Source organism: Dipodomys merriami, unplaced genomic scaffold (assembly GCF_024711535.1).
Source record: "Dipodomys merriami isolate MVZ:Mamm:240054 unplaced genomic scaffold, mDipMer1.0.p SCAF_4, whole genome shotgun sequence".
NCBI lineage: Eukaryota > Metazoa > Chordata > Mammalia > Rodentia > Heteromyidae > Dipodomys > Dipodomys merriami.
The window spans coordinates 93,582,662-93,719,409 of NW_027205603.1; the positions used below are offsets into that span (position 1 = coordinate 93,582,662).

The following is a 136,748-nucleotide window of genomic DNA, read 5'->3' on the forward strand; positions in this document are numbered from 1 at the left end:
GCGGGGGCTGCAAGAACTACCACCCAGCAGGGCCAGTGCAGTAATGGTAGCAAGGACAGGGATCCTGGGGCAGGGTGGCCTACGACGGGAGGAGCTTCACAGAGGAGAAGATGGGCCGAGCCATCCCGAAGGGTGGATAGGAGCTTGTTAGGGGAAAGGTGGCACAGAGGAGGCAGCAAGTGCACAGGCCCAGGGCACCAGCGAGACCTGCCTGCGGTAACTTGAGGGAGGGAATCAGAAGGGAAGCATCAGGCAGAGGCCTGAGTCCCCGCTGCAGGTGGCTGTCTCCATGTCGGGAGAGGGCCAGCCAACCCTCACCACACAGCAGGGGGCTGCACGCTATGGTGAAGGGAAAGAGCACGCTGCAGCCCACGCCAGACGCGGCCCTCGGTGCTTCCAGCCACGCCTAAGTTGTGAAGGGTCTCGTGCTTTGCCCTGGACTACTTCTAGGTGTGTGTGTGTGTGTGTGTGTGTGTGTGTGTGTGTGTGTGTGTGTGTGTGTGTGTGTGTGTGTGTGTGTGTGTGTGTGTGTGTGTGTGTGTGTGTGTGTGTGTGTGTGTGTGTGTGTGTGTGTGTGTGTGTGCTGGTCCTGGGGCTTGAACTCTGAGCTTTTTTGCTCAACGTTAGTGCTTTACCACTGGAGCCTCAGCTCCACTTCTGGCTTTTTTTTGTGTGTGTCCGTTTATTGGAGATAGGAGTATTATGGACTTTCCTGCCAGGACTGCCTTTGAACTGGGATCTCCTGAGTAGTTAGAGGCCGCCATTGCCTGGCGCTACAGCTAGTTTTTAAAGGGAGGGCAGCCCTTCTCCTGGGTCAGGCCCTGTCCAGCTGGGACACGGCGCTGGTTCTTGGGCTGGATTGTGCCGGGCTGCGCGTCTGTTTACCGGCCTCCCGTCCCTTCCCTTCCCGGCAAGGCTTGCCTGGGCAGGGCAGAGGTGAGGAGAATTAGAGATAAAGAGCACCTTGGAGCCTGAACAATAGCCAGGTCTGTAATTAACATTTCAGCAGCTGGATACCATCACTTCCCATCTCCACAGACTCTCCCCAGGCCTCGGCCGGCTGCTGGGAGCCAGGGGTGTCCTTCTTCACACTGAGCGGGCAGGGACACCCTGGGCCTTCTCTGTCCGCGTCCCCAGATAAGATTGTTACAGAGCGCAGCTGTCTTCTAGGCTCCAAGCCTAACTCGGGCCCCTGCCCTGTGAAGCCAGCGCACTGCTCCTGAGCCACACCCCCAGCCCTGGATTCTGCCGGACAGAATGTCACGATGCAGCCCAAGTAGAAGCCAGGCAGGGCTCAGGCTCCTCCTGCCTCAGTCTCCTGAATGCCTCGATCGCCTTTGCACCACCACAGCCCGGAAGAAGGCGTGAACCTAAAAAAATCCAATTTTCAGTCTGCAAAGTGTTGTGAAAGCATTGGGGCTGGCTTGCCGTGGCATCCGAGCCCAGGCCCGGGCTTGGATGCTCATGGGATCACGGGGACAAGAGTCAGTGCCTGAGCCGAAGGAGGGCCCTGCAGTGGGGGGCCCAGCCCAGGCCGTGGGGTACCCCTCCCCTCCCCCTGCTTGCAGAGTCCTGTCTCTGCTTATTGAGTAGGAAGACCTCAGTGTGGAGCTGGGGGTCTGCTTACCACCCCGCCCCGGCATCCTCCTCTTTTTGGAGGCTGGACACTAGGGCCTTTGCCCACCCTGGCACAGGGCCCGTGGGGGGGGGGGGAAGGAGGGCCCGAGGGGTCCAGGGCACGGGAAGGTCTGGCTCTGCTTCTGGCTCTGTGTCCTCCTCTGCCATGACTGCTGGTGTGGCAGGGGGCGTGGGGGGGGGGTCCAGGGGTCTGGCTCACAGGTGGAAGGGCCACCTGATCCTTGGGGTCTCCCAGGTCCGGGACTGTGTGCTGAGCCCCCACCCCAAGTACACGCAATTAGGGGTGGGGGGGAGCTTGGACACCAGTTCTAGGCTGGATGCCCGCTCAGGGAGCAGCGCCAGCTGGGAGAGAACTTGAGCTGCGTGCCCTCCCCCTAGAGCTCGGTCTCCTCATCCGTGGAGGTGGGGGTCCCTGCCTCCTCCTGGAGTGTACATGAGGCCGCAGCCCGGAGACCCTGACTCTACACCAGAGACGACCCTAGCGTAGCCCAGACAGGTGGGGGCAGTGGGCGGGGCCCGGGCTGGCAGCCCCGGCTGGGCCTGCGGGTGCAGGCGTGCTGCCTGGCGGGCTGGGGGTGGCAGCCCCTGGCACAAGCCCTGATGTTCTCATCTGTGAGTCAGCAGAGATGGGAACATTAATTTATATGAGTGCTGGCGTGGCTGGGACTCCAAAGACCCGGAGACTTGGCCAAGGCTGGGCCTGGGGACCCTGGGCGGGGATGGAGCCGGTGTCCAGGGATGCGACTTCTAGGGCATCTGCTGGACAAGCAGGGGTCTGCTGGGTATTATGGGGGGGGTGGCACTTCCAATGAGCAGCAGTCTGATGGAGGAGAAGGAGGAAGGAGTCCTGGGTGCAGCACTGAGCGACTCTTCCGTGTGTTTGGCGGCGGTGGCCTGAGGGGCTGTGGCTGGATGAGGGGCCCGGGCAGGGTGGCCTGCAGGAGTGGGGGACTGCTGGGTGGAGCAGCTGGGGTGCGGGGTGGGCCTGGACAGCCGGCAGTAGGAGGTCTGGAAGCGGGACTGGGCTGGGAGGAGGGTTCCGGGATGGACGGCAGAGCCTGGATCCAGGGCGCCGGAGTAGCGCAAGCCCTGTCCAGAACAGGGCTGGGAGAGAGGAGGAGGCCTGCAGGCGGCCGACTGACCCTTCCTCACACCCCAAGGGTGCTAGTACTCACCTCCTAGGCCGGGCTCCCCGGGGTCTGTGTAGCCACAGGTGGGCCCCAAAGAGTACGCATGGATACCCACTCTTTCCTCTGCCAGTACCTGGGATGGTGTTGGACGTGAACAGCCCGTCCTGGCTCAGCAACAGAACAGGACAGAACGGCCTCTGGCTCTGGTCGCGTTTCCCCCCCATCCCCCTTCTTACCTCCTGCCTCCCCCCCTCCTCGCCCGGCTTCCAGAAGAAGCAGCCTGGCCTGCCCCAGACTGACCTGGATGTGACCGCTGGGACTGTGCAGGGTCATGGTGGGATTGAGCCCTAGCAGCAGCAGCAGCAGCAGCAGCAGCAGCAGCAGCAGGGGAAACGTGTAGAGGCCTTGCTGGGGCCGGGCCCTCCTGAGCCCCGAGCCCCGGCCCTGCCCAGCTACCCTGGCCCAAGCCCTGCTCAGCTGCTGCTGCTGCTGCTCTGTGTGTGTGTGTGTGTGTGTGTGTGTGTGTGTGTGTGTGTGTGTGTGTGTGTGTGTGGCACAGGTCAGGGCCAGAGGGCCATGATGGTTGCCTGGCCTGGAGCAGTTGGTCTCTCACCTATAGCCGGAGGTGGGGGGTCTGGACCTGTGACCCCTCCACACCTGGCTCTTTCCCAGGGCAGCTCTCTTCCTCATCACAGTGCAGAGCGGGGCGGGGGGGGGGGGTGTGTAGGCAGAGGGCAGGAGTGGAGCACACTGCTCACCCCCTGAAAGAAATGAGCACTTTCCAACCATGATGCACAGATCATTGCACTTGGCTGGGCCACTTCCAGAGAGATGGGGCCGGCAAGGGCGGGAGGAGAAGGGGGAGAGAAAGAGAAAGCAAAAGAGGGAGAGAGAAAAAGAGAGAGGGAGAGAGAGAAGGAGAGAGAAGGGCAGAGAAAGGAGAGGGAGAGAGAGGAGAGGGAGAGGGAGAGAGAGAGGAAGAGGGAGAGATGGAGAGAGATGAGAGGGAGGGAGAGAGGGGGAGAGAGGGAGGGAGAGTGAGGGAGGGGGAGAGGTGAAGAGAGGGGAAGACGGACAGAGAGAGAGGGAGAGGGAGAGAGAGGGAGAAGGAGAGGGAGAGAGACAGAGAGAGAGGCAGAGGGAGAGGGAGAGAGCGAGCAGGCGCAGGGACAGCTCATCATGAGTGCATCACAATCTTCTTGGTCAATCTTCACCCCCAGGGCGTTCTCAGATCAGGCTTGAAAGGCAGCAAGTCTGAAGTTTCTATCCACAGACAGGTGCTGTGCATCTACCACCATTAAGAGCTTGGAATATTCCCACCAAGAAACCAACACCCGAGACCAGCCCTCCTCACCCTCCCCAGCCCTCCCCAGCCCTCCCCAGCCCTCCCCAGCCCTCCCCAGCCCTCCCCGGCCCTCCCCAGCCCTCCCTAGCCCTCTGCAGCCCTCCCTGGCCCTCCCCGGCCCTCCTCGGCCCTCCGCAGCCCTCCCCAGTCCTCCTCGGCCCTCCCTGGCCCTCCTCAGCCCTCCCCAGCCCTCCCCGGCCCTCCCCGGCCCTCCCCAACCCTCCCCAGCCCTCCCCAGTCCTCCTCGGCCCTCCTCGGCCCTCCTCAGCCCTCCCCAGTCCTCCTTGGCCCTCCCTGGCCCTCCTCAGCCCTCCCTGGCCCTCCCCAACCCTCCCCAGCCCTCCTCAGCCCTCCCTGGCCCTCCCCAACCCTCCCCAGCCCTCCCCAGCCCTCCCTGGCCCTCCTCGGCCCTCCTCAGCCCTCCCCAGCCCTCCCTGACCTTCCCAGGCCCTCCTTGGCCCTCCTCAGCCCTCCCCAGTCCTCCTTGGCCCTCCCCGGCCCTCCTCAGCCCTCCCCAGTCCTCCCCAGCCCTCCCTGGCCCTCCCCGACCCTCCTCAGCCCTCCCCAGCCCTCCCTGGCCCTCCCCGACCCTCCTCAGCCCCCCCCCCCCCCCGAGTCCTCCTTGGACCTCTCCGGCCCTCCCTGGCCCTCCCCGGCCCTCCCTGGCCCTGAAAGCCCCCATGCCCCCAGACCCTGGTGTGGAAGAGCGCACACCCCCACCTGCCCCGCAGCTGGCTTCCTCGGTGTCTCCTCTCTGTGGCCTCCTGTGCCATGGCTGGGGAGTGCCCATGGCAGGCTGGGGGCGATCCTAGTGGTCGTCCACTGGGCAGTCAGGGGGCCTGCCCAGGCCCGGGACCCTGGCCTCCGGGCCTGTCCTCCCTTTGGCGCTGGCACTGACTTGTGGACGCTGGCCTCCCCAGGGCGAGCTGCCCCCCTGAGAGTCGGTGGGTGTGGCGGGCCCTGCCTGAGGGGCTGTGCAGGGAACGGTGGCAAGAGAGGGCAGTAGATGGCAGGTGGCTGTGTTGGGTGGCCTCGGCCAGGCATGGCTGCGAGGTTCCGGGGCGGGGCATGAATGCAGATGCGGGCTGTAGGGGTCTACCCGTCCAAGCCCTACAGGGGGACAGCCGAGCAGCTCTCAGAGCTCCTGGTGCTCGCGAGTTAGATGGGAGACGGGTCAGGGGTCAGGAGTTTTGTAGAAGTACGCCTGACCTCTCCCTGGCCCAGTCTCCTGGAAGACAGCTTGCTTCGTGGAAGCCACTCAAGCCAGACTCCCCAACCTCCTTTCCAGGTTTAGCACCAATGGGAGGGGGTACCTGGAAACTGGGAGGCTGGAAGGAGTTGGGGTCCTGACTGGCTGCGGTGATGGTGGGAACACGGTTGGGTGACCTCCACCACCACGCTGACATCATGTGGGCTTTGGAAACCAGGCCTGGGCGTGGCCTGTGGGCCTGCGTCTTCACCCCGGGCCTCCCTGGGCGGGCGCTGGGCCCGGCCTCCACTCCAGCACCAGGGCTGCACGGCTCTTCCCAGGAGCAGGCTGCTTCTGCACCTTGTGCCACTGCCGCTGCTCCCGTCTCCCACCTCAGCCTGGGAGAGGGGAGTGTGGCTGGGGCTCAGCTCTGTCCTCCGTGGGAAAGAAGAGCTCTGGGCCTGCAAATAGCCCAGGATGGACAAAAATAACCCCGGCCTCCAAAAAAGAACATGGAAAATTAAATAGGGGACACGAGCATCAGCCAGCGCTCTCCAGAGCCAGCCTCTTATTTGGGAGGTGGGTGTTGACCTCTTCCTTTAGAAGCAAGGCAACTGCGGTCCAGGGAGGGGAAGTGACCCCGCCTGAGACATTCTGCCAGCCAGCCAGGCTCTGGTCACCTATGCGCCCCCGAGTGGCCCATCTACCTCCACGGTGCCTGCTGCTACACACACCTCGCCTTGCTTCCCCCAGATGAACACTCCTACACGCCCCTCAAAGCCCAGCGCAGCGTCCCTTGCTCTGCAGAGTCCCTCCCGGGTCAGTGCAGAGCTTGGCCAGGACCCTTCTCCTTGTGAATTCTGAGCTCTTTGTGGGCAGAGGTGATGCCTCACTCATCACGAGCCCCTCCTCTCCCCCTTCCCCCTCCCCCCGTTCCACACCAGGGTTTATGGCAGATGTGCAGTCACTGTTTGCTGGGTGACTAATCCAGGGCCCAGTCATGTGCGTGCTGCTGACACGAGGAACTAGCAGCATTGCTCCTGTTTTCGTCACAAGGAAATGGAGCCTTAGGGAGGCAAAGTCTCCTGCCTGTAGGTCACACCACGAAGGGCTGGGCCTGGATTTGATCTCAGCCCCCTGGGCTGTCTGGGTCTACCTGGAACCAGCACTGGGCTCTGGGGGCGCTGGGCAGCCTCTGCCCCTTCCTCTCTGTGGGCAGGCCTGGTCTCTGTCTTCTGCATGAGCTCAGAACCGCCCCAGGCCTGGGGACATTCTCTGCCCAGAGCCTCAGCAGGGGCTGTGTGAGGGGCCGCCGCAGCCGCCCGTCCTGCCCGACACACAGACACATGGTGCACAGGCGCTCGAGGGCCCTGGGGGGTGAGGCCAGGACAGGGGTGGGCAGAGAGGTGGTGAGGTGGCTCGGGGATTCGGGAACGCTGAGGGCCAGGTCTTGTCCACCCCTTTCTACCCCTGGCTTCCCAAAGTCGGGCTGATCAGGGCAGAAGGAAGATGGAAGGTTCTAGAGCCGTCGCAGTGAAGCAGGGATTTCGGGTGTGTTGCACAGTCCAGGTGCCGGGATTCTGGCTCCTCCATCTCTGCTGTCCCCGCAGGCTCAGGCAGCGGGCGGATGAGAGGTGTTCTGTGAGGATAGTGGGGCCGTGGCAGGTGGATGGAAGGAAGACAGAGAAGGGGGAACCGGGACCCAGGACGGCTGGCTGGCTGCCGTCGGGCAGGTCTGCTGGTCCCTCTGTCCCGACAGGTGAGCCTCCTCTGCCTCACCTCGGAAGCCAGGGCCGCTGAGTGATTCACACTCTGGCCGTTGCCTCCTGGCGTCTGTCTGTCCATCTGTCTGTCTGCAGCTTCCTCGCCGTCTGGCTCGGGGCAGGTGCCAGCGCGCTGTGGTTAGAACGGTCCAGAGCTGTTTGCCAGCTCAGCCCAGCCTTGGCGTTTCTCTCTTCTGCCCACACAGTGGGCTCAACAGCCAGGCGGCGACTCAGTGGCAGGCCCGCGGCTCTGCTGGGCTCTCCGGGAGATGGTGAGGGAGGTTCTTCGCCAGCAGACCCAGTGGCATCCTAGGCCCACGGAGGCCACAGTCCCCACCTGTGGGGGCCTCAGGCCACGCGGCGAGGGGTCCCCCAACTCCTCCTCCTCCCTGCCATCACAGCGAAGAAAATCCTGGCCCAGCAGGGCAGGGCAGAGAGTGGCTCTGTCGTGTCCAGCCGCTAGCTGAGGCTCAGAGGGGCCCGGCGAGGCTGGAGTGAACTGACCAGACAGAGGCAGGCGTGGCCCTGGAGGTGGCCAGTTCCAAGGGCTTCTGTCTTCTTGACTTGGTGCCACTGCTCGGCTGAGCAGTCTCCGGGCTGGGCATGGACCCAAGGCCTCTGCTACCTCTTCCATACCAGCGGCGCCACCTGCTGGCGACAGCTCCGTGCAAATGGCATTGCCTGCCTGGATGCTGAAGCTGGGGTCCATGGGCAGCCTTAGCCAAGGTCACTCAGCTCCCCGTGGCCAGGGGAGGCCGAGAACCTGGGAATTCTGCAGCCAGGCTGGAGCCTGGCTGAGCTCTGTCCCTCTGCCCCGTGTACGTGCAGAAGCAGGACCTATTCACTCTGAGGGATCGGGGTCTACGCGGTCTCTACCATTGTGGTCTGTCCCAGTGCATGTGCATATGTGTACTGGTGTGTGCACCTGTGTGTGTGTGTGCGTGCACAGATGTCCCATAGGTAGACCTCAGACTGTGTCAGGCATGGGGTAGGTGGAGGGACATGGCTAAGCAGTGAGTGAGTGAATGAGTTAGTGAACGGAAGCCATGCTTTCCTTATTAAGCTCAGATGAGTAAGTAGTCACTAAGTGATCACCAATGTTAGACACACACACACACACACACACACACACACACACACACACGCATAGACCCATATAACTATACAACACACAGACATATGCACATAGACCGCCCCCACATCTATAGACTTACACACTTGCATATGCTCAGACCATATATGTAAAGTCCACCCCCGGGAGACCGGGATAGATTCCTCCCTCCTCTTGGCTAAGTTTCTGCCCAGTACCTGTGTCACCTAGGTAACTGGCACACCTGGAAGCTGTCACTTCCCCCTCCTGCCAGGCCACACCCTGGGCCATAGACCCTGGGAGGGTCCCAGGCCCTGCGGTCACATGCCTATCAGGTGTGGCCACACCTTCCCTCACCTGGCCACACCTTCTCCCCTGCCCGCGGCCCCTTCTTTCCGCCTCGTGCGTCTCCACCATGCACGGTAGGGGCACAGGGGCAGCAGTTCGGTAATAATAAAACTTCTCTTCCTACCTGAATACCACGTGGTATTCTCACTAATTGGCTACCTACTTTAAGTTATCTTATGTAAGGGATATTAAATAGGTAGGTTTCATTAGGTAAAGAGAACACCATGTGCAATTCAGGCAGGAGAAATTTATTTACCGAACTGCTGGTCTGGCGGTGCATGGTAGAGAGGAGACCCACCCCTGGGCCAGGACTGATCTAGGCCAGGGACAGGAAGAGGTGTGGCCAGGTGGGGGAAAGATGTGGCCACACTGGATCCAGATGTGACCTCAGGGTCTGGGACCCTCCTAAGGTCAGATGGGAGGCATATGACCAGAGGTGGCCCAGGATGTGACCTAACAGAGGAGAAGATGACTGCTCCCAGGTCTGCCAGTTACCTAGGTAACAGATACTGGGCGGAAACTTAGCCAAGAGGTAGGGAGGTGTCCCTGTGCAGACCTTACACCTTACAATATACACACACATACATAGGGACAGACTCACAGATACCTAGACCCACACAGGTGATAGGCACACGTGCACAGACTGTGGTAAACATATACGTGCCCCTAAATACACACACATTTACTTCACAACTTCATCTTGGGGCAGAGTGAGTCAATTGTCCCCCTGGAGAGAAGGGGACACTGAGGCTCAGGAAGACAAGTTACCTGGCTGGAGGTTGGGGAAGCTGGGTGGAGGCTGGGGCGGGTGCCACCCTGTCACCTGGGTCCTGAGCGCCCACCTTTTGGGGGCCTGCTGAGGTTCCAGAACCTTTGTTGTGGAAAGGACAGGATGGAGCAGAGCTTGGCCCCCATCCCGCTGCACCTGCTTCTAGGAGGAACACTACCGGTGGGTGGGGTGGGCAGTCCCTCACAGCCCCCCACCCCGTCCCAGGGCACTGTTCTGTCTGCACATTTGCAATGTGTGCAGCTGGACACTGGAGCCGGGGCACCTCCGGGCCCAGGCCTGGGCTCTCCCGCTCACTGGAGCCGGGGCACCTCTGGGCCCAGGCCTGGGCTCTTCCGCAGCAGGACGTCCACCACCACGGAGTACAGGGGCTTTCTCAGAGACCCAGGGTCTCTCTGGGGGAGAGGGCAGGCTGGGTGTGGGCGGCTGGCAAGGACCGAGCATGTAGCAACTCTCCCTCTCGCCCCCACCCAGCCTGCCCAGGCTCTGGTGGTCCCCACCTGTCCCGCGGGCCCCTTGGTCAGCAATCTGTGGACCCAGCCATAGAAAACACAGAAGCCGCCAGGCCCGGCAGGAGCGCGCCCGCACGGGAGCCCGCAGCTGCTGGCATTTCCCGACTTGGCTCCGGGTCTGGCTGGGTCTCTCATGGGTGGCTGTGCAGCCAGGGGTCTGCAGTGTGGCCTGCAGCGTGCTATGAAGGGGCCGGTTACACCCTCAGAATCCTGTTCTGAGCAGGGCGCATGCCCACCCTCCCCAAGTTCAGGCCCGGCCCTGTCGGTGGGGCGGGCGCCTGGCGGGCCCCTGCGCTGGGGGGTGACTGCGCCTCGGCACCCGGTGAGGCCTCGCTGCACTCGGAGTGCGCCCAGCTCTACTTGTGGAGGGCTGCGGGCTCCTGGGAGGTGGGTGAACAGAGATTTCCACCTCATCTCAGACGTTGACTGGCTGTGAGGGCTGGCGGCAGGTGTGACAGGCATGGAGAGGGGGTCGGGGTCCTGGGCAGGCAGGGGGCCCCAGGACGCGACCCCTGCCAGCTTCTGCTGCCCCCACGTTAGTATTTCTGGCCTTGGGGTTCCGGGGTACCTGTGGGTGCTACACCTTCTCCTACACAGGATGAAGCTGGGACAGTCCAGCAGGCAGCTGACTTTGGCCCCCTGTTTCTCTCTCTCTCTCTCTCTCTCTCTCTCTCTCTCTCTCTCTCTCTCTCTCTCTCTCTCTCTCTCTCTCTCTCATAGGTTGTGGGGATTGAACTTAGGGCCTGGGAGCTATCCCTGAGCCTCTTTGTGTTCAAGGCTGGCTCTCTACCACTTGAACTATAGTGCCATTTCTGGTTTTCGACCGGTTCATTGGAGATAAGAATCTCACGGGGACTTTTCTGCCTGGGCTGCCTGCGAACCATGACCCTCTCATCTCAGCCTCCCGAGTAGCTAGGATGACAGGCGTGAGTCACCGGTGCCCTGCTGCCCTGCCAGCCCCTTCTCGTGTAAAATGGGATGAGGGCCCTTGGCCCTGCCACCTTCCGTGGGAGGAGCTGGAGGAGCGGAAGAGTCCTGCCCTGGGCAGTGGTCCCTGTCTCAAGGGACGCCCAGCCAGGACAAGGACGGGAAGCCCCAGGTGAGCCAGGGAGGACAGGGGGAGGCCTTGGGGTCTTTGAGGCCCAGCACTGGGCTGCTAACTTGGGTAGGACTGTCTGGATGGACCTGAGTCCCACCCAGCTGTGGTGCCAGGCTGCCTGGCCCGGGGGGCGGGGCTCAGAGGGCTGCCCAGACAGGGTGCTGCTGGCCACGCTCTGGGCATTGGTCTGTGTAGAATGTGATGCAGGCTGCCTGGAGCCCTCCCTGGGCTGGCTGGAGAGCTGGGGGCTCCGGGGGTAAGGAGTCCCACGGAAACAGGGTCAGGGCCATGCAGGGGCCCAGGAGGGGCAGGAGAGCCTGTGTGGAGGAGCCGCCACCTGCCCTGCCCTGCCCTGCCCTCCCCCCTCGTGCCCTTCCCCCCTCCCCTCCCACCCTGGACTGGACCCCTCTGGGGCCGGGGTCCTAGCTGCCATTCCCCAGGGCTCTGACCTTGTGGCCCACAGCCTTCAGTGGCTCCTCTTTTTGGGTGGGAGCGGCCTGCACCCCAGGTGGGGAGGTCTGGTGGGGGGCCCCAGCTGCAGCTTTGGGTAGCACTGGGCGGGGGGGGGGTTGGGGGTCACGACTCCCAGCCTCAGTTTGCTCCGTGAACTTGAGCAGAGCCAGGGGCGTGTGTGTGTGTGTGTGCGTGTGTGTGTGTGTGTTTGTGCATGTGTGCACGCGTTAAGGGGAGAGGGCCATGGCGTCCACTTCACCGCAGTCCCCTCACATCCTGCTGGTCTCTTCCAGAGGTGTAGAGGGGGGTTCACGGAGCCCCAGCACCCAGAGCCTATTTGGAGGAGGTGAGAGGGTGCTTGGAGCCCCAGCAGTCAGGCCCTGCCTCCAGGAGGTGCCTGAGAGCAGGAGGAGCAGCGGGGGACTGGGGGAGGGGAGGGGAGGGGAGGGACACAGCGTGAGCCTGGGAGGATCAGATCGTACTACGCATCCAGATCCAGCTCCGCCAGGGCCTCAGCCGTCCAGGCCTCCAGGAAGCCGGGGCAGGCGCCGGGGGTGACATTTCCTGCTATTAATGGCGGTGAATCTAAACAGGCCCTAATATTTACCTCTAGACGCCTCCGGCCTCCGAGGGTGCCAGACTTCAGAGTGATGAGCCCTGTCCAGCCAGAGCCTCTCCACCCGCAGCCTCCTCACCCACAGCCTCCCCAGCCAGGGCCAGAGATGAGCACCAGAGGCCTGGGTGGAGCCCCTCCAGGCTGACCCCCCCATCTCTCTGGCCTCCTAGGGCCTGGGGGGGAGGGGTGGCAAGCCCCTCCCCACCTCCAGACCCCACTTGGTAACAGGGATGGACACAGTGGATGACGGGCATGGGACGAGGGTCTGCCGCTCAGCTCTGGGCCCTTCCCGTGCCCAAGATGTGGGCTGGAGTGGGGGCCACGCCCGTCCCTCCTCCCCAGGCCGCACCACCAATGCCGCCTGGCAGCCGGAGCTTGAGTTGTGAGCACAGAGTGGTAAACAGCGTTGATTCAGAACCAGAACTTGTGGTGAAGGGTGTTGTTTACAGCAGATATAAATACACGCACCATTTCACGTCACGCTGGCCTTTTGAGAATCCAGGCTGGGAGAACATAGCCAGGGAGAGCCAGAGACTCACACCCTGGTCTGTGGGACCCAGCAGGGCCTGGCCTCACCCGCCAAGCTCTGGGGCCAAATGGCTGAGGGAGCTGTGCGGCCTAGACAAAGGTCCTGGGGTAGATGCCTCGACCTCCAGGCACTCGGCTGAGGACTGGGAGTGGCTGAGGGGAAACCCAGGCCCAGCTTGTGCTGGAAGAGCCATGGGAGTCCGCGGGAGTGTGGAGGTGCCTGCGCCCTGCCCCCTGGAAACATGGCTGCTCCCGCCGGGGCCCAGGTGTCCTTTGCCTGAGATCCTGCCCTTCTAGGCCCCACGAACTCAGGCCGAGCGGCAGCGTTTTATGCTGGGGATGGAAGTGTGTGTGTGTGTGTGTGTGTGTGTGTGTGTGTGTGTGTGTGTGTGCTGGAACTGGGGATTGAACTTGGGGCTGGGAGCATCCTCTAGCTTTTCTGCTCAAGGTTACCACTCTACCACATGAGCCATGGCTACACTTCTGGCTTCTTGGCAGTTAATTAGTGATAAAAGTCGCACAGACTTTCCTGCCTGGGCTGGCTTTGCGATCTTTAGATCTCAGCCTCCTGAGTGGCTGCGATTGCTTGGCTCATCCTCGTTAGAAACTCATCCTAAAGGAATTAGTTGCAGAAAAATGGCAACTTTTCCACCTTCAGGCCTAGCGGCAGCCATTTACCCTTTAGTGTGAATCAGAGTGCTGACCAGCAAAGAACCGGGACGGGGGAGCTGTGGAGGGATGCAGAGGGAAAGGTGGTAGAGGGGCAGGTGGGGCACAGAACACTGGCAGAGGACGGGCGTGTGCTGTAAGGGGGGGCATGAGCCTGCACGTCAAGTCAAAGTAGCTGGTGCACCTGGTCCCTTACTGGCCCCCAGAGCCGCCTGGGGCCGAGGCTGCTCCTTGCTCTGAGCATCCCTCCCACTGCCCCCACCTCTCTATGCATGGCGGCTCTCAGAGGTCACAGGGGTCATCATGGCCGCTTGGGTGGGCACGGGGAAGCTATGGTCAAACTCCGGGGCCTCGAGACTCCCCTAGGATGGAGCAGAAAAAGGCAGAGCCCCTGACCCATGATATCCAGGCTTCTCGGGGAGCACGGGCAGTCAGACCACGAGACCCCTGATTCTCACCCCTCTGGCTCTTCTGAGTGGGGATGTGAACACAGGCAGCCCTGGGAAAGAACTCTGGGCTGGGGCCTCCGTGCTGTGAGCCCCTGCGAGGATGCTCGGTGGGCTAGCAGAGTGTCTCCAGCTACCTCCTGCCCTGAGGTCCAGGGGACTCCACCCTATGGGGCCCAGAGCCCCATGAGCCTCGGCCCCTCTGAGCTTCCCTGCGTGGGTCGGGGATGTGCAGGCAGGAGCTGCTGACCGGTACGTCCACCGCTCTTCAGCACCCAGGCCATGACCGGCACAGGAGGAGGCTCCTGGACGCTTGACAACGTGAATGGAGGCGTGTGGGAGGCAATCCTGGAGTCCAGCCCAGAGGAAGGGATCGGCGGCCAAGCCAGTGCGATGTCCCTTGCTGTAGAAGGCACAGTCCAGGTCAGAGCTGGCCCGGTCCCCCCTGCTCCTGGAGGAGACGAGGAGGGGCTCCTTGGCCGGCAGGCCTGGGTTTCAGCTGCTATGCATCTTAGTTTCTGGTTTCCTCGTCCACAGGACCAGACGTGAGCCCCATCCTCGGGGGAAGGAGGGGCGGTCTCCGTACCATTCCCGGGCAGAGGTTGGGGCCCAAGCAGTTTCCACAGAAGCTGCAGGAGGAGGCGTCTGGGTGTTCGGGGAGGTGGGGAGGGGTTTGGTTCTAACCCTGTCCCCTTCCAGCACCAAGAAGCGAGCAAAGGCAGCCTGTCCCTGGCCAGGTGCTAGCCCAGCGCCCCGCAGCGCGCCTGTGCTGTCCTGCTCTCTGTGCGGCTCCCAGAGGCCCGCGGGCTTCAGAGAGGGACCTTCCTCACTACACACAGCTCTCACATCACCCGCAGTTCTCTTTCTGTTCTTGTCCTCCCATCTGTCTGTCTATCTGTCTGTCTGTGCGTTAGGGTAGGTGTGGATCTCCAGGTTGCTTTTTGTGGAGTCCTGAGAAGATAGAATCTTTATTCCTTTGCCCGAGGGGCTTCTCCTGGGGACAAATGAGCTGGGTGAGGGGCAGCTCTTGGGTCAGCTCCTGGCTGCCCGTCTGCATTTTCACTGGACACTACATAGGCACAGGGCAGGCAAGGAGTTGGCACTCTGACCACTCCACCCCATCTGGGGCCCACAGCAGACATTGCTAATCAACCACAGCTCTGTGGCTTTAGGATGTGGATGCAGTGGCACAGGGGAGCTATCCCCAATTGATCAACGGTGCTGCCCCTGGCCCACCAGGTGTCTGGGCTAGCAACCAGAGCCTCCAGCTCTGGCCCCGGCAGAGTGCAGTTACCTATGGCTCAGGCCCGTTGGTCACGGGCTGGGTGAGGGCTGGAGGGCCGGCGCCGGGCACGTGACGGGAGCCGGAGCCCTTGCGCATGCTGACCGCGTCCACACTGCAGGGCTCCAGCTCGGCTGCCTGCCGCTGGTGGAAGAGACCACGGACCGTGGCCTGGAAGCCGCTGGTCACGAAGCAGTAGACGATGGGGTCCATGCAGCTGTTGAGGCTGGTGAGGGTCACGGCCACGTGGTAGACCACGAGGTTCGTTGGGTGTGGCACGCCGGGCCACAGAGCCACGGCCACCTGGTGCGCGTGGAAGGGCGTGAAGCAGACGAGGAAGATGATGAGCACGGTGAGCAGGAGCTGCACGGCGCGCACGCGGCGCCGGCGGCCCTGGCTCAGCAGGCCGGGCCTGGAGAGCGCGCACACCATGCGGCCGGTGAAGGCTCCCAGGACGAGCAGGGGCAGCAGGAAGGCCAGCACGGTGAGCGCCAGCATGCGGCAGCAGGGGCGCGGGCCCGCGGCCGTGCCCAGCACCGCCAGCGTCACCACGCCCACGGCCACCCACACTGCGGCACACGCGGCCCGGGCGCAGGTGGGCTGGCGCCAGCGGCGGGCGCCATCGGGCTGCACGATGGCCAGGTAGCGGTCCACGCAGATGCAGGTGAGGAAGAGGATGGAGCAGTGCATGTTGAGGAAGTAGCCGAAGACGTGCGGGAAGGCGCAGCGCACGCAGCCCTGCGCGCCGTAGAACACCGCGAAGCGCGTGGGCAGGGACAGGCCCACCAGCAGGTCCGTCACCGCCAGGTTGATGGTGTAGGTCACCGAGGGCGTCGAGGCCCGCGTGCGGCAGCAGAAGACGTACAGCGCCAGCCCATTGAGCACCAGCCCCGCCAGGAAGATGACCCCGTGTGCCACCATCAGCGCCAGCCACAGGCGCGGGAAGGCAGCATGCAGCTCCTCGTCCAACGCCGCAAACAGCTGGAACAGCGGCATCTCCGCTGTGCTGCCATTGGTCCAGGCTCCTGCCGTGGCATTGGGGGCTGCTGCAGGCCAGGGCCCCGTGGGGGCAGCGGAGGGCATGGCGGTGGCCAGAGCACTGGGACCTAGAGCAGGAGGAGCGGGGACTGGGCATCAGCCTGGCACTCGGTGTGCCCACCCCAGCTTGATCTACCCACTCTCTCCTGTTACCTGGATCTGTGCTTGCTGTGGGTGGTGTGTGTGTGTGTGTGTGTGTGTGTGTGTGTGTGTGTGTGGCACAAAACACTAAGATTTCAGCCAGGTGCTGGTGGCTCACGCCTGTCATCCTAGCTACTCAGGAAGCTGAGATCTGAGGATTGTGGTTCAAAGCCAGCCTGGGCAAAGGTCTCTGAGACTCTTATCTCCAAGTAACCAGAAAAAATACCAGATGCTGGAGCTTTGATTCAAGTGATGGAGCACCAGCCTTGAGCAGAAAAAGCTGAGACAGCGCTCAGGCTCTGAGCTTAGGCCCCAGTAGCAGTGCATGCATGCGTGCATGCGCACGTGCACACCCACACACCATTCCGGACTGTCCTTGTTGGCCAGATGGACACACACGTGCCTCTCCACGCTTTCCAAACAAGTCCATGGGACCTGCAAGTGTCCTCAGGACGGGTGCCAATCCTGGCTCTTCCCCACACTTGCTGTGCATTCTCAGGCAAGTCAATTAACTGTCCTGTGCCTTGCTCCCCAATCTGTACTCTGGGGTCCCCTTGTTCCTGGAAGGGGACTCAGCTCCATGGGGCGACCAAGGGGGCAGTGATGATTGGCTGACAGATGGTGTCTGGAGAGCCATTTTGGAGGGACAGAGCCTGGCTTGCCCCGCTCTGCCCACACCCTCCAGGCTGCTTCTGTTCTCACCTCCTCCTGGGGAGCCTGGAAGCTGGGCATGGGGCTGGAATGGCTCTCAGCACGCCCGCCCCCCCCCCCCCGTCCCTGGAGCCCCAGGTCTTCATCCCCCGTGCCTTGCTGGGGCTGGAGCCTGGAGCCAGGCCTCAGCCGGGAGCTGGCCGGGCCAGCTGCTGTGGTCAGATAAACATGGGGCAGAGAGGCTGGCGGGGCGCGGGCCAGGCGGTGGGGTCCCGGGCTGGGCCCACTGTTTATGTTCCTGCTGAGGCGTGTTTAACTCGGCCCAGATTTATTCCTTTATTTACAAAGGAAGGGTTAACGGCATCCCACCCCCTCACAGTGGGTTCACCCTCCAAATAAGGACATTTCTGGCTTTTTCAAGAGAAAGGAGCCTCTGGGGCCAGGCAGCCAGAGGGGGGCACACGAGAAGGCCCGGGGCTGGGTGCCCCTCTGCCCTGCCCTCCCCACATTCTCCATCTCATGAGCCGCCGAGGGGCAGCGAGCAGGACCTGCCCCCTCCCGGGTACAGGCTGTGGGGCTTCGGGCAGCCAGGCCCCTCCGGCCTTCCCACTCTGTTACAACGAGACTCCGAGTTCTGCCTCCTAGAGGTCCCGTGCCTGCCTGGAGAACAGGGGATGCCGGAGGGCACCAGGCAGGCCGGGCGGGCTCAGAGAGGTCCATCTGCTGAGGCCACCAGCATGGCCGGTGCCGCTCTACACCCCTGCCCTGATGTCCGCCACCTGAGGCTGCTAGAGGCGCTCAGGCCGGCCCCCTGCCGCCTCCCCCGCCCCCAGCCCCAGGGCTCTCCACCTCTTACCCTCAACCCCACAGACAGGGTTGTTGGGTGGCTGCTCCGTTCTGCCTCAGCCCTGGCCTGTGGGCGTGAAGGGAGCTGACGGCTGGCACCCGGGGCTCTGCCTTGGCGACAGGGGCACCCAGGGGGCCCCAGGGGAGAAGGAAGCATCCTGCAGGTCTCTGCTCAGTACTGACAAAGTGCTGGAGGGAGACACGGGGGAGGCACCGAGCGGGAGAGGGACACCAGCTCTGTGGATTATGCAGGAGACTTGGTTTTCCATCTTGTCTGCCCCGGCCCAGGGGAGCGTCACCAGCCGTGACAAGGCACACACATCATAAACCAGTTCCTGTGAGAGCCAGGCCCACGATGCCCTCCTCCCGTGAAACTCCTCATTGCTGGCCAATTGTGCATCAGCAGTGCCACCAAGATGCTGTGGCTCAGGCCAGGGCAGTGCAGCTATGGGGTCTCCCGAGTTGGGATGGGACATCCGGACATCCCAGAGGCAAGACAGAGGTGGAGAGGGGATCTGGTCCCCAGCTCCAAGAGACTGAACCTTGATCTCAGAGCTGACCCCTGACCTGAGTCAATGAAGCCTGAAACTGGTATGTGGAGCCATGATCCTACGAATTCCACATACCTGGATCCCTTTCATGCTCTAAACCTGGACTATGGTCAGGGACTGAGCTCTAACCCCAGCCAGACACTAAGCCCCAATCCTGGCCACATACTGATCTCTTATCCCATTACCATGTCTTGATCCCTGTCATACTCTGAGCCTTGACTCTAGTTATGGACTTTGACTCTAGCACTGAGCCCTGATCCTGGTCACACACTTACCCATGAATGTAGGAACATAACAAACTTTGATCCTCGTCGTGTGTGTGTGTGTGTGTGTGTGTGTGTGTGTGTGTGCGTGCGCGTGCGCGCACATGAACACGCGAGTTGATGGGCTTGAACTCAGGGCCTGGGCACTGTCCCTGAGCCCTTTTGCTCAAGGCAAGTGCTCTACTACTTTGAGCCACAGCACCCCTTCTGGCTTTCTGGTGGTTCATTGGAGATGAGAGTTTCACAGACTTTCCTGCCTGGGCTGGCCTCGACCTTTAAGCCTCAGATCTCAGACTCCTGAGTAGCCACAGACACCTGGCTCCCTGTCACATTCTAGTTACACACCAAGTTCTGACCCTGGTCACACAGATTCCCCACCCACCAACACAGTGAGCACACAGCCCGGATCCTGCGTCAGTGAGCCCTAACCCCTGTCTCTCTCTGGACCCTGATCCTCCTCCTGCATGGAGCTCTGACCCAGGATGCCCAGTCCAGTCCATATCTGCTGTCTTGCTCTGTCTGCTGAGCCTGGCTCTCTCTGTCCCTCCCCCAGCCCTAGCACTCCTGTCATTCCTCAGTGTCCCTCTCAGTGGCTGATGACCCTGATTTAGTGGTAAGCACCCATCCTCTGGACTCAGGAGCTCTTGCTCTGGAGGAGGAGGAACTCCTGGAGGGGCCCTGGGGAGGCCTGGCGGGGGAGGAGAGGCTGCTCCTGGGCCCCCTGCTGCTCCCTGGCCCCCCTCTGCCTGCCTGTGTGTGGGAGGCAGGGGGCGCAGACCTGGGGTGGCAGGTGTGAGCAAACAGGTCTCAGACTCTGACTGCCACCCTCTCCCCTGGGACGCTGGCCTCTCCCCTCCTTTGTCAACTGGGTCTTGTGCCGTCCACAGCCGGGTGGAGGCAGGGTCCCTGGAGCGGCTGAGGTCAGACCTGGGGCTGGGCACAGGCCCTGTCCCCTCTCCCTTTCCTGGCAGGGGGCCCTTGCCCCATACGTGTACCCTTCCTGGAGGGGGCAGGGGACCGTCAGAGGGGAGGGGAGGAGGGGCGGTGAGCTTCCGCCATCAGGACCTACGCCTGTCAGCGAGGGCAGGAGGCGGGCCAGTCTCCTTGCGGGGACTCTGGGCGCCCTGTTGGTGGCATGGAGGAGGAAAGTGTGTAGACGGCTGTTGGACGGCTGCTGGTGTTGGACAACTCAGTGAGAAGCACCGTGCATGCCCGGCGGCCCTCAGCAGGCCCGGCACACGGCAAGAGGCGCGCGGGCCTGGGCATCGGTGAAGCCCACCACCCCCACGCCCAGCCCCGCCCCAAAGCCTGCTGGGGCGCAGCCTCATACCCCACGGAGGGCGAGGAGGGGGGGGGCAGGAGCAAGCACCCTTCCCGCCCCTCCTGGCTGGGGAGGGCAGCGTGTCCTGGCTGTTGCTCAGGCCCCTCTGGAACCCACTCCACTGCCCTGCCTCGGGCCTCCTCTTCCACAGCCTCCCCTCCCCGAGTCCCCTCTGCCCCAGGACCCTGGGTGCTGCCCAAGTGAGTGCCAGGGTGGGAGGTCAGCACGGACAGCCGGCTGGGGGAGGGTCCCGTCAGCCCACAGGCAACCCGGCTGCCCGGGGAGGCTGGGGCCCCACCTGCAGGGCATGGCGGCTCCTGGGTGGGGGGATTAGGCCCCACCCCCAGTTCTCTGTGTCCTCCCTCCAAAGCCACATCCTGAGCTGAGACCCTGCCTTCCCTCGGAGGACACTGCTACACCTGGGGGCCTTGGGGGTCCCTAGCCCACCCTGCTGGTCCTCCTCAGCTCTACCCTGAACACCCCGGCTGCCATCACAGCCTCCTTAGAGCCCACCAGGGTGGGCACTCCGTGGGGCACAGCAGCCTGGCCTCGTCCTGGGCCAGGAAGGTGCTCAGCCGGGTGCTCTTGGCCCGCACACACGCCATTCCTCCCACTGGGCACACTGTTCCCTCTGCCTGGTGAGTCACCCAAGGCCAACAGGCAACCTCAGGGCTCCGGCAGGTGTGTAGGACCCGCCCTGCCCTGGGACGGAGCCCTGCCTCTGTGGGTAGGCCTGCCCGGAGAGGGGCGGTGAGGGGCGGCACTGGGGGGAGGAGGCCCCTGGTGGTCCGTTGAGGACAGAATAGGGGCAAGGGGCAGGTCCAGCCTCCTGCCCCAGGCGGAGCGCCCCGCCGCCGCTGCCTTCTGTCCTCAGCTCTGCCGGAGGCCACCCAGCTGCTCCTGTCTGCCCCGCCAGGCACCCTGGCCAGCGGCCAGTTCCCATCCCGCCTGCCCCTCGGGACCCTGCTCTCGCCGCCTTCTCACAGGGCGGCTCTGCTCAGAAAGCCATGCCTGGCAGCGCCAGATCCACGGTTCTGCTGCGGGCTGAGCAGACAGCCTCCCCCCCGCCATGCCTCAGTTTCCCCACCCCTGAAAAGGTAAGGGCTGGGACAGAGGCCCTGAGCCACAGGTGGGCAGGCGTGGGCTTCCCTGGAGCCCAGCCTCCCACATCCCTCAGGCCTGCCTCGGTCCCGGGCTCCTGTGGGTGTGGAACTCACCCAGTGCCTCAGGGCTCCCACTGGGCCTTGCCCTGGCCGTGCCTTACAAGTGGGGAAACTGAGGCCCGGCGCCATGGCCAGCAGGTGTGGACTGAGAATAACTGGATGCATGAACAAGATCAGAGCTCCAAGGAGGCCCTGTGAGTGAGGGGGGGTAGGCATGTGGGGAGCAGGGGGATTCCCGAGCCCCCGGCAGCCGGACCCCTCTGCCTGCCATCGGTTCAGTGGCCCCGCGGTGGGAGGGGCGGGGGCTTTGAGCGCTGTTCTTTCCAGTGTGTGGGGGTCAGTTCTCTTCCTCTAGGACCCCACTCAGACGCCCGTCTGGGGAGCGGGAGAGACCAGCCCCCTGGGGAACTCACCACGCCTGTGCCTGGCCGGAGCCGCTCAGCCTCCGTTCCTTCCCCGCTGAAGGCTGAAGCACCGGGACAGGGCGGACCCACTTCCCGGCCTGACGTCAGTCAGCCTGCTTTTGGGCAGAGGCTGTGGGGTGGGGGCGGGGCCGCTTCTTCCCCGCCCCCAGGCCAAGGTCCCCCCTCCAGCCCCCTCTGGACTGGAGGAGCGAACTGGATGCCTAGGAGGTGTGGAGGGGTGGGGGCTGGGGTCCTGGGCTGCCTGGCAGACTGTGAGTAGAGCTCCCCCCCGCCCCGTCAGAGGCCTCTGAGCCAGCCTGGGGGAGGGCTGAGGGGGGCTGGGCCTGAGGTCCAGCAGGGCTCTGGTCACAGCTGCTTCCTCTGCCCCTCTTATCCTTGCCTGGTCTAGAGTGTCACAGTCATCCATCAGGCTGGTTGCTGCTGTGGAGGGGTGCAGTCGGCGAGGCCCCCCCGGGGGAGGCAGGCAGCCTGGGGGGCACTTCATGGAGGGCCGCTGCAGGTCCAGGGTCCCTGTGGGTACTGCTGGGGCAGTGTGCAGGGCGACCTCACATTGAGTCTCAGCAGCCCCTATGGGTGCCGGCGGACCATCAGGAGCTACTGAGGGCCCTGGAAGAAGGAGGTCCGGCACTCTGGAGCAGCCTCTCAGCACCCAGACTCCCCGGAGCGGCAAAGCTGGGCTTACAGCTACCACTATGTCCTTAGACCATAATGGGGAAACTGAGGCTTGCCCGGCTGCCTCCAGGCCAGCACTGGCTCTTGGCTCTGAGGGCTGAAGGCTTTGTGGATTCCATCTCATTTTTGTGGGGTGGGCCTGGAGGAGGTTGGGCGGGAGATGGAGACCCAGCCAGTGGGGCTCACGTTTCACAGCTTGACCTCCAGCCTGGCTCCTTCCGAGATCTCAGAGTCACAGACACAGTGGACACCGTGGATCCCCAGGGAGGGGGTGACAGTTCAGGTAGAGCTCCCTCCTTGGAGGATCTTTGTTGGGAGCCTAGGATCTTTTGGGGTAGCAGTGAAGGGGTGGACATAAACATAATCACCTTCCCCAGGTGTGGCTGGTGGGCTATCTATGGCTGGCATCAGAGATCAGAGAATGGAGGACCACCATGACTTCATGGTGGCCACTAGTTGAGCTGACCAGGCCACACTGGGGAGGATATAAACTCTTCCCCCTGGGGCCCAGGGTACCCCACCCCTGGTCTTTCCATAACTCCGAGGCCCTCTCCCACAGCCCCAGTGATCCAGGGAGCGTCTGAGAGCCGGAGCTGGCAGGAGGGTGGATCCCTGGACCTTGCTTCTCCTGCTGGAGCTGAAATTCCCAGTGCTGCATTCAGAGCTCAGTCTCTGCCACTCACAGGCCGGCAGGTGCTGGGGTGATGAGGCCACGAACAGCAGAGCCTTTTGGGGTGTTGAGGGACACAGGGCCAGCAGACCCTAGTCACTGGCTGAACAGGTCCTTGTAGTACTTGTCCTGGTACCTGAGTCTCCAGCCCTCGTCTGTCTTTGGTATCATGAGAGCATACAAACACCCTGCAGGTGCTGGCCCAGGAGCCAGAGGGAGGAGGGTGCACAGGCCAGCCCTGCATGAACCCTAGACCTGTGGTGGGAGACGGCAGGGGGGCCATTGGAGCCTCCAGGGGAGGGAGGCAGAGAAGGCTGAGTCCCTTCCTCAGGGCGCAATGCCCATGTTTTGGACAGTGGCTATACAGGCAGGCACCCACCAGAGGCCAGGCTTGGAAAGGCCTTTCTCTGTCCCCCATGGAGCCCTGGCTTGAGCCTGGCTCCTCTCTTGCTCTGTCCCTACATGGCACGGGGACAACACCTGCCCTGCGGCACTGCAACAGGGGACAGCTGCAGACTAAAGAAAAAAGCTGGGCTGCAGGGGTGCAGGCGCCAGGCTGGTCACCAGGGTGGTGAGGGAGGCTCTTAGACCCAGGCCACTGTCAGGCCTGGCATTGTGTGTGTGTGTGTGTGTGTGTGTATGTCTGGCCTGGCATTGTATATATGTGTATGTGTGTGTGTGTGTGCATGTCAGGCCTGGTGTTGTATATGTGTGTGTGTATGTGTGTGTGTGTGTGTGTGTGTGCATGTCAGGCTTGATGTTGTATATGTGTGTCTGTGTACATGTCAGGCTTGATGTTGTATATGTGTGTGTGTGTGTGTGTGTGTACATGTCAGGCCTGGTGGGGTGTGTGTGTGTGCATGTCAGGCCTGGGGTTGTGTATGTGTGTGCAGTGGGCCTGGAGCAGGGGGACACTCTCCAGAGGGACCTCTGCAGGAGGGGCTGGGGGGTGCCCAGCTCTGGCCACTTTGGGGGAAATGACCAACCCACCTGCTGGGGAGACAGCCTGGAAGCCCAGTGTGGTGTCTGCTGCAGCTAATGGCCCTGTGCAAGGAGGCTGGCTGTGGGGAGCCTGCCTGGCCCTGCCTCCAGGCCCTGTCCCGGGCCTGGAAATTGAGTCCCCGCAGGGAAGGAGGCCTGGATTGGGCATGTCAGCCCCCGGGCTGGGAGAACATGGGGTTTTCAGTGGCTCACTCAAAGGATCAGCCAGCATGTCAGTTCCCCTCCAAGTCCCCTGGGTCCTGAGGGGACTCTGCTCTTGGCGCAACTCCTCTGAGACCAGCAGGCCTGTGGTTGTGGCCCAGGGCCAGTGCGGGGCATGCTGGGCAGGCGTGGGTTTCCTAGGTAGGGGAGACGTGGGGCACAATGGCAGCTTCCTGTATGGCCCAGGCCAGGCCAGAGCTGGAGTAGAACATGTCATCCTTTCACCTGCTGGCGGGGCTGCGTGCATGAACGCGTGTGCCTGCCTGTGGGAGCCCGCGCACACGTGCACATCACGTGACAGCATCCTGGGGCTGTGTGCCACGGTGTGCAAACATGCCTGTGCACACATGTGTACATGTTGCATGAGCGTGTATCTCTGTGGGAAGGCATGCCTGTGCATGCGTGTACATGTTGCACACACGTGTCTCTGTAAAAGCACACAGTGCATGCATGTGATGAATGTGTGTCTACATGCATGGATGTGCGTGCTAACACACATGTGCCTTGCATGCATGTGTGTGTATGTGCACCTCTGTGTACACGCATGCAGGTGTGCATCTACGTATGTGTGCAAGGATGCCTGTGTGTGTGCACACATGTGTGTGTATCCCTCCTGCCCCAGACTTGGGCCCCTGCTGCTTCTGGGTGCTCCACTGCCGCCCCCTCCTGCCCCCTCCCTCCCCACCCAGCGTTCTCTCTGGGGAGAGGGAGGAGTCCAGGTCTAGCACCTCTGGAGCCCCTAGCAAGTGGGGCAGGGCAGCAGCGGGGCCACAGGGGGCGGGGCCGGGGCCGGGGCCCCCAGCACGGGGGCTGCCATGTCCATACTCCAGCTGCTGGGATACAAAGCAGGGCTGGATGGGAGACCCACCGGCCCGACCAGCGCTGGTGCACCTGCCCTCTGAGAGCGAGGTCTGCAGTCTGACACAGCAGCACTGTGGAGCTTGGCCTCAGTGTGAGCTGCCCTCCACAAGACGGGCACGGGCGCTCACCTTGGGGTCCACCGTCGGAAGAGGAACTTCAGAGAGGTGAGGGCAGCTGCCCCAGTCACATGTCCGTCTGGACTTCCTGGACCTGGGCCTGCTGTCTCTCTGAAGCTTTAGGACCCATAGGTCCCAGCGCACAGGGGAGGTTTGGGGTCCTCCTCCTCCCTGGCCACCACCACAGGCTGGCGGGGTGGCCAGCGGAGGCAGAGCCAGCCTCCGGGGCCAGGAGCCCGCTGCGTCCCCGGCAGGGCTGGGGCCTGCTTTCCATTTCAGATGGCCCCTCGGGACCGGAGCAGCCGGGTCAGTCTGTGCCCAGCAGGCCTCAGCTGAGCCCGGGCACCGAGCTCCCAGTGACCTTGACCGCCTCGGGGCAGGAGCAGGGACGTGGGGTGTGCCGCAGTGACGAGTGCTCCCTGTCGGGCAGCCACAGCCGCGGCTCTCTTGTGCCCAGCCTGTCTTCCTCCTTCACAGGGGTGGCGGCTACCCTGGGCCTACTAGGGCCAGAGCAGCCTCGGCCAGCACGGCCCCAGTGCTTTGGTGTGGACAGCAGGCCCTGCGGGCAGGCGGGCGGGCAGGCGGGTGGGCCCTCCGGGCAGGGTGACGCAGGGACCTGGGGCTGCGCTGCTCAGGTCCTGTGGTGCCACGGCTGTGGGATGCGGACGAGCAGCCTCTTCCCATCCGGCCTGATCCTTAGCCAGACTCGGTGATGCGCACAGCCCCACTTCCACACCTGCCTGAGGTTGGCCAGCCTCAGCCCTCAGTCTGTCCCTGGCACAGGCCTCCTCTGACTCCGCCCCCACGGTCCTCCCTCCCCTCCCTGTCTCCTCCTTACCCCTTCCTTCCCCCCTCCCTCCCCCTGTGCCCTGGGGGCCATTAGGTCCTCTGGAGCTCTGTTGGGCAACAGACCTGGGTAGGGACTTATCTTTCCCACCTGGAAAGAAGAAAAAAGAGGCCTCAAGAGAAGGATGAGAGATCAGCCCAGAACTAGACTTCGCATTGTGTGACCAAGGTCAGGGCTCAGACTGAGACTAGAAGAATCAAGGCCCAGTATGCCAGGATCAGTCCCAGACCATAGTTCTGTGTGTGACAAGAATCTCGGCTCCTTCTCTTGTTAGAGCCGCCATTTGATACCTGTATTTCTTAAGAGAGGCTCCGGGGACCCTTCCTGTCACCTCCGAGCCCTTCCTGTCCCACCCCAAGGAGCACTCTCTTTCTCATGAAGAAGGAGTTTTGAGTTCCTCCCCCTTCCTCCTCCCTGCATTGCAGGGGTCTGGGACCGGCAGGGCCTGTCCAGTCTGCCTGTCCAGGCCCAACAAACTTCCTGCTTATGAGGTGAGCCAGGAGGACAGAGGGCAGGCAGGCTGGGAGGCCAGGAGTGGCTGACGCCGGGGAAGGAGTGGGAACTGGCTGGGAGATGCGTCTCCGGCCTGTCAGTGGTCTGCCCGTAGTGAAGGCTCCTTTTGATGGCCAGCCACCTCTGCCCACAAAGGACAACTTCTGGTGGCTTGTGTACATCGCGACCTTGCTTGAAATCTGCGATGAGCCTCTTCCCTCTAAACACCCCCACAGAGTCCTCAGGGTCACTAGAGAACAGCTGTCCCGGGCCCCCCAAAATACGCTGGCCACACTCGCCAGCCTGGGGATGGGATTGAGATGGAAAGCAGGAAAACGAAATAGCACGATTTCCTCTTTCTACTGCTCTGCAGTTATTATTAACTTGAAAATACATATGTGAATGTGGAGACGTTCTCTGACCCCCGGTGAGCTCACCTGTACTCCGGTGGTCAGGACTGGTGGCGATGGGGAGGAGGACCTGGATGTCCAGGGAGGCCGGTTCTTCCTCATGTCCCAGCCGGGCATAGGTCCTCCCATGCCCCAGGCAGCCGGCCCTGTGGCCCAGTGTAGACGAAATTGGATCGGGGTGAGTCTTGAGTGCTAATTTTCTGGTGGGAACCCAAGGCTAGAGGTGTGGGCATCACCAAGTCCCAGAAGACTGAGAACAAGGGTGTCCTGCCCTCCTGGACTGTGGCCCTGGGCTCCCTCGCCTCTCAACTGGGTGACTACAGGCCCGGCCCTGAGCCATCCGGGGATGCGCTAACCTGCGTGTCATCCTAGCTGGGTGGCCCAGGAGCCAGCCCCCGAGCCCGCACGGATCCAGTCCCATCGCAGCCAGCTGTAGCTTGAGCTGAGCCATGAGACCAGGCTGTGTGGAGCACCCCTGATGGGCCCACTCCAGGATGCAGCCCCTTCCCATAGGATACAGGTGGAGCCTGCTGGACTCTTGGATCTGATGGGGGCAGCCCCTGTCGTGGGCATCCTGAGCTGACAGAGGAGGCTCTCATGGGGATGACAGACTCGGTCCAGCTGCCCCTGACCAGAGGCAGGTCACGCAGCTCCCCTGTGCCTCAGTTTCTCCTCATACGTGATAAGGAGGACAGCAAAGTCTGGGGCTGTGTGTGGGGTGTAGAGATGACAGGTTGTTCACACAGCGTGGGTCACCTGGGCCGGGTGCTCACCCTCCCCGCTGCCTCTGCCCATGGCAGGTGCCTGACTTGGCCTGGGAGCGGCCTGCGGGCCGCCCAGGTCCAGTGCATTCACAGGGCCCCGGAGACGCTGCTATGCAGCAGATGCAGGTGACGGTCCCCGAGTCTCCACACGATCGATGCCTGGGGGAACTGGGTGACCCCCGCCGACTTCCCAGATGCCAGTCAGACACACAGAAACCGGCCAGTGCTGGCTTCCACTTGGCCATCCATCCGTCCATCCGTCCATCCATCCGTCCATCCATCCGTTCATCCATCCGTCCGTCCGTCCATCCATCCATCCGTCCATCCATCCGTCCGTCCGTCCATCCATCCATCCGTCCATCCATCCGTCCAAGGACAAGCAGGCTGTCCTGATGGCAAGCCTTGTAGATAATTATTTTTCTCTCTGTAAACTCAGCAGGACTCAAATCCCCCGTAAATCCTCCTGCCTGGGCCTGGGCCTCATCTCCGGAGCAGGTTTGTTTAAGGCAGCTGACACCTCTCGGGTCAACCAGGCTGTTTATGCAGATGCGGTGGAGAAACTGGGGGACAGGAAGAGGCCTCCAGGGCGCCCCTCCACCCCGCCCTCAGGAGCCTATCCCCAGCCCTGTCTCGGCTCTCAGGTGAGGCCCCAGGAGTCACCCAGGGCCAGAGCAGAGTGGCGATGAGGAGGTCCCAGGCCTTCCGGTCCCCGCTGGCGGGAGGAGGGAGGAGGCAGGCTCCTTGGTGGAGGTGTGGTGTACAGCGTTATCTGTCCAGCCCAGCCTAGCAGTGGCTTGGCCGCAGGGCAGACCACACAGGGCGTGGCCCGGGGGCTCAGGTTGTCACAAGGGTGATGTATAGCACAGATGAGCATCCTGGACCATCATGCACAGGGGTGTGGGCTCCTCCCTGCAGGCGGTAGAGAGCTACGGCAGGTCCTAGAGCAAAGGTTTCTGAGGCTTTTCAGGGTCTTTTCTTCACAGGGTGGTGGTGGTGGTGGTGGTGGTGGTATATGGCTCCTTCTGGCCAGTCACAGATCATGTTTGCTCCATGCTGGCCAATGGCTGGTCGGGGTGGGCAAGCTCAAACTGATTTGTGCCAATAAGAGGAGATCAGAGAGACTTGCCTATAGGTTCTGTGCTCATTTGTCCGCTGGTTGCCAGGCAGCCCTCTTGTGACCAGGAGGGTAAGGCAGGTGGGGGGAGATGCTCAGGGCAGCGGGGTTGGAGCCCGGCTGTCCTGTGTGGGAGCTGGCATCCTTCTGGACTTCTGAGGCCATGCATCTGCTTCCGGGGAGATCAGTGGAGTTCAGGTTTCTGTCAGCCCTTGCTTCCTAAGATGTCCCTTCTCCTCGTAGCCCCGGGAACATCTTCCTGCAACTTAAATCCCACTGACTGCTTCCTGCAGACAGCTGTTAGGGGCACCAACCCCTTTTTGGTGGCAGTCTAGTGCTCCTCAGTATCCTGCAGGGCCTAGAGACTTGTGACCCCCACGGTGTCCCCAGCCCTGACTCGGGGCCCCATGCTGTGCCCCCTGGCCCAGGGGTGCCCCTTCCTCAGGCTGTGCTGGCTCCCCTCATCTCAGGAGAGCCCCACCCAGATGCAACCCGACTCTAGCTGGACAGGATCACCGGCGCCATGCCGAAGCAACGCGGCTGTGACCCAGGGAGTGTGGGTCTGCACGTGTCCTTGCAGGGCAGTTGGGGTGGCCTGGGGACCATGACAAAGGTTTGGTCACCGCGTCACTGCTGTCTGGACTCGAGGCGCTGGGGTCCTGAGCGGTGGTGCTGGGGCACCGAGGACAGGTGCTGACAGGAAGCCCTGCCCACCCGCGTGTTCACGGGGCAGGCGTCCGGCGTGGCCATCTCCCGCGTCTGGGCTGTGCCCTGAGCCGCAGAGGCCCCTCCACCCTCCCGCCCTCGCTCAGGAAGTGTTCCCATACACAAACCCTGACGCTCAGTGCACCGAAGGCCAACTCCCCCGTCTACCTCCAAACAAGATCCGGGGCCACTGAACGGTGACCCCCGCTTCCCCTGTCCCAGCCCCCGGCGATCTGTTAGTCTCAGCACCTCGGCTGGTTCCGGACAGTTTGTATAAATGGAGTCGGATGACTTGGTGTGTTTGGTGTCTGGATTCCTTCACCGGGCTGTCACACTGCAGCGAGTGGCAGACAAACTCCTTTTTACAGTGGATGACACTGTGTGTGTGTATGTATGTATGTGTGTGTGTGTGTGTGTGTGCACGGGTGCCTGTGCCCTGGGGTTTTCCTGCTGGTTTTGCAGGCAGGGGTCCAGGGCTAGGATTCCCATGGACTCCCTTCTCACGCTGACCACCGTCCTGGTCACTTGTCCTCACCACAGCTTCCCAGTTTGTGACTGGCCCCTTCAGGGCCAGAGGCACCGCACAGCCACCCCTGCGCGCCCGTGTAGCCCGGCCCGGGACACGGCACTTCTTGGCATCTGAACACGCAGGATGTGTCTTGCTGATCCTTGTGAACACACCGTGGGTTTAGAACTTGCGTGTACTTCCCCAGGGGTTTGGTTTACAGGAAGAAACATGCTCATCAAAAGGAGTAACTGCCAGTTGGGCACTTCAACTCCTGCCTGTAATCTTAGCTACTTAGGAGGCTGAAATCTGAGGATCACCATTCAAAGCCAGCCGGGGCAAGACAGTCCATAAGACTCTTATCTCCAATTAAACACTCAAAAGCTGGAAGTGAAGCTGTGGCTCCAGTGGTAGAGCGCTGGCCTTGAGCAGAAGAACTCAGAGATGGTGCCCAGGCCCTGAGTTGAAGTCCCAGCGCACATGTACACACACACACACACACACACACACACACACACACACACACACACACACACAGCAAGTGTGAAGAAGGTTCTGCCCGCTGAGCCCGCTGCTGGACACTGCCAGGGCCTGGGGTCAGGAGCTGGGCCTGCCACTGGAGTGCGTGGGGCTCTGTGTGCCGGGCGGCAGCCCCGTGAGGGCTGGGGGAGGACGGGGGTGCCACGGTGGACCCAGGGGAGGTGGGCTGCTCCAAGCCGGCCCTCCCGTGCCTCGTAAACGCAAGGAACATTCCCCAAAAGGACTGCTTCTTTCTTTCCATTTTTGTGTTTTGTTTGGGATGGGCTCTCACGCCGTAGCCCGGGCTGGCCTTGAGCCCGTAACCCTCCCCCAGCCGGGCCTGGCAGGGCCTTAGATGCTGTTGTGTCCGGGCTGACGGGCGAGAGTCTCGGCTCCCTCGGCCCCGGGGGAGCCTGGTGGGCCGCTGCGGCCAGCACGCAGCCCTGTCGCCGGGAGCTAGGGCAGCTTCCTGCTGCCCCCGGAGATCCAGTGGGAGGGCAGGGCCGCTCCCTGCACGCAGCCCGCCCGGCGTCCTGCTCCTGCTTCCCTTCGGCCAGGCCTCCCAACCCCGTCCCAGCCCCGCTCACAGTGCGACCCAGCGCGTCCACCACACCTGGACAGGTGGGGGCAGAGGTTGGGGGTGAGAGGGGTGACCCGTGTGTCCACCACACCCAGACAGGTGAGGGTAGAGCTGGGGGGAGGGAGGGTGACCCATATGTCCACCACACCCGGACAGGTGGGGGCAGAGCTGGGGGGAGAGGGGGGTGACCTAGCATGTCCACCACACCTGGGCAGGTGGGGGCAGAGCTGGGGGGGTGACCCGTGCATCCACCACACCTGGGCAGGTGGGGGCAGAGCTGGGGGGGTGACCTGTGCGTCCACCACACCCGGGCAGATGGGGGCAGAGCTGGGGTGCCTCTCTTGCTTTTTTCCTGTGTTTGGTGTTGCAGGTCCTCCCTGCTCCAGGCTGTTTTCTCTTTTGCTGGATAAAGATACAGAGGGTGAGAAATGTGAGTGATCCAAGCACACGACAGCCTGGCACATCACGGCCTGGCACACCACAGCCTGACACACCACAGCCTGACACACCACATCCTGACACACCACAGCCTGACACACCACACATCCTGACACACCACAGCCTGACACACCATACATCCTGACACACCACAGCCTGACACACCACACAGCCTGACACACAACACAGCCTGACACACCACAGCCTGACACACCACAGCCTGACACACCACACAGCCTGACACACCACACAGCCTGACACACAACACAGCCTGACACACCACAGCCTGACATCTCACACAGCCTGACACACCACAGCCTGACACACCACACATCCTGACACACCACACATCCTGACACACCACAGCCTGACACCCCACACAGCCTGGCACACCATGGCCTGGCACACCACTGCCTGACACACCACACAGCCTGACACACCACAGCCTGACACACCACAGCCTGACATACCACACATCCTGACACACCACAGCCTGACACACCACACAGCCTGGCACACCACACAGCCTGACACACCACACATCCTGACACACCACAGCCTGGCACACCACACAGCCTGGCACACCACAGCCTGACACACCACAGCCTGACACACCACAGCCTGACACACCACACAGCCTGACACACCATGGCCTGGCATACCACACAGCCTGACACACCACAGCCTGACACACCACAGCCTGACACACCACACAGCCTGGCACACCACACAGCCTGGCACACCACAGCCTGACACACCACAGCCTGACACACCACAGCCTGACACACCACACAGCCTGACACACCACAGCCTGACACACCACACAGCCTGACACACCACACAGCCTGACACACCACAGCCTGACACACCACAGCCTGGCACACCACAGCCTGACACACCACACAGCCTGGCACACCACAGCCTGACATACCACGGCTTGGCACACAGCCTGACACAGAGTGGTACCCGGCAGCCTGGCACAGGACCATGGCCACTCAGCAGATGCTCAGCCCGATTGCAAGGCCATGGCTGGCACACTCACCCTGCCCCCCAGGGCCTCCAGCGCTGCAGGGACAGGCCGGGCATGTCGGCGGCACGGAAGCCCCTGTGCCATCTGGGTGGCTTTCTAGGCGCCTCCTTGGTGGCCCACTCCCACCGCGCTGGGCCGCCCACACCCCCACAGCTCTGCCCCTCGGGTGCTGGGCCCTGCTGAGCTGTGGGCCCCTTACAGACCGGCAGCTCCGCATGGCCCAAGCTGAGGGCACCTAGATCTGAGCCTGCCACGTCTGGGAGTCAGCGCCCTGCCTGCGCCCCCTCCTGGGCCCCTTTGACCTGGAGAAGAGACTGAGATGGCTGTGGGCATGCGCCCCCGCAGTAGGCGCCCCGATCCCAGGAGTAGTCTTGGTAGACGCCACACTCTTATAAACTGTTAGCCGGTGGGTGGCTGCAGTTGTACCCTAAAGGTGCGGGGGAGGCCGAGGCAGGAGAATTATGAGCCTACATAGCAAGACTTGGTCTCAAAAGGAAAGAAGGAGTTGGAGTCACCCAGTGTGTACGTGAGCTCTCCTGGGACCGAGCTCACTGCCTTATTCCAGCCATATTTCGAGCTGTGGCAGCTCCCTGGAAATGAGCACCCAGGATCTGTGGGGTCCGCAGCCTAGCGTGGGGGGAGCTTCCGCGCTCCAAGGAGGTGGCCTGGGAGCCCCGCTCTGTCGAGCTGCGCGGCCCCCTGGTGGCCACTGCCCGCGACGACGAGGCTCCTCTGCTCATCTCTGCCTCTGGTCTGCCATTCTCACTCTGCTCCTGTCACATCCACAGCTCACGAGATGGGGACAACAGTGGATCTCAGGGCCTGGGACAGCCTGGGCCAGGAGAGCAGTTGCCAGGCTCACAAGCTGCCTCCTCTGCGTCCTGATTTCCTGCAGCCATGTCCTGTAGACAGGGCGCCAGGTTTTTTGCCTGTCTGTGCCAGGTCCTCAGAAGCACCTGGCCTCAGGGATTGGGGTCACCTGTCCCATGGCTGTTCTGTTTCCCCATTGGGTTCCCCTTACCCACACATGTGCAGAGACCCTGTCCGATGTTCCTACTGAGGAGGCTAGTGGAGTCCCAACTCAGGGACCTGGCAGCTGCCTGCTTTGCTCCTGAACTGCTGGGGTGATGCTTTTAGTGTCTCGCTGGCGCCTTTGAACTGTTCCGTCCACTGAGGCGCAGCAGGGGTGAGGCCCGGTTACCAGGTCCCTCTCTTATCCCCCTCCCCTGTCTTTCCTTCCTCAACCCCAACTCAGAGACCTTTATTTAATCTGGGGAGAAGAGCAGAAGGCAACCCAATCACAGATTTTCCCTCCTGCTCCCTAGTCTTGGAGGGGAGTGGCCAAACCAAAAACCGCTGAAGTCATTCTCCGTCTGAGGACTGGGGTCTTCAAGGTCAGTAGAAGGCTTGCTCCCGGTTTGGTGTGGCGTGGTCTCTGAGCCTGGCCCAGTCAGCACCCAAGCCCAGAGGTGCACAAGAGGTGGAGTAAGTGTAGGGAGGAGGCAGAAATGCTGCGGGGCCCCCAGCCCTGTGATCTTTGTGCTCTCAGTGATTCTTCTGAGTACAGGGCTGAGGCCCGGGGCTGGCATTACTGTGGAGAAGGGAACATTGATTTATGGTGTTTTTCTGAGTATCTGTTGGTAGAGTAGGGTTGGACATGTTCATAGAAGCTGTCTCAAGGTCTCTGGCAACCGCTGCCACCATATATGTTATTTTATTTTGTCCTGGTATTGGTGCTTGAACTCAGGGTTTGGGTGCTGTCCCTGAGCTTTTGTGCTCAAGGCTGGCACTCCGCCACATGAGCCACACCTCCATTCTGGCTTTTTGCTGGCTAATTGGAGAAAAGTCAAGGACTTTTCTGCCCAGACTAGCTTTGAACCACAGTCCTCAGATCTCAGCCTCCTGAGTAGCTAAGATTACAGATGTGAGCCACTGGCACCCGGCATTACCACCACATTATATAGAAAAAACATGAAAGAGAAGAGGTGTCCTGGCCAAGGTTGTACAGCTGTGCCTGTAGCCACATGGGAAGAGGGGCCCCGCGGGGGGGGGCTGTGACGATGGAGCCCTGAAGGGTTGAGGGAGACAGGGCACAAGCAGCTTCTGGGCCTGGGTGGGCAGGTAGAGGACCGGGGTGTCCCTGCCTCTGTCGCTGACCCCTAGGACCTGAGGGAGGTGCCCCTTCTGGTGGGACCCCAGTCACTCCTGCTCTAGCCCGGCCTGCACCCCCAACCTGTGGCCCCCTTCTGCTTCTGTCAGGCTGTAACTTCTGAGCAGCTGTAACCCATTCTTCTTCCGGGGTCCATGGTGACTGTCTGCATCCGTGAGCCCCTCCTGGCCTGCTCCCAGGGCTGACATTCCTCCCCACCCCCCCATCAGTGCTGCCAAAGACCCTGGCCCATGGAACGGGCACTTGGTGTTACCAGCCTGGGCCTCTGTGACTGGTGAGGTGAGTAGTACCAGGCTGTGCCAGCAGTGGAAGGGTTGAGGGATGAGTCTCCAGGGACATCTGGGGAGCTCCGACACCCAGGGGCCCGGGGCTGAATGCCCCCTGGCTGGTGGGTGCAGCCCACTGTGGCCTGCCCTTCCCACAGGCACCACAAGGGGGCGCCCACATGGCATGTCTGACTCGGCCCTGGGCCCTGGGCCCTGGGAGATCCAGGGCAGGACTGTGGGCTCGCCCGGCTTCCTCACTGAGGTCCTCGGGCACTAGACTTGCAAAGGCAGTGGCCGCTGCCGCAGGGGCCCAGGGCCAGCAGGTTGGATGTGGCCCCCCTGGAGGAGACTTGCCAGCCCTGGGCACTCTGATCGCAGGTCCCCCATGACCCCGGCAAGCTCTGAGCTACCTGGGCAAGCGTCTCCCTATCTCTGATTGGTGCCCCCACCTCAGGCAGCCTGGTACGCGGCTCAGGAGCCCGTGGCAGTGGGAGCTGCAGCTGGACTTCCAGGCGGCCTGGGGATCCCTCCCTCCTGGCTCCGGCTCTGAGCCACCTCCTCTGGCAGTCACTAAGGAGTCCTGACCGTTTCTCAGACCCAGGGGAAGTCCTTTGGCCCCTTGCAGGGATCAGCCGGTCCAGCCTGCACAGGCTACACCTGCCCTCCCTCCACCAACTGCGACCCGCGCTGCCAGCTGGCTGCTGGGACCAGGGGCGGCAGGAGCGCATGCCAGTGACACACTGCCCACACCCTAAAGCTGTCTTGCCTTCCCCGATGGCATCACCTGGGGGTTCCCGGCCCCCTGTGGTAGGGACACACACAGGCTGGTCATGAGAAGGCAGCAGCCAAACCCATGCGAACTGGCCAGCTGGTAACCCAGAGCCAGTTCAAGTGGCCGCTTTCATTCTAGGCAGCTACAGGGCCGCACCCCTGCAGGGCTGTTGTCTGCAGCTCCCCTTGAGTCTAGGCCAGGACCCCTGGCCAGGGACACTCAGAGGACTAATGACCCAGCGTGACTGACCAATGCATAAGGAACACACAAGTGCCACTTTACCGTCCCAGTGGCGTGGCTGTGTCCTGGCGGACATGAGAACTCACATGATGAACGACCCCTGCAGCACCGCCCCCATGCTCTGCCCAGACTTGCTGCCCCCACCCCCACACCCCACCTCATGGCCACGTCGTGTCTGGGCCTCGGCTGCTCACTGAGTCTCCTTCTCGGTACAGCCTGCAGTGCAACTTGGCTGAAGGTGGCGGGTTATGGTGGGAGGTGATCTCCAGGAAGATCAACACACAGGTGTATGAGACCGGCTGCTTCTAGAACCTTCTGGAAGATACTGCAAATGCCCCCGGGTGGCTGTCTGCAGGACAGAGGCTGGAGTGTGTAGCTGCTGCTGGGCCCCTCCTCTTCAGGACTAGGCAGTGGCACTACTGGGTAAGGCTGGTATGAGGAACAGACAGGAGGAGCTGGCAGCCTAGAGCCGGGGTCGCACAGCTGCTCTCCATCAGCTCATGTGGTCTGCACCTGATGTAGTGTTCAGCGACAAGCTCTTCGTTCCTTTGCTCATGCCTGGCTCTCGTGGCTTGGGGGGTTCTGGAAGGACACTCCGCATGGATGTTTACAGGCGTACACTCTGTGTCGGCCAGAAACAACTGAGCATGCAGCCAGCACCAGCCAGCCTCCCTGGCCTTCTTGATGGTTCTAGGGGTCAGACTTGCTTCTTGGACATAATTAGAGATCAGGAAAGGGAGTCAAGTCAGAGGTTTAGTCCTGCAGCTCAGGGATGGGGAGTCAAGAGCGGCCACCAGTGCCACTGACTGCCCCCCCCCCCCGGGGCTGGGTCCTGGTGTCCAGCCGGGACCTTGCCTTCACAGCTCTGCTGGTCTGGGGCCAGGCCTGCTGACCAGCAGCGGCTTTCCCGAAATCCACTTAGCCTTGACCTTGTTGCCGTCCTCCAACCAGCTAATCTGAGGATCTGACCTCCCCAGTGGGCGGGGCTGTGGGGATCCGCTGTTCCCTAGTCAGGGCCTCCCCTGGCCTGGCTTCCAACTGGGGTCGAGGAGATGGGCTGTCTGCAGACTCAAAGCGGTGGGGTTGGGTCCTTCCCGTGGGACACCGCCGGCTCCCCTGGAGGATTCTTGGTCTGGAATTTGGGATAGCAAGCCTGGATTCTGTCTCTGCCTTTTCCTAGCCCAGCCATCCCCTCTCCTGCGCCATTTTCTCCTTTGGAGCCCCATCCTGTCATGAAATCATGGATTCCTTTTGCTTCTATAGCCCTGGGCGCTGGCTTGGCTAGACCTGGGTTCCAAGCTCCTCTTTGGAACAAGGTGGCAGTGTTTCTTCTGCAGAGCGGCGTGGGCTGGGTGTGGACCTGGGGTGGGGGACAGCATTCGGCAGAGGCCTGAGGAACTCATGGCGGGCGCAGAGGCAGAACTGTCCTCCTGGCTCACCTCTGCTGGGTGGACCCCAGGAATGTGCTGAGGGGAGAGCAGCGAAAATGCCTGGGATAAGGATCCCAGAGGTTTTGGCAGGAGAGCAAGACAAAGTAGAAGGGTACGGTGTGGCCTGGATTAAACTAAATATGCTGAAAACAGGGATTCAAGGGGACCCACAGCCCCACCACAAAACAGAAGTGAGCTGTGCAGGTGCTCAGCCCCAGGAGCGGGCAACTCTGATGAGTGTGGGGTTCCCTCAAAGCTGGGGTGCAACCTGCAGGATGCTTCCTCCAGCTCACAAAGGGGCCTGACTTGGTGGGTGCACATGGGAGTCCTGGACTAGCTCCATCTCTCCCCCCTCTCCCCGGCTTAGCTGGGAATAGGTCTCATTTGCAAAAGGGGGCCAGGCAGCAACAGCCTAACAGTCCATGGGCAGTGTCAGAATGGGAGATGTCCTCAGATGTCACCCTATAATCCCACTCAGGAGACTGAGATCTGACAATCAAAGGTTCAAAGCCAGTCCATGTGGAAAAGTCGGAGGGGCTTTTACCTCCAATTAACCCCTGGAGACATGGCTCAAGCAAAGAAAGCCAAGGGCACAGGCCAGAGTTCAAGTCCCGGTACGGGCGTTCACACCGGTCAGGAAGGACGTGGGGGCCTCGGGCACCCTCCTCCGGATGCCCGGGCTGCTCTATGCGTGCCAGTCTCGGGCAGGGGCACAGCTGGGGCCAAGCCGGGCTTATGCAGGGTGCGCGCAGCGGCCTGGGGAACTCCCTGGTAGGAATGAGAACCCAGAGGCTGGAGAGGAGGAGGACGGAAGGAGCGGCGCCGGCGGGCGGCGGCTTTCCCAGCAGGGTCCTGGCTGGGAGGACGGCTGGGGGCCGGCGCGGGGAAGGACGCGGCCTGCGGGGTCCCCGGGTGGGCGTAGCCGGGCCCAGGCGTGCACGGGACGGGGTGGGGGGGCAGCCCGCGCCCCAGGGCCGCGCCCGCCTGCGCCGCCGCCCCGACCCGGCCTCCGGGCCGCGCGCGCCCCCGCGGGCGTGGAGGGGGGGGCGCTCCCATTGGGCCGCGGTCACGTGACCCGGCGGGCCGAGCGCGCGCCCCGCTGCGCCTCCGCCCCGCGCGCGCGCGCGCCCGCAGCCCCTCCGCCCGTCGTGCCGGCGCCGGCGCCCGGACCGCCAGGTCAGTCTCCCCCGCGCCCGCTCGGGCGGGGGCGCGCGGGGCGCGCGGCGCGGGCGCGGGCGCGAGGGGGGACCGTCCGCGCGCGAGCCCGCCGCCCGCCGCGGGCGCCGCCTCGGGGCCGCGCCGGAGCGCCCGCCCGCGCCCGGGGCTCGCCCGCACCCCGCCCGCACCCCGCCTGCGGGAGCGCGGGCCCGCGGCCCCACGCGCGGGGAGGGGGCCCGGCCCGGGGAGGCGGCCTGCCAGCCACCCGACGGCCCCGCCCCGCCCCCGCCCTCCAGCCTCAGTTTCCTCGTCTGGCAGGGTCTGGGGCGCAGCACCCTACGCCCCCCCCCGCCTCTGGGGAGGGTGTGGGCCGCACGAGGGCACCCCGTGGGGGCCACCCGGCCACCCGCCCCGGGGTGGGATTAACGGAGGTCCCGGGCAGGTGCCCCAGCGTGGCCGGGCCCGCGGGCGCTGTCCCCCAGCCCCAGCGGAGTGGCCACCGTCCTGGGCCGGCTCTGCCCGGTGGGGACCCTGCGGGCCAGGGGCCCGTGGTTGAGAGGCCCGTGGAGGGGCGCCGTCCGTGGGAGCTGCGGCGCCGCCCGCACCAGGCCTCCCTCGCCTCCGCTCTGCGTTGGCTGCCCGCACATGTGGGGGTCAGGCAGTGAGTGGACGCCGAGGGGCCTGCTCCCCAGGGCCGCAAGCTGGGTGTAGGTCGGGGATGGACGCCCCTCTTCTCACCCAGAGAGGAGCCCCTGGGCCGTGGGGTGCTGGCCACACGCCTCGGAGCCGCCCTCCAGGTCACTGACCCCATGCTCAGATGAGGAGGTGGAGGCCCAGACAGGTGGTGTCCCGTCCAGCCTTTCCTGAGGCCGCCTCACCTGACCCTTGCTTTCCTCACCCCGTGCTGCTGTGTGGGACACCTGGGAGAGGGACCGGGTCTGTGGCCCAGAGTGGAACGAGGCATTGGGGCTCCCCACGGCCACTCCAGCACTCTTGCTCAGGGTCCCCATGGAGCTGGCCACCCTCTAGGACCCCCAGATGTTCACCCAGCACGCCTTCTGGGGCAGGCTTGGTGCTGGGCCTGGAGGGGGCCCAACCCCATTGGCTTGTGGGTAGAGCAGGGGTGGGCGGCCTCCTGGTCCCGGGCAGGCAGCTGTGATGGCCGGAAGTGCAGGTGGTGTTCCTCGGCTCACCTGCCCTCCTCCAGGACGTCTTCCCGACCACGGGAGCCAGCTGGTCCCATCTTCTCCCACCAGCTCAGGACTGGCGGGGTGGCCAGTGGTGAAGGCATGGTCAGGAGGCTCTACTGGCCTGTCACTCTGGCTGTGTGTAGTTCAGAGGACTCGCTTCCATTTTGCTTCGCTCGGGTCTGCGGGATTGCCCAGCAGGATAGGGTGCGCGGTTTGGGAGGCCTGTCACCCCTGCTGTCTGACCTGGAGACCAGCTGGATGCTAGAGTGAATGAGTGCCCGCCAGTCAGACAGACAGACCTGCCCTGCAGGGGGTGGGGCTCCAGCTGAGCGGCCAGGAACCACACTGGGGTGGGTGGAGCTAGGCGTCTTGGTGTGGGGGTGGGGGGTGGGGGGGTGAGACCATGCAGGCTTGGTTAGGAGTTCACCTGGTGGAAAGGCTGGAAAGTGTCTCCCTTCATAGGTGGTCTTGGGTCAACACTGAGACCCTCGCCTGTCCCGTCAGCCAGGTGGGGCCTGGACCCGTGAGGAGGCTGGCGGTGCCCTATCAGGCGGGCACAGCCTCCCACTTTCTCAGGGCAGTCCTGGGCTTGGAGCGGGAGCTCTGCTGTCCAGCCATGCTGGCAGCTGGGGGCTGGCCATCCCGTGAATGTGGGGGCCCAGGTCTTGCCCTCCTCTGGGAATCTTGGAGAGGGGTGGTGTGCTCTGCACAGCTCCTGCCCCGGGCGCTCCCGCTCTGTCCTGGGGCCCAGGGTCTCTCTGCTGTCCACCCCTGCAGTTCCCGTCTATGGCTCCTTTGCACACAGGAGTCCCAGATCTGGGTGTCCGTGCATGCGAGGAGCTCGTGGTGCGGGGAGGACCGGGCGCCGTGTCGTGTGCTTACTGCTGTGCCCCGCCCCATCCTGGCTAGGTACATAGGTGCTGCCCCACCTGCTCCCTCTGCCCTGCTCAGAGGAGACAGGCTTACCCCGATGTGTGACCAAGGCCCCAAGCCCCATGGCCTGGTGCTGGCAGAGATGGGTGATGGGCACGTGGTGTGGCCCGGGGACCCCAGTACTTGGTGTGTCTCCCTCAGGCCTTGGGCAAAGAGGACTGCTCCTTGTCATTGTCCTGACCTGCGGCCGGGTGGGCCCTAGGGGCAAAGTGATCCATCCTCCCAGAGGCTTTCAGCTGGCAGGAGAGTGGAGATTGAGACACTGGCCGCCTGGGCCTGGGGCCTGTGCCCACTGCCTGTGCTCCCGCCACGATACCATGCCTCCTTTCTGGGGAAGGGTCAGCCCGTGGACAGGGGACTTCCCGCCACGTGAGGTGCAGTCCTCGGGGTTCAGGCAGCGCTCTGGTCTCCAGCATGTGCAGCCCCTGCTCGCTGAGCCCACCAAGAGTGACCACCCATGGTGCGCCTGCCAGATCCGGACAGTCCAGCCCGCCCCTGCCCTCACACCTGGCCAGCCAGATGAACCACAGGCCACCAGGCCTGAGGGGATGGAATAGGTTGGGGCCATCGGTGGTGCAGGGGCGGGGTGGCCGGGGCAAGGGCTGGAGAGCCGGTGCCAGCTCAGGGGTGCCGCCCTCTGCGCCGAGGCGTTCCTCCCGTCACATGGCACACACCACGCTCCCCCGGACCCCGCCTTTAGGAGCCCCGTGTCTGCTAGGTGGCCGGCCCGCCGGCTGGCTGGGAGCCCAGCACTCCCGTCTCACCCGGTGCCAGGCCCGGTGGACTCTGATGGCTCCAGGGTGGGAAATTGTGTCCAGTGTAGTTTGCATGGTCCCAGCAGCCTCCCAGCCCCTCCCTGTCTGGAAAGGGGGCTGGGGTACGGAGCCCAGCCCTGGAGGGTCAGGTTTCTCTGGCAATAGGCAGCAGGGCCTGACTAGGCTGCCTGCCTCAGTCTCCCCAGCGTGCAGGCCTAGGTTAGCCCAGGGGATACTCTAGTTGATGACCCTGGCCAGGAGGCGGTTCTCTTGGGCCGCAGTTTCCCTACAGAGTAGGCACGGATTCACACACTCGCTGGCTCCTCCATCTCTGTCCCTCTCGGGAGCTGAGGGAGCCTGTTCTCACGGTCTCGCTTCACCCGCCACAGACCCAGAGCCAGGCCTGGCCCTGCCGAGGAGGTGGGCAGGCTGCGGTGGGCCTGCCCTGCCCCCTTCCCATGAGACTGGGACTCCCTGGCCGGGGGCCCTCCTGGACCCAAGCGTTCAGGAAGAGGCTTGGCTGGTCCCAGCCCGCGTGCCCCTGTCCAGCATGGTCCCTACAGGCGGCCAGTTTCATCTGTTTATCCCCGCAGCCCATCTGCTTGCCCACACCAGGGGGTGCCGCTTCCTCCTGGCAGCCCTCCCTGGCATCGTCGGCTGGTGACCAGGGCATCAGCTCTTCCCCTGGCCTGGCCTGGGCCCAGGACTCCTGCCAAGGCAAACAATTTGCTCCTTTAATCTCTGCGCTGGGGTCAGTGAGTGCTCCCTCCTCCCTCACCAGGGCCCTGCTTCCCTCTGGCTGCCCGCCAGAGCCGGTCATCTGCTGGGAATCGCATTTCCCGGCTCAGGGGGCCCCGGGGTGCCTGGGGCTCCCGGCTACCCACCTCACAGTGGCTCCCCCGCTTCCTCCCCTGGGCCCAGGCTCTGCCAACCTCTCCGCGTGACCTGGGCCCACCCCGCCCTTCCTGAGCCTCAGTTTCCTTCTCTGGAGATGGGGAGCCCCCAATAGATGGCTGGGAGGCAGGGGGTGGTCAGCCCAAAAGCCAGGTGCCCAGTGGAAGCAGGCACGCTTCCGCTCTCTCCTGGTCTGGGCTCTGCAGGTGCGTCGTTTCCTTGCCTGTCGGGCAGGTGCTGCTGGGGTCCGCGGGGACCTGCAGTGGCAGCACTGCGGCTCCTCGTAGGGGACTGTGCCACCAAGCCAGCTGTGTTTGGATTGCGGACATGGGCACCTTGGGTATCAAAGTTTGAATAGCTCAGGAGACGTGCGGGCCGGCCCCGCTTCCTGGTGTGTGTTGAACTCCACGGGGCCAGGACAGCTCCTCACACAGCGCCCAGCACCCCTGGCTTCCCGCGACCCCGGCCGTGGGCCTCTCCTCCCCCAAACCAGCACGTTTGGCCCCTGACCCATATGGTCACGGTCCCCTTTACCTGTGGCCCTCGTGAAGGAGGTGCTGAGAGCCAGGGGCACGTCTGCCCGCCCATGTGGGTCTGTTCTGTAGCGCAGGCTTGGGCTAGAGAAGAGGAGGGTGGGTGCGGCTAGCCCTGCGCCTGTCACTCCCCGGGCCTGGTGCGCCCCCCCCATCCACCCCGTCCTGGCTGCTGTGCAGTGGGGCTGGTGCAGGTCTGGCTCCCTCCTCTCCAGACCTTGTCAGAGAGCCGCTGCCCAGGCCTGAGTTGGCTCCATGATGGTTTGAAGCTTGTCAGCATGAATCTGACTCTCGCCTTCTTGGAGCCTTCAAGGTCTTGGTGTGGCAGGAAGGTACCTTGCCTGGTGGCCAGGTGGGTTTCTGGGAGGAGGTGGGGTCTGGGGAGAGCTGGGGTTCAGTTGGCATCTCCATGGGTGTGGGGGAAGATTCTGCAGAGCCGCTCCCTTCCTCCCCCCCGCAGATGACAGGATGTCTGGTTCATAGTTGGTCCTGCCGCTGCCTCGGCTGGAATTTGCCTGCCTGGGCCTTAGTTTCTCCTCTGGCAGCACCAGGCGTGAGGGCCTCTCCTTGGGGATGCGGGGAGGCCTCCCTGCTGCCCCAGAGGCCTCTTCCCACGCTGCCTAGCCTCAGGAAGCCATCTGGAGGGCTTGTTTACCTTCCCCGCCCTCCCTGGCAGGAAGTCACTGGAAGGGACATCCCAAGGGCCCCCCCTTCCCTCTTCCCCCCCCCCAGAGGACAGCCAGCAGCCTGGGCAGGGCATGGGGGTCGTGGAGCCCAAGGACTGTGCTGGGTGGGGCTGGGAGCCAGATTGGCTCAAGGGTTGGAGCGGGTGGAACCGGCAGATCCCCGCCCCCCACAGGCCCCAGACCCAGAGGGGGCCCAGCAGAGCTCAGCCTAGAAGCCTGGCCTGGAAACGGATGAGGCCACCTAAGCTTCAGCCCAGGGCGGGGAGGGGTCCTAGGGTTAGGAGGTGGGGCCTGGTGTCACACAGAGCACCCTGCGCAGGGCTGGAGGGAGGGTTGACTATAGGCTGGGGGTGTGGCCCTGGGGCGTGTGGGGATTCTGAGGGGCAAGGGCAGGGGCTGGGGAGGCAGAGAGGTGGACAGGCCCCCCTCCAGCCCTGTGGTGGAGGCATGGACGGCCAGTCGGCGTTAGGGCCAGTGGTCGTGGCTGTGAAGAGCCCTCCCCACCCCTCCACCAGGCCCTGGCCTCTCCTTCAGGGCTCCCCCAGGACCCAGCCCCAGGTTGGTCCCCAAGTCTGGACTTGGTTCCAGCACTCCTGTCCTATGGGACGTATCTCGCCGCCCTGGCATTTGTAGCACTCCAGTGCCCACTGACTAGCTGAGTATGGGGGCTGGCACAGTTCCCATGAACACTGTCCGCTGAGCCTGCCTGGCCCTGGGAGGGTCTTTGGCCCCAGGGAGACTGGTAGGTAGCCTGTGTTCTTGGCTGCTTTGTCTGTCTTCAGAAGTTGGGTGGCCATGAGGAGGCTGAGCCACAGCCCTGCAGCCTCTGCCCTCCCCCCTGCTCCCCCTCTCCGTTGGTCATCTCTGGCTCATGGCTGTGTGCATGCAGCCCTGCTTGGAGTTTCCTCAGATGAGAGTGCCCCCCCCCACCCCCCCGGCCGCCATCCCTACCCCAGCTCGTGTCTCAAAACAACTACAAGCAAAGCAAAGACAAGCAAAGAAGCCAAGGATCTTCACCCCTTAGGCCAGTGCTCTGACCTTCCCTGGCAGCCTGGCCAGGCTGGCGATGCGCTTGGGAAGGTATGAGCAGGTGTTCTAGGTAGGGGCTGGGTTCTGCTGTCCTGCCGTGGCCTACACTCCAGCCTGGACACCCAGCCTCAAGCTTCCCCGTCCTCTGTGTGCCGAGTGCCCTGGGCCCCAGGATCTCTACGGAATAGATGCTGGGTACGTTGGCCAAGATGAGCCTGTCTCCCATCTCAGCAGTGCCCCGGGAGGATTGCCCCCCCCCCACCCCAGGGTGGCTTTCAGCCCCAGAGAGTAACATCAAAATTGATGTAGAAATGACCAACATGTCCATCAGCCGAGGAGCAGATCAAGTGTGGCCTGTCCCTTCAGTGTATGTTACTTCGCCAGTAAAAGGAACGAAGTGCCGACATGCTAGGACAAGGGAGAATCTTGAAACATCACACCGTGTAGAAAAACCAGTCACAGGAGTCCACGTGCATGATTCTGTTCCTATGAGTGTACAAGACAGACAAGGCCATGGAGCCTGGGAGTGATCTGCAGGTGCCAGGGCCAGTGTGGGGCAGAGGAGGCGTCGCTGCTCAGGGGTGCAGTGTCTCGTACTAGGGGTGGAACCCAGGGCCTGGTGCATGCTGGGTAAGTGCCCTGCCACTTTGAGTCAGTTTCTGGCTGTGTAGGCTGGCTTTGAACTTGGGACCCCTCTGCCTGTCCTCCCCAGTCCTGGCGTGCCTGGCTATGGGTCCCCTCTGAGACAGTGCATGTGACACTGCATCTGCCACCACATGTGTGTCGCCCATGTTAACCTGGTGAGAAAGTAGATCTCACATGACTGGAATTTTCTCTCGGTGAGGATACATCCAAACAGCCGGGGCTGAGCGGGCAGGGCTTGCGTCAGGGGATGGATGTTCCCCTGGCCCTGCTCCAAGGTTCCGGGGCAGGCGCTTTGGGACTTCCGAGCGGCTGGAGAGCCACGGGGAACGCGCTGGGGCAGGGCCCGTGTTCAACGCCCCTCTGCCCCCGGGGTGACCCTTTTTCCTTGTTCCTCTGGTGGATTGTCCAGTTGCTGTTCCCGGGGGTCCCCAGGGCCGAGCCGAGAGCGAGTGAGTACAGCCGAAGCTTCCGTGTCCCCAAGGTACAGAGCAGCAGCTGCCTTCCTGAGTCCTTGCCTGGCCCTGTCAGAGGTGGCCTGGGAACCCCGGCCCTTGAGAGTGGCCTGGCACGGCACTGCCAAGTGGGTCAGAGTTCCCGGTCCCAGCAGCGTCCCAGGCCCGCAGAGCCGGGCTCCTCGAGCCCCTCCGCCCCTCCAGGTCCTCAGTCCTGTTCTACACGGGATGGGAAGGCTGGAGCCCTGGGTGCTCAGCTCCCTGGCTCCCTGTAGCCTGCCGGTTGTGGCCTTCTCCTACCCCTACTCCAGCCGTGTGCCTCGGGCAGTACCTGCCCAGGGCACAGGACAGAGGGTGGTTCAGTGGGGGAGGGGGTCCCGGGCTGCCAGCTAGGTCCTTAGATGCCAGGAGAAGTTTTCCTGTCTCTCCTGGGAGCTGGGCAGGGGCTGTGGGGGTGATGAGCTTGTACCCTGCACATTGAGTGACCGCTCCTGCTGTCCACCTGGGAGGACGGGGCGATGGCTCGGTGGTATCAGTGTGGTCGTGAGCGGTGGCTGAGCTTTCTGCCGCACGTTCGGCTTTGGCGTGGAGTCTGGGGGATCAGGCAGCCCCTAGCCCAGACCGTGGCTGCGGGCTGAGCAGGCTGTAGGGCAGGTCACCGGGGCCAGGATGTGGAGGGGCCTGTGGGCAGCCTCCGTGCTTGGAGCTAGGTGAAGGCTCCATGCTGGGGCCATGGTCTGGTTTCCCCATGGGGGAGATGGTCCCTGGCGCCGAGCAGGACCCACAGGGAGGTCACCTTCAGTGGCTCCCAGCGCCGGCCTGCAGGCTGTGTGTGCCACAGGTGACTTGTGAGGCGGGGTGGCCGGCAGTGTCTCCGCCGTTACCTGTCTCTCCCACCGTGTGCCCAGATCCACGGCGCCCGTCCTGCCTTTCGTGGGCTCGGGGAGGGGCTGCTGCCTTCGCACCCACATGTGCCGGGCACAGCTTGGCCTGTCTGGAGCCTTGTCTGCCAGCGGGGTGAGATACCTCGATGTCAGATGGGGATGGAGACTGAGGGAGCAGACTCCAGGCTCCCAACACCCCGGGGACATGTGTCCACGTGGACTCTCCACCTGTGTCCAGGCACTGGTCCTGCTGGGCCCCAGCTACCTCTTGCTGACCGGCTCAGAGGGTGCCGGAGCTGTGTCTCACCACAGGCCAACCCCAAAATAGCCTTGACCTTCCTCAGCCAGCTTCGCAGCGCTGGGCTGGCTGGGCCACGGCTACGTGCGCCCAGCCCAGCCCAGCTGTCTCACCGGGCCAAGCTGGCTATTTTGGACGTGGCCTCCTGAGGCCAGGTCAGAGCTCTTTTCCCAGCTCCTCAGGGCCTCTGATGCGAGTCTCAGGGCCTTGGCCCGTGGCCCTGACTCCCGCCATGATCCTGGGCTCCCTCCCACCCGCCTGACTCCAGGGGCCCTGGCTTTGGGTAGACTAGGAAGCTCCCTGGGGTGGAGGCACCAAGGGACACGCGGCCTCCGGCGTGAGCTGGACCCTTCGTTGCTTTTAGGGACAAGTGCACAGAAGGGTCATCCTGGGCTGGCTCTGAATCCCATGCAGCCCCAGAGCTGTGCACCGAGCCTCCATTTCCCGCTCTGTGAAATGGGGGCACTCTGTGGATGGTGCTGGGCCGGGCCTGTGAAAGGCGCCTCATGTCTTCTCAGGCCTCTCTCATCTCACAGGACTGGACGGTGATCCAGGAGGGGACAAGACTTGGGGACTGAGCCACAGCTGACCCTGGACTGCAGACCACACGTGGATGACAATCAGCAGTGACCTCATCCCTGCCACGACACAGGTGTGTGTATCTTGGTCCTGCCTGGACCTGGCACAAGTGACCCCACGCTGTGATGTCACCCAGGGAACCGTAGTGACCCCACTGTGATGTCACCCAGGGGACCACAGTGACCCCACTGTGATGCCACCCAGGGGACCCCAGTGACCCCACTGTGTGATGTCACCCTGGGGAACCACAGTGACCCCACTGTGATGTCACCCTGGGAACCGTAGTGACCCCACTGTGATGCCACCCAGGGGACCCCAGTGACCCCACTGTGATGTCACCCTGGGAACCGTAGTGACCCCACTGTGATGCCACCCAGGGGACCCCAGTGACCCCACTGTGATGTCACCCAGGGGACCGCAGTGACCCCACTGTGATGCCACCCAGGGGACCCCACTGTGTGATGTCACCCTGGGGAACCACAGTGACCCCACTGTGATGTCACCCAGGGGACCGCAGTGACCCCACTGTGATGCCACCCAGGGGACCTCAGTGACCCCACTGTGATGTCAGCCAGGGGACCAAAGTGACCCCACTGTGATGCCACCCAGGGAACCGCAGTGACCCCACTGTGATGCCACCCAGGGAACCAAAGTGACCCCACTGTGATGCTACCCAGGGAACCGCAGTGACCCCACTGTGATGCCACCCTGGGGACCTCAGTGACCCCACTGTGATGCCACCCTGGGGACCTCAGTGACCCCACTGTGATGCCACCCTGGGGACCGCAGTGACCCCACTGTGATGCCACCCTGGGGACCCCAGTGACCCCACTGTGATGCCACCCTGGGGACCGCAGTGACCCCAGGCCATCATGTCACCCAGGGAACCCCAGTGACCCCACTGTGATGTCACAAAGGGGACCGCAGTGACCCCACTGTGATGCCACCCTGGGGACCTCAGTGACCCCACTGTGATGTCACCCTGGGGACCCCAGTGACCCCACTGTGATGCCACCCAGGGGACCCCAGTGACCCCACTGTGATGTCACCCTGGGAACCGTAGTGACCCCACTGTGATGCCACCCAGGGAACCCCAGTGACCCCACTGTGATGTCACCCAGGGGACCGCAGTGACCCCACTGTGATGCCACCCAGGGAACCGCAGTGACCCCACTGTGATGTCAGCCAGGGAACCGCAGTGACCCCACTGTGATGCCACCCAGGGGACCAAAGTGACCCCACTGTGATGCCACCCAGGGGACCAAAGTGACCCCAATGTGATGCCACCCAGGGGGCCGCAGTGACCCCACTGTGATGCCACCCTGGGGACCGCAGTGACCCCATGCCGTCATGTTATCCAGGGAACCCCAGTGACCCCACTGTGATGTCACAAAGGGGACCGCAGTGACCCCACTGTGATGCCACCCAGGGAACCACAGTGACCCCACTGTGATGTCACCCTGGGAACCACAGTGACCCCACTGTGATGTCACCCAGGGAGCCACAGTGACCCCACTGTGATGCCACCCAGGGGACCGCAGCTTCCTGAGTCCTGCTAGAGGAGTGGCCCGCCTGGTCCTGGGCTGTGTGGTGGTGGGGAAGGGCAGCAGTCCCTCTGTGAGGGTGCTGGGGTGGGGTCCAGCCCTGCTTGGCACTAGTGCTGGCCTTGTGGGCCTGGTCCCTGTACTGTCCAGGAGTCCCAGGAGATGGGCTCTGGGCCCGGGGTGGGGTCCGGCCTGCCGCTTCTGCCACTCGGCAGTTCCTGACCCCTTCTGCCCACACCTGCTTTGTTGCATGGGCTGATTGCGTGGTGGCTGCGTCACCAGTCTTCACTGAGGGAGGTGCTGGGGACAGTGGCCTGGGACAGTGGGCATCCGTGAGGCCCTGGGTGCCACGCAGGCACTGGTGGTGGCCCTGTGTGACCCAGCCAGAGTTGGCTTGGACATTAAAGGGGATGGACTTGAACGCACCCCGGCTGGCACCAGGCTGTTGGGAAGAGGCAGAAGTTGCGACTAATGGTCGCCGTAAGTGCTGCTGACTTCTAGTGGGCCATAATGGTGTGAATATCAGGAGTCTCTGGGCTCGGAGTCGAAGCCCCGAGAGGCCCCAGGCTGTGTGGGCACCCATGCTGGCCTCCGCCTGTCCCCACCTCCCTGGCCTTTGTGAGTGTGCTGCCTTCCTGGGCTGGGCTCGGGACAGCTGAGGCCCGTCTGGCCTTGGCTGAAGCAGGGCTGCTGGGTCTTCCGTCGGCCAAGGTGTGCGGCGGGCGTGGTGATGGGGGTCCATGGCAGCTCAGAGGCGCTGCCGCGGGCTGTTGCCAGGGGCTCCAGGTAGAGTCTGGTATGTGTCCTGCCCCTGGGGTCCATTGCCACCACCTGATCATGGGGCCATGTGTCTGTCTGAGGGCCTCCTCAGGGAGGCCTCCGTGATTACCCTCCCATGGCGAGCCTTCCCTCTGCTCTGAACCCCTGCCTGTTTATCATGCCCACCTCTGGACCGGCCCCCTGACGTGGTCCTGTGTGTTCACTCACCCCTGCCCCCTGCCCCATGGTCTCCGTGAGTCCAGGAGTTTCAGGGTGCCTGCGGGCTGCCTGGAGGAAGAGACCCTGGCCTCATCAAAGGGCTGAGGGTGTGGTGGGCATTCTGGGGGAGATTGGGGCTCCTGGAGGTGTGTCTGGAGAGGCGTGGGTGGTGTACAGTCAGGTTGGCAGGTGGCATAGGCCCCCGGTCAGGGGTCCAGGGTGGGCTGGACACACGTGTGCTCTGTACAGCTGCCCGGCCTGGGGGGGGGTGTGGGCTGCAGGCCGGGCAGGGTGGGAGGCAGAGGGCTGGTGGCGGGGGGCGGGGGTGGGAGTGGAGTGGGAGTGTGGCATCAGGGGCCCTGGGGGCTCTGCCCTCTTTGATGGCAGGGGTAGGGCTGGCACCTTCTGAGACCACTGTTTATTGTCCAGGCCTGACTGCCTGGGGCTGGCAGAGATGTTGGAGAGGAGAGGCGGGAACAGCACAGGGAGAAGCCTGTGACCTGGGCCAGAGGGGAGGCAGAGGTCAAGGGCACTGTGGCTGAGGCGGGAAGAGCAGAGGCTGTGCCGTGCTCCTGGGTGGATCGCAGGTCTGGGCTGCTCAGGGCTTTATGACTGTGAGGGAGTGACTGTCGTCACACTGGTTCACATGAGGCAGCAGAGGCGCAGACAGCAGCGTGCTGGGTCACCAGTGCGGCGACGCTCCCTCTGACCCTGAGGAAAGGAGGTGGGCGGACCTGCAGCCAGCGCCCTGTGTGCTGTGCGGCCTTGTGAACACTGCTGGGGGCAGGGAGGTACCAGGAGGCTCTGGGACTGGTCCAGACCTGAGGTCGCTCAGCCCAGTGAGGGGCAGCTCTGCCCTCCTCACTCTGCGCATGGCCGCCTGGGGAACTGAGTCACAGATTGGTATCCTCTTCTTTGAGGACACCCAGGGGTGTGGTTCCAGAGTAGAAATGGCCCCTGACTCAGTAGTGGTACCTGCATAGGCATCCCTCCCCCTTGGAGCACCCCAATATCATAACTACGGGGTCCACAAGGGGCCTGTGGCTGCCTGGTCCTCCTGTGCATGTTTCCTTGTCTCCCCAAGCCCGGCCCCAAGCCCGGCCCCATGCCTGGCCAGGGAGACACCAGCACGTATTTGTCAAGTTGGGCGAATGCTGGCCTGCCGCTCCCCCTCTGGTCAGGGTCCTGAGGTCTCTGGGGTCTGCATTGCAGAAGACCTCCAGGCTGAGGCTGGGTCCCAGAGGCGAGAGACAGTGTGAGCGAAGGGGTGGGCCTCCCCGTGATGAGGGCAGGTCCTCCGGGGCCACTGGAGGCCAGGCTGGCTCAGAGTGGCTTCTCCCTGGGTGGCCCTACCTGGCTGCCTCACCCCCAGCCTGCTGGCAGCCAGGGTGTGCCCAGTGGCCATGAACACACTGGGTGCCTGCCTGCGGCTGCACAGGCCACGGTGGAGGAGCGGTCTGTGACTGGCGCGGGTGGGCGGCTTAGGGAGAGAGCCGAGCCAGTGGCCGGTCTGGAGAGGCCTGGCAGCCGCTGCCCAGAGCTCCGCGGCAGGCCAACAGGTGCCAGGCTGGCATCACCAGGCTCCCTGCAGCGCTGCTTCCTGTCACAGCCCAGGCGCCCTCTGACCCGCTGGGTGGGCACCATCTAGAAGGTGCCGTGTGTCCACTGATAGAGCGGCGCTGGCCCCAGGTTGCACAGGAAATTGGTGCCACCCGCCTACCAGCTCCTCCTCCAAGAAGCCTTCCTGTCTACCCTGCCTGGCGGCCCCTGCCAGCCAGGTTGCTGCCTGGAGCCTCTTGCTGTCGGCCTCCTGGCTGTGGGCGCTCAGGAGCTACCCCTTGGGTCACCAGCACCTCAGGGAGCTGCCCGAATCCGGAGGCCTGAGGCCCACCCGCAGGCCACCCAGGTCCCGAGCGCCCTCCCTGGAGGTGAGCGAGCGAGTTGAGCTGGATTAGGTGGCGGGGTGACCTTTGAGGCTCCTCAGACCTCCAGGGCTGAGATCTCGTGATGGCTTCTGGATATGCCCCACATCTGGACCTTTGCCCGGAACGCTGGGTCACTTGTTCCTTCCACAAACAAGCAGGGGCCCTCTCGTGCCAGGGCCTGTGCGGGAGGGAGTGGTGCCAGGCCCGAGGAGAGGCCCTCCCCGTGGTGGGGACACGCTGCTCCTCGGGCTCATGGCCAGGAGACGGGGGCTGGGTGGGCAGGGCCAGTGGTGCCAGTCACTTGGGAGAGCAGGGCTCAGAGCTGTGGGGTTCACGGCCCTAGGCTCTGGGAACATCGCGGGCAGGGCCTGACTCGGGGCTCCCCTCTGGGCCCACAGTGATGGCTGCCCTGGAGGGTTCCAGGAACGGCTCCTGCCGTGGTATAAATAGACTTCTCCGAAAGGCCTGGGACCCTGCCAGCTGAAGAAGGTGCCCCCCTCCCCCGCCTGCCCCCGCCAGGCCGGAGGCCTCTGGGAAGGGGTCTCGGTGGGAGACTGGCACGCGCTGGGGGCTCCCAGCCGCTCTGTGAGCTCGGCGTCCTCGCGCAGCTGCACGGAGCTGGCTGGCACCTCTCACGGAGCCTCCCTGGTGGTAGGAACAGGTGGACGGCAGCGCCAGCTGGGCCAGCTTCTCTGCTGGAGGCACGAACCTGGGGCCAGTAGAGTCTCTAGGATCTCTAGTCCTTCTGCTTTGTGCTGAGCGACTGGGAAAGCTGTTCAACCTCTCTGAGCTGCTGTGTGGGGTGAAATGTCCACCAGCAGGTGATGAAGGTGGGAAACTGGAGGGCAGTGAGTGTCCAGAGCTGAGTCAGCCAGGGCTTAGGGACATTCTGCCGTAAGGGAGGGGGGCACTGGAAAGGGAGGGGGGCACTGGAAGGGAGGGATAAGAGCCCTGGAAGGAGGTGGGGAGCACTGGAAGGAGAGTGGAAAGCACTGGAAGGAGGGTGGAGAGCACTGGGAGGAGGGTGGGGAGCATTGGGAGGAGGTGGGGAGCATTGGGAGGAGGTGGGGAGCACTGGGAGAAGGTGGGGAGCATTGGGAGGAGGTAGGGAGCACTGGGAGGAGAGTGGGGAGCACTAGGAGGAGGTGGGGAGCACTAGGAGGAGAGTGGGGAGCATTAGGAGGAGGTGGGGAGCACTGGGAGGAGGTGGGGAGCACTGGGAGGAGGTGGAGAGCACTGGGAGGAGAGTGGGGAGCACTGGGAGGAGGGTGGGGAGCACTGGGAGGAGGGTGGGCAGCACTGGGAGGAGGGTGGAGAGTACTGGGAGGAGGGTGGGGAGCACTGGGAGGAGGTGGAGAGCACTGGGAGGAGATGGGGAGCACTGGGAGGAGGTGGGGAGCATTGGGAGGAGGTGGGGAGCACTGGGAGGAGGTGGAGAGCACTGGGAGGAGAGTGGGGAGCACTGGGAGGAGGGTGGGGAGCACTGGGAGGAGGGTGGGCAGCACTGGGAGGAGGGTGGAGAGCACTGGGAGGAGGGTGGAGAGCACTGGGAGGAGGTGGAGAGTACTGGGAGGAGGGTGGGGAGCACTGGGAGGAGGTGGAGAGCACTGGGAGGAGATGGGGAGCACTGGGAGGAGGTGGGGAGCACTGGGAGGAGGTGGAGAGCACTGGGAGGAGGGTGGAGAGCATTGGGAGGAGGTGGAGAGCACTTGGAGGAGGGTGGAGAGTACTGGAAGGAGGTGGGGAGTACTGGGAGGAGGTGGGGAGCACTAGGAGGAGATGGGGAGTACTGGGAGGAGGTGGAGAGCACTGGGAGGAGGGTGGAGAGCACTGGGAGGAGGGTGGAGAGCACTGGGAGGAGGTGGAGAGTACTGGAAGAAGGTGGGGAGTACTGGGAGGAGGTGGGGAGCACTAGGAGGAGATGGGGAGCACTGGGAGGAGGTGGGGAGCACTGGGAGGATGTGGAGAGCACTGGGAGGAGGGTAGGGAGCACTGGGAGGAGGTGGGGAGCACTGGGAGGAGGGTGGGGAGCACTGGGAGGAGGTGGGGAGCACTGGGAGGAGGGTAGGGAGCACTGGGAGGAGATGGGGAGCACTGAGAGTAGGGTGGGGAGCACTGGGAGGAGAGTGGGGAGCACTGGGAGGAGGGTGGGGAGCACTGGGAGGAGAGTGGGGAGCACTAGGAGGAGGGTGGAAAGCACTGGGGGGAGGGTGGCGAGCACTGGGAGGAGGTGGAGAGCATTGGGAGGAGGTGGGGAGCAGTGGGAGGAGGTGGGGAGCACTGGGAGGAGGTGGGGAGCACTGGAAGGAGAGCGGGGAGCACTGGGAGGAGGGTGGGGAGCACTAGGAGGAGGGTGGAGAGCACTGGGAGGAGGGTGGGGAGCACTGGGAGGAGGGTGGGGAGCATTGGGAGGAGGTGGGGAGCACTGGGAGGAGGTGGAGAGCACTGGGAGGAGGGTGGGGAGCATTGGGAGGAGGGTGGGGAGCACTGGGAGGAGGTGGAGAGCACTGGGAGAGTGGAGAGCACTGGGAGGAGGTGGGGAGCACTGGGAGGAGGTGGAGAGCACTGGGAGGAGGTGGGGAGCACTGGGAGGAGGTGGGGAGCACTGGGAGGAGGGTGGAGAGCACTGGGAGGAGGTGGAGAGCACTGGGAGGATGTGGGGAGCAGTGGGAGGAGAGTGGAGAGCACTGGGAGGAGGGTAGAGAGCACTGGGAGGAGGGTGGGGAGCATTGGGGGGAGGGTGGGGAGCACTGGGGGGAGGGTGGGGAGCATTGGGAGGAGGTGGGGAGCACTGGGGGGGAGGGTGGGGAGCATTGGGAGGGGAGCTAGAACTTAAGGCTGCCTGAACCATCCCCTGGTCCTTGCCCTGAGCCCCAGCTGCTGGGCTTCCTGTGTTTGTGGGCCTGCTGCCTGGCGTGTTGGGGTGCTCTGTGTTCTGGGGTCTCTCCTTCCCTGGGGTGGGTGGTGAGGCCTGGTGTGTTGGGGTGCTGTGTGTGTTCTGGGGTCTCTCCTTCCCTGGGGTGGGTGGTGAGGCCTGGCGTGTTGGGGTGCTGTGTGTGTTCTGGGGTCTCTCCTTCCCTGGGGTGGGTGGTGAGGCCTGGTGTGTTGGGGTGCTGTGTGTGTTCTGGGGTCTTTCCTTCCCTGGGGTGGGTGGTGAGGCCTGGCGTGTTGGGGTGCTGTGTGTGTTCTGGGGTCTCTCCTTCCCTGGGGTGGGTGGTGAGGGTGGCGGCTCAGGCAGGTGCGTTTTGGGGAGGGCAGTCTGGAGGAAGTGTCTGCTGACCTCTGGCCAGCCTTCCCCTGCCCTCCGCCCTCCCGATGACTGTGGTCCAGGGGTCGGCGTCCGTCTGGGAGCTACGCTTTGAGCTGGCTTCCCAGCATGGAGAGGCCGGGGCCTGCCGCGGGCCAGGCCTGGCAGGTCTGGAGAGGCCGACGCGTGGAACCCAGACCTGGGGCTGTGTCTGGGGAGCGCGGGGCCTGGGGAGCACCATGGCTTAGAGTCCTCTGGGCTCCAGGCGCGGGGCGCGTGCACCGTGCTCCTCAGTTCCCTGCCTCCCTGTGTGATTGGGGCCTCTCCCCGGCTCTGTGCCTCAGTTTCCTCAGCTGTAGGCTGTTGGAGGAGATGACCGGAGTGAGGAGCTGGCCTGGGCTGTGCGCCCTCCGGCCTCTGCCCCATCCTGACTCCCCGGTGGGGGTCTTGGGGGCTGGTGGCCAGGGGACCCAGGCTGGCTCAGGGCCACTCCCTTCCCGCCCCGCCCTGCCCGAGTGCTGTCTTGGGGTGGCAGGTGCCTGAGGGCCGTGGGCCGCCGCCCCCCCACGTGATGCCGGGCGCTATAAATAGCGGGGCAGGCGCTGGTCCTGAGCCAGCGGCCGGCGGCGCATGGAAGCCTGGAAGCCGCTGCTCAGCTGCTGGGCTGCGCGCGGGAGGCGTGCGTGGTGAGCCGGGCTTAGGCGTGCGTGGTGAGTCGGGCTTGGGCGCAGGTGGGGGGCACAGCGGGCCCCCATCTCCTCCCGGGACGGTAACCTGGGATCCAGCCCCGCCCCGGGGAGGCGGTGCCCTGGCTGGGAGCGGGCGTGCCCCTCCCCGCTCCCCAGACCCCAGGGTTCCAGCCTGGGGCACCCCAGCCCACCCGTCCCTGCCTGCTCAGCGGGTAGCCTTCTCTGCCCCGGGCCCCACCTCCACTGCTGGGTCTGTGTACCCAGGACCCCCTGCAGCCCACCAGACTCAAACCCCTTCACCAGATCTGTTCTGCCCCAAGGCAGGTCCCACGGGGAGCCGTCTCCTGAGCTCAACCTGCCTCTGCTTCCCCTACCCAGGTTGCAAAAACCCACTTGAGCTGAGGGCCTAGTCTGGCCTGCCCGGCAGACAGGTGGGCCTCCCTTAAAGCATTTTGAGAAGAGAGCAGTTCAGGGAACAGCACTGGACCTGGGGCTGTGGGCTGGACTCCGTGGAAGGGGAGGACCTGGGGGAGGGGCTGGCCCACATGGAGATGAGGCGGTGGGCGTGGTGGCCTGGCTCTGGAAAGTGGGGCTGGGTGAACTGCACGGGCTCAGTAGGCAGAGGCCTCAGCCACAGGGAGAGCTCACCCGGCCCTGCTTGGCCCACCTCTGGAGGCACTAGGATTGGAGGATGGATGGCCAGGTAGACTGTGGCTGGGCCCCCATGTCGGCTGGGATGGCTGGCAGCCCTCCCTCTCCCCTTCCTCAGGGACCTCGCAGAAGGGCGTGGACAGGAGGGGCTTCTAGGGGCAGTGTGTGGGGCCTGGCTGTTTGCTGCTTTGGCAGAGCCCGGGCTGCTGGGAAATGGGGTGTGTGGTAAGATAGTGGTGTGGCCCGGTCCTACCCGCCTGGGGTCCCTGGCTCGTGCTGGTCAGGCTCTGCTCTGGGCCCTTGGTCCAGCCCTGTGTGCTTCGAGTGTGTGCACAGGTGCTCTTCTGTCCTGGGGATCTGTCCAGAGACAGCAGAGCCACACTATGTGGTGGATAGGGGGGTCAGCCTCTTTGGAGGCTCCTAGAATCTCATGGCTTCCTTGGGCTTTCTCCCTTTATTCTCTGTACACATGAGGTGTGCATGCTCCCACGGGACCTTGCCTTCCCAGGGGCCCTGGGTGTTTGTGTAAAAGCTCTCCTCACGAATGCTCAGGTGGTGAGCTTGCCCGCCCGCGCTGGAGTGCTATGCCTTACCTCCCGGTGGAGGTCAGGGAGTGAGGGGCTCAGCCCGAGGGGCTTGTGCCCACAGCTGGGCCCAGTCTGCAGCCAGGCTGAGGTTCCAAGGGCCTGGTCTGCCTGGTGGGCTGCTGGAGAAGGGGGCAGGGGTAGAGGTAAGAGGTGGTGGGCTGGGGAGGGACTCTGCCAGGTGGGGGCAGATCGAGGCCGGCGCTGTGGGTAGACTGAATCCGGTGGCTGGAGGCTTGCTGACCACCGGATTACGGCTGGAGGAACCGAGAAGGCATCTTGTTTGGCTCCTCATTGTGCCGATGGAGACACAGGCCCAGAGACCCCTGGGAGGGGCCCGGGTGCCCCTTGCCTGGGGCCTTTGGAGCTGTTGGCCCCCCGAGAGGAAGAGAGGCAGGATGGGGTGCTCCTGTGGCCCTGACCAGCTTCCCCAGAGCCCTGTCACTCTGTGACCCCACCCTTGGCCACCCTTGCTGTACCACCTTGGCATGCTCCTGGCGGCTGGCCCTTGTCCTGTGGTGTGCCCGCCTGGCAGCTCCCGGAGGACAGGACGGCTTGTTTACCTCTCCAGCCCAGCCAGCCCAAGCGCGTGGTGGCTAGGGGCGGAGACCACAGAAAGACCCAGGCAGCTAGGACTGCTTGTGTCTGTGAGCGGGATCTCTCAACCCTGTCCCTCTCACACGGCACCCCCAGAACACTCCTTATCCTGAGCTCCCTTTCCCAAGGTCAGCTGCTCCTGCTGACCCCGGCTCAGAAACTCCAAGACAAGGGCCACTGCTCTTGGGGGGACTGGGGGGGGAGTGCTACTGTCCTGGCCTGTGGGGTAAGGGCTAGGCTGAGAGGATTGGTGGCCTCTGTTGCCTGCTTGTTGGGGTTCAGAATGCTTCTGGAGTGTGTGTCCCTGACACCGTTCCCTTCCAACTGTCTAGAGGCTGAAATGGCTAATCTACCAATCCCCGGTCCCGGGAAGGCCAGGCAGGTGCTGCGCTCCTTGTGTTCACAGATGGGAAACTGAGGTCCAAGAAGGGACACTCATTCTCTCTCTCCTCGCCCCAGGCAGTGCCAGCGATTGATGGCGAGACCTTGGCGGGCCGGCTCTGAGTACTGCCGCTCCCAACATTGCAGCTGCGCCCGGCGCTGAGAAGAACAGGGTCCCTGAGCCCTCACCACTGCCCGGCCTGCCAATGGCTCCTGCTGCCAGCCTGGGGACCAGCTCCGCCTCTGGATCCCGCTGACCCCCTCCGGGACGTGCCCCACCCCAATGGGGTAACGCGCTGGGGGGCCCCCCACATGCCAGAGGCCGCCTGCCACGGCTGCTTCCTGCGACCCTGTCCCGGGGCTGCTGGATCCAGTGTTCCTTTTGGCCCTCGGTGACTTGGGACGCAGCTTTGGACAAAGGGGGCTGTGTGGCCCACGGATGCATCCACAGAGACCCTGCCACGCTCCACACTGCCGGCAGCCAGACTCACTTTGGAGTTTTTGGATTCTTTTAAGTCTTTTAATTCCCCCACCCCACCGAGGCTGTTGTTTTGTCTTTGTTATTCCTTTAACATTTTACCCTTTTATAATTACCAGCTCTGACACAGGAGCTTGAAACTGCCCAGTTTACTGTGGGGCTGTTTTGTTCATTTTCCTGTTTGATTTAGGTTTTTTTTTTAAATAGTCTGAGCACAGGGAAGCTTCTCTTTCTCCCAGGAATTTGCACAATATTTGTGTGTGTGGGGGTGGGGGGGATGAGATTTTAAAAAGTTATTTTTGTTTTGTCTTTGGACAAGCACGGGGATCTCATTTGACACAGTTTGGGGGGTGGGAGGAAGTGTGCAGGTCTGGGTCCCGGGCCTCTCTGCAGCCCCCAGCTGGCCTGCCCCCCGCCTGCCTGGAGGAGGCATGGCCCGCATGAACCGCCCGGCCCCGGTGGAGGTGAGCCACAGGAACATGCGCTTCCTCATCACGCACAACCCCACCAACGCCACGCTCAGCACCTTCATTGAGGTGAGTCCAGGGCGTGCCCCGCCAGGCTCCTGTCACAGGACACGGGTGCTTGGGTAGGGGGCACTGGGGGCCGGTTGGGTTCCTAGATAGCACAGGGCGGGCCAGGACTGAGCAGTGGTCCGTGGGCTGTGTGAACCGAGGCAGTGGAGAGCTGAGGGTCTTTTTTTTTTTTTTTTTTTTTTTTTTTTTTTTTTTTGGGTCCGGTCGTGGGGCCTGAACTCTGGGCCTGGGCGCTATCCCTCAGCTCTTCAGCTCAAGGCTAGCGCTCTACCACTATGAGCCACAGCCACCTTCCCAGCCCGAGCTGAGGGTCTTGAGCGATGAGATGCTGCCTAGGCTGTGCTGGTAGCCTCTGCAAAGGCTGAGCAGAAAGGGGGCCCTGGTGTGGCTGCTGCTGGGGAAACAGCCCGTAGGCAGATGGGGAGAAAAGGTCAGCCGCACAGCCAGCCAGGCTGGGAGAGGCCCTCGGGCTCCGGGAGGCGTTGGGCTGGGACAGGCAGGGCAGTGGCTCTGGGCTCAGATGTCAGGTAAGGACCAGGCAAGAGTCACGCCTGGACGTGGGAGGGGGCAATGGCTGCCACTGGAGAGGCAAGGGGGCGCCCCTGCCTGCTGCCCAAGGCCCCACAAATGTGAGCAGGTGTGCTTGTGGACCCTGAGCTGGCACGGCATCAGGTACTGTCAGCGAGGTCACGTGGAGTGACCGCCGTGGGGCTCCCTCCTGGCCGCAGATAGAGGGCTGCTTACAGAGCCTGGGCTGTGCAGGGCACCCAGGGGCTGTGTGCAGGGCCACCCGTGGAGCTTGTCACCTTCAAAACGGAAAACAAGCTAGATGGGGCAGAGGTGTCCTACTCTTGGGGAGCCGGGACCCTGGCCCTGCAGGGAGCGGAGGACTGTTCCTCCCATGGACACCCTGCAGATCCCAGCCAGCACTGAGTGACCACACCAGAACTCAGGGTGTAACAAGCATGAAGGCTCAGTGTGTGACAGGCCAGGGACCAGGATAAGGAGGGCTCAGTGTGTGAGCAGGATCAGGGCTCAGTGTGTGAGCAGTCAGGACTGAGAATGTGAGCAGGGTCAGGGCTCAGTGTGTAAGCAGGATCAGGGCTCAGGGTGAGTAGGGTCAGGGCTCAGTGTGAGTAGGGTCAGGGCTCAGTGTGAGTAGGGTCAGGGCTCAGAGTTTGAGCAGGGTCAGGGCTCAGTGTGTGAGCAGGGTCAAGGCTTAGTGTGAGCAGGGTCAGGGCTCAGTGTGAGCAGGGTCAGGGCTCAGTGTGAGTAGGGTCAGGGCTCAGAGTTTGAGCAGGGTCAGGCTCAGTGTGTGAGTAGGGTCAGGGCTCAGTGTGTGAGCAGGGTCAGGGCTTTGTGTGAGCAGGGTCAGGACTCAGTGTGAGCAGGGTCAGGGCTCAGTGTGAGCAGGGTCAGGACTCAGTGTGAGCAGGGTCAGGGCTCAGTGTGAGCAGGGTCAGAGCTCAGTGTGAGTAGGGTCAGGGCTCAGAGTTTGAGCAGGGTCAGGCTCAGTGTGTGAGTAGGGTCAGGGCTCAGTGTGTGAGCAGGGTCAGGGCTTAGTGTGAGCAGGGTCAGGGCTTAGTGTGAGCAGGGTCAGGACTCAGTGTGAGCAGGGTCAGGGCTCAGTGTGAGCAGGGTCAGGACTCAGTGTGAGCAGGGTCAGGGCTCAGTGTGAGCAGGGTCAGGGCTCAGTGTGAGTAGGGTCAGGGCTCAGAGTTTGAGCAGGGTCAGGCTCAGTGTGTGAGTAGGGTCAGGGCTCAGTGTGTGAGCAGGGTCAGGGCTCAGTGTGAGCAGGGTCAGGGCTCAGTGTGACCAGAGTCAGGGCTCAGTGTGAGCAGTGTTAGGACTCAGTATGTGAGCAGGATCAGGGCTCAGTGTGAGCAGGGTCAGGGCTCAGCGTGCGAGAGCAGCAGCAGTGTTTGGGGCTGGGTGGTGTTTCCTTCTCTGAAGGCTGGGGAGGTCGGTTCAGTGCCCTGTTGCCTGCATTCTCGGAATGCTTGGGTTCCAGCCTTGCTGTGTCTGGTGTCTCTGTCCCTTGACTGGCAAGGCCAGTGATTCTCACCACTCCCAAAATATCAGCCCGGAGCAGGTGGGGAGCTGGCCCGGCCCCCGTGTATAAATACCGGTATCTGGCTGTGAGTTCCCTGACCTTTGCTTGGGTGCGGGGTTTCCCCGGTGTGCAGGGCCTGGCTCCCTGGACCCCTGGGGCTGCTGCCCTGATGGCCGAGGCTGTGTGCGTGGGCACTATGCAGGATGGTGCTGGGTCAGGCCCCCCAGCTGAGCAGACAAGGCCCACCTATGAGTGGTGTCCTGTTTTTGCTGGGCACCCAGAAGCTTCTGGGAGAGCCTTGCTGCTGAGGTGGGGGTCCTGAGCACCACAGGGTGGAAGGGTGGAGGAAGGGGCTATGTGGGAGGTGGAGCTATGGGTTACAGCGAAGGTGGGCGGGTGGACAGGGACACAGCCCCGCCGGCCATCCTGCCTGTCGCTGAGTTTCGTGTCCAGCACTGCTAGGCCATTGGCCTCCTGTGGTTGAGGGGACAGTTCCCTGGCCTGATGTCTAGGAGTGGGGACATAGTCCTGTCCTGGGCCCCCAGGAGGCGTGGGCATGCCTGGGGGTCCCAATCCAGGCCCCTGCCCAGCCCCCTCCCTCCTTCCATCCTGCCAGGACCTGAAGAAATATGGGGCCACCACTGTGGTGCGCGTGTGTGAAGTGACCTACGACAAGGCCCCGCTGGAGAAGGACGGCATCACCGTGGTGGTGAGGGTGTGGCCCCAGTGGTGAGGTGGTGGTGGGGTGGGGCCCTGGCTGTGGGTCCAGCATGGAAGCCCCCTCTCGTGCCTGGACCGTGGGCGCGCGGGCACCGGTAGGCAGTGAGCGTTGGGACCGAGGACCTTGAGTGCATCGCCCCTCTGCCCCCGAGGTGGGGTTGCCGCGCTGGGGGAAGCGTCGGCTAGCCTCCCGAGAGCCAGGCCTTCCTGCGTGTCGGGGCGGGCGGTCCTCACTGATGTCACCAAGCCTCAGACCCACATCCCTCCTGGGGAAATGGAGGCCTGGGGGCCAGGCATTGTGGGGCACAGTCAGTCAGGAGGACTTAGCTGGGGAGTGTCTGCCTGGGCCCCTGGCCCGGGCCGCCGTGGTGCAGAGCGGCTGAGACGTAGCGGGTGCGTCCCCATGCCTGGCTCCTCTGTGCTTGGTTGGGCCTGTCCCAGGGGCCTCTTCTCAGCCTCTGCATGCCAGATGCCCGGAGCCCTGTAGCTGGGCAGCCGTGGGCGTCTGGGGAGGGCCTCGTGGAGGCCTGAGGCCTCCTGGGCCGTTTCCTTGGTGCCTGTGGCTCTGGGGACCCTGTGGAGGATGACACAGCGCTGTGGGACGGGCTGCAGGCAGGCTCCCTGGTGCAGGAGGGAGGCCTGGGTGGGCCAGGCCGGGGAGGCAGGCCCCAACTAGCTTGGTGCTGAGCCACTCCTGGGCAAGGACCCTCTTGTAGTCGTGAACAACCACTGATTGGCGGTTTGGGGTCATCAGGTCGGGGCTGAGTCCTGCTGCCGTCCCTTCCTGGCTGTGGGTCCCCATGGGCCACTCGGAGCCTCAGGATCCTCACCTGGTGTGGGTGGTTGGAAAGCACCAAGTACCTCTTCCTTCCCCCCCAGGCAGATCGGGTTGGGGTAGACACTGGCAGGACATGGCAGCACGTTGCTGTGTTCCCGCTGACCCAGAGGCTCCTAGACTGCCGCTGGCACAAGACGTGGGAGAGGCTGTGGCCCCAGAACTACAGGCAGGCCAGGTGCCGTGGCTCACGCCTGTAACCCTCGCTCAGGAGGAGCCGAGAGTCCAGCACTCCAAGTAGGGTTGGAAGCCAGCCTGGGCAGGAAAGTCCCTGAGACTCTCATCTCCAATAAACTACCAAAAAAGCCAGAAGTAAAGCTGTGATTCCAGTGGTAGAGCGCTAGCCTGGAGTGAAAAGGCTCAGGGACAGCGCCCAGGCCCTGAGTTCAGGCCTCAGGATTGGTGTCCCAAACCACAGGCAGGTGACCAGGAGCCTCTAGAGAGAGGGGAAGGGCCCCAGAGGAGGAGAGGGGGAGGACGTGGAGGGAGGCCTGGGTGCTCTGCATGGCTTGGGCTCAGCACCCTGTGCCCTGGCTCTGCCCACTCTCCCCAGGCCCCAGCGTAGGTTCTCAGCTCTTCCCTCTGCAGGACTGGCCCTTCGATGACGGGGCGCCTCCGCCCGGCAAGGTGGTGGAAGACTGGCTGAGCCTGCTGAAGGCCAAGTTCTGCGATGACCCGGGCAGCTGTGTGGCCGTGCACTGCGTGGCGGGCCTGGGGAGGTGAGCCATGGGTGGGGCTGGTGGCCGGCCGGACTCGGAGTGGCGGGAGTTCACATTGAACCTGGCTTCCTGTGCCTTTCCTGCCTTCTGATGCGGGCCCCATCCACCTGGCCTTCCCAGAGTCAGCTGTCCGTATTCCAGGGTCCCAGTCAAGTCCTCCCATAGCCTGGCAGGGAAGAAGGCCTTCCGAAGCCGAACCTCACCCCCTCCTGCTGTCACCTGCCCCTCCCTAGACACAAAGACCCCCAGCTCACTGAGCTGGGCCTGCAGCTCTTCCTGGAGAAGGAACAGGATCTGGCTTGGCTGGGAATGAGCCAGGCTGGGGAATCGCCCATTAAAGGGACCACCAGCATCATGGTAGTCGCCGTGTCCCGAGCTCTCATCCCAGACACTTGGCCTGGGCCCTGGTCTAACTGTTCACAGCAAGTTACCCACAAGGCACAGAGGCACAGAGAAGTTGTTGCAACCAGGAAGAACCCTGGAGGGAGCTGGGATTTGGTCTGGGCCTTCCATTGAGGAGCTTAGGGAACTGGGAGGGGGGTGGGGGGATGGGAGGAGGATCAGGCCTCTGGAACACCATAACACCATGCCCGCGTCTCCAGAGGTGCTGTGTTGGGGGACACGGGTTACAGGGGCTCGGATGACCAGCCCTTGTCACATGCCCGCAGGGCTCCGGTCCTTGTGGCACTGGCCCTCATTGAAAGTGGGATGAAGTATGAAGACGCAATCCAGTTCATCCGGCAGTGAGTGCCCGGGGCCGTGGGAGGGCCCCGGGGGTGGGAACCCATGAATGCCCTGGCGGTGGGAGGGGTTGAGGGCCCAGGTGCAGGGCTCCTGCTGCTGGGGGAAGGGCAGGACTATCACACCGCTCTGTCCTCTGGGGCTCCATTGCTTTTGCCTGTGCGGCTGGCTCCCTGGCCTGAGGCTGCTCAGGTTGCATGGAGGCCTTGTCGTCGTCCTGGTTCAGGGTCGCTTTGCTTGTGCAGGGGGATGGATCCTAGCCCGGGCAGGTGGGGGCTGAGCCGGGCCTGGTGACCCGGCCGCCTGTCTCCCATCTCTGCAGGAAGCGCCGTGGAGCCATCAACAGTAAACAGCTCAGCTACCTGGAGAAGTACCGGCCCAAGCAGAGGCTGCGGTTCAAAGACCCGCACGCGCACAAGACCAAATGCTGCGTCATGTAGCGCAGGAGCCTGGCCAGGCCCAGCTCTGTGATGGCCGCGTCCGTCAAGGCCCGTCCTGGCTGCCTTGTGTCATCCCAGGGCCTCCCCGGGGCTGTGTACACCTGTGTCCGAGGAGGCCATGGCGGTGTGCGGGGTCTCTCTGTCTTCCTGTCCGTCTGCAGCTCCACCCATGCTGCCCCTCTGAGGCCGGTTGGCCCTCTGTCCTGGACTTGTGGGCAGCGCGCTCTCCCGGCTGCAGGCTGCCCTTGGCCTGCTCGCTGTGGGCATGTGTTTTTTAACCACTGGCCCTTTTTGGCAACCCCTCACCTGTTCTCGGCACCTCGTTATTGGATCCCGGGGCGTCAGACGCTCTGGACGTTTGAAGGCAATAAAATGGGAGCCGTGGCTACGTGTGGATACTGGACACAGGGCCGGGTGGGGGTGGGTGGCCCCACGGCCCTGGGAGGCTACTACTACTGTCCCTCTGCCCCTCATGCTAGGGCTCCCGTGTGCTCCCACAGCGCCCCTTGGTGGCCAGGCCTGGCCCTACATGCCTGGACTGCGTGTGTGGTGGGATGGGGGCGCTGTTGGTCCAGGGCCCGATGCCATCCCTTCCCCTTGGTGGTGTTTGAGGCCCTGGATAGGCCCAGGCAACCACCCACCAGTCCCCAACTGGCACTTCTGTCCTCTGGGCCCACCCGCCTGCCCTGGTCGCCAGGCACCTGAAAGGGGTCCTGAGCCCCTAAAATCTCCGTTCCTTCCTCCGTTGGCTCACCCACCAGCGGCAGCACCCTGCCCCCAGGCCTGTGCCACCCGCACTGGCCTTAGGAGTCCTAGGGTGGCCTGGGGAGGATGCAGCTTTCCCGCAGCCCTAGAGGGGGGACAAGGGGGGACACGGCTCCCCCTTTCCATTCCAAGTCTGCTTTGTCAGGCTTGGCTTGGCCTGGTGTTGCTGTGGGTGTCTGAGCACCTATTATGTACGTCTGAGCACCTACTGTGTGCCACCTCCCCAGAGCCTGCCTGTCCACGCCATGGGACACCACCACGGAGCCTGTCTCAGGGCCAGGTCTGAGGGCCCAGGCCTGAGAGCCGCAGGTGGGCCTGCTGCCCAGGGCCCAGGGCTCTCGAGGGCAGCCAGGAGGGCTAAGAGTAGCCCTCTCCAAGAGCCCACCCTTCTCTGCAGAGTCAGTCCTGGCCCCTGCTGCCCCGGCCCATCAGGCTGCATCCAGGAGAGACCCCAGGCACGAGCAATGGCTCGGATGCCGGCACCCACGAGGTCAGTGGTCAAGCTGGTGACACACAGAGAGGCAGAAGTACGCTGAACACGCATAGCCGTGCCCCGCGGGCAGAGGCTGGGGAGGTGGGAGGATAGCTGGGTTTTGTCTAGGCGAGGTGGGGTGCTAGGCCGCAGGAGCAGCCCAGGCCTCTGTCCAGCAGGGCTCGTTGCTGGGCCTTGGGGTTGAGGGGTGGGGATGTGCGGGTTGAAAGCTCTGCTGGGGTGTCCAGCCTGGGAGAGCTGGCTGGCCCGTCTGGCGGGGGCGGGGTGGGGTGGGGGCACAGACAAGGGAAGGCCTGCCACTCCACACGAGGGCAAGCACCCTCCCCTGCCTCAGCCCGACGTGGGCCAGGCTGGCCGTGGCTGCCAGCCCCTGGGACCTGCCCTGACTGGACGCAGGAGGGTGGAGGGGTTGGAAGGGAGACTCGGGTCCCTGCCTGGCTTGACATCCTCCCCCGCCATCAGCTTCAGCCCCAACATGGCTCCAAGATGGAGACAGACCAGAGGCCAGGGGCGCCAGGGGGTCACACGGAGCTGGCCGTGTCTCTGGAAGCGGAGGGGCTATCACGGGCTCCCAGCCCTCACAGCCCGTCCCTGCTGCCCTGCTGGCAGTCCCCGAGTCCCCGCCAGGGTCTCGCGTGGCGTGGCCACAGCGGAGGGGCTGCCGATGTTGGGATGGGGCCACGGAGGGGAGCCGGTGGGTCCACAGTGCTTTGTTGAATCTAGACTTTTCTTTCAAATGGAAAAATGTCATGCAGCCGAGCTCTGGTGAGCGGCACCGGGGCTGCCCTGCGTGGGCTCAGGGAGCAGGACAGGCAGGGAGGTGGCTGCCAGTCAGTCCTGGGATTTGGCCGACATCTCCCGGAAGAAGGAGAGCAGTCTGGTGGCAAATTCCCGGATGCCTGGTTCTGGGTCTTTTCTGAGATCTTCGAAAGCTCCAGGGAGGGGAGAAGAGATAAGTCAGAGGGGACCTGGCCGTGGAGTGGCCCCAAGGCAGCCGCGTGGGGGTGGGTGCGAGCCAGGGCCTAGACCTCATTCTCCATCACATTTGCCAGCCCACCCCTCGTGTCCTGGCTCTGTTGGAGGGGTTCAGTGGGCTGGGCAGAACCCCACACCCCAGGGGCCCTGTCTGGAGCTCCAGGCCAGGGACAGAGGCAGGGCGGGAGATGCCTGGGTCCCATGCTGGGGCTGGCACTAGGCTGGGGAGGAGCTGGAGGAGCCGCTGATCTCTGGGGTTTTGGTTTTGCCATCTGTGAAGTGGGTCTTAGTATGTGGAGTCAGGACAGGGGCTGCTTACTGCAAAATAGTAGCTTTCTATCGATGTCATTGGTCATCTGGGACACGGCCTCAGGGTGGTAGCAGGTGGTGTACCCTGTGAGAGACCGCTGACAGCTCTTGGGGGCCCAGAGCCACCCTGTGTCCCTTCCCCCAGGTTCCCTCCCCCAGGGCCTGCTGCCCACCTATGAAGAGTGCTGCCCAGGTCTTGATGTGGTGGTGGCGGCTGTGCAGGTAGCTGAGGGCCTGGGATAAGTGGATGCTGAACTCCTCCTGGCTGTGGGTCATCTGGCCACAGGAAGCCCACTCATCACCACCGGGCTGGCCCGGCCCCCACGAGACAGCGAGGGGTCGGGGCGGGTAGCCCAGGCCCCCACGCCCGGCCCTGGACCCCAGCAGCTCACCAGGCAGGTCCAGAGGAAGTGGCGGGCGCTGAGACCATGCTCCCAGGCCAGCGTGCAGAACAGTGTGTGCTGTAGCGGCCAGCAGAGCAGGACCGCACAGCGGTAGAAGGCGAACTTGGCCTGCTGTGGGGACAGCCAGGGGGCACTTCAGCCACTGCCCTGTGTGTCTGGGCCCGGGGTCTACCTCCTCCCTCAGTGACCACAGTGCTGAGGATGCCCGGGCAGGCTGAGGTCCGGGGAAGCCCCCAGCCTCAGGCTGGACTGTGAGTAGCTCTGACTTGGCCCCTTCCGGCTGTGCTGCGTGTCCATTTCCCAGGTGACAGCGAGGCCACCAACGCTGGGCACAGCAGGGAGTATTGCAGCCAGTGTACAAGCTCAGTGCTCCTCAGAGCCCTGTGCATGCCCCGTGCGGGGAACAGACACCTGGCTCACAGAGAGCACAGTGAGAATGCACGTGAGAGTGCATTTGCATGCATGCAAGTGTGTGCCAGGTGTGTGGCCACCTGTGTGGGTGCATGCACCTGCATGCACGTACACGTGCACCCACACGGACCCCTCTGTGAATGCCCTCGTGTGCACGCAGCCACCGCGGGCACTGACCGCGACGACGGCCGGGCACTGGTCCTTCAGGTGCAGGAGTAGAGGCAGCATGCTCTGGCACACCTGGGTCTGGAGCCCACGCAGTTCCCTGTTTGCCACCGTTGCCACCAGATCTCCGAACAATGCCATGGCTGCTGCTCGAATCTTGTCCCGCTCCTGTGAGGCAGGGGCTTGGAGGGGGTGCCCGGAACCCCTAACTTGGGGCCTTCCTCTCTTTTGGTTCCCTCAGGCAGGCCTAGCGCTCCAGGGCAGCACCGTGCCTCCAACTCCTGCAGGGGCCCTGGACCTGGCCTTCCCCTTCAGACAGGAATCCAGGAAAGAGCCAGGCCTCCTACCTCAGACTGAGCCAGGCCTCCCCCCTCAGGCAGGGCCCCAGGCCACGTCTCAGACTGTCCTCATACACAGGGCAGCCTGTTTCTCACACCCAATGATTGCATCCTTTCAATCCAGCTTGGTGCAGAACTTATGCTTCACCCCCTGCTCCCCTTCTCCCAGTGAAGGGAGGGCGGCTGCTGCAGATGTAACTTGTCTTAGGTTTGGGGGACTGCAGGGCCACTGGTGGAGCCGTTGGTGGAGGGGCCAGAGAGAGATTGGCCTTGACACTGCTCAGCCACACAGGGACCGGGCAGGCCAGCCCACCTGTGGCCTGGGCTCCTGCAGCTCCCTGGCCTTGGAGTCCCCCAGAGCAGGAGGGGAGTGGGGTTCCCAGGTCCCAGGGAGGCGCAGGGAGGGCCGCGTGGGACGCACCCAGCCCCACCTGGCCCCGCGCTCACGTCATCGAAGAAGGAGCGGGCGTTGATAGCGATGCTGAGGCTCAGGGCCCCGGCGCCCTGCGCTCCGAGGCAGCGCAGCACATCTGACAGGGTTTTCATGACGCCCACCACCATGGCCTCGCTGTTCTGGAAGAAGCCGGCCAGGAAGGGTGGGATCTGTCTGCGGAGCAGGCTTCTCTGTGGATCAGGGGGTGAGGGCGTGGGCTACTCCTCCTCCTGGAGCCCCTATCCTTGCACCCCCATCCCTTGCACCCCTATCCCTTCCCCGTCCCTGTCCCCCGGGCCACAGGCTGTGCGGAGCCCCTGGGCACCCCACGCTGGGCTGCCTGGGGCAGTGCAGTCCAGGAGACGGGCTCCGTACTGCTCCCTCTCAGCCTCTTCCTCCTCCTGGTCCTGAGTCACCCCTCCTTCCCTCCCTCCGTCCCGTCTGGCCTTCGCCCCATTTCCAGCTCCCCTCGGGTCAGATGCCGGCTGGAGCCGGACCAGTGGAGGCAGGTCCAGGGACACCTACTGAAGCCCCTGCTTTCCCCCATAAGCAGAATTCCATGGGTCCCCGGTGGTGGTTTCCGGCTTTTCATGCTATGACCACTGCGCTCCATTTTTATACCATCTTAAAATAATAATTGCTATTTTTCTTTGTTGGTCGTGGGGCTTGAACTCTGGGCCTGGCTAGAGCTCTGCCACTTGAGCCACAGCACTACTTCTAGGTTTCTGGTGGTTAATTGTAGATGACAGCCTCATGGACTTTCCTGCTCCGGCTGGCTTTGAACTGTGATCCTCAGATCTCAGCCTCCTGAGTAGCTAGGATGACAGGCGTGAGCCACCCACGCCCAGATTAAAATTAAAGATCCCTGGATCTTAACATGGATGTGACTGGATCCTCAAGGGAGTCCACTGTGAGCCAATTCTGCCCGTCCCACTTGTTGGCAGTACACTCCCGAATTCTCTAGATGATCATCAGAAAGCACGGTGGATGTCCCCAGATCTTGTGCTGTTTATCGATAATGTGTGCAAGCCAGGGTGACTTGTTTTTACAACTTTTAAGCAAAGAGCCAGGGTCCTCGTGCATTTGGCACCTGTAGGTGCCCCTGAGGAGTGTTTTACAGTTAGGTGACTCAGTTGTTGAGAATTAATTTAATTTTTAATACCAGAACTTAGGACATCCATAAAGTTTGCTCAAAAACAAAAAGAATGAGTCAGATGAAGGGACTAAGGAACAAATAGATGATGGATAGGTGGATGGATGAGTGGGTGGGTATACAGATGAATGGGTAGCTGGCTGAATGGCTGGATAGGCAGATGAATGGATGGGGATAAATGGACGAGAGATAAATGGATAAATGGTGGGTGGTTTTGTAGGCAGATGGAAGGATGAACAGGTGGGGGAAGGATGTTTGGGTGGATGGATGAATGGATAGGTTGATGTGGTTGTATGGGTATGTGAGTGGGTAAAGGAATGAGTTGCTAAGGAGATACATGGGTAGATGAAGGGTTAGATAGAAGGGTGGGTGGACAGTGTATGGGTGTAAGGATTGATGAATAGATGGGTAGATGCAGCAGTGGATGGATGGATGATGGGTCAGTAGATATGTGTGTATATATGTATGGTTGGTGGATGAATGGATGGGTAAATGAATGGAAGGTGAGATGACTGGTTGGATGGGTAGATGATTGTGTGGAGGGATGGAGGGTATATATACACAAGGTTGGTGGATTGATGAGTGGGTGAATGGGTGGGTGGATGGGTGAATGGATGGATAGAGGGTTGGATGGGTGGATGGATGGATAGAGGGTTGGATGGGTGGATGGATGGTTGGGTGGATGGATGGGTAGAGGGTTGGATGGATGAATGGATGGAGGGTTGGGTGGGTGGATGGATGGAGGGGTGTGTGGGAGTATGTATGTATGGAAGGTTGGTGATGGATGGGTGGATGGATACCTGCGTAGGTAGATGGAAAGGAAGGGTGGATGGTCAGGAGGCGGGAGGTGGATGGAAGAATTGATGAGCCAATGCTGTCTCCAGCTCGACTCTCAGGTACCTACTATGTGTCACGTGCTGGTAAAGGGCGTTGCTGACTGGGGGGCCCTTACTGACGGTGCCTCTTTCTCCTGTGGAGATCTACAAGCTGAACACCAGTGGCGAGAGCCAGACTGGGGGTTCTCTGGAAAGCATCCCTCTGTGCCTCCTGGTGACCACGCTGTCCTGCGAGCTCTGAGGGTCCTGTGTCTCTAACAGCTTCCTCAACAGACACGGGGGCGAGGCGCGCCTCCCCGGACAGAGGCGGCAAGGCGAGGTCTCCCTTCCCCGTCAGCGAGGACGCCGCTGTCTAGCTGGCTTTTAGCCTGGGAGGGCCACACCGTGCAGGGTGCCAGCCACAAAGGGGACAAAGTGCTTGGGGCTGACCACAGGCCCGCGCTGCTCTCCGCAGGAACTCATGTTCTGTCTACCACGGAGAGGCAGACAGGGCGTTGGGACCCCGCCTCTGGGGATGTCCCGTCTGGGAGCCAGCTGGCTGGCTTGTCTCTGTGTGGGGACTGGTCTGCCCTTGGTGCGGAGGGGTGCGGTGCTCCCTCCCACATGGGAAACTGGTGCAGAGGTGTCAGGTGTCCCCGCCACACCAGTGGAGGTGACAGAGACGGCGTGCCGGCCCGCGGGCCCCGCTGCCCCGGCGTGGTGACCCCGCTCACCTTTTCTGGGTGGAAGAGGATGTTTCCGAGGCCCTGCAGGCTGGACACGCGAACCTTGGGGTTGGGGTCCTCGAGGCCTTGTGCCAGGATGGTCAGTGCCTGCTGTTTGGACAGCACCTCCAGCAGGGTGGGGCTGTAGAGGAACTGGGCGGGAGGCGGTCCCAGAAGGCAGGTTGCTCAGGCCCGGCCCTCCCTCCCAGTAGGCTGCACCCTCATTGGTGGTCAGGGGGGCCAGTGTCTGGGAGGGGCAAGGGGCCTTAGCTAGCTCCCCCTGGGCTTACACACATTTGAAGTTACCTGTCCACTCTTTCAGGTACACTGGCCCAGAGAGGGGAAGGGCCGGGTCTGCATTATGCAGTGAGGCCAGGGCCAACTTATACCCATAGCTGGCTCATGGGCACCCGGGGAGAGGCTGCCCGGAAATCTTGCTGGTTGGGTGGGAGCTGGCGTTAGGAGGCTCAGGCCTGGGTTAAAGGCATCCGGTCACCAGTGGCCATCATAGTGGTGACCCTACCTCGAAGCCCTGCTAATGCTCAGAGCCCACAGTGGCCAAGCCGGCCATAGCCCAGCACCTGCCCCTGCTGCTTCACCGGCCTGGGCTGCTGGTGGCCAGCCACGCCAGGGGAGGACAGGGCTTCATTTGTGTCTCTCGGCTGGGTGGGGAGAGGATCCTCAAATTGTACCAAGCCAGGCCTGCCTGGCCTCAACTCAGAGGCCAGTTCTGAAGCATCTCGGGGCGGAGGGTGGATGTTTAGAGACATGGCTACAGGCTGTGGGGGGTGGGGGGGCCGATGGAGGGGGCCCCAACCCAGCAGCACAGTGTGTGGACAGCTGTAGAGCTGGAGGTGAGGGATGAGCGAGACCCCCCCCCGTAGCCTCCTCCCACTGGGGTGAGGTCTGGTGGGGTTTTGCTGTCAGGTGCCACACCCTGGTCCCAGCTCACCTCAATGAAGATGAAGATGGCTGCTTTCCGCTCCCGTTCCTCCTGGCTCTGCAGGCTGGGCAGTAGGTGGCTCAGCAATGCCTTGATCTGTTTACACTGGTTCTGTACCATGGCCCTGCGGGGGCGGGGTCTGGCCTGCTGTCCCTGTCCAGCCACACCCAGCACCACCGGGCAGGTGAGGCCTGGTGGCCAGGAGTGTCCCACCTGAGTGGACATTCCCCTTTGCGAGAAAGTCCCTCCACCTCGGTGTCCTAGCTGTCCACTCTGTGCCAAGCCTGGGCTAGGCGTGGGACGGAGAAGTAGGCACAGGTAGACACTGTCCCCGAGGAGGTCAAGGCAAGGGTGGGGCAGGGGAGGAACCTGACCCTACAGAATACCGTGCACCTGCCTGTGACCGGGGCTGAGGCTACTTGCCATCCTGTGCCCAAAGCCACTGGGCCAGCACCTGCTGTTCACACACAGCCCTGTGGAGGCGCTGGTGATCTAGATGGGGCCCGGGTCTCATTCCTGTGGTCCACACATCCACCAAGCCTAGAGTAGGCTCCTGCTCCTTTCCCCAGGGATACCTGGCGAGGAGGCCCACGCCCTGTGCGTAGGTATGGATGGAGGTGAAGTACTCCCAGGTGTCCTGCAGCTCCAGGTGGGCGAAGTCGTGCCAGTGCCCCGTGGTGGACAGCAGGCTCTTTAGTGCCTCTACCGATGTGCTGCGGCAGAGCGGGGAGCTCAAGGTCTGTCCGGGCTGGAGAGCGCGCCCAGGCCACCCCTGCCCCAGCCAGCTCTGCCTCTGTGCCTTCCTCCCGGGGTGGCACCTTCCTGCCCTTCTTGCCCCCAGAAGGGCTGAGGCCTAGGGTGAGGCAGGGCAGCCTGCAGCATGGACAGTCGATGCCCACCCAAGCCTGGGCCCTGCTTGAGCCAGAGACCAGTGAGAGCCCTTGTAGGGGAGACAGCGGGCTCCCGGGGAAGCAGCAGTGCCAAGGGTCCTGGGGTCACCTGCAGGAGACAGCAACTGCCCAGCACTGATTCACAGGAGTGGAGTTCAGAGGGCAGGGCTGGAGAGAGCTTCTGGGCCATCTAGGGCTCCGTGGCCTCCCCACCCCCATGCTGGGAGGGCTCTGCCTGAGCCTGGAGGGGTGCAGAAGCTTAAAGACAAGATGGAGCTGTGAGGAGGTGTAGCGGGAAGGGAGGAGGAGAGGTGTGTGGAATCAAGGGAAAGTTTCTTTCCAGTACTGAGGCTCTGCCCTCAAACACAGAGAATCCAGGAGACCTCAGCACACACGAGTGCGCATGTAACCGGGATGGCCCAGGGCTGATTGCTTGGTGGCCAGGGTGGGCTCAGGGTCAGCCCACAACGGGAGAAAGGAGAAGACCTGGCTGTGACTGACTGTGGTGGGTAAAGCCCGTAAAGCAAGGGTCTTTTTGTGAGTCAGGGAGGCGATGCCAGAGGAAGCGTGCCCTGCCCGAAGCCCCTCTCTCCAAGGCTCAAGGGACAGCTCACCGATTGGGAACCAGGAACCATGAACACACAAGTCCCCCTGCCTCAAGGCTGCTGCTTGGTGTCCTGGGCACCCACCTCCCTGGGCTGCTCCACAGTGGGTGCCCAGACCCCCTCTGTGGGCCTCCCTCATGGTACCAGTCATCTTGGTAAACTGGGGACACTGGCCCATGGTACACCGAGTGACATCACGCAGTCTCTGCACCCAGCGCAAGGCCAAGGGGCATCTTTCCCCTGGGGGAGGGAAGCTCTGTCACCTTTGGGTATATTATAGGAGGCATGGGAGCCAGGCCCAGCCAATCAGAGCCTCAAGTGCTCTTGCTTCCCAGGGATTGGTTCAGGGGTGGGCATGTGACAAGAGCTGGGCCAATCAGAGCCAATGTACTTGGAATGGGGGGAGGGGGAGAGACACTTCTGTGTTGGGAGAGACCTACCCCTAGAGAAGCCAGAGGAAGGTGGCAGAGCTAAGATGGATCAAAGCAGATTGATATGGCTTGAGATTGCTCAGCAAGGCCAGGGCAGAAAGCTACCCATGGGCCCCAAGAAACAGAGCTGCCCCTGATGAATGAGAAGGCACACAGGCGTCCCTGGAATGTTGAATCCTGAGACACACAGATGCCCCAGGGGTATGGGGCTCCCAGGAGAGGTGGACAGCCCTGCCTTTCAGGACCTTCTGTTCTTGGGGTACAGGCCAGGGACAAACCAGGAAGAATGGCAAGGGTGCCTGGTGTTAGATAGCGTTGGCATCATGGCGGGGGTGCTATTCATGGAGGACCGGTGGGGGGGTCACTCAGCCGGTGAGCAGATACCTGTGGGCAGCAGCCCAGGGAAGGGCTTTGGGAAGGGAGAGAAGCAGTCAGAGGGAGGCTGTTCCCCTTCGCTTATCTCTCAACCCGCCACACTTTGGGGAGGAGATCGTCTTAGCTTATTAGGGAAGATTCATGCATTGCATAGTTGATCTGAATAAAAAAAGGAACTTCATGCACATTGGAATTCTGAGACGATAGAGAAGCAGTGACATTCTTTTCAGTGACAAGCCTTGGGGAGAGCTGTTAAGACTGACAAATTGCATGAAGCACCTCATAATACAAACAAATGAAACGCATGAGCCCCAGTGGTTCGAAAAGGCTTGCTTATTGGATTTCAGGAATTAGGACGGGGTGCTCTGGGAAGCTCGGGGAGCCTGCCGTGTTCCAGGAGAGGATGCCACAACCCTCCCTCCCTCCTCCTGCTCTACCCACCCCAGTCAGGAGGGGATGAGGCTACAACTGTCCATGACCTTCACAAAAATGTGCCACTGGCCACCTAAGTAGCCAAGACACCTGCGGCGGGACGTGTGTCGGGAGGATGCACTTGTGTCTGGGACATTCACACCCAGACACACAGGGAGAGCAGAGGCTGAGATTAGAGTCCTGCTCCCAGCAGCTGATCTCCAGGGATGGCTGGAGCCACCGGCTGGAAGAACCAGGACATCTGGGCTCAGGCCAGGAGACAGGAGACAGCGCAGTCCTGTTGTTCTGGGCCTCTTGGTGTGTAGGCCTTGCTAAAGCAGCACCGCCCCAGGCACGTCTGCAGAACTGGCTGAGGGCACCCAGCTCTGGACTTACCTCTGGGGGCTGGGCGTGGCCTCGTGTGCCTGCTGCTCTGCCTCAGCCTCAGTGGGCAGGTCCAGCTCCAGGACGTAGTGGACCTGGGTGAGGAGTGCCAGGAACAGCTCGGGGTAGGCCTCGCACACAGCCTTCTTGAACTCCCGGGCAAACTGCAGCTCGTGCAGCGCGTTCATGGCCTGTAGGGGAGACGAGGTGAGGGGCCGGGGCCTGGGCTCCTGAGCCAGGAGTGCAGATCATGCCCAAGACTGATCGTGCTTTTCCCTCACTGCTCAAACACCCAGGAGAGAAATCCAAGTGTCCAGATGCCATTCCTGCCAGGACTGGGCCTTACCACCTGTGCCGACACTGCCACCTGTGCAGCAACCGCCTGGCCCTCTCTCCAAGCAGCTGGACCCACTGCCCAACAGTGCCATGTTCCCTGACCTCCCCCCTGCGCCGGGCTGGCATGATGCCCAGGCACACCCAAGGACTTCCGAGTGGACTCCCAGGGCCACCTTGGAGACAGCCCGACTGTGCCCTCTGCTCCGTGCGCAGTGGCTGTCGGAGGCATGTTCTGCTCAGGTCTTCCCTGAGGTGGGGGTCCTGTCCTTCAGCACCCGGGTATGCTCAGCTTCATGTCTACAGGGGCCTAGGGAATGGCTGCTCTGGAAACAAGGGACAACATCCACCCCCTTCCCTGGCAGCTGGACAGCAGCCCTGTCCGCCATGCCTCCTGACCGTTTGGTCCAGAATGTTCTGGGGTAGGGCTGGGAGACAGTGCTGGTATCCATGGCAAGGAGGGGCAGCTCTGGGGCTCTTGGGACTCAGGCAGGACGTCCTGTGTGAGCTAGCCTGGGTCCTGTCCCATGGGGCTGCATGGTCCCCTGATGTGACTGCTGTTCTGTTTTGGGGCTCCAGGTGGTTGTTTGGGGGGACACTGGCAGGGAAGGGGCAGCCGTGATGCTGTGTGGCAGTTTTGGGGGGCTGGGATCATGCCTGCAATCACAAATAGGGTCAGGCCCAGCCTCTGCCTTGCCGGGGTCTGGCCGGGAGGGACAGGATGCCGAGAGGGACAGGACGCCGAGAGGGACAGGACTCCGGGAGTGCCTCATCCCGGAGGCAGGCAGGCCTGGGCTTATGAGCAAAGCTGGAAGGGTCCCTCCAGGAGGGTGGGGCTGCTTTATGGGTGTCCCAGCATCTGTGACTCCCCAGAACTCCACAGCACATGGGGGTATGGGAGGGGCTCTCCCTGCTTGAACTTTGCCCCCAGGGCCCTCCTGAGACGACTGACACAGTGTGTGGTGCACAGTGGGGACGGAGCCCCCTTACCAGTCCTGGGGATGGATGGGGGAACACTTGTGCCCAGACTCAGGGCCAGGGAGAGGGAGCTGGATAGAGAGCCTGAGCTGGATGCTTCCTGAGGCCCTGCCTCCCCTCTCCCCCCGCCCCCCACCAAAGCTCAGCACATCAGGCCAGGCTGGCCAGGCTGGGCTGGGGCAGAGACTCACAGCTAGTGAGCGCAGGTAGGACTTGTCCTTGGGCTGAGGGCTGCTGCCGCTTGTGCGAGGGGGCAGAGGCCGCACCCGAAGCCAGTTCAGCAGCATGCCCAGCACCAGGCTGCTCATCGGCTCTTCGGCCCCTAGGGCCCTCCACAGGCATAAGGCATGGCTGTGGGCAGAGAGCGGCTGTGAGGGCCATGCTCTATCCAGGCCTGCCTGGCTAGGCCAGCAGGCCCCAGGCCCTGGGTCTGGGTGCCTGGAAGAAGCCCCAGGGTAAGGGCCCCTGGGCCCGAGCTATGTGCAGAACTCTATTTGGGGCCGTGCCTTTGTGCCCACCTTGCAGAGGGGCATCTAGGCTTGCCTTGATCAAGCCCTGTCCAGACTCTGGGCCCAGCCTGGCCTCTCTGACCTTCCTAAGGGCATGGTGATGTGAGGCGGTCCTGAGACGCAGTGACCAGCACATGGTCTTGGAGTCTGGGTGCTGGGCTGGTGTCAGAGTGGGCTACACTGGGGGTAGCTGAGTGGGCATTAAGACAGTCCCAAGGATTGTGCCCTAGACCTGACATGCTAAGCGAGCACGTGGCTTGGATTCCAGGAGGTAGCCATTGCCCCAGGAAATGGAGGGGGCTCTGTAAGCCCGGAGGGGCTGGACCAAGGCCCTTCCCTGCCCCCTATGGGCTGTGAGATCTTTTGTAGGGCACTTAGCCCCTCGGGGCCTCAGCTTGGTGACTGCAGTGAGGGGCCACAGTGGCATCACAAGGACGGAGGACAGATGACCCATGGGCACTGGTACCCACAGGTGACATTTCTGTCTACTCCCTGGGCCTCTGGGTCTCAGCCTACAGCCTGTGCTGAGGGAAGAACCAGAAGGGATCTCTGGTCCAGTGGGGGTGCAGCCTCCCATGAAGCAGGGGAGCGGAGAGGAGGGGGAGGAGGAGGGAGGAGGGCGGAGGAGAGAGGAGGGCTCAGAGGTGGGGGAGAGGAAGCCAAGGTGACAGGTGCTCTCTGGAGGTGACTGGCTGAGTGAAAAGCTGTGCCCTCACCTGTTAAGTGGGGGCAGAGACCAGCCAGAAGGCTTGGAAATACGAAGTGACCCGGACAGCCTATGGCAGTGACCCAAGCAGGCTTACGGGACACAGAAGCAACATGTCAACAACCAAATGACTATCAGCCCGATCCTCAAATGGACCAAGTGCTTGAGCAGACATTTCTCCAGAGCATTTCTCCCATGGTGGGAAGCAAGGCACCAGCACCATGTCCGCAGGCAGCGCAAATCAGAGCTCCACGTGCCACTGACCCCTCTGGGGACAGCCACTGTCCAAGGAACGGGAAGGACTAAGGGGTGGCGGAGCCTGGCCAGTGCTGGTGGGAATGGGAGACATGGCTGCGGTGGACAGCGTTTGGTGGGGCCCCAGGGAGTCAGCACTGCCCCGCGGGGGCCCCCCACATTGATAAAACAGTCACCAAGCCAAGTAAGTAGCAAAGTGAGTTACTAATGTAGGTAACATGACTAAAAGATCAACTGAATAATTTAGTAGTAACTGTTATTGGCCAGGGAGTGACCAATGACCAAGCTAAAGCTTGGGTCAGATCTAGTTTTGTACAATTGAGCATGAATCAAATTTTTTTAAAGTAGTTATAAGGGGAAATACAGAAAAGGAAACGTAGCAACCTGATTCTAAAAGTTATGTAGAAATGCAAAGGGCTAAGAGAGGCCAAGATAGCCTTAGGGGAGACAGAGAGGGAGACCTCCAGCAGCAGGCACAGATACACTCTGCCGAGACAGGCTGCAGGAAGTAGAACTCTAGTACTGGCCCTGGGGACAGAGGAGAGGCCACAGCCCCCGAGCGGCCAGGCCAGCACCGCGTGATCAGCCAGTGAGCTGGGTGGAGCCCTGCCTTGTGTCTATAAGAAAATCATGTCCAGGTGGGCTGCAGGGTTGGGTGTGCAAATGTGTGACAGTGGAGTGAGCCAGCATCTCGCCGACGAAGAGGTCAAAGGCATGGAAGGCAGGTCACGATACGGGAGAAGATACTTTTTTTGTGCCTGTCCTAGGACTTGAACTCGGGGGCTGGGCGCTGTCCCTGAGATATTTTGCTCAAAGCTAGTGTTCTACCACTTGAACCACAGCTTCAACCTCCACCTTTTTAGTAGTGAATTGGAGATAAGAGTGTCAAGGATTCTGCCACCTGACCTGGCTTTGAACCACAACCCTTAGATCTTAGCTTCCTGAGTAGCTAGGATTATAAGAGTGAGCCACTGGTGCCCGACACAAAGCCTGTGTTAAGGTCTGAATTTATACCACTAATGGAGCCTCAAAATCCACACGCAGACACCTTCACGTGCAAAGTCATTGCAGGCTGCTAGTGCCCAAGTGATGGCAGGCTGGGCTGCGCGAGGGGGGATGCTGGGTGGGAAGGAGCCGGGTGAGGGGCGTGTGCAGGTGGCAGGGCCCTGGCCTTCCTCTGTCGCCTCTGGGGCTTCGCTGGCTAGCAGAGGGAGGGGATGGTGCCGTGGGAGGAGGCTGCTGTGGGGACACACTGCTGGGGGAAGTCGGAGGGAAGGGTGGCAGGGAGAGAGAGAGGTCAAGGGGGAGAGAGAGAGAGAGAGAGAGAGAGAGAGAGAGAGAGAGAGAGAGAGAGAGAGAGAGAGAGAGAGAGAGAGAGAGAGAGAGAGTGTCACTGGCTTAAGGCAGGGAATTAGTGTGTCCCCAAGCCAGGTGCAGGGCACATGGTGGTAGGGGAGATAGACTGAGGACGTGGGATGGATTTGAGCTGGGAGTTTAGGGAGGAGGCCTGCACCCATCTCTGGTTCAGGGTCTGTGAAAGGCCAGCCCCAAGCTGGAGGCTGCTGTAGCTGCTGGAGGGCTCTGGACAAGCAGGAAGGAGAGGAGGAAGAGGAGGAAGAGGAAGGGAGGGAGGAGGAAGGAAGGGGAAGAGGAGGAGAGGGAGGAAGAGGAGGAAGGGGAGAAAGAGGGGTGAGGAGAGGGAGGGGGAGGAAGAAGAGGGGAAGAGGAGGAGGAGAAGGAGAGGCAGGAAGGTGAGAGGAGAGGGAAGGGGAGGAAGAAGAGGAGGGGGAGAAGAGGAAGAGGAGAGGAGGAGAGAGGGAAGCTTTTGCTGACCCATAGCAGGCCTTTGGAGTTGGCTGAGGTCTTTCCAGGAGCACTTAGTGTCCTGGGATCCCTCTGCCACCAGGCAATGGGGTGACAGAAGCTAAAGAAAATGTTTCGGGTGAAATGCCCACAAATGGCGGTCATCAGAGCCTCCGGCGCCCACCCCAGGAGGCCTGTGTCAACACCCCGGTGTGCAGCCTCCTCCATGTCTGTGGGTCTCAAGGGAGCAGATAGCTGGGGGGGGGGCAGAGGACGAGGGCAGGACTGGGCACCTGTCCAGGGGGATGGAGAAGTCCAGGAAGGCGGCCACCAGCTCCGGGGCGTGGCTGTGGGCCAGCAGCGTGATGGCCTGCAGGGCCTGCTCCCTGGCTGTGGGGTTGCCTATGGCGCACAGGTGCTGGTGGATGGCCTGGCCCATTTCAGCCACCTGTGTGGGGAGGGGAGATCGGATGGGGAGGCCCAGCCCAGCTCTGCGGCATCCCAAGGGAAGCCTTCTGACCCTGAGAGCCTGGGCCGGCAGTTGCAGGGCTCAGTGGGGGTGCATCTTCCCTGGGCCCTGGAAGCCCCACCCTCCACCCCTTCATTCTACTGGCTGCTTGGGTACCCTCCTGGCCCAGAGCAGGGCCCTGGAAGCTGACTGCTGCCCTCCCGGCCACCCTGGGTGGGGGGGGGAGGCCCAACCCCTCACAGTCTCCAGCTTGGTCCCATGCTCCTGGACGACAGACAGAAGCAGCTGGGCGGCCACCTGCGTGTGCAATTCTTTGGCAGAGCCCAGGTTGTCGATGACCGTCCAGAGGAAGTCTGTCAGCTCCGCCAAGGTGAGCCGCCCGATGATCACCTGTGGAGTAGCGAGGGCGTCGCCCGGCCCCTCAGTCCCCCAGTCCCCACCACCGACTCCATTGTCATCCTTCTCCTTTGTCCAGATCCCAAGACTCTGAGATCAGATGTGGGAGGCCACACTCCACCAGCCCCCTCACATGGGCCTGCTCTGATGATGTCAGTCTGTCCTCACGTGGGCCTGCACTGATGATGTCAGTCTCTGTCCTCACATGGGCCTGCACTGATGACATCAGTCTGTCCTCATGTGGGCCTGCACTGATGACATCAGTCTGTCCTCACGTGGGCCTGCACTGATGATGTCAGTCTGTCCTCACATGGACCTGCACTGATGATGTCAGTCTGTCCTCACGTGGACCTGCACTGATGACATCAGTCTGTCCTCACGTGGGCCTGCACTGATGACATCAGTCTGTCCTCACGTGGGCCTGCACTGATGATGTCAGTCTGTCCTCACGTGGACCTGGACTAATGACGTCAGTCTGTCCTCACGTGGGCCTGCACTGATGATGTCAGTCTGTCCTCACGTAGGCCTGCACTGATGATGTCAGTCTGTCCTCACATGGGCCTGTACTGATGATGTCAGTCTGTCCTCACGTGGGCCTGCACTGATGATGTCAGTCTGTCCTCACGTGGGCCTGCACTGATGATGTCAGTCTGTCCTCACGTGGGCCTGCACTGATGTCAGTCTCTGTCCTCACATGAGCCTGCACTGATGATGTCAGTCTGTCCTCACGTGGGCCTGCACTGATGATGTCAGTCTGTCCTCACGTGGGCCTGTACTGATGATGTCAGTCTGTCCTCAAGTGGGCCTGCACTGATGACGTCAGTCTGTCCTCACATGGACCTGCACTGATGATGTCAGTCTGTCCTCATATGGGCCTGCACTGATGATGTCAGTCTGTCCTCACGTGGGCCTGTACTGATGATGTCAGTCTGTCCTCACGTAGGCCTGCACTGATGACGTCAGTCTATCCTCACGTGGGCCTGCACTGATGATGTCAGTCTGTCCTCAAGTGGACCTGCACTGATGATGTCAGTCTGTCCTCACGTGGGCCTGCACTGATGACATCAGTCTGTCCTCACGTGGGCCTGCACTGATGATGTCAGTCTGTCCTCACGTGGGCCTGCACTGATGTCAGTCTCTGTCCTCACATGGGCCTGCACTGATGATGTCAGTCTGTCCTCACATGAGCCTGCACTGATGATGTCAGTCTGTCCTCACGTGGACCTGCACTGATGATGTCAGTCTGTCCTCACGTGGGCTTGCACTGATGATGTCAGTCTGTCCTCACGTGGGCCTGTACTGATGATGTCAGTCTGTCCTCACGTAGGCCTGCACTGATGATGTCAGTCTGTCCTCACGTGGGCCTGTACTGATGATGTCAGTCTGTCCTCACGTGGGCCTGCACTGATGATGTCAGTCTGTCCTCACATGGGCCTGCACTGATGACGTCAGTCTGTGGCTCTCCTAAGGAGGCTGCTAGAGTGCCTCCCACTACCAGGTGGTGGACACTGTGCTCCTGGTGGTTTCCCCACCTTCGCTGTAGGCCTCCGCTGGGGTGACAGCCGGGTGAGCCTTGTCTCCCTGGCCTGCTCTTGCCCCTAGCCTAGGCTCTCTGGTGTAAAGTCAGCTCTGGGCTGGCTTGCTGTAGCCACTGAGAACACAGGGTCCGGCGTCCACCAGGGCACTTGTGAGCCTCATACACAACCGTCTCAGCTTGGCTGGACTCCATGGGTGTTACTGAAGACCAACCATTCTGCCCACAGATGCTGCACTAGACACTGGTCCTCAGATTTCATACTAGCCTCTGACCTCTGGATCTTGCGCCAGCCTCTGACCCCCAGATCTAGACTCTGACCTCCTGATCCCATGCTAGCCTCTGACCCCTAGGATCTAGCCTCTGACCCCCAGATCCTTGCTCGACTCTGACCCCCAGATGCTGGGGTCTGCCCTGCTCATCGCCCCCCACCTCCAGACCCTACAGGTTTTGACCTTGATGGCGTGGTTGCTGCCCAGCTGGAAGATGTGTTCCTTTGGGGGCACTGTCTCCTGGGCGATCAGGGTGGTGTCCCCCTGGTCTCCAGTGCTCCAGATGGCGGCTCTCTCTGTGTGGGTCTGGGGAGGCTCCTTGGGGCTCTGACACTCCACCTGTTCTGGCCCTCCTGCGGTCAGGGCAGGGTGAGGAGGCCGGACGAGAGTGGAGACAGCCAAAGGAAGGACGGCTCATTAGTGTTGGGGCTGGCCAGTGCCCCGTTTGAGGCCGGGGGTCTGAGGGGTGGAGTCATTGTCGGGATGAGTTGGAGACGGGGCTTGGGGCACGGTCAAGTTCAGAGTGCTGGTGTGGCTCCGCCTGAAGTGGTGGCTGAGACAGGGTGGGGGGAGATAGTTCCGGAGGGCGCTCACCTTTCTGGTGCGTCAGGAGCGGGTAGAGGTGACCCACCCCTTCCAGACTGTGGTACTGGGTGGTCCCGTCTGGATCCTGGCACAGAATACCCAGCATGCCCGCCAGCTTCCCGATCCGCGTGAAGTTCCCCTGTCAGTTGAGGGCATGTTCCTCCCGTGGTCCCCACAGTGCCACGGGTGCCCAGCACGGCCTCTCCCAAACCGGGTGGCGGAGCTGGGGCTGGGGACTAGCAAGATGGGATGGGCTACTAAAGAACGTGGCAATCAAGAGAAAGCATACGACTAAGGCAATATTGAGGAAAATACAATGGATCCAGGCGCCGGTGGCTCATTCCTCATTCCTGTCACCCTAGCTGCTCAGGAGACCGAGATCCAGAGCCCCACAAAAATACGCACAAAGCTCTACCACGAGCCAAGTGTCACATGTCACTTGCCTTACTTGATAGGGGCCCGAGCTTCAATAAAGCTCTTATTTGTAAGAATAACTGGCCAGCTCACATGCTCTAGTCACATAAATCATCGAATTCATCAATCACATTGACACAGGATTAATCTTGAGCAAGTCTTTTTGCTCTCCCACTCAAGTCCCGGCATGTGCGCACAGTGCCGGTCCCTCCTACCACCACTGCATTGGGCCCCAGGCCCCAGGCAGGGTGCTGGTCCCCTCCCCCTGCTGCCCTGAGAGGTCAGCCCCGATCTGAGTGAGAACACGCTCATCGCAAGCTCCCAGGACAGCAGCCACCCTGGCGTGTGGAGGCCCGCGGGGGTGAAGCGCAGGCGTGGGGGCTGCTCCCTGTGTGGCTAACTCCCCGAGCCTGTCTGTGCGGCTGCAGCCTAGCAGCACTTCCTCGGGCTGCCTTCCATCCTCTCCTCATCTCATCCCTCCTGTTACAGGTGAGAAGAGGGGCTGGAGGACGGCCAGCATCTGTTTGGGCCTCGAGGTGTGTGGACCAGCGTTCTGCCCAGGTCCACAGCCTGCTTCCCGTTCCCTGTGCCCGCGGCCATGGGGCCTGGCGGGGCTGGGTGGCGCTCAGGGCTCCAGGGCAGAAGGCCCAGGTGATGGGGCGGGGAGCAGGTACTCACGTCCAGGTAGTGGTTGTGGTTCACGAACTCGAGGAGGCACACACAGGTTTGCATAGCCCGCTGGCGCTCATGCGCCTTCTCCGACGTCAGCCAGACGTAGATGTGCTGTGGAGGGGGTGGGGGGTCAGGGTGTGGGGGCCGGTGGCATCTCTGTGATGTCCAGGGATGGAGGGGCACGGTCAGGGCTCCGGAAATGTCAGGGAGGGGTGAAGCGGCCCCTTCACCTGGGGACCAGGCCGTTGCCTTGCCCCGCTGTGCCCTCTGCCTGTGGGCCCTTCCCGGGATGGCTCCATGGTGACGTCCTACGGGTCCTGACCTGTGACCTGGGTGGAGCCAGCCTCTCCTCTGGGCCTGTGGGGAGGGGGACAGGGGGAGGAGATCCTGCACCCAGCCCTCACCGACAGCAGGAGGTGCAACTCATCTGACGTGGGGTTCTGCTTGATGAGACTCTGCAGCATGCGGTCCAGGGCCTCCGTGGTCTGCCGGTACAGGGCCTGTACAAGGGAGGAGGTCAGCCATGTCCCGAGGGTAGAGGATGAGGGCATCAGTCTAGCACAGCACCTACAGATGCCATGTTCTGCCAGGCTCTACCCCACCGGAGCCCATGGCTGTACCCTGGAAGCCAAGGAAAGGCCCATCTGGTGGACGTGAAGGTGTCAGGGAGGCGGGCGGGGCCACCCAGGCCCACGGTTCTTGCTTTTCTTTCCAGGTGGACTCCTTTCTAGCAGGGCAGGCCGTGTAGGGGTGACCCGGCCCCTCCACAGGGCCCCAGGCTTAGGAGGGCCTGCATTTGCTATATCAAAAGCTGGGCATTGGTGGCACATGCCTTCTCAGGAAGCTGAAATCTGAGGATCATGGTTCAAAGCCAGCCTGGGCAGGAATGTCTGTGAGACTCTTATCTCTCATAAATCACCAAAAAGCCAGAAGTGGAGCTGCGGCTCAAAGTGACAGAGTACTAACCTCGAGCACAAAATCCCAACCACAGCACCCAGGCCCCGAGTTCAAGGCCCAGGACTCACACACACAAAGAGCCCCGATTTTCCCTTTGTGCGGTGCCTTATAGACACTGTTGCCGGGTCTGGCTTGGCCGCTCACAGCGCCCTGTGCTCTTCAGTGCCTTGCTCATCAACCCCAGCCTACGCTCCCACTGCCTCACCAGCGGCAGAGCCCCTGAGCGCCAGCCGCTGTCTGTCTGGGGGCCACAGGGGGGCAGCTTCACCTCCCAGCCCAGGTTCCTCCATAGGAGGGTGGCAGAGGGAGACCGGAGCAGGCAGGACCCCAGCTCAGCGCCCCCATTTCAGTGCTAACCGGAGTCTGATCGCGGGGTGCTCTGCCACCCTGGGTGGAGGGACCTCACTCCGTTATTGCTGCACTCAGCGCACGTCTGTCTAGACCCAGCCCAGACCCAGCCTTGGGAAGGCGCAACAAGAGCCACGGAGGTAGGTGATGGGGACCGAGGGGGGGCAGCTCCAGTCCCGGGAGCAGGGAAGGTGAGAGAATGTCTGCAGAGGGCCTGACGCCTACTGGTGGTCACAGGGCACAGGCCTCCCTGCCCTCAGCCCTGACAGCCCAGGCCGCTGTCAGTGCTATTTCTGGCAGCCATAGGTGCCCCCTGGTGGTGTCTATGGGACACTGCAGGCATATCTACTGTGCGTCTCAGCATTCCAACCCCATTGTTCTCATCCTCTTTGGTTACCATCCCCAATCCAGCCTGTGGTGTGGCCAGGGACCCTCCTACTTTCTCCCAAGTGGACAGGACAGCAGACAGAGCCGATGCCCTGCCCGGGAGGCCATGGGGGCCTCACCTGTACATTGTGTGGCTCCCTAGAATGGCAGGTGTGCGTCTCCAGGTTGTCGGGCTGCGGAAGGGCAAACACACTGTGGAGGCAGGTGCGCAGCAGCCGTGACTTCTGGTCCGTGCCCATGGGGGGCCTCAGCTCACTGTGGGGGATGCAGAGGGCGGCAGTCTGAGACCAGGGGACAGGGAGACCCCAGTGTGGGGACCCAGGGCCTCAGGCACCGGCACCGCTCCCGTCTACCTCTGACAGTGCAGATCTTGGCTGTCTGCCTCTCGTGGGCATGCCTGCGTACATCTGCTTTGCTGGTCCCTGCGCAGCCAGCCCCAGGGCCTTTGCTCTCGCTGTCCCTCAGCCAAGGACACTTAGGCCTCACTCTCTCACCCTTCGGGGACGTTTCTCCACAGCCCTTTCTGGGCAGTCTGACACTGTGTCCTGGAGCTTGGAGGAGCTCCGGGCTCATGAGGTACCCAGACAGCTAGCACTCGCCTATCAGCTTGGCTGGCCTCAGGCCAAGTCTCACAGAACACAACCCTGTAAGGATTTCTTTCCCTTCCCTGACTCACTGCCAGCCATGTCCTCAGCCCTGCGTGTGTTCTGTGTGCCGGCCACTCCTCCCTAAGGGTCAGAGAACAGGGACAGTCCCTCTTGGCTCAGAACTAGGCCCTCAGAGCCCAGGTGGCTCCTGGCACACCATGGTTGCTCCACAGCTGTGTGTGTGATGGTGAATTAGGAGACAGGGGCTCAGGGAGGCTGAGCCTAAGGGGGGTAAGTGGGGTTTGAACCCAGGCTGAGTGGATCCGGCTGTCCCTGCCACCTGCCCAGGTGCTGCCAGCTGCGCCCCCTGCAGGCAGCGCTTGGGCCTCTCTGAACTCCCTGGGTGCTCAGATTCTGGGGGGCCTGGCGCTCTTCCCCTCCACGACCGTGGAGAGCGGAACTGGGACCTGCAACCCCGACTGCTCTTCCCCTGGGCTTGGCTGGGGTCTAGACTCAGTGTTTCTTTGTATGTCTGTCCGGCCAGATGCTACCTAGTCTGGGCCTTGTCAGGAGTGGCTGCTCTACCTTTGCATCTGATGCTTAGCATCGGGGAACAGCTGCTGAGAGAGGCCTGGGTATAGCAGGGGAGGGCAGGGCAGGGCAGGGCAGCCTACCAAAGGCTGGTGGCGATGTTGATGGCCTCCTGGCGGCTGTGGGTGCACAGCGAGTCCTGGGGCTCCTTCTCTATCAGGACCTGCAAGTCCATGGATTAGGGGTGGCCTGCTCTGCTGTGACACTGTGTCTCTTGACCTGAGACCCCAGTGCCCGGCTGCCCAGTGCTCCCTGTTCCCCTCTGCATCTGGTCTCTGGAGTCCGACAGGCCAGGTCTGAATCCTGGTCACCATGTGCCAGTGGCCAGGGCCTGCTCACTCTCCTGACAGCCTGGAGTTTCCTCCCAGCTGGTCATAGACAGGCCCCACGGGAAGCCAGGTGGGCTAAGCTTAGGCCCGGGAGCCCGCAGGGGCCAGGACCCAACAGTGCTCATCAGTGCTGTGGTCACCACTGCCCAGGCTCCTTCCTGTCTTCTTCACCCTCCCCAGGGGTGGTGGTCAGTGAGGCCCAACCCCCAGCAGGCTGGGCAGGATCCCGGCCAGTGGTGCAGAATGGTGGCATTGTCTGTAATATCGGGTGCCTGGTCAGCTCAGGGCAGCTGTCAGAACCAGTCACTGGGGTCATGGAGGGTGAGAGCTATCATAGAAACCCACCCGCCACCGCAGGCCAGCCCCGGAACGGGGCAGGCCCTCGGGGGAGGGGGCAGCCCTGGGGGGAGGGGCCAGGCCCTCGGGGGAGGGGGCAGCCCTGGGGGGAGGGGCCAGGCCCTCGGGGGAGGGGGCAGCCCTGGGGGGAGGGGCCAGGCCCTCGGGGGGAGGGGCAGCCCTGGGGGGAGGGGCCAGGCCCTCGGGGGGAGGGGCAGCCCTGAGGGGAGGGCACAGGCCCGCGGGGGAGGGGGCAGCCCTGAGGGGAGGGCACAGGCCCGCGGGGGAGGGGAGGGGACAGGCCCATGGGAAGGTGGGAGGCCTGTGGGGGGAGGGGACAGGCCTTGGGGGGAGGGGAGGGGGCAGGCCCATGGGAAGGCCTGTGGGGGGAGGGGGCAGGCCCGAGGGAAGGGCCTCCTCTAACCCTCCCCCCCTCACCCCCCCCCCCCCCCCCCGCCCCCGGCATGCACCATCAGACACTCGAGGAGCTCGCCGGTCTGGGAGAGCTCGTAGCTGTGGGCGCCCTCGCTGCGGTGGATGGCCTCCAGCAGGGTGGAGGTGGCCGTCAGGAAGCTCTGCTTCAGGACGTCGTCCTGCAGGGCGCAGGCCCAGGACAGGGGGCGGGTCAGACTGAGCCCGGGCACGTGGGTTTTCTTCAAGAATTAGGGAAACCCTAACGCGTGGGTGACTGGGGGGCGGCTGGTGAAGACGGGGCCCTGCAGCCACCCAGCGTGTCCCCACCCCACCGGGAACAAGTCCAGGGTTTCTCTAGTGTGTGTGTGGGTTTTCTCATGAAAGCCCAGAGGATTCTGGGAGGAGGGGGCGGGGACTGGGGCAGCCAATAGGAGGCTGGGCCTGGCTGGGTGTAAGGGGAGGGGGCTGTGGGACTCGGGCTGTGTGGTCGCCATACCCAGGTGCTAGAGCGGAAGTAGAAGACCATTCTGGACAGGATGTTGTCCACCCAGGGGAGGATGTGGGTCCTGGCTTTGGCCGCCACCTGGCCATAGGCGAGGAGGAGGGTGCTGCTGGCCCACTTCCACTGTGGTTCCTCCAGTTTCTGCATGTGTGGGAATACAGACGGAGGTCAGGCTTGGCGGGAGCCCTCCTCCCGGGCACCCGGGGCAGCCGGCAGAACTGGCCATCCAGAGGGGGTTGACCTCAGTTTATGTCAGGAAAACACAGGCTTTTGGGTAGTTGGGATAGGCCATGGACGGGCTGCCAAGGCTGGACACAGGGCACTTGGCTCTGCTGACCCTGGCCGGAGGCCCGGCTGCTCATCTGGGAAGGGGACTGGGGGTTGTACCTACACCCAGAGAGACAGCTTCTCACTTAGGTGACCCCCAGAGAGTGCAGGGCTGGGCAGGCCTGGGATGCCTCCCCTTCTAGACTGTGTGAGGTCCTTTCTGCTCCTGGGGCCCAGGAGCTCCCAGGAAGTGGGCTGGGACACTGTGAGCGCCAGCAGGGGCTGCTGACAGGTGGGGGCAGGGGCGCAGTTGCAGGGCTGTGCTCCGCCCGCCTCTCAGCATCCCCAGCCCTGTCAGGGAAGCTGGCAGCTACGTGCCGGGCTCTTGTGGGCCGGGAGGAAGGAGGGGGAGACGGAGGTGCAGAGGCAAGGGCTACAGGTAGGGCTGGAATCAGGGTCCATGGCCTGAAGCCCGTGCCCCTGACTTTGTCCCTGGACCCCCAGTCTGGGGCCCTGGCCTTCGTGGAGAGTCGGTCTGGTCCTGGAGCCCCGGCAGAGGCCCTGGCGGTCACCTTTGAGGAGAAGTTGTGGAGGCTCCACTTCATCGGCGTGCTCTGCCCAAACTGGTCCAGGATGGCCCAGACATCGTCTAAGTGGCGCGCCGCGGCCAAGCCCGTGGTGAGGGCAATGCCCTGTGGGGAGGGAAGCGGCCTGGGCAGAGCCTCACCACGCAGGCCCGGCCCCGCCCCTCGCCCCTTGCCCCGTCCCAGGCCACCGCCCCCAGGCCCCACAGGACTGGCAACTCTGAGCCAGGCAAGAGGACACAAGCTGTGGGTGAGATCAGGGGCTTTCGACAACAGGATCAGAGGTCAGGCGCTGAGCAGGGCTCAGCGGGACTAGGGTCCCAGCCTAGCTCGTGATAAAAATCAGCACTCCGCTTGTGACTAGGGCCAGGGCTTAGCTGGGGACCAGTCAGGGTCCTGGTGTTGGTCGGTGACCAGGCTCAGCACAGGGTCAGGGTGTCCCGGGGCCAGGCTGGGGCTGGGTCCTACCTCCCTCTGCTTGGGCAGCTGATGGGATGTTTGCAGGAGCGCCCACAGGTGCGTTCGGATGATGGTGCTGTCCTCCTCTGCTTGCAGGATCAGCCCATAGTAGGTGAACAGAAAGGCCTGGCGGAGCATTGGGCATCCCGTCCTGAGCTGACCTGCCTGGCCTGGCCTGCCGCCTCCTCTGAGCAGCCCCCTGACCTCGGTAGTGCCCTCCCTCCCATCCTACCCTGTGTCGGGAATAAGCCCACCCAAGGGGGCAGTGGGGGAAACTGAGTCCAGGCCCAGGCCCACCCTTACACAGCCTTGTTCCCTTCTGGGATGTGGATGGAGTGCAGATGTCAGGGGCTGCTGGGGGGAAGGGGGCTCACCTTCTCAGGAGGCTGCTCTTGTGGGGCCCACCCGGGCCTGGTGAGTGCCTCTTGCATCTCCTTGAACCACATGTCTGAGTTCAGGAACTGCCTGGACTTGAGGGCTATCTGTGAGCAGACAGGGGAGGGGCAGGCCGGGCCTGGGCGCGCTCTCTCACCCGAGTGCTGGGGCCGGCACCAGCTCAGCGCCCCAACCCCTGACTTGCTCCTCTGGGTCTCTGGGATCCAGCTCCCCTGTGTGGCCCTCAGCTCTCCACTGGCCCGGTGGATATGCTCAGAGCACACAGGAAGCCCAGGAGCCTGGGTGGCTGCAGGTCAGGTACCAACTGAGCAAGTCTCCAGAACTGGCTGGGGTCCCACGCTGGACAGGTGCCAGGTGCTGTCTGAAGATGGCCCTCGGCAGGAAGGCCCGGGAAGCACACCTGCCGTGCATTCCCAGCAGAATCCCGGGACCGCAAGAGTGACTGCATCAGCATTTTAGGGTGGACTCCTACTTCTAAAGAAGTTCACTGCCAACAAACTCTGTGCTTGTCAGCAGTCACCTGATGCATTTTAAGTCACCATCTCCTGACTACATCAAGAGGCCACCTTGGAGACGGGCCTGAACCTCTAGGTGTGTGTGCTGTGTCCATGTCCTGTAACATCACTGGCCGCCCCCCCCCCCCATGTCTCAGAGTGACCACCCACTTCCCAGGACTTTAACAGCCGGGCATATCCTTGGTTCCTGTACATCCATTGGTGAGCAGAAGTTTTAATTTTGAGGAAAGCAAGGTTGTCATAACTGGCTCCTTTTGGGGGGTAGTGATAACCAAAGTGATGGTGAAGGTGATGATGATGATGAAGGTGATTACTGGTATATGTTATGACAGTGGAAGTGATATTGGAGGTAATAATAATTAAGCAGAGTTTTGCATGGGGCTTCCCCCACATTTGTTAGTGAAGAAACAGAGGGACAGAAATGAAAAGCAGGTCGCTGCAGTTCACCTGCTATGGCCCGTGTCTCTCTGAGGTTTGTAAGTAAGCCTGTCATGGGGCGGAGGGCCAGAGACGGGGCTGACTGACACTTTCTCCATCCACCCCCATCAGCTTCCTTCCTGTGCTGGTCCCGGCTCTGGTCCCTGAATCTCTTCAGGCTTCCCTTAGTCGCATATCCAGCTCTAGGATAGGGGCAAAGCTATTTGTTCTGTGACAAGTGTCTACAGACCGAGATTCAACTCTCATGCTCTCCAGTAACCATCTCTCCGCTTGCCATGCTATTTGCAAACCTCTAATCTGGGGTCTGCCTTCGCACCTCTTTTCCTCTCCTTCTCCCCCTTCTTCCCTTCTACTTACGCCCTGCCCTTTTCTTCCTCCCCCCCCCCGCCCGCTTTCCCTCCCCTCCCCCTCTCACTTCTGAACCCAGCACTGCCCTCTGCTTGCTATTGACCTCCCTACCTGTGCCAGCTGTTCTTCCCAGCGTTTCCTCTGATCCTCGTCCTCTGTGGGAGAAGGAGAGGTTCCAGGACCACCGTCCTCATGCCTAGTGTTGTCACACCTTAGCCCTTATATCTATGTCCCGATACCTATAGCCCTGTTTACAGCCCTCATGTCTACAGTCCCCACACCTACAGCCTGCATACCTACAGTCCTCACGCCTACAGTCTTCATACCTACAGCCCTCATGCCTACAGCCTTGCTTCAGCCTGGCTCCCTGGGAGCAGGCAGGCAGGCAGGAGGAAGATGATCAGGACTGTGTCCCTGTGTCCCTTGCTGTGTGACCCCACATGGCGGCCCGTCTTCCCACTCCCTCCTGGGGTTGTCTACTTCTCTGGGCTCTGCCCAGCACCTACTTGTAGGCAGAGAGTAAATGAATGAACAGACGTGGCAGAAGCGGGGCGGGGCGGGGTGGTGGTGGGGATGGGGGTGGTCAGATACTGTAGCGTTGGGGTGGGTGGGCGCTGGCTGACCCTAGCCTCACACCGACTCGCTGAGCTGGTCTCATCTGCCATGGGTGCTCGGGAGCCCCTCTCTGTAAGCTGTCCGGCCCTCCCATGCCAGTGCGCACCCTGAGATGACAGTTTGCTCATCACGTAGATCAGGCTGCGGTGCGGGAAGACACTATTGAGGAGATGCGTCTCCAGCTGCTGGGTCACTGTCTGCCACGAGTGCCGGAAGATGGCCACCAGCACGTGGCTGGCTGCATCCTGGTACACGTCCTCCAGCTCCTGGGCAGGGGCAGGGGCAGCAAGGAAGCCCCAAGTAAGAATAGACTTGCACAGAGTAGCTATATCAACCCATTCTTTTGGAAAGAAAATGGAGGCTGTTGGCATTCCCATGTCTGTGCTTAGACAACAGCTGAAAGTCCCCGGCCGAGGTCACCTCTCCTGGTGGGGACCTCCAGGCTGCACAGGACACGCCACATTCTCCAATCCCTTGTCGCCGTGAATGCCTGTTCAACCTGTCTGCCCACACAGCCAGCCTGGCAAGGCTCCAGTGTCTGGCCCAGCTGAGCAGTTCCTGGCCTGCTTGGGCCTTGGGCCAGGCCAGCCCTGTCCAGTGTGCCCGGAGCGGGGCGGTCACGATGCTCCTCTCAGAGAGCACACTGGTGTTTCTCCAGCTCCTTCCCGCTGGTGGAGGCCACGGGGAGGGGCCGCAGGGCTCTGCCCCATTTGCTGATATCTGCAGGTGCAGGAGGCAGAGGCCCTCCTCCCAGGATCGATCTTCCTGTGACACCAGCAGGCTACGCAGCGGAGTGGCCGCAAGGGCTTCTTGTGGACATGGTGACTTTGATCTGACTTTCGCTTTCAAAAAGCTCTCATCTAAAATCTACATTTAGAGCCAGGTGTGGGTGGCTCACACTGTAAGCAGGAGGCTGAGATCTGAGGATCGCACCATCCTGCTCCATCCTGACCCAACACAAGAGATCAACGAGGAGGAGGTGATGTGGTTACAGTCCTGGGCCCTTCCTCGGCTGTCACTCGCATCCAGGCCTCTCTGGCTTCCCTGGGGCTCAGGAAACTGGTCACAGCTGCTGCTCACCAGCTGGCGTCTCCCTTAGACAAGTTTCCCAACTGAGCCTTAGTCTCTTCAGTAAAGCGGGGGGCTTATGAGCACCTGTGGGGAGGGCACGAGGCCCATCCTGAGCCTCCCCGCTCACTGCCGCGACACCTGCTGTTCCTATAGCAGAGGCTGAGCACAGCCAGGGCAAAGAGCAAAGAGCCAAGGTCCCGCACCTCAGAGATATGACTATTCTACGGGTGTTGTGCTATCATTCCTGTTACCTACCCTGACCAGCCGTAAGTCTTGAGGCTTTGTCCAGAGCGTCTACTGGCCCCGGTCCTCCATAGCCCTGTGTGCTATGTGGTGCCCATGTTTTGGTTGGGGGCTGGTCCCCAAATGGGGTGTGAGGAACTCACCGTGGATTTGGTCATGTTCTCCAGGGCCAACTGTGTGTAGTATTTTTCCCAGATCTCTCCTAGGGAGTCACTGGCTCCAATGACAGTCTCCAGGACCTGGAGTAGCCGGAACTTGTGCCGGTTGGAGATCTGTGAACAGCAGAAGGGTCCGATGGTGCAGGTGATGTCACGATGTTATGAGGAACATTGGTGCAAGGGGTTCAGGAAGGCCAAGGGAAGGAATCAGAGGGGCTGCAGTTACCATTCACTTGGTGGTAACCTGTGAAGAATGCCTGCCTGCCCACCCGCTGCCCGAACGCAGCAGACCTGAAAGGAGTGTGTCTCTCTCTCCAGATTCAATAGAACTCTATCTTCAAAGGCAAGGCATTCATTTGTCCATCCAACCATCCATCCATCCAGCCAGCCACCCATCCATCCATCCATCCATCCATCCATTTACCTTACTATCTACCCTCCTTTTTCCCCCTTCCCTCCATCCCTCCATCCATATATCCACCCACCCATCCATCCACCCATCCATTCAGTCATGCACACATCCATTCTGAACTAGACGAATCTCTTCCCCACTGTGAGGATCAGAGCCTCTCTCAAGTGGTCTGGGTGTAGCCAGCATGGCTGGCCCACCTTCCCTCCCTTTCCACTCCATACTTCAGCATAGGAGGAGATTACGCTTTGCCCCCAGATTATGCAGCTGCTCTCTGTAGGACCTGGGGTTGGAGCCCACCTCTGGATTGTCTTTGAGGTAGTCGTGGATGGTTTCTAACACCAGGCTGGGGCACCCCTGAGCCATTTTCTTGATCTTCTTGATGACATACTTCAGGTGCAGAGGGTCGGAGCTGTTCATGTCCCGGAGCATCTTGTAGCAGATGGCTGAGGGTGGAGGAAAGGCATAAGGAGGCTGGGCTGTGAGGATGCCACACAGGGCAGCAGGGCTGGCAGGAGGGCAGGGCAGGCTTGGGAATGGCAGCCCTGGGCCCTTGCCCAGGTGGTCCTTGTGGGGTTCAGGATGAGAGCGAGCGCAGATGGTATCTGTCCCAGCAGATACAGGCTATATTCTTCCATTGCCACCCACTCACACATCCACCCACATTCCTACCCACCATACACTCATCCACCCACGCACCTGTCTATCCACCCACATGTGTCTATCCAACTGTCTACCAACCCAGGTACCTATCCATCTGTTTGTTTATTTTTATATTCATGCACCTACATACTCATAATCCATCAACCACTGACTCTACGTCCATGTTTAAATCTATCCATCCACCATTCATCCATCCATCCATCCATCCACCCATCCATCCATCCATCCATCCACCCATCCATCCATCCATCCACCCATCCATCCATCCATCCATCCATCCACCCATCCATCCATCCATCCACCATCCACCATCCGTCCACCCATCCATCCACCCTCCCATTCATAAATTCATCTGTATCTTCCTAGCTCTATCCATCTGGTTTTTGAGCCTTCTATCTTCTAGTTAATCCAACACTCCCTGGTGTTTGAACAAAGAGAAAAACATTCCAGAGAGGGGGCCAGGCCTACACTGGGGTTCTGAGACTTGGGTGTATGGGGTGGGGGACCGGGTGTTCAGGTTTTGGAAGGCATATCAAGAGGCAGGACATGCCAAGAGTATAAGGAACCCTGCCGCAAGCGTCCTGTAGCCACACTGCCCGCCGCCCCCGAGGTCCCGGAGGGGCCCGCAGCTCTCCTCCGCGGGGATCAGCCAGAGCCCAGCCCCTGCAGGGACCCCGAGCCCGGGGCTGGTGAGCACCTGCATTGTAAGCCTCCTCCATGAACTTCTGATGCTCCTGGGGCACCAGAGCTGCCTGGCTGCTCTTGGACTTGCAGAGCAGGATGGTTGTGGGCTGCGAGCGTCTGTCCCAGCAGACGTAGTCCTCTGGAACCCTCGGCCTGCCCGATGACTCCTGGGAGGACATGTCCAGGTGGGAGGAGGTCCTACAATGGCAGAGGGGCATTGGGGTCAGCATCTGTGGGCACCTGTATGTGTGCAGAGGCTGGGGACATGCACACGTGGCAATGTCCTTCCACGTGGCCGCCCTTCTGTCCAGTGGCCTGGCTGGGTCCCGGGGGGGCAGGGCCGGGCTTGAGGCCTTGGCCATGCAGAGTAGACAGTGCTGCCTGGTGCCTGGCGGGGCCTGGCTTCCCGGCAGGGGGTGACAGGCAGGTGTGGGGACATGGGGTGCTTGGGGTGCATGTCTCTCGCTCTCACTGGCATGGGGGCACTTAGGGCCTGGCTCTTCAGGCTGGTACAGGGCCCGCCTGTCCCCCTCTGGCTGCCCAGGTGTCCTGGGGGCTGTCGAAGGAGAAGAGGTGACTGTGGGAGCAGGTGGGGCAGGTGTTAAGGCTGTGCCCCCCTGCCCTTGCTCCCCCTCCTGAGAATGTGGGGAAAGGGTTCCTTCAGACCGAGACAGAGGGGGTTCTGGGGCAGCCACCAGGCCAGCTCCCACGCTCAGCTCTTACTTCACCTGCTCCTGGGGGTGAATCCTGTGTAGGAAACCTGGGGTACTCCAGTGAATGGAGATGAGGTGGAGATGAGGTGGCGTTTCCAAAGGTTTACCTTTCATCCGTGAGGAGTCATCACTGGGACCCCACCAATGGGTCCCCATGCCACCCGGGGGCAGTCCTCAGACCCCGCCCATGGTCCTGTGCCACCCGGGGGGCAGTCCTCAGACCCCGCCCATGGTCCTGTGCCACCAAGAGGAGAGACCTCAGACCCTGCCCATGGTCCTGTGCTACCAAGAGGAGAGACCTCAGGGACCCCAAGCCCAGGGCTGGTGAGCACCTGCATTGTAGGCCTCCTCCATGAACTCAGACCCCAGACCCCCTCACCAGGCCTCAAGGGGCCTGTGGGGCTCATGCTTCCCAGTCCCACAAATGATGCACGATGCCAATGCTCCCAGCCACAGCTGAGAACCAGGATCAGATTCACATTCTGTCTTAGGCAAGTCAAAAATGCACGTGAATGTGTGTGCCTATGAGTGTGAGCATGCGTGAGAGGGCGTGAGGACGTCTTTGTGTGCCCGTGAAGGTGTGTGTAAGCTCTGTGCAACTGAGCATGTGCGTGTGTGACCGCGTGTGAGAGGGTGTGAAGTGTGAGGGCATCAGTGTCGGGGGGAGGACCAGGCAGTGAGTCTGAAAGCCTGAGCATGTGTCTGCCTGCTCCCCAGTTGTGGTGGAAACCAGAAATGCACAGATAGGAGACTCCGAGTTCCCAATCACAGCGAAACAGAATTGCCCCAAAACCCACGAGAAGGGGAAGTCCAGAAAAAGCCGAAGGGAAGAGTCGCATGGAAGGGAGGAAGGAGGACAGCAGGTTCTTGAGGGAACAGAAGGGGACACAGACAGGGAGACACGCGCCACCTGCCACACCCAGACAACACCCTGCACACAGCAGGAGGGACAGAGCGTGCCACCCTCCTGTGACCCCTCCGAGTCCACCCCAGGCCTGCTGGGCGGCCGGTGCTGGGGGTGGCTGCGCTCCAGGTGCGCATGGAGAAATGGTGAACACAAAATATTTCTCAATGTTCTCCAAGTAGAAAACAAATGATGCTATAGATTTATAACAAACACAGCAACACAGCACAAGGCCAGAGAGAAACTGATCTGAATGTTAAGATGTTTTGTGTTCTAAGGGGCACTACCCAGCACTGCATGCTACGAACTTTCTCCGATGGCCAAGAGTAAAACAACACCAAATACAAACAAATCCAACAGAGGACAGGGATGAAGACCCTATCTTATCAAATGAGGCACTCTAACGATAAATGACTTGAAGGCCACAAACAGTGAGACCCAGGTGTCACTGCCCATAAGCAAGATACGTGTGCTACACACACAGTGGCACACCTGTAATCCCAGCACTGAGAAGGAAGGTCTCAAGTCTGAGGCCAGCCTGGGCTCCAAAGCAAGACTGTCCCATAAATAAATAAAAGAGCAACAACATCAAAGCACAGCGGATACCAGTTGACTAAAAACAAGAGACTGGAAAAGATATTCATACAGCCCCCTACCCACAATCTCAGAAAACTGATATTGCTTTGTTCATATCAAATGAGACATTTTAGATTAAATACTATGACAGCCATAAAGGAGTAATTTATCAAGATGATAATCATTATAAAAGCTCATGCACGGCCTAGCAGGACCTCACAGTACACAAAGCAAAGAGTGCAGGTCCAGAGAAGAAGCGGACAGACACATCAGCAGCCACAGCGGGAAATCTCAGTACCACTTTCTGGCAATTGGTGAAGTTGGGGAAGAGATAACCCTGAAGGACACGAGGGACAATGTCAGGTGTTCCGTGCTGCTGGAACTCTCCATCGGGAAAAACCATGTCCTTTTGGATGCTTGGCACATATAGGGATAGGCCAAATTGTCTGCTGTAAAAGGCCAACTAAGTTTGTAAAAATTCAAGTCAAATAAGAACAATTTCCAACCCCCATGGAATTAATTTAGAAACATCTTTTCTTTTTTCTTTTTGTTGGTTGTGGGGCTTGAACTCTGGGCCTGGGTACTATCCCTGAGCTACTCAGCTCAAGGCAACTGCTCTACCACTTGAGCCACAGCACCACTTTAATTTAGAAGTCAGTAACAGTGAGGTGGGACATTCCTGGGACCTGGAGACAAAATGTTGTATTTTCAAATAACCCAAAGGTCAAGAAGAAGTCACCGAGAGGGAAATATCTTCAATGGGACAAAACAGAAACTAAAATGTCCTGGAGGAAAATTGATAGTCTTAAACACAAACTAAAAAAAATGCAAGTCGGAAAATGATGACTTAGAATCCCACCTTTAAAACAAACAAACAAAAGAGACAAATTAAAGTCCAAGAAAGAAATGAATAAAACGAAAACAGAAACACCAAGGAGCCCAAAGCTTGTTGATACGTGAGGTCGCCTGCCCGGCAGCATTTATTGGACAAAAAAAAAAAAAAAATCAAAAACAAAAGAGGAGATAAAATACTAATATAATGCAAGAGTGGTTCATTATTACAATAATAAGGAAACAGTATAACGTAACCTTAGGGCAAAAACACTGACAACTCATACAAATTCCTTAAGGCTACAACTCACCAAACCTCATCTAAGACTTAAGTTGCAAGAATAGTACGAAAATTACTCTCCAAAATACTTTGCAGAAACAATAGGGTCTGGATTTTAGCAACTGTTGGAAGAAGGAAAAAAAATCATACAGATCCTACACAACTCTTCCAGAAGAGAGAGGAACCACACCAGCTAATTCCACGAGGTAGATGTTCCTGACTCCAGAATCACACAACATCCCAAACAAGACTCAGAGCCATCAGCAGATATAATTGTTTGTTTGTTTGTGGTGCTGGGGATTGAATCAGGACCTCCTACACCCTAGGCAATCATCGTGCGTACTGTGAGCTTCATTCCAGCCCCACACGATGTATTTTTTTTTTTTTTGGGTCCGGTCATGGGGCCTGAACTCTGGGCTTGGGCACTGTCCCTCAGCTCTTCAGCTCAAGGCTAGCGCTCTACCACTTGAGCCACAGTGCCACTTCCGGCTTTTTTCTTTTTGCTTATGTGGTGCTGAGGAATCAAACCCAGGGCCTCGAGCATGCAAGGCAAGCACTCTACCACTGAGCCACCTTCCCAGCCCGAACACACGATGTATTTTTGTGGGGGACCTTACTGGAGTTTGAACTCATGCTGGCTAGGCAGGTGCTCTGTCACCTGAGCCACACCTCTAGATTGGCATTTTGCTGGTTAACTGGAGAGGGAGTCTTTCAGATTTTTCTGCCTTTTCTGGCTTCAAACTGTGGCCATCCAGATTCCAGCTTCCTGAGTAGCTAGGATGAAAGGCGTGAGCCTCTGACACCTGGCTGGCCACTAGTTTTGATAAAGGTGAAAAACAGAATTCCATACACGGTACCACAACAATGGGATCTGCACATGCTAAAATAAGCCCCCAGTCATCCTTTGCAAACATGCTCACTCAAAATACAGCACACTGCTAAAGGAAAAACCTACACTCTGGAAAATTCTGGAAGGAAACAGGAGAGAAATCTTTGTGACCTTAGTGACACAAAGAAGTTTTTAGATGTGACACGAGAAGCGTTGCCCATTAAAGAAAGAAATGAATACACTCGATTTAATAAAAATGTTAAAAAGTGTGCTTTTTGAAAGATAGCCTGGAAAAATGAATAGACAAGCTGTGGACTTTGAGGAAATGATTGCAAGTCACACGTCTGATAAAGGATTATATCCAGAACACAAAGACGTCTTAAAACCAAGCTAGCCAGGTGTGGCAACTTGAGCCCATCATCCCGGCTGTTTGGAAAGGTGGACGTGCTGGGGATCAGGATTCAAGGGAGGCCTGGGCTGAAAAGTTTGCAGGACTCCCTCTTGACTGGTGGTGGGCATGGCGGCACTTGTTAACCCTGTTATGGGAGGAAGCACCATTGCTGGGAACAGGTACACACCTGCCATCCCAGCAGTTGAGCAAAGGCACAAATAGGAGGATTGCAGCCTGGGCATAAAAGCAGACCCTACTTCAAAAACAATAAGGCGAGCCAGGCACCAGTGGCTCACACCCATAATCCCAGCTACACAGGAAGATGAGATTTGAGGATTGTGGTTTGAAGCTAGGCTGGGTGGGAAAGTCCTTGAGACTCTTACCTCCAATGAACCACCAGAAAACCGGAAGTGGGGCTGTGGCTCTAAGTGGTAGAACGCTAGCCTTGAGCACAAAAGCTCAGGGACAGCACCAAGTCCCTGAGTTCAAGCCTCAGGACTGACACAAAAAAGGCAAAAAGGCAGTGTGAGCCACGCCTGTAATCCTAGCTACCCAGGAGGCTGAGATCTGAGGATCGTGGTTCAAAGCTAGCCCAGGCAGAAAGTCTTTGAGATTCTTATTTCCAATTAACCACCAGAAAACCAGAAGTGGCTCTGAGGCTCCAGTGGTAGCGCGCTCGATGTGAGCTGAAGAGCTGAGGGACTGCGCCCAGGCCCAGAGTTCAAGCCCCACAACTGGAAAAAAAAAGGAAATGCGGCTCAAGTGGTAGAGGACCATCCTAATAAGCACCAATCTTGAATTCAATTTGCAGTACAAAAACAAATCAACACCAAATCAACCCAAATCACAAGCATCTGAACAAAACACAGGTAACCACTACGCAGAAACACCAAGCCCGGGGAGGGAAGTTGCAGCATGGGTGTTCACTCGCAGTCCTGGCGGGCTTTGTGGCCCCGCCCTGGTACTAAGGAGTTAGAAGCTGAACACCTGTGGCTGTGGGCCTCGGCCTGGGCGTTGGCTCAGGCACAACTTCCACCTGCACAGATGTGGAGCAGTGGCTTGATTTATGAAAGCAACAAACAGAAGGCTGCGGTGTCCTTCTGGGAGCCCCCCTTCCCACTCCCCCCACCGGAACAGCTACGAAAACAAACCACCTACAGCACAGCCTGTCCCGAAGTGGCCCAGCCCCAGCCTCGGGCCTGGCAGCCAGGAACTCACAGCACTCATTTCCAGAGTGCCAGAGCCCTGAACTTACAATGAAGACCATCACTGGGAAGGAATCACGTGGTCCCGGCCCCAGCCCACCCCAGCCCACCCCTGAGGCTGGGGCAGGAGCCTGGGCCGACCTGGGATTGTCCGCCATGGCTGGTGAGGTCCCCTCGCCCGAGGTGAGGCTGGGTGGCCTCTTAAAATGCTGTCTGTCCAGGTGGGGTGCACAGCGGGGGGCTCGCGGAGCCCGACCTCATCCCTGGCACAAAGCGCTGTCCTCATACCCGGCGGGCCAGGTCTAGCTCTGGGTATTGTCCCTCTTTTGCCCTGGCCTGCTCTGACCTCACTCTGAGCTCACAATGAGCTCCAGTACCCATGGCGCCCTTCCTAGGACATGTCTGTTGGGGTGGGGTGCCCGTGGGAGTCCCCCCCACCCGCCCCGTCCACTGCCTCCTCCTCTGGGACTCGGCTGCCCCTGGCTGAGCGCAGGAGGTGCCCCCCCTTGCATGTGGGGCTGAGGGCAGCCACCCCAAATCACAGCCAGCCCACCCTGCCCCACCTTTGTGACCTGGTGCTGGACACAGCCCCTCTGTGCCTCAGTCTCCCTATCTGGAAAATGGGGGCCTAGCTGCCAACTCCTAGGCTGCGTAGTGAGGGGGTACAGAACCCCAGCAGTGCCCAGCGGGCAGGGGACTGTGATTCCCCGTCCCAGCAAGGCCTCTCCAAGGTGACAGCGCTGTGGCTGTGCGGGCTGGTGCCTGGTGGGGCAGAGGTGGTGGAGGACTAGTCTGCTGGGCCCCAGACACTGAGTCCCGACCGCCTGTGCTCCAGGGCGCTCCTCTGTGAGCAGGTCCTGCAGGGATCTACCTTAGTCTCTGTGTCTGTGGGGAGGGAGAAGAGTCCTATGCGGGCAGGCGCCGTTCTGGAGGGGGCGGCTCCACCCTTCCCTGGGGCCCAAGGTGGAAGGGACTCTGATCCTGGGCCCTCCACTGTCCCGATGTCCTGTCCAGTTCATGCCTGAACCTCAGTGAGGCAGATTTTTCTCAAAGAAAACACATTTTAAAGTCAGGAGAAGTTTCCAGTAAGTCACAGGCCCGAGAACTAAGTGAGCTGAGCTTCGTGGAGGCTGGACGCGGGAGAGGGCTGCGCGCATGCTCTGGGGTGGGAAGGGGCCAGTGGGACACCCACTGAGGCCTGGTCTGCCCTGCCCAACCCCACCCCTCCCCTCCCCTGAAGAGCCCAGGCCAGGCAGGCCGCGCTCCAGTCTCCCTGCAAATCACTCAGGAACCAGTGAGCACCCCCACCTCTGCTGGACATAGGCTGCCGGCTTCAGGTCACCTAGAAACCAGATGCACTTGCTGTGCTGGTGTTGGAGAGGGTCATAAACCAGCCCAGGTTACCCAGGGGCCAGGCCCAGGTCCCTAAACAAGTCAGGGTGAGGAGCAGGCCCACACCACCTGGTACCCTCTTCCCCAGAGATCTGGGCGGACCCCTCCCACCCTGCCTCCCGTCCCACCAGCCTGGCTCCCCGCTCACCTCCCCCCGCGGCCGGCAGGTGGTGCTGTGGGCCCAAACAGGACTGGTGGCCGAGGGCGCCGTGGGAAGAGGTGTGGGCCTAGGGCCGGGCAGAGCCCCTGTGGTGGCCCTGCTGTACCTCCTTCCCACCAGCCGGCAGAGGGGGCATCGTGGGCTGCAGGCCTGGCATCCGGCCACCGCAGGGCAAGCCTGGACAGGCCGGGCACTGGAGTTGGCTGTGGTGCCTCTGTACAGCTCTTCCTGCCCCCCGCCCCCCGCCCAGGTAGTGCCCTCCTCCTCTCTAGGAAACTCGTGGCACTCTCTTATCCCCGGAGGCCGGCCCGGGCATCTCCTCTGTGAAGCCTTCCCGGATTCCTCGAAGCTACTTTGGTGCTGATTGTGCTGTGGGTGCTAAGCACAGGACCCCTTGGGGAAGTTGACAGAGGGTGGGGGCACTGTACACACCCGCTGGCCAGGACAGGAGGGGCTCTGTGTACCTGTGTCTGTCCTCCAGCTGGTCCCACCACCGACTCCTCCCCGGGGGACATGAGGATCCCCTCTGACCTAAAATGAAGACTGGAAATGATCAGACTCTTAGAAGAAAGCCAGAGCACAGGCGAAACCCAAAGCACAAGCGAATAATGCAGAAATACCCAGGGAGACAACAACCGGCAGGGAACCCAGCCTGCAAAAGCTGGAAGGAAGCATTGACAAACCCCATTTCTGCCAGGGGTCAACAGGCAGAAGGCAGAGGAAGCCACCGCACCTCCAGGGAGACAGCACAGCAACCCGTCAAAGAGGGGCGGACGGCAGAGCTGACACTTCTCCAAACAAGACAAACAGCCGACGGGTCCACGGACAGGCGGTCCACGGACAGGCACCCGGCATCACTCACCACCTGGGAAGGAAGATGAGGTCGAACCGCGGTGAGACATCACTTCTCACCTGTGAGGATGCTATAATAAAACAAACGGCGAGACCAACAAACACACAAGGCAAAGGGACACGTGCAGAGGGAACCCTCCCGTGGTAGGGCCATAATATGGAGGGGCAGGTATAGAAAAATGAACACTAGCAATCTCACCCCTGGGCAGATATCTAGAAGGATCAGGAGCAGGATCTAGACTCTGAGACTCCAGTGCAATCACCAGCCAGCACACAGAAGCAGCCTCGTGCTCCTCTTGGGATGAGTGGAGACGGGAAAGGGGACAGGCACCAGTGGAGCATTCCCAGCCGAGAGGGAGAGCTGCCGCACTGAGCATTATTGGGCCCAAAGGCACAGGGCTCCATCAACAAGGCAGCCATGGCAGCCAGACACGGCCCAGTCGTGTGTCTACAATAAACCCAGTCTTCTCTCTCAGTAGCAGATCGAGTCCCGTCTCAGCCTTGCTGTCCTTGGGCTTGGGGCACGTAAACTCGTTCCATCCGGGTGGGAAGTGTCATGGGTGGGGCATTGGATCGGCCAGGCTGAGCTCATCTTAAACCCTGAATCATCTCTCCAAGGGCCTACTTCTTGTTAGCTCCTTTCTGTTGTGTGCCAGTATTGGGATTTGGACTCAGGATTCTTGGTCCACCGGCTTGCTGGCTGGTGCTGTACCACCAGGCCACATCCCCAGTCTTTCATTTTGGCAGTTAATTGCAGATAAGTGTCTTTCAGACTTTTCTGCCCAGGCTGGCCTTGGAACACAGGCCTCCAGATCTCAGCCTCCTAAGCAGCTAGGACTGTAGGTGTGCACCACAAGCACCAGCTGGACCCCTGTACTTTCCTACCACCTCAGCAAGGCTGTTTCCAGTTTCATGGAGAAGGAAACTGAGGCTTGTGGTGCTAATAGATATCCAGGCCACAGTGAGCAACGGCCCTGCTCAGGGCCCCAGCCTCTGCCACCTCCTCTCCACAGTGTACCCCAGCCTGGCTGAATGTGTCAGAGATGGACTGTGGATCATTTGGGGAAAGAGACGTCAGTCCTCCCCTGGGGCTGAGGGGACCAGAGGAGGTGCTTGAGGAAGGGAGGGGAGAATCAGAGTGATCCCGGAGTGTCTCCATGGTAACATGGCCTCTTCACCTCCTGCTTTGTGGAGCCCAGAATCTCAGTGGAGCACCAAGGCCTGGGCTGTGGCCCTGGGCTCAGAGGTGGGCAGTGTGTAGCTTGGGCTGAGGCCCTGGACTCAGATACACTCAGGTCCTCAGGACACATGGAGTCTGGGACGTTAGGCAGATGACTTCCTGGTGGGCTGGAGCTGGGAGGCAGCATGGAGGCGGCAGGTGGCTGGCCGTGGAGGGTGTGCTCATTGCCTGCAGAGCCCTGTGCAGCGGTGTGGAGGTGTGGAAATGAGGGGTGAGCAGCCCCAGTGGTGCACAAATCCCCTTCCTACCACAAGGCTGCAGTATCAGTCAGCGTGGCTGCAGTAACAAAACACCCCAGCAGTCCTTAGGGCCTCATGCCAGGCAGGAGCTTTACCACTTGAACCACACCCCAGCCTTTTTTGCTTTATTTTCTGGATATGATCCTGCACTTTTGCCCAGGTCTGGCCTCCGACTGTGATCCTCCTACTCACAGCCTCACACATGGCTGGGATCACAGGTGTGAATGACCATGCCCGGCCCTGGGTGGGGTCCCTTTAAGCTCAAGGTTCTTTTTTCCACAGAAGGCCCTTCCGGTCTCCGGGGCAGCCAGACTAACAGAAGCCTTGGCTCTCTCCCGCTGACATGGCTTCCCCCTGCTCTGGGGACCTCAGCCCCACAGGTTTGCCCCCTCCTCCTCCCATCACGACAGGTGAGCCGTGTGGGTGGGGTGGCGGGGGTCCCAGGGCCTCTGGCCTCTGAGCTTGTGGGGTCAGGGAAAAGCCAATGATCTCTCAGCAGGGGCTCTGCCCAGTCACACCCGCATAGCATACCTAGCAGCGGGCGGGGCCAGGTGTGAGCATCAACCCAGCTCCCTCCCCAGGGACCCTCCTGCTCTCCCAGGGGATACGGTCCCCCCCACCTGGCCTTCCACGCGTGGCTCAGGCCTCAGGTCCCAGCCTTCTGGGGACACCGCCCTCCCTGCTCCCGGCCTCCCCGCTCCCCACCCCTCTCTCTCTCCACTCACCGCATGGAGCCCTTCCTCACCCTGACTCAGGCCCCTGGGTTCCTCTCTTCCAAGTTCTCCTTCGGTGGCCCTCAGGTGCAGTCCCCCCACTCCCTGCTGCCTGGCTCTGCTGCACATGCCCTCCCCAGCCCCCCCCCCACGGGCTGCCACCCTTGCCTGCACCTGCGTGGAGGGCACAGCAGGGTTCTCTTCTTCCGTGGCTGGCACCTGGCATCTCCACTAGGTGGGCTCCCTGCCACTCCTGCCCACCCTCTCCCAGAAACAGCCTGGCACTGCCTCTCTTTGTCCCCTCCCCCGCCTGAGCCACCATTCAGACACGGGGCAGCTGAGAGGGGCGGGCAGGGCCGGCAGAGTCCAGAGTGCCCCTAAATCAGCCAGCAGAGGGGCGCAGGGGGCCAGGGGTCCCCCTGGGGAGGGGGTATGGAGAGTGATGGGAGTGGGTGACACCACTGGGGAGGTGCTGGGGAACAAAACTGCGGCCCTCTGCCCTGGCCAGGCCAGCGGGGGGGGGGGAGGCGGCACAGGAACCTGGGGGGAGCTGGTCATGTGCCTATCCTGGGTCTCATCAGTGGCGGCCTGAGTGCTGACCTCAGACCAGCAGCGAGGAGGCCCCGGGTGACCTTGACCGGAGCCGCGCTGGGGAAGGGCTGGGAATGGAAGCCTGATTGGAGTGGGTTCAAGAGCAAATGGGAGGCAAGAACGGGAGTGGTGAGGAGCAATGACCTTTTGGCAGAGTTTTGCTCTAAATGAGGAGCAGGGAAGTAGGGCAGGGCGAAGAGGGAGTGGGGTCGAGAGGGAGGACGCAGCAGCGGGCTTTTATGCTGATGGGATGGCCGAGGCCAGGCAGACGGACCGGCCAGGGGAGGGAGGACGAATGAACGGGAGGATGAGTGGATGCAGGATGGCTGGCTGGGAGCGGGTGGGTGGCAGGGGGGAGGGCAGGGCGGGGTGAGGTGTGGGAAGGACGCTCCAGGGCCCGCCCTGGTGGCCTCAGTGTCAAGGACAGAGAAGGGCAGTGGAGTCTCCCTCGAGCCTGGCCCCAGCTCCTCAAAGACTCCAGCCTGAGTGGGAATCATTCTCACCCCCTCCCCCATAGCTGCCCTCACCTGGACCACTGGCCTGAGACTCACTGGCCTCCTGCTGCCCCCTAAGTCTGCAGGACCAGGACCAGCCCAGCCTCCCCTGGAGCTGTCCTCTTGTGCCCAGGGCCGAGACGGGGCATGGGGACCAGCCACAACTTCCCTTTTATTTTCTTTTTTGTCCGTTGTGGGGCTTGAACTCAGGGCCTGGGCTCTGCCCCTGAGCTTTTCCACTCAAGGCTGGCCCTCTACCACTTGAGCCACAGCTGTACTCCTGCCTTTGTTTCTGAATAGTTTCCTGGAGACAAGGGATCCTCAGATCTCAGCCTCCTGAGTGGCTAGGATCACAGACTTGAGGCACAGTGCCTGGTTGTGGGTGTCATTTTCTAGAAGGGGAAACTAAGGCCCATGGGTGGTACAGGAATCGTTCTGGCTCTCACAGCTGCAGGAAAGATGCCAGCCAGGCATGCTGACTGCCCAGTGTGCACAGACCCCGCACGGGACTGGCTGCCCGGTGCGCAGCGGGGGGTGGGGGGTGGGGCTGGGGGCGGCCCGGGGTGGACATGCAGCAGACAGCTCGTGGCCGCTCGGGATGCAGCCTGTCCAGGGGACATCTGTCCATCCTGTGGTTCTGGGCCTGGCCTTACTATGGCCCGCTGCCAGGTGGCCTTTACCCCTGGGTGGTCTTCTCTTTTCACCCCCCATGCCGGGAGGCTCTTTCCAGATGCCCTCGGAACGCCGAGGGCCCAGCTGACCGCCCCCCCTCCGCCCCGCCAGGCCCCGCGGCGCCGCCGGGCCCCGAGCCCTGCTTCCCGGACATCTACGGCGGGGACGCGCGGCGCTGGGAGGCGCACTTCCGCGGCATCGGGCGCGCCTACCGCGCGCTGGGCAAGGAGGACGACTTCGCCATCCGCGTGCTCACCGAGGACTTCACGCTGCCCTTCCCGTTCGCCTGGCCCCCGGGGCCCGAGCCGGCCCTCGGGCCGCTCTTCTACGACCCGCGCGACCGCACGGGCTTCGACTTCCTGCTGCGGGGCCCGGGCGCCGCGCCGCCCGCGCTGCTGCGGCCCCTGCACGCCACGGCGCAGGCGGCCGAGCGCAAGCGGCGCCTGGAGCGGCTGGCGCTGAGCTACGCGGGCGCGGGCGCGGGGCCGCCGGGCCTGCTGCTGCTGGCGCCCGGCCCCGAGCCCGGCCGCCCCGCCTGGCCGGCGACCCCGGCCCACGACAGCGAATAAAGCCCCGGCCTCGGTCCCGAGCCTGGCGCGCGTTCTGCGGGGGGCGCCGGGGTGTGGGGTAGGAGGGTGGACCGCGCGTGGCCTGCGCCGCACTTGGGCGACGCCGAGGGACCTGGCCAGGGGAGCCCCGGGCGGATTGGTCCTCAGCTCCCACCACCCGATGGGTCCCCGGGCCCCAGCTGCAGGTTGGCACGGGATTTCCTGGATCCCAGGGAATGGGCCCGTCTCAGGCCCGCTCCCCGCAGCGCCCCCCCCCATCCCCACGAGGGTCGAAGACTTTGCCAAGGCAAAATGGCTCCCGTGAGCCTCTGTACCCCTCCGCAGGAGACAAACCCTAGGCAGAGGCTGCTGCCCATGGCAAGCCCGCACTGCTGACCCGAGGCTTGCTTCTTGATCAATAGGACACCAGGCAGGGAGGCCATGTGCAGGCCTTACAGAAGGACCCACCTGTGTCCTGCTGGGGCGTGGGGTCCCAGGTGTGCAGGGGACCCCAGGGTCGGGTGCGGAAGAAGCAGAGGCCGCACCATCACTCAGACACAGACAGAATCAGAGCCTTTGTGTCTGTGTTTGCTCCCCTCCCCTGGAATCTAAAGTGATCCACAGCTGCATGGCAGTGGAGAGCAAAGATTTCCCAGGTCCTCGCTGAGGACCAGAAGATGAGGATGTGGATGGAGGTGGTGGAGGTGCTGTGACTGGCCACCGCTGGGCCCTGGGCCCCGCCCGGGCCTCCTTTCCCCTGTGGACTTGTCCGTGGAATCTAATGAAGATGTGGGGATCACACAGAACTATCCAGGCGTCCGCCGCCACCGGCAGGCAGCCGCCATCACAGCATGGGGTGTTACGTGTTATCTGGTATGTTGGTTATTTGGGCTCACAGACTCAACATCCAGCCCAACAGGTTTATTTGGGGGTCACCCTCCTGGACAGGGCAGCAAGAAGCAAGACAGGCTGGCATGCAGGTCATCTGCTGTGGGCCTTTGGGAGACGTGGCGAACAGCCTCCACCACGGAGCGACAGGAAGCCAGCTATGACTCCCTGCGAGTCACTGTCAGGGGTGCTGGAGGTCAGCTTGTCCTGGGGGCGGGTGGTGAAGCTTCTGCCTTCCGGAAGGTGGCATTATCAGTGACCATTTAGCAATGTACATCAATTTCACAGACTCATTTTATGAGGGTGATAGCACAAATTTGGAGCCTGTGTCATTTTGAAAACTTCATTTTTCTAGAAGTTGTATTTTCAAAGTTGCTCTCCAAGGTGTGAGTGGGTGGATGTGACAGATGAGAAGCGAGGCCTGGGGTCCTTCCCCACCACTAGTCTGAGAAGCCTTGCTGTGGAGACCAGGAATTGGATCGGAAATCAGCCTCAGGAATGCAGGAAGGAAGAGTAGGGACCCCTTTTTAAGCAGGATGACAGGGTAAGGGTGAGGGCTAAGGCTTCCTGGGTTCTGTAACTGGGGTGTCTAGAAGTAAATGAGCTTCGGGGAAGGTTTGATCCGGGGCTCAGTTTGCACGAGGCCCTGTCTTTCACCGTCCAGTGACGCCCGCGGCCCGGCTTCCCCAGCAGCGGCCGCAGGAGCGAGGCCCCTGCCGCGTAGTCTCCTCACCCGGGGCAGGATCCGCACTGGCTTCCACGAAATGTCTCAGAAGGAGCAGCCGCCTGCCTGCGGGCCCAGGCCAGAGGCAGTGCACCAGGAGGAGGGGAAGAGAAGATAGGGGCGGGCCCCAGCTAGGGAGTTCTAGGGTTGGGCCTTAGTGCCTTCGTGTGAGGCACAGTCTGGCACCTGCTCTGTGCTGTAGGGTATGGGTGCCAGTGTCCAAGGACGGGAGTTAGTCCCTGCTTCAAGGAGCTCTTGCTCGGGGACTTGGCAAGTATCCTGAAAGTACCCCGCTGCTGGCTGCTGGACCCCCCCCCCCCGCCCCTCAGCACACAGGCAGGGCTCCCATTGCCCTTTATGCCATCGCCGCTAGGAGGCTCACAGCACAGTAGCTCTAGCTCCTTCAGGCACCACCCGTAGGGGGGCTTTGGCCCTCCTCCCCCTCATGTTGGCCCCTCCAGCTGCCCAGCTTCCAGGATCGGGTGTAAGAACAAGACTTCAGCTCTTCAGGAGGCAGAGTGAGAGGTTCAGAGTCAGCCCAGACAGAGAGTTATGAAGCCCCCATCACAATAAGCACACCTGGCATGTCACCTCCGGCCAAGAATCTTAGGTAGAAGGAACCACAGGCCAAAGCAGGAGACCCTATCTGAAAAATCACCTCAAGGAAATAAAAAGGATTAGGGCTACCAGAGTACCTGCCTAGCAAGTGTATGGTCTTGAGTTCAAACCCAATACCACCGTTTAAAGAACAACTGGAGGATGCCTTCCCGGAGCCACTGAGCCCGGCCTGGGGGAAGCGCCTTCCTTCCTTCCTGCTGACTGGCCCCAGGACTCTGCCATGGCCCCTGCAGCTCCAGGAGGCAGGGGTGTGTGTGTGGAGCACCCAGAGGCTGCACCGGGCCAGCTGCAGGGTGACCTGAGGGGCCAAGTGCCCCGGTGTCGCAAGGGGACAGTGCTGGACCTGACCCTGGCTCTCGGCATCCTGACCACGCCCTGTGCCCAGGACTCTCTCGGGGGCTGAGCAGAGGCTGGTGAATGGTGGGCTCCTCCCCTCGGTGTCCAGGCACTGCCGGGGAGGGGGGGGAGGGGAGCAGAGCTGGGCCTGAGTGCTCTGCCCCCCACCCGCCTCCAGGTGGCTTTGTGACCTTCCATCTGGATAAGTGGGTCCCTCTTTGATTCCCTGGACTGCCGGGAGTCGGGGGGAGGCGCCCCCATCCCTCGCCTGTTCCTCCAGCTCCTCGGTAATAGACTCTAAGGAGGAGCAAAGATGTTTAATTAATTGCAATTACAATCTTCAAAGGAAGCCCAGAGTTGAAAGTTGTTCTAATTACTGTTGTATCAACCAGCTCCCCATGTTGATTGTGTTAGACTTTCTGATGGAGGAGTCATTGTGTATATGCAAGGACCCACTTCGTGCCCCCCACCCTCGAAAAGGTGCCAGAGAGCGGGGCTGGAGTGGAGTGGGGGCTGGGGCTGGTGGGGGGCTGCTGCCTGGGTGGAGACTGGATCGAGGCAGGTGCCCGCAGGCTGGAGCCTGGCATGGGCTTTGCGGGGTCAACAGCGCAGTCACCCAGTGTCATCCAGCCCGGGCCTTCTGGGGGTGACGCCGCTCCTCAGGCCCTTGAGCTTGCCAGGGCAGAGGTGACATTGGTGGACACCACGGTCTGCCTCCAAAGCGGAAGTCCCCTCTGTCTGTCTGGGTGCTGGAGCGTGCCCGAGGCAGCAGGGTGGCCCGGGCAGGGCTGCGGCGGAGTGAGAAGCGGGGCTCTGAGGCCGGGAGCCTTGCTGGGCAGCCTGGCCGGCTTCCCCGGACAGCGCAGGCCTGGCTGGCTCTGCCACACGGTGGACTGGAAGGAGAGTCTTGGTGAGAGGACTTGGGCTCGGGTCCAGGTCTTCCTCCGGGCCTTGGTCTCTTGGTCAGTGAGGCCTGTGGGGAGTGAGAGCACACCCCTGCGGCCATGAGACCACGTGGGGCTGTGTGCCTCTGCTCCCCTCACCTCTGCCGGCCTGGGGCGGCTGCTCCTGCAGCAGATGATCCCCAACACCCGGTCTACCTCCTCCCCCTCCCTTAGCCCTTCCCTTCCTCCTCCTCCTCCTCCTCCTCCTCCTCTTCCTCCTTCCCTCTTCCCTCCCTCCCTCCTTCCTCCTCCTCCTCCTCCTCCTCCTCTTCCTCCTCCTCCTCCTCCTCCTCCTCCTCCTCCTCCCCCTCCTCCTCCTCCTCCTCCTCCTCCTTCCCTCTTCCCTCCCTCCCTCCCTCCCTCCCTCCTCCTCCTCCTCCTCCTCCTCCTCCTCCTCCTCCTCCTCCTCCTCCTCCTCCTCCTCCTCCTCCTCCTCCTTCTCTTCCTCTTCCTCCTCTTTCTTCTCTTCTTCGCCAGTACTGGGGCTTGAGCTCAGGGCCTGAGGAGCCTTTCTTAGCTTTTATCTCTAGCCTGGCACTCTATCACTTGAGCCACAGCGTCACTTTTCCCAATTACTTCTTGTCCCCAGGACCCCTCCCACCTGAGAGACAAACACCAGGCCCGGGAGCACCACCAGCACGCCCCAGGGTGGATTTGAGCTTCCTTTGAGGAGGAGGCTGGAGGCTGATGGAGTCTAAAAACGGAGTGGGTGCCAGGCAGAAGAGATTAGGGAAAATGAGGCGTGGTAAACAGTAGCCAGATAGCTAAACAAATCTTAAAGCAAATAAAGAAGCCCAATCCACCATTAACTTTCCTTCAGACTAAGGGATCAAAGTCGAAGGACAGCCAGGAATTTAGAAACACGGAAGCACCATCTCCTTTGTTTTAACCCTCATACTCCTTCCTAAGCTGCAGTATTAGCATAAGGAAAAAAAGAGCCAGCGCGGCTTTCTCCACCTGACCTTGCCTGCTGGCCCCAGACAATTAGTGTGCTCTAGAAACCGAGAAAGGACATCATGAGCAACAAAAGGACATGCATCCCGGAGGAGCAAATACTTGGAAAAATGACTCCTTCCGGCATAAAGTGCTAATCTCAAAGGATAAACAGCTGTGGCAGGATGCGTTCTATCTCAAGGATAAACACAAGTTTTCAAATGCATGGCAGAATGCATGCTTTCCTAAGCGGGATGCCCAAGCGTAAGGGTCATATCTTGAAAGTACTGGTCAGCCTCAGGGACCCTGAGCCCAAGGGGTAACGGTGTAACTCCAAGAGTGATTAGAGCAGAGACTTAAAGTCAGACCTGCCTTTATCACATCATACCCCATGTCAAAGAGCCCAGGGTGTTGCTCCCCCTCAGAGATTACCCACACTGTTAGAGTGTGCCCCTGTCTGTCTGCTTGCCTGTCTGCATTTTGCCTGCTTGCCTGCTTGCTTGCTTACTCAACAAAGCTTTGCCGTTTCCTTACCATTGGGACTTGTCCAGAAATTCTTACTCTGAGATGAAGTCAAGGACCCTAAGTGAAAGAATCCCTGTTTTTAGAGGGAAATGTCACAATCCCTCCCTCGTCCCCCCGCCCCCCCTCCCCGCCCCAGCCCCCCCCCCATGGCAGGTGGAAGGGGGGAGGCTCTCCTGGACCTGAGGGAGGGACTCAGGCTGAGACCTCATGTGTGCATGAGAAGGAATCCATTCCTAAGGACAGAAGATCCCAGAGATCTTCAGCGGGTCTGAAGAGACCCAGCTCAGCACATGATTTCTGTGTATTGGAATGTTGGGGGTGGCGGGGGGAGAACACGGTGGGAGAGTGGGTGTGGGAGGATGTGTCCTAGGGCTGGGGAGATGGGGGAGGGGTAGAAGAACAGGTCCTAGGGCTGGGAGCTGGGGCATCTGGGTGGTGCTCTGTCTCCAGGAGGAACATCTTGGGGTGCCTGGGGACTGCTGCCACCCAGATGAGCCAGGCTGCTGACTTGGTGGGGCGGGACCAGGTGTCAGCACAGGAGGAGAAGGGTTGGGTCAGGGGCAGCCCTGGGGTTTCCTGAAAGTTGGGTGTGGACTCAGGATGATGCTCAGGTCGCCCAGGCTGGGTGCCCCCTGAGGAGGAGGTGTTTCAGGGCTGAGACAGGCGGGAAGGAGCAGGGTTGGGGAGCTTGTGGACCTGGGTCTAGCGGGGATGGAGGACTGGGTGCTGGGTGGCTGTGTTTCTCGTCTGTGGAATGGGCCCACAGACACTTGGCCGGGCAGCTTCTTGTCTTTGGGTTGGGGGCTGCCCCTGCAGGAGATGACGAGCCCATTTCAGGCCTGAGCGGCTGGGCAGTTGCCATGGTGATGGAGCACTTCCCCTGGCCCTTCAAGTACCCATCACTAACGAGCCCTGAAATTAAATGGAGAGGGGCTGACAGCCCAGCACCCCATCTTGGAGATGGGACAGGGAGGGACAGGAAGCCTGGCACCCTGGGAGCTGTTCCCCTCAGCCGGGGAGCATGGGAGCAGGCCAGGGGCTGGTGTGGGCCTGAAGAGACACAGTGTGGGTAGGGCTCAGCATGTGTGAGAACCTCACCGGTCCTGGACCCAGTGGGTCCCACGCTCTGCCCTGCCACCTGTGCTGTGGAAACTGAGGCACATGTCACTGGCAAGAGATGGGTGTCACCTGGGCTCCTAACGTCAGCTTTGTTCCCTGGCTAACTGTGGGGCCCTCTGAGGCCTGCTGTCCTGCCTGTCACACTCATCCGGGCCTCCGGGTGTCACAGGCCTGTGCCTGACGTGGGAGAAGCCCCAGGGCCACGTGTCACCAGCCAGCCTCTGTCCTATACCGAATCCCAGGCCCGGAGCTTGGAAAGTCCAGGAGCTCCCTCCCCACCCCTCCCCGGGGAAGCCCCTTTTTCCCCAGCCCCATTAGTTAGCTTGTGCACATCTGTTTCTCAGCCATGAATATGCGAACGTCGCCCACCCCTCCCGGCTTCCTCCACCACAGACTTCTACATTAATCACGGCTAATTGCTAGCGGGAGCCGTTTATGTCAAGAGCCATTATTCCTGGGAATAAAGAGAAAGAAAAGGCAGTTCCTTCCAGGAAGCTGGGTTTGGCCGGTAAAGGAACAATTCCAGACCCGGAGAAGGCCCCCCCTCCCCCCCAGCCCGGCCCACATTCAGGAGCTGCCGGCCACTGGCCTTCCCTGAAAGCGCCGGCGAACAGCCCATCCATCATCTCTGGGCTTCTAAAGTTGTGAGCTTCCTTGAAACCACAAAGGTTTTTAAAAAATTCTTCCCTTTTTTTGGCAACAACAGCTGGGAGTAAGTTGACACTGTGTAAAAGCTGCTGCTTAGCCCTGGGGCTGGGGGTGGGGAGCGGGAGGCCACTCGCCAGGCCCGGAGGCCTGTACCCCACTTTCTAGCCAGGATACACTGAGGGTGCTTCACATCCCAGGGCCGGTAGCCCTGTCCTTGGCTTTCAGGCCATCAGTGGGGACAGCAGAGCAGCCTGGGCTTATTCGGGACGCTGGGTCCAGCTCCCCACCCAGGAGCCGGGGAACAGAGCGGGGAGCAGAGAGGAATGTCTAGGGGTTCCTTGTTGTAACCCTTTCCACCAGCTTTCATTGCCTTGCGTGTGGTCTTGTAGCACGTGCATGCACAAGAAGGTGCTAACACACACAAAGACGCACGCATGCACCTGTGTGTGTGCATGGGTGCCTGTGCCTGTTGTGTGTGTAGGTTTTACAAAGGCCTGGGCTGACTGGGAGCCCGGGATGGTCTCACACTCTCTCACCACACTTCTCTGGCCCTCATTCTCTTTTACTGAGGGTGGCCTGAGGCGGGAGCACTGGGGACCTGCCTGGAGTCTCCACGGGGGGGGGGGGGGGGGGGGGGGAAGGTGACCTGTGACCCATGCAAAGGCATGGGGGTGGGGCTGGGTGTGCCAGGCAGCAAGCAGGACCAACTGCTCTGAGCAACCCCCCTGCGGACTCCTCACCCCTGCAGACCCCTCACCCCTCACCCCTGCAGACTCCTCACCCCTGTAGACCCCTCACCCCTGCAGACCCCTCACCCCTCACCCCTGCGGACTCCTCACCCCTGCAGATCCCTCACCCCTCACCCCTGCAGACTCCTCACCCCTGCAGACCCCTTACTCCTCACCCCTGCAGACTCCTCACCCCTGCAGACCCCTTACTCCTCACCCCTGCAGACTCCTCACCCCTGCAGACCCCTCACCCCTCACCCTTGCAGACCCCTCACCCCTGCAGAGCCCTCACCCCTGTAGACCCCTTACTCCTCACCCCTGTAGACTCCTCATCCCTGCAGACCCCTCACCCCTGCAGACCCCTCACCCTTCATCACCGCAGAGCCTTCACCCCTGCAGACCCCTTACTCCTCACCCCTGGAGACTCCTCACCCCTCACCCCTGCAGACCCCTCACCCTGTGTACCTGGCAGGCCTCTCTGTATTTCCCACCACCTCCTGTCAAAGGTGACCCTGTCCACCCCCCAACCCTGAGGCCGTCTCCCTGGAAGCCTGGGCCACTGCCGAGGCCTGCCTCTCGGCATGTGCCTCCAGGGCCCGTGTGGCCCCCGTGGCCCAGTGGCCAGCGCAGCAGGAGGCCCTCACAGGCTCCCCTGTGCTCACAGGAGCACCACACCTTCTGCCGCAGGTGACCTCCCGACCTCCCGTTCTCTGCCCTGGGGTGACCTCTCATCTCCCTCGGGGCCGCGCACCTCCCCCTCCCCGTGTCTGGGCAGTCTCCAGTTCACCCCCCCACATTCACACCTGCTCCAGGAAGCTCTCCAGACCCTACCCACAGCCCACCCTGGGACCCCGGTGCTCTGCTGTCCCCTGTGTGCCTGGGCTGATCCTGGGCACCGGGCAGCACAAGCAGGACCTTAAGTGTTATGTCACCCAGTAAATAAATAAATAGACCCTCAAGCTAGAACCCCTGAAGACCCAGCATCTTGGATGTAATCAGTTGTTAGCTAAGCTTCCTGTCCCCCATCTCTTTCAGGGGTACACTGTCACTCCTAATAAAAGCTCCTTTCTTTTGACAATAAACTCTCCTTTTCCATATAGTGTCTCCTGAATTGCATGATTGCATTTGTTCCCTTTCTGCGCCCCCCCCTTTCACTCCCGAAGAAAAGCAAAGTCTATTTATCTACTGTACTTGCCTTTGCCAGTTTATTCTCCCTTTCCTGCTCCTGTCTAATTTTAGGCACTGTACCCACAGAATGGAGGAACATCTGGAACCCCTCCGCCAGGCACGGAGGGAGGGGCGCCGAGCCCGCGCCTCCGAGCCGGGCCCTGCACTCAGCCTTCCCCCGGCTGCGTGTACAGAGGGCGGGCGGGGGCTGTGTGTGCCAGCGTGTCTGTTCTCACTCGGGGCTGGGACAGGGCACTGCCCAGGGACTGAGTGCATGGAGGAGAGGAAGGCGGGGGAGAGCGGATGCAGGGGAAGGGTCACGGAGGATGGGGCACGGGGGACACCCCGGCCCCGCGTGCCTCTTTCCTGGGCCCTTCCTGGAGGCTGGGGTGGGAGGCAGCGCTGTGTGGGCTCCGGGAGGCTCTGCCCTGCAGTTCTGGAACCTGGAGGATGGGCAGACTTAGCCTCAGCCCACCACTTCCTGCCACCCCACCAAGGCCAGGCCTGACCCAGGGCGGCCCAGGTGTGCCGCTGGTCCCCCCCCAGAGCACTGGTGAGGGCCTTGTGCGGTCCACCGCAGGGTTTGTGCTGCGCTTTCCACAGGATCCTGCACAGGCGGATTGGCGGGGCGGCTCCTGCCCTGCCCTGCCACACTCCCTTGCTGGATGTCCTGAGAGAGGCAGGGACGTGGCAGCCCTGGGCCCCCCAGAGACAGTGTGGCCTGTTGGGGGGCCTGAGGCTCAAGCCCTGCTTTCCCTTCAGCTGGCCCTTGCAGGCCAGGGTCCCCGGCTCCCGCCCTCCTGTCCTCCTCTGCAAAGACAGTGCCATGAGTGCCACAGGCCAGGGCCTGGGGGGCAGAAGGGACCCCTGGACTCCAGGGGTGGGTGGGAGTCTCCACCTTGCCACGCTTCGGAGTGCCAGCTAAGGACCAGATGGTGTTTTGAGCATTTTAATAAGAGCTATTTGCAGTGCTGCTACCATAAAAAAAAGAAAAATCCCCGCTTAATGAGCAAGTACACGTCGGCAGCAAGTTAAAGGCGCTGGGATGTTTTAAATATTATGTACGTCGCATTCGTGTTAACAAACCTGATTTTTAATTACACCTTCTCCTCCTGCCTGGCTGGGCCGGGAACAGGGGAGAGGAGGAGACGATCGGCAGACGCACGCCCGTGCCGTCAGAAGCACAGCCAGTTTCTAGGGATCTCCCCTCGGAGACCTGGCAGTATGTGTGCACATGCACACACACACACACACACGTGTGTGTACACACATGCAGAGCTAGCCAGGAGTGTATGGCTGAGTCACACTTCCTAGCTACATGCTGAGCCCCAGTCCTGAACATACACTGAGCCTGACCCTGGTCATAGACTGAGCCTGGCTCACTGCTCCTCACCTGAGTCCTGATCTTAGAAACTTACTGAGCATTGACCCGATCTCAGGCTGAGCCTTACTCATAGGCTGAGCTCAGATTCTGGTCACTAACATACTCTGGTGCTTTTACGTGGGACACTGCTGTCGGGGGGGGGGAGGGGGCGCGAGGGTCACTCTGCATGTAGCCTCAGTCTGAGCTCTGCCACCATCCATGAACCCTCCTGGGTCTGGGGTATGGCCACAATGCCAGAGAGGCCACTGCCACGTCAATGCAGGCCTGGCGGCTCTGTTACTGTACCCGGTTTCCGGGTCTCTGCACCCGAGTGTTTGTGGAGTATCCGGCTGTAGAGCAGCTTCTCACGCTGGCCGCAGGTACTGCGGAAATGCAACTCCTGCTTCAAGAAGAAGGCCCCGGTCTGCCAGCCTCAGGGGGCCAGCCCCGGGGGCCCAGCCTGTCCAGGCTCCTGGGGCCATGAGGGAGGGCCGTCAGCCGCTCATCCCCACGGCTGCCGGGCGGTCCTTCCCACCCTAGGCAGCCTGCGGCCCAGGCCTCTGTAGAGAGAAGTCTCAACTCTTCCTGGGTGGTCCCTAGCGGGAGCCAGCTCCTGGCCAGGTCCAGTGACCTCACGTCTCCTGGCCTCCCAGCTGATGGGAGGCCGGCGGATGAAGGACGGGGCGGGGCAGTGGCACAGTGGGCTATCTTTGGAGGGCCCAGGGTGGGGGGCTAGCTCTATCTCTGGGGGGCACAGGGGGTTTCTATCTCTGGGGGCAGACACTCAGCATCTCCCCCATGGTGTCAGGCACTAGGAGGTTGGGCTGCAGGGCTGGTGGAATTGGGGAGCGGGATCACAGCATGCACCTCTAAAACATGCGTGAGGATCGCTCCTCTTTCCCCCGTGGGTGGGGATTCAGTGGTGATGGCTCGAGGCCTTTCCCCCCGGAGCCCCACGGACCCCAGCTTTCCCACATCAGAGCCGCCCTGGCCTCTTCTGTGCCCTGAGTAGCTTTGGCCAAATCAGGGGCCATGGCTGTTCTGTGCAGCCCCTGGGCCGGCAGATGCGCGGGGGTGTGTGTGTGGGGGGGGGAGGGGGGAGGGGCTGGGGCTCCCCGTCCTCAGGACCCCGGCCAGTGCGGGCGTGATGATGGGATGAAGTCAAGGCTCGGGACGAGGCTCAGCCGCAGGCGAGGAGTTACCCCGACCCTCTGCTCCCCTGAGATTCGAGGCAGGGCTGGGCCTGAAGTGTGATTTCAGTTGTGCCTGCTCCTCCTCAGCCCGGCTGGCAGGCAGGGCGGGGCCTGCGCCTCAAGTGGTGAACAGAGGCAGAACAAGTCCAGCCACCCCTGCCGGGAACAAGGTGGCCTCCAGGGGGCGGTGGGCAGCCAGCAGCCAGAGGCCCCAGGGGCTGCAGGCCAGGGCGAGGTGGGGGAGCAGACAGACAGACACTGGGCCTGTGCGATGCCACTCAGTGCCAGCTGCTGCCTGCCTGTCCTCAGTGGTTCTAAAGGACCTGCCCAGCAGGGGGCACTGTCCCCTTCCAGAGGCAAGAAAGCCTGGGAGAGAGGTGAAGTGACCCCCCCCCCCACCCCCAGGTCCCAGAGGGAGGGATGGGGCTGGCCTTGGTTGCCTGACAGGGAGGGAGGGGGCAGAGGACGTACTTCCCATCCCCACACCGCTGACCACCGCTCACTCCAGGGAAGTGAGCCGACCCTCCTACCCATGAGATGGAGGGGCTGAGGCAGCTCTCAGAGTCCTCTGGTGCCCAGCTCTTTAGTCTGGCCAGCCCCAGGTGCGGCCTGGAGGAAGAACCCCCCTCCACCTTTATCCCTTCCTTGCGAAATCGGGACGGGATTGTTCGCACAGTGGGTTACACAGGCTGTGGGGCTGACGGCTTGGGGATGGGGCCTGGCTCACATAGGGGCCGGCTTCACATGATTAGGATCCAGCATCTCCCAGGAGCCTGCCTAGGAAGGGCACAGGGACCAGGGACGCTCCTCAGGCCCTGAGTTTGGGGTCTCAGGTGCAGGGTGTGAAGCTGGCATCCCGGCCGGCTGATGTGCAGGGCTGGGGAGGCCAATGGATGTGCCACCCTGAGCTGGGTATGAGATCTGCTCTGGAGTCCAGCAGGTGACCCCTCCCCCATGCTTCCGGGTCCTTCTAGGAGGCTGGGAAGTCCTTCTTCCCATCTGTCCTTGCTCTCACCTACCACGGCACCCATCAGTCTCTTCTTTGGGCTGGAGCTGAAGAGGGGCCTCCACCTGCTCCTTCCAGGTGTGGCTGAGCTGGGGGCAGTGAGGCAGAGTTCCTCGGCCCCATAGCTGGGCCTCTGGTCTTACCAGAGCCGGGAGCTGCTAGAGGCCACTTTCCCTCTTGACTTCCAGCCTCTGCAGGCAGAACAGAAAATCAGGCCTAGCAGACCTGTGGGGGCTGGGGGATTTCACACAAGAGGAAACTGAGGCCCAGGGGGGAGCAGCCTGGCACCCAGGTCAAGCCCTGGGTGGCTCCAAGGATGAGGTGGGTCACGTCCCCCCCGCCCCCCCCCCCCGCGGCGTGAGATAGGGCCCTTCTTGTGACATCCACATGACAAGGAGGCTTCCTCACAGCCTGGGGGGGTACACCCCATTCTCCTGATCTGTCGTCTCCCCCCTCCCCCCGCCCCATGCCCTGGATTGGCTTCTGGTTTGTCCACATCCTGTTTCCTGGCTCCAGGCTGAGTGACCACCCCACAGACCCCCCCTGACATTGTTGGGTCTGCCCAGGCTGATTAGCAAACTGCCCGCTCCTGGCAAACCCTGCGAGAGGATCAGGGCTGTCTCCAGGCTCTCGTCGCTGGCCGCCAGGCCAGACGGCCTCACCCAGGAGGGCTGTTTGCTTCCCACGCGGGCTGCGTCCTTCGGGGATGGAGGGCGCGCCACGGCCTGTGTTGGAGCAGGGGTGGAGCGTAGGGGTGCTTGTTCCTAGCTGGAGTGTATGGTGATGGCTGCAGGAGGGAGGGGATCCCACAGGGCTGTCCAGTGGACAGCCTCCTCCTCCAGGTGACCAGTCTTGAAGGGGGCCCAGGCTGTCTCTTTGTCTAAGAGGGCGAAGTTGGGGGGCCTGTGTGGACCAGTGTCCCCCAGGCAGTCAGGCATACAAGAGATTACCCTTCTTCTCAGGGTGGCCTGACTCAAGCTTACGTTCTCTCTCTCTCTCTCTCTCTCTCTCTCTCTCTCTCTCTCTCTCTCTCTCTCTCTCTCTCTTACTTTTTCCTTTTTTTTGTGCTAGGCCTAGGTGCTGACTCTGAGCTTATTTTGTTCACTTGAGTTACAGCTCCACTTCCAGCTTTTCTTCTTCTTCTTCTTTTTTTTTAGTTTATTGGAGATTACAAGCTTCCTGCCTGGGCTGGTTTTGAACCGTGATCTTTGGATAGCCTCTTGTGTAGTAGCTAGGATTACAGGTGTGAGCGCGGACATCCAGGCTCTCACACACATTTTTTTCTCTCATATTTTCTTCCTCTCTTACATTCTCTCTCTCACACACACAACAGTGCACAGCGCTCTCACAAATAGCCACAGTAACACACGAACACAAAGTTAGCATGTCATCCCATTCTGGTGTGTGTACCCTGCCCTCACACACACACATGTGCACACACAACCATGCAAAGTACACTATACACAGCTCTACAATGAGTGGGTCCTGGGGCCTGGTGTCTGGGCCCCTGTGGCCCTGCCCTTGGCCCAGCTTTCGCTCACGCTCCCAGCTGCCCAGGACCTCCCCGGCCCTGGCCTCCTATTGGCTGTGCGTGCCAGGTGGTAGAGCCCTGGAGGAGCCAGCGCCCATGCAGGACCTTTCTTCTGCTCCATGTCCTCTAAGCAGCCAGTCCTATGCCTGGTTGGGACCCCCTCCAGAGGTGAATGTCCCCTGAGCTGTTCAGAAAGCTGCCGCATTTGGAAGGAACTGGAAGGTGTCACTGGCCACTGACATTGCTCAGTGCTGGAGGCCAAGCTGCCAAAAACATCCATTTCTAATTAAAATAGGAATTAATCCTCTTCCCCAACGACCTGCTATCTCCAGTCGGATGAGCAAAAGTTCTGGGCAGCTAATTAATGTTATCACCCGTTTGCTTTATTTACATAAGCAGATACAATTCATTCACATTTACAGGAGCTGATGAGGAGCTTAAAAAAAAACACAACTTTTTAAAGTTAAAACAATTAATTACCTTGATCCTCCCTCTTGTATTTTAATCAGGGACTTGCAGGGGGCTCTCTATGTGGGTCCCCAGAGCCACCGTGGTGCTTTCTTTGATCCCCAGGGGGGAACGGATTCCAAGCGAGGGAGAAATCCTGGAAGGAGCCGCGTGCAGACATGAAAGGCCAGCCTGATGTGCTAATTACTTACCGTTTCCTGCGTTAGGTGTTTTTGTGGCCCAGTTAAGCAGATTCTAAATACCGCATTATGATCTTGAAAAGTTCCTGGCAGATTCATAAATCACACTCACGGAGCTGGCGTTCAGCAGGGTTTTCAGGGTGGTTGGAGTCTGTCTGGGACGTGTTCTGCCTTCAGTTGTTGCCTTGCTGGTGGGTGGTGGCCAGGGGGGGGCTGCTGGGGGGACCCCGGAAGCCCTCATCTGGGCCTCAGAGCTGGCCAGATGTGGAGGCCAGGACTGCCCAAAGGCCACCATCTCTGGGAGCCCTGCCCAGCCCTCTGCCTCTGCCTCCTGAAAGCCCTCCCTCCGTCTGCGGTCCCCTCTCTAGGGACCCGCCTGTGACTTCTGTTTTCTTCTCTCCAGACTACCTTCTCCCTAGGAGCTCATTGCTGCAGTGTCCCCTTTATGCCTCATGCCCGAGACCGTGGGCCAGGCCTGTGGGGGAGCCTGACCTGCTCCCCGCCACCTTGGGGAACTCAGGAGACCCCAGGTCCTCCCAGCCCTGAGCACAGATCGCTTGCCTCAGTTTCCAACTTGAGAAGACACAATGACCCCCGCATGGCTTCTCTGACCCGTCTCTTCATCTCCCACCTCCCAGCCCCTGCCCCGGGGGTCTAGGGGTTCTAACCATCCCCAGGGAGGGGTGAGGATAACAGCTGGGAAAGGACAGCGATGGAAGTCTAACTTTGAACTCCCCCACTGCACCACTGCGGGAACAGATGCTGGGAGTCTGAAAGACTTTCCTCCTCACAGAGCTTCGGGCGTGCGCGCCCCTCCTCAGAGGGAGGAAGAATGAAGCTGAGTGGAGCGTAATTACTGAAATTGAGGCGGAAGTCTATCATGAATGGGAGAGAAATGAGGAGCAGCCAGGAAGTGCCGGTCTCCTGGCCCCCGGCCCGCCTGCCGCCGCCACCTGTGCCCTCGCCTCCCTGTCCAGATGAAGGGCCGCAGCATCCTGGGCAGCCAGAGGCGGCCTTGGGGGGCTGGCGCCGCCCCTGCCCCCTGAGCAGCTCCCCCGGGGGCTCCCGGGCCCCTCAGGTGCCCCACACCCTGGCCCCTGTGCACACAGGACTTGGGGACAGCAGAGCGGCCCAGCGTGGCACACTGTGAGAAAACTCCGGAGCTGAGCAGTCCTCCTCCTCAGGTCCCGTGGATGGGTTTGGGGTGGGAAGACAAGCTGGAGAAGTAAAGCAGGCGTAGAGATCAGCTCATCTCCCATCCCAACGCCCTTCCTCCTCGGCTCTTTCCAGAAGCACTTTGCGGTGGTGCTTCATGTTAACATAGGGGCTGGACACCACTGCGTCCTTTAGTCCTGTCCCGCCTCCTGAGGTCTCTGTAAGTCTTATTCTCTGCAGACGCGTGGCTTTGCATGTGCAGAGGGGAGGGGTCTGCCAGGCGGTGCTGTGATGTACGGCAAAGGTGACTGAGCCACGGGAGGTGATTCTGTGACCTCTGCCCCGGGGAACAGTCAGATTGCACAGAGACCAAGCCTTGATGGGGCAGCACCTCTGAGACCGCCTCTTCACAGACGTCCACTGCACCACGGGATCCGAGGCCCGGTGGAGCCTCTGCTCAGGGCCCCCCCCGGCACTGAGGAGGGCAGCCCCCAGACCTGGCCGCCTGGCCCTTGGGTGCAGCATGGCGGCCCCACATGCTTGTGCCATGTGGCTTTGGCGTGTGACTGAGGGGGCCTGAGAACTGGGCTCACGGGGCTGTTTTCCGGTCCCTCGTCTGTGGGTATCTGTTACCAGGCACAGCTGGCCGCAGTGCCCTTGGGTACCCGGCCCGCTGCCTCTCTGGCTTGGGTGTGGAGGGGGGTGTTTGTCACCTGTGGGCGTGGCCGGGCTGACTTCAGTGGAGCCATCTCCCCGTGGCAGGCCGGCTGGCCGCTGCGAGGCTGGGCAAGAGGCCCCTGGCCTCTCACAAGCCCGCTAAGATTCTCAGAGGTCGTAGGGAAGGGGCCCTGCCCCGCGCCCACACAAGAGCTTGGAAGCGGCAGTTAACTGCTGTGCTGGCCGGGGCCTCGCGAACTCCGTCATCTGTTTAATGGTGGAGGAGAGGTGGAAAACCACTTGGGTTTATATCAGGGAGGTGTGGCCAGGTGGGGCACCATGTTTGTTTTTAGTTTTTATATTCATTTGCTTGCTTGTTTTGCTAGTCCTGGGGCTTGAATCCAGGGCCTGGGCACTGTCCTTAAGCGTTGGTGCTCAAGACTAGCGCTCTACCACCTGAGCCACAGTGCCACTTCTGGCTTTTTCTGAGAGTTTCTTGGAGATAAGAATGTCATGAACTTGGCTTTGAACCGCGATCCTCACTCAGATCTCAGCCTCCTGAGTAGCTAGGATTACAGGCGTGAGCCGCCGGCGCCCGGCTATGTTTTTAGTTTTTATTTTTATCCGGCCTTCCCCCTCAGGTCCAGGCCTGTCTGTGGTCAGCACGGGGCTGGCCCGGGCCAGGGGCGTGTCCCCAGGACTTCATGGCGCTGATGGGGCTGCTCCACCGAGGCTGGGGCGCGCTCCCTCCCTGCTCTCACCGGCCCCCAGGCAGCACCTTGCCGGTGGGGCGTGGCAGCGCGGTGCACCGAGCAGAGGCAAATCCGTCCGGACAGGCACGCCATTGTCATGCCGGAGGCAGGTGGTGTCTGGGTGTGCCAGGACTCGTGGAGGATGTGGGGTCTCTGAGTGTCCCAGCCTCTTGTGAGCCCCCCGAAACCCCTGCTTGGGCCCCCACCCCAGGTTTAGGCCTTCCACGTGTGATAGGGATGCAGTGGGGGACTGGGATGGCTCCGGTGACATGATCCGGTCCTCAGCCATGACGGGAGCTCTCTGACTCCGGGGTCACTGGGACCCCAGGGGTGACGGGAAGCTGCCAGTCCCCTGTGGCAGCAACACTACCCAGCCTCAGGGAGGACAGTGGGGGCTGCCGCAGGGTGCTGGCATGTGTGTGTGTGTCCCACCTCCAGGCGGCTCTGGGGATGGGGTCCCCTCCCTGAGTGGGGTGGGTCTGCAGTGGGACCACTGTCCTCTGCAGAATCTGACATGTGAAGGAGGCGGCTTGGGGTTCACTTAACAACCGAGAGGTGTCCCGTGCTCCCCGGGGCTGCAGCCTCCGCGGCCACATTAATGGCGGTGCAGATGGGTGTAGACACTCAGGCGGGATGGAGGGGTGACAGGGTTGTGGAGAGGGGAGGCTCTGTCTTCTCTGACCAAGACTGCCCTTGAGGGGGGTGAAGAGGGAGGAGGACGAGGAGGAAGAGGAAGAGGAGGAGGAGTGGGAGGGGGAGGAAGAGGAGGGGGAGGAATGGGAGGAGGAGGAAGAGGAGGAAGAGGAAGAGGAGGAGGAGTGGGAAAATGAGGAGGAAGAGGAAGATGAGGAATGGCAGCAGGAGGAAGAGGAGGGGGAGGAATGGGAGGAGGAGGAAGAGGAGTAAGAGGAGGAGGGAGAGGAGGAGGAAGAAGAGGAGCAGGATGAGGACACCATGGCTGCCCCAGCCCCTCCCTGCCTCTCTCCCCCTCCGCCGCCCCGCTGCCCCAGTGAGCCAGATTCATCACGTTCTGGGTTGGATTAATGTCCTGGCCCCTCACCTGCCAGGGCCGCGCCAGCGCTCTCGTGTGGCCGGTGGCCCCCTCTCCCGCGCGCTGGCCACAGCGCCCCTCCGCCCTTGCTCCCCGCAAAAGCCAAGGCCGGTTCTTGGGAGTCGCAGCAAGGACAGTCTCAGGCTCAGTGTGTCCTCATGGGGTGGGGCCGGGCTCGAAGCCACAGCTGCCCTGCCCTTAGCCTCCCGGGGTCCCCAGCGTCTCTGTGGGCACCACGTTACTTGGGAGAGCACCCCTAGACCCTGGGATGGGGGGGCAGGCCAGGGTCTCCTGCTGGGGGGACCAGTACCCAGTGCCTCCTGTGACCGGCCGCGGCATGGCCCTTGGAGATGGCCTTGTTCACCCTGGACAGCCCAGCGTCTCTCTTGGGCCGAGGCTCTGGGCTGCCGGGCGCTGGGTCCCGGCCTTGTGGCAGGAGGGGCCGGCAGGATCCCGCGTGAGAGGAGCCCAGGAGGCGGCCGGCTTCTCCCACCTCTTTCACGTCCTTCCTTCCGACGGCTGCAATTAGAGTCAGGGGTCAGAGGAAGCAGAGGGACCATGCATCCGCCTTGCACCAGCCCCGAGCGGCAATAACCCTACCTCTGTCTCCTCCTGGGTGGGCGTCTGTGGGCTGGGACCTGTGGCACGCTCCGGTGCCTCTCCTGGCCCCCTGCGGTGTGTCCCCGTGCCCCAGTAGAGCCTCTGCCCCCGGAAGCCCAGCTCTGTGTGTGCAGGCGGATCATTCCGAGCTCTGCAGCTCAGCCCGAGCGGGAAAGTCACAGGGCCTCAGGGGCTGCTGGGCCCCTGCTGAGACCGGAGGTCGAGGTTGATGGCAGGCCTCTGCTCTGCGCCCAGCTCAGCTAAGCAGGCAAGATCCCCACCCCACCCTACCCCACCCCACGCCGGCTCTGTGTGGCCTCACACTGCCATCTTGGGTCTCTGTGGCTGACTGAGGCAGGGAGTCCTCAGTGCTGGCGGGGTCTCCTCTAGCTGGGAGCTGGTTCCCCAAGTCATTCTCACTGGTGACGCGTGTCAGGCCTGTTCAGCTGCCCACGGGCTGGGCTCCATCAAAGTCTCAGGTGCAGAGAACCCTGGCCAAGGTGTCTGGGGACAGGACGGCCAGCGGGGTGAGGTCAGAGGACATGGCGGCCAGCGGGGTGGTGTCAGAGGATATGGCGGCCAGCGGGGTGGTGTCAGAGGACATGGCAGCCAGCGGGGTGGGGTCTGAGATCCCTCTGGTCAGGCTGTGCCCTCCTGCTGGTGACACCCACCCATTTTGAGCAGAGGGCGGATTGGCAGCCCGTGAGGAGAGCCAGACATTCAGTCACTCAGCACACACCTCGGTGGGTGCCCAGGGGCTCCTCACTGGAGCCTTGGTCAGGAGGCCAGGGCGCCCACCTCCGCTCCTTCCCGCCCCGCCCCTCGCACCTTCCTCTTGTGGAGCTCTGCTCCCATGGGGTGGACTGGCGTCTTGGTTTTGACCTCATTACCATGGTGACATCCATGCGGCTCGTGTCCAAATCAGATGGCATCCTCGGGCCCTGGGTGGCCTGACCTTTGGGGTGCTCTTCAGCCTGGTGAGGGGAGCAGCACAGCAATCGTGCTTGGAAACCGGCACTCACGTTTGCCAGAGCTCCTGGTGCCAAGTGGCCGGGGTGTGGCGTGTGATGGAGCCGGCGTTTGTCCCGCAGCTGGAGGCAGCCGTTCCCGATCCCTTCCTCACCGTGACACCCCCTCGGCTACGGGCGGCCCCTGCCTTGGGCACCGGGGTTGGCCACGTCCCTTCCCGGCCTCCCGCTCCCCCAGGCCTTTTCTGTGACCGTGGAGAGCCCTCCTCCAGTATTTCTGGGAATGGTTTTGCGCATCATTCATCTCGGTATTTTTTTGTTGACATTCCAAGAACAATCAAATAAGATAAACGTTTTGTCTCCTTGACCCGCAGGATGCCTGCCTCTCCTCACGGAAAATTCAATCCAATCTTCCTCAAACATCAGGGTGGCCGTGGTGGAGCTCGGGTGTGGAGCACTCAGCCCCGACAGGGATGCAAGCCACAGCTGCTGGAGGCAGATAAAACCCCGGGACCAGACGCAGCTGCACGGGCAGAGACGCGTGCCGACCCCGGGGAGACGGGCTCTGGCACTGTCTCCACCCGGCCCTGCCAGTGTGGCTGCGCCAGCCTGGGCCATGCTGGCCATGGAGCGGCCTGTGCTTCAGCTGTGGCTGGATGCCCGGCAGCGTCAGCCCCGTCATTGCTCTGGAGGTCAGTTTCTCTCTTATTGGTGACGGGTGTGGCAGTCAGCGCCTCCAGACACTCAGAACCATCCCATCAGGACGGGGGTTACGGAGATGGAGAGAGGCACAGCTGGTGGAAAGATAGACAGGTGATAGAGATGGGAGTTGATGGATGATGGATAAGCGAGAGAGAGTTGATAGAGACAGGAGATGATGGATAATGGAAAGGTAGGGAGATAATAATTGGGCCTGGCGCCCATGTCTGTGTCCAATGTGGACAGTGACTGGTAGAGCGTCATGATTGCCTATCCAGTAAGGGCCAGCTACACTGAAACTCATTTTCCAAGAGGGGAAACTGAGGCTCAGAGTTGTGTGAGCAGGCCAGGATCACAGTCACCTTGTAGGTGGCTGGCTGCAGTTGGCGTTGGCCGAAAGACCTGTGCTCTGTGTGATCACAGGGGCCTCAGATCATATCTATGTCTGATTGTGTCAATGGTCAGGGTCTCTGGGGCCAGAGCGGGGCTAGACGGTGCGTATGTTTGTCCATACCCATGCATGTGTATGCTTCTGTGTGCACACGTGTGCGATTCTGAGTCACGACTCTCCTCCCTAAGCTCCCTGGGTGGCTTCCGCCCATCACTTGCTCCTTCCCTGAAGACTCCTAGGTGAGTGATTATGACAGGTTCCCATGGGAGAGAAGGCTTCCTTGCACCTCCTCTGGGGTGGGGGTGGGGTCCCAGGCTTCTCATCCCAGGCAGGACCGGACCAGGTGAAGGCCGCCCTCCTAGAGGGTCCTGGTTTCTCCAGCACTTCCTTTATTTCTGATTCATGGTGGTCTGGACTGGTACTGCAGACCATGTGGCTGTGCGCATGTGTGCATACAGCACACACACAGACCTGGCACACCCAGATGCATGCAAACTCATGCACACACACTGATGCACTCATTGTAGGCACACGCGTGTATGAGCCGCAGGCCCTGACTCACATGCGACATGCACACAGATGCACAAACCTCTGTGCAGGACAGGGGGCCTGATGTTCCTGGTCATGTGACACAGCTGGGGGAGGAGAGGCAGCCCCATTTTGGAGCCTTTGGTGTTTTCCCACATCCCTGCTTGAACATTAAACATTTCCCGGAGTGGAGATGCTGTCTCCCATAGCAGCCACAGGGCTGGGACCGATCCTTTCTCCCTCCCTCACACTCCCAGGAGGCCTCCCAGCTCCTCCCACCTGTCCCGTGGCCACTGGGCCCTCTCCAAGCCCAGGCTGCAGTGAGCTGGCAGCGGACGTGTTTATTTGCCTGGCGGCATGGTGGGCGGGCAGGCGCGAAGGTAATTGGTACATTTTGTAAGCAATCATCTCCTGGCACCTTCTGCCTCAGCGTGTGGGCCGCTGGATCCGTTAATCACGGCCGCAGGCCGGGGCCCGCCTGACAGCCTCATCTCTCTCTCTCTCCTGGAAGGATGGAGAGGCTCTGCCTCTCTAATGGTGCGATCTGTTATTCCCGGACACAGTCTCTCTACTGGCATGTAGACGCAGCCAGGCCCGGGCCCAGGGTCTAGCGGTGGGTGATGGGGGATGGGCAGCAAAATCCCAGGAACAGCCCTGAACCAGAGCCGGTCAGCCGATCAGCCCTGGACTCAGCTGAGCCTCTGCAGAGCCCCACACCTGCTTCACCTGGGAAGAAAAAGGTGGGATGTGTGTACCTTCCCTTGTGCCCATGCTGGGGTGGGTAGGGACTGGCTCCAGTCGGTGATGATGACAGCCATCAGGGGAGAGGCTAGCTGTAAAATGAAAAGTCAGGGTTCACCATTACAATTGATCAGCTCTGTGAGAGCAGTCAATCAAATACCCCAAGAGCTCCGCCCTGGAGGACTGTGCAGGCCACGTGTACAGGAGGCTGCCCGTCCCCGTGCTGCGACACAGAGCCGGGAGCACACACAGACGTCATAGGTGCACCCACACATGCCAGCTTAGAATCAGGCCCTGCAGTGGGTGGGTGGGTGGGGTGCAGTGGAGGGCCCCAGACATAGCTGGAAGCCTGGGCTGCCATGAGGGTCCAGCAGGGGGAGCTAGCTGGCGGCTTTCAAGTCAGGGTCCCACAGGAAAACAAGGCTGGCATTGTTATTGATGCTGTTCTTAATGACTGTGATGATGGCCACGTATAAGAAACTCAGTAGCAAATTTATCCTGAGATGATTCGTGAGAGGCCCAAAGTGTGATTAATTCCTGCGTCTGCTTTACTGCACATGCGCACAAACATGCACACAGCACCCACTGTGTACCACGCAGAGTACTGATGCTATCCCCTAGCCCCAGGCCTGGCCTCAACCAGAGCTTTGTTCTAAGCATCCATCCATCCATCCATCCACCCACCCATCCATCATCCATCCATCCATCCATCCATCCATCCATCCATCCATCCATCCATCCATCCATCCATCCATCCATCCATCCATTCGTCCATCCATCTGTCCATCCATCTACCTACCTGCCCACCTACCCATTCAATCTGGCCATCTGTTTGTCTGCTCTTTCATCTATCCATGCATCTATCTACTCACCCACCCACCCATCAACCTGACCATCTGTTTTTGTGCCCATCCATCCACCCATCCATCCATCATCCATCCCTCCACATATCTAAAAATCCATACATTTGTCTGTCCACCCATCTGTGTATCCATCCATCCATTTACTCACTTACCCATATATTTCTATCTACCCATCATCTATCTATTCATATACTCATTCACTTGTCCATCCATCCATCCATCCATCATCAATGCATCCATCCATCCATTTGTCTGTCCTCCCATCTGTCCATCCATCAATCCATCCAACCATCTATTTACCTACCCATAATTCCCATCTATCCCTCCCTCCTTCCATTGATCTACCCATCCACGCAGTCACCAATTTATCCAGCTATCAAAGGCATTCCTTCAGTGAGTATTTGCTACATCCACCTTGAGATCAGTCCCTGAGGGTCTGGAACAGGCAGTCTACAAAGCTTCCCCTGGAGCTCCTCCCAGGGGTGGAGAAGAGGACATCTGAGCAGCTCCTCCCAGGGGTGGAGAAGAGGTCATCTGAGCAAACCCTAGGACTTGCACTGCAGTCAGCTGTGCACATGGCGGGCTGCAGGGTTCCAGGCCTGTTTGGTGATGTGACTACTCTCCGAGGCCCCCTTGATGCAGGCCCTTTACCCTGTGCCTCAGTTTCCTCTCTGTAAGGTGGAAACAGTTATAATACCTTCTTCCCAGGACCGCTGGGCACCAGCAGGAGAGGGAATTCAGTGTTAAGTCAAGTGTTTAAGATGCACATTGTTAGTGAGTCCCATGTTAGCAGGCGACACACATGTAACTTCTAAATTTATCCTTTACATTTAAAAATATTCCCGCTGGATGGGAGGGTCTGTCGGATTGAGACCAGCCAAGAATCCGGTTAAGAAACTGAGATGGGGTGGGTGGAGAAGGCTTAACGTGCAGCGCACACACAGTGCTGTTCCTGAGAGGGACAGGGGGCCAGCGCCTTCTCATCACTGACCCCCAACTGTGTGCCTTGGGGTAGGTTCTAGAAGGTTCTCTCCTGGAACATCTTACTTGCTCACAACTCTGGGCATAAGTCCTTGAAACCCAAAGACAGCTGGAGCGATGAGGAGACGAGGGTCCCAGTGCTGGGGAAGTTGGGGTGCTGCTCCTGCGTGGGGGGTCCTGAGGCGCTTCAGCCGCGCATCCGGGCTGTTCTGGCAGGCAGGAGGGGCCGCTATGCACAAAGGCCTCAGGTGGCCACGGACTGCAGATTACATCAAAATCGCCCAGGCGTGGAGACCCTTATCTTGTAGGCAAGTGGACTGAGCCATTGTTCATGGACAGTCCTTCCCTTCCCCCAGATATGGCACCGGAGCCTGGGCTGTGGACAGCCAGGACCTCCCTGCATCCTATGAGCCGACTGCCATTCAGACAGGCTGGGTGGGGGCAGGCCCGGGCAAAGGGGCAGGTGGCAGGCTCTCCATTCTCCTGGCTCCTGGCCAGAGCTGGTGCTCTCCTGCAGGGGCAGGGCTGGGAGGGCACAGTGGCCGTGAGCGGCCAGGGGCTAGGATGGCATGGTGAGCAGTGAGACACAGCCTCTCTTCCATCTTGCCCTTGACCTTGCATGTGGGGGTCAAGTCCTGGCTTGTTGAGTGGAGTTGGACAGAGGCCTCAGGGGACCCCTGGGGAGGTGGAGCACACGTTGGGAGTGGTAGCATATACCCATAGTCCAGCTGCTTGGGAGGCTGGCGGGGGTTGGGGGGGAATCAAGGACAGCTAGGGCGAAGTAGAATTTGTGAGGCTCTCTCTCAATTGTAAGAAGCTGGGTCAGGTGGTACATGCCTGCCATCCCAGCTATAGTGGTAACAGACAGCAGGAGGATTGCAGTCTGGGCATTGGTCCCAGAAAGTGAGACTCAACCAGTGCAGGAAAGTGCTGGAGATGTGGCTCAGGTCTGAGCAGAGCGTGCCTAGCAAGTCTGAGGCTCTGAATTCAAGACCCAGGACTGTTAAAGAAAAATGCAGAGAGTGGCCGAGTCAGTGGCTCCCAGCCACTGTGGCAAGGGGTGAGCAGGGTTTGACAGGCTAGGACTTGATGGGCAGCCAGCGCTGATGGCCTGGCCGGAATTTCCTCCCTTAGACGGGGGAGCTGCCCTGGGGCTGCTTTGCTCTGGGGTGGGAGGGGCACCGTGGCAGGCAGGGATCGGACCCTGTGTGCTGCCTCCACCTGGGCTGTGGGCTTTCTACTTCTCCCCAGGTCGCTCCCCTGCATCCTGGGTCCACTTCTTTGGTTTTGAGATCTCTCCGTCCCAAACTGACATGGCTCCTGGTACCAGCTTCCTCACGATTCCAGAGGAGACGGGGGTGTTCCTGTGCCTGGAGGTGGGGTGCTCCTGTGCGTGGAGGTGGGGTGCTCCTGTGCGTGGAGGTGGGGTGCTCCTGTGTGTGGAGGTGGGGTGCTCCTGTGTGTGGAGGTGGGGTGCTCCTGTGCGTGGAGGTGGGGCGCTCCTGTGTGTGGAGGTGGGGTGCTCCTGTGCGTGGAGGTGGGGTGCTGCTGTGTGTGGAGGTGGGGTGCTCCTGTGCGTGGAGGTGGGGTGCTGCTGTGTGTGGAGGTGGGGCGCTCCTGTGCGTGGAGGTGGGGTGCTCCTGTGCGTGGAGGTGGGGTGCTCCTGTGCATGGAGGTGGGGTGCTGCTGTGTGTGGAGGTGGGGTGCTCCCGTGTGTGGAGGTGGGGTGCTGCTGTGTGTGGAGGTGGGGTGCTCCTGTGCGTGGAGGTGGGGTGCTCCTGTGTGTGGAGGTGGGGTGCTCCTGTGTGTGGAGGTGGGGCGCTCCTGTGCGTGGAGGTGGGGTGCTCCTGTGTGTGGAGGTGGGGTGCTCCTGTGTATGGAGGTGGGGTGCTGCTGTGCGTGGAGGTGGGGTGCTGCTGTGTGTGGAGGTGGGGTGCTCCTGTGTGTGGAGGTGGGGCGCTCCTGTGCGTGGAGGTGGGGTGCTCCTGTGTGTGGAGGTGGGGTGCTCCTGTGTATGGAGGTGGGGTGCTGCTGTGTGTGGAGGTGGGGTGCTGCTGTGTGTGGAGGTGGGGCGCTCCTGTGTGTGGAGGTGGGGTGCTCCCGTGTGTGGAGGTGGGGTGCTGCTGTGTGTGGAGGTGGGGTGCTCCTGTGTGTGGAGGTGGGGTGCTCCTGTGTGTGGAGGTGGGGTGCTCCTGTGCGTGGAGGTGGGGTGCTGCTGTGCGTGGAGGTGGGGTGCTGCTGTGCCTGGAGGTGGGGTGCTCCTGTGCATGGAGGTGGGGTGCTCCTGTGTGTGGAGGTGGGGTGCTCCTGTGCGTGGAGGTGGGGTGCTCCTGTGCGTGGAGGTGGGGTGCTCCTGTGCGTGGAGGTGGGGCGCTCCTGTGCGTGGAGGTGGGGCGCTCCTGTGCGTGGAGGTGGGGCACTCCTGTGCGTGGAGGTGGGGTGCTCCTGTGTGTGAAGGTGGGGTGCTGCTGTGTGTGGAGGTGGGGTGCTCCTGTGCGTGGAGGTGGGGTGCTGCTGTGCGTGGAGGTGGGGTGCTGCTGTGCGTGCGGCCTGCCCTGCACTAAGGTGCTTCCATTTCTTTTCTTTTCAAATTCTTTATTGTGATTAATTGGTTACATAATTCCCCAAATTTAGTGATGCTCAGTTAAAGTCACAAACACATTCTAACTTTCCTGGGGCAAATTGTCTATCATGGTCCATAACATTTATGAGTTCTATGAGCTTTGCGATAGTTATTTCTTCCACATTGGGTGGTATGTACATTTCTTTTGTTTTGCATAGCGTCAGCTGTTCCCTCTTTCCCACTTGTTCCCTCCCTCCCATCGCTGCCATTGAGTTGCTTAGTTCATTTTGGTCAATGTCCAGTGCAGCTGATGGGTCCTGCTGTTGTATGTTTTCCCCTGATTCCCTCTAGTTCTGTGTCGTCCTCCTGGTTTCCCTCTGGTGTGCACATATATACCATATATATGATCAGCAGCATGGGGTTATTCAGTAGTGATTCGACCAGATGAGTGGAAGTCCTTTGTTTCTTAAGTCTTGTTAATTTTGTTGTATCACCTTACATTTTGGATTTAACATCTACTTGTTAGGGAGACCATGTCTCTTTGCTCTTGGCTTACCTCGTTCAATATGATTTCTTCTAGCTCCATCCATTTCCCTGCAAATGCCATTATTTTGTCTTTTCTAATGGCTGCATAATACTATTGTGTGTAGATACCACAATTTTTGGATCCATTCATCTGTGGTGGGACATCTGGGTTGTTTCCATATCCTGGCTATTGTGAACAGTGATGTAATAAACATGGAGGTGCATGTGTCCTTGTATACTGGTTCCTGTTGTTCAGGATAGATGCCTAGAAGTGGTATGACTGGGTCATAAGGGAGGTCAATCTTTAGCTTTCTGAGGAAGGTGCTTCTATTTCAACCAGAAGGCGGTGACTGTTGGGGGGCTGGGTGCAGCCAGAGTTTGGGCCCAGAGTTTGGTTGGTCGCTGGTTCTCATCAGCAGTGTGACAAAAACACGGACCTGGAAACCAGGAGCCTGAAGTCAAGCCCACCCCTACTGCGTGACCTCAGACGAGTGGCCGAACCTCTCTGAGCCTCAGTTTCCCTGTCGGTGAATCGGGGGATGTTATGGTGTGAGTTAGGCACGTCATATCTCCAGAGCTCCTGGAGTTTAGCTGGCTAAGCTGGTGGTCCCGGGGCCCTTCTGCGAGCCTGCTCTGTATGGGACAATAGGGCAGGCCAGGGGCCTGTGTTTTCCTTTGAAAAGCTAGAGTCCTGGCCTCCCCTGTGGGGATTTGAAAATAAATGCGACACTCCATCTCTGTGGAGGAACAAGGCTTTAGGATCAAACGCTGAGGCTCCGACACCATCTCAATGGGATATTGATCCGCCAGAGATGGGCAGTGCCAAGCAGCTCTTTCTGGGTGCCGCTAAGGGGAGCTGCAAGCCTGGCCTGGCCTGCTTGGCCATCCCGTGTTCTAGCTCTTGCCTCTCCCTCCCCATAAAGTGGGCCCGACTTGGGGTATGACATCCAGGACCGTGGTGACGATCACCCCTAGCCTTGGGACCCCAGAGCAGCGGCAGCTCCGTGCTGTCCGGTGGGCTGGCTCACTGGGCAGCCGCTCTGGGCTCTCCGTCTCTCAGCACCATGGACAGCACCGCAAGAGGCCAGGGCAGGAGTGAGAGGAGGGGTACTGTGAAGGCCCCCTAGGGATCAGTTTCCTGTCGGATGACCACAGGGCAGTTTGAGAGGGACAGAGCACCCCAAACCCCCAAGAGCATTGTCCTCATTGTCACCCCCTGACGTGCACACGGCGGTGGCTGCCACCGCATCTCTACTTCTCTGCCCAGGATGGGGCAGCGACAGGGGACCCTCTGCTTCCCCCAGCTGCCAGGTTCCCCGCATGAGTGGGCAAATGTCCAGCCCCATTTCTCCAGTAGGACACTCCTGAGGTGTGTCCAGGAGACCAGAGGCTTCTGAGACCAGGCTATCTCTCCTGGACGTGGGCCACTCCGTCCCCACGGTGGAGGGGATGTGGATGGTCAGGCCTGGGTTTACAGCCCAGGTGTGCAGTAGCCTGGCTCAAGGACTCTGCTGCCCGGAGCACCAAAGAGCCTCTGGAGGCAGGCATGTGACCTCTGACCCTTTGGCTCTGCCCACGAGCAGAGATCAATATGTGTGAACACAAGACCCTGTGTAGACTTCCAGGGCAAGGCCGGCTGGTGCTGCCACCCACCGTCCAGTGCTGGCCACACGCTCCAAAGCCCCAAGGGGATTTCTCCGGCTGCTGTCTGGCTGGGTGGTCTGGATGGATGCACTCTGAACCTCAGCTTCCCCTAGGAATCAAAGGGAC

The 136,748-nt window shown here is 61.4% G+C and overlaps 4 protein-coding genes across 13 annotated transcripts; 2 read left to right on the forward strand and 2 right to left on the reverse strand.

Moving 5' to 3' along the window:
* Positions 1-14,346: 14,346 nt before the first annotated feature.
* Positions 14,347-21,319, reverse strand: LOC138806357 (G-protein coupled receptor 20-like). The gene is made up of 2 exons (XM_069991845.1): positions 21,283-21,319; positions 14,347-16,001 (listed from the first exon to the last, which is right to left on the reverse strand). The coding sequence occupies exon 2, from the start codon at positions 15,976-15,978 to the stop codon at positions 14,908-14,910; it is 1,071 nt and encodes a 356-aa protein (XP_069847946.1). The 5' UTR covers positions 15,979-16,001; positions 21,283-21,319; the 3' UTR covers positions 14,347-14,907.
* A 16,929-nt stretch (positions 21,320-38,248) lies between these two features.
* Positions 38,249-64,636, forward strand: Ptp4a3 (protein tyrosine phosphatase 4A3). Of its 7 annotated transcripts, none has more exons than XM_069991485.1 (7): positions 38,249-38,274; positions 47,092-47,207; positions 57,809-58,744; positions 61,414-61,506; positions 62,941-63,071; positions 63,740-63,814; positions 64,135-64,636. In XM_069991485.1, exons 3-7 carry the CDS (start codon positions 58,640-58,642, stop codon positions 64,250-64,252), a joined length of 522 nt encoding a protein of 173 aa, XP_069847586.1. In that variant the 5' UTR covers positions 38,249-38,274; positions 47,092-47,207; positions 57,809-58,639; the 3' UTR covers positions 64,253-64,636. The 7 variants fall into 7 exon arrangements, with proteins under 7 accessions (XP_069847586.1, XP_069847589.1, XP_069847588.1 ...); XM_069991488.1 differs by lacking the exon at positions 38,249-38,274 and adding an exon at positions 45,263-45,370 and having other exon boundaries at positions 47,092-47,209; XM_069991487.1 differs by lacking the exon at positions 38,249-38,274 and having other exon boundaries at positions 47,074-47,207.
* A 1,583-nt stretch (positions 64,637-66,219) lies between these two features.
* LOC138806358 (maestro heat-like repeat family member 5) lies at positions 66,220-101,517 on the reverse strand. 4 transcript variants are annotated; one of them, XM_069991847.1, is made up of 30 exons: positions 101,375-101,517; positions 95,518-95,702; positions 94,458-94,603; positions 93,734-93,862; positions 92,383-92,542; positions 91,773-91,816; positions 90,339-90,446; positions 89,974-90,090; positions 89,494-89,613; positions 88,649-88,795; positions 88,209-88,331; positions 87,157-87,236; positions 86,015-86,150; positions 84,608-84,703; positions 84,210-84,314; positions 83,127-83,256; positions 82,716-82,885; positions 80,571-80,720; positions 80,155-80,309; positions 76,780-76,939; positions 75,290-75,468; positions 72,757-72,894; positions 72,191-72,305; positions 71,248-71,391; positions 68,560-68,736; positions 67,787-67,942; positions 67,187-67,306; positions 66,968-67,070; positions 66,805-66,879; positions 66,220-66,442 (listed from the first exon to the last, which is right to left on the reverse strand). In XM_069991847.1, the coding sequence occupies exons 1-30, from the start codon at positions 101,389-101,391 to the stop codon at positions 66,342-66,344; spliced, it is 3,786 nt and encodes a 1,261-aa protein (XP_069847948.1). In that variant the 5' UTR covers positions 101,392-101,517; the 3' UTR covers positions 66,220-66,341. The 4 variants fall into 4 exon arrangements, 2 of the variants coding, with proteins under 2 accessions (XP_069847948.1, XP_069847947.1); XM_069991846.1 differs by having other exon boundaries at positions 67,187-67,309; XR_011365819.1 differs by having other exon boundaries at positions 66,357-66,442; positions 68,544-68,736.
* Positions 101,518-105,420: 3,903 nt separating this feature from the next.
* LOC138806171 (uncharacterized protein C8orf90-like) lies at positions 105,421-108,155 on the forward strand. Its single transcript, XM_069991715.1, has 2 exons — positions 105,421-105,526; positions 107,698-108,155. Exons 1-2 carry the CDS (start codon positions 105,460-105,462, stop codon positions 108,153-108,155), a joined length of 525 nt encoding a protein of 174 aa, XP_069847816.1. The 5' UTR covers positions 105,421-105,459.
* The last annotated feature ends 28,593 nt before the right edge of the window (positions 108,156-136,748 follow it).

Excerpts from the sequence above, each read along its gene's own strand:
- LOC138806358 (XM_069991846.1), bottom strand. Across the intron at positions 88,796-89,493 it reads TCCACAACTTCTCCTCAAAG|AAACTGGAGGAACCACAGTG; the intron begins GTGACCGCCAGG and ends CCACACATGCAG. Across the intron at positions 87,237-88,208 it reads AGCTCCTCGAGTGTCTGATG|GTCCTGATAGAGAAGGAGCC; the intron begins GTGCATGCCGGG and ends ATGGACTTGCAG.
- LOC138806357 (XM_069991845.1), bottom strand. The coding sequence starts at position 15,978 with ATGCCCTCCGCTGCCCCCACGGGGCCCTGGCCTGCAGCAGCCCCCAAT.
- Ptp4a3 (XM_069991485.1), top strand. The coding sequence starts at position 58,640 with ATGGCCCGCATGAACCGCCCGGCCCCGGTGGAGGTGAGCCACAGGAAC. Across the intron at positions 61,507-62,940 it reads AGGACGGCATCACCGTGGTG|GACTGGCCCTTCGATGACGG; the intron begins GTGAGGGTGTGG and ends TTCCCTCTGCAG. Across the intron at positions 63,815-64,134 it reads GCAATCCAGTTCATCCGGCA|GAAGCGCCGTGGAGCCATCA; the intron begins GTGAGTGCCCGG and ends CCATCTCTGCAG.
- LOC138806171 (XM_069991715.1), top strand. The coding sequence starts at position 105,460 with ATGGCTTCCCCCTGCTCTGGGGACCTCAGCCCCACAGGTTTGCCCCCT. Across the intron at positions 105,527-107,697 it reads TCCTCCTCCCATCACGACAG|GCCCCGCGGCGCCGCCGGGC; the intron begins GTGAGCCGTGTG and ends CCGCCCCGCCAG.